Source organism: Argopecten irradians, chromosome 11 (assembly GCF_041381155.1).
Source record: "Argopecten irradians isolate NY chromosome 11, Ai_NY, whole genome shotgun sequence".
Taxonomy (NCBI): Eukaryota; Metazoa; Mollusca; class Bivalvia; order Pectinida; family Pectinidae; genus Argopecten; species Argopecten irradians.
Window position 1 is genome coordinate 29,672,531 of NC_091144.1, and position 144,179 is coordinate 29,816,709.

A 144,179-nucleotide genomic window follows, 5' to 3' on the forward strand; every position below is an offset into this window, starting at 1 on the left:
AGATGGTAACATATCTGCAGAAATCACTTTATAATTACAAATGATACAATAAAAATGAAAAAAATGGTGTTGTTGACCGAGTTATCAATCATTAATTATTCATTCATTTGAATTAATTCATTTGATAATTCATTCATTAATTTATTCATTCATTTGATAATTCATTCATTCATTATTCATTCATTCATTCATTCATTATTTCATTTATTTATTTATTTATTCATTTATTTATTCATTCATTCAATCGACTGATCAATCGTGCATTTTGTATTTCCATTTACTTTTACTATGTGCTAATTAAAACTTATCATAAAGAATTACATATTATTGTAACATTTTACTATTTGGGACTTTAACAATGAGTATTATTCTGGATGATATTCTTTGGCTGTATATATGAATGTTTATTTCCTTACCAGCTTGTCACTTTACTGTAATATAGTAAGTAGTGATAAAGCGTGTGGGAAATAGTTCATCTCACCTGTTGACAGGTGAAAAGGTCATGTTGTCTATAGGCCGTGTAGTAATTGATTTAACAAGTACGTGCATTGTTTCCCTGACAGGACTTTAAGAAGACGGATTCGTACAGCAGGTAACCTAGGGCGTAATAGTAGAATATAAAGTCTAGTAACACATTTACGTTCAGCAGGAGCACATGTCAAGCATGTAAAATGATATCTGTATCAGTTATCCATATTTGAAGTTATGGCGTATCTGACAAATTATATTGTGCACATTTAGTAGTTTCCTGGTACCACATGAGTTAGTACTGTGGACTATATAACTACGAGGAGCATTATTATCATAAAGTATATGGAGGAAATCTAAATTTCTACAGGTATGTGATAATTAACATTATCTGTACTTTATTTTAGGTATTAAAATTTTATTAATATTTGCAATTCTTTTTCCGCATTAGGATATTTGAAGTGAAAGTAAGAGTTATTTTCAAAATAATTTCATGAGATTATAGCTAGAAAATGGATTTTGCCTTGACGTTTTTCGAGTCGATCAATATTTCTTGTTTATTTATTTGTCTTTTACTTGGAATTTCGTAAAGACGTTCATTGTTGGCACAAATTCAGAATACAAAACATTTTTTTCTATTGAAAATGTACTGCTTGGAAGTTATTTGTAATAATATTTGACTTTTGTTTAGAAATATTTTTATTGTACCGTTTCGTCAATTTTTACACGTAACCTTAAAGCTGAAAAAATGAATAAACATAGTGTCATCGAGCGATTATTTTCTCTGATTGCAGCGTGTGTACCACTGACATGGACACGGATATAGAATGACATCGCTTTTTAATTACTTAATCTGCTTTTTGCTAGACCGTAAAAATAGCTGATAGTCATAACTTATTGCTTGAAAAACAATAACAACAATACATTTTCCCGTCAAAACCCACTTGATATGTATTATTAAAATGTAAATGTAAGGATCTTTGTATCATGTCATACTGACTTGACAAAATTAAATTAATCCTTTCAAAAGTATTCTATTTTTCTACTTGTATATTCATCTAAACACAGGGTTTTCAGAAATCAAGTGATTCCGCTAATCATCCTTTAAGCAACTGGACGCGGGTTTCAAGCCTCATATTATCAGTTTAGATATACAGTGTAATTAGCTTTTCATAATGATCGGAAAACATAAGATAAGAATATGGTTCAATGATATATGGCGGAACAGCTATATGTGACTAAGAGCTTCTTAAAAAAGCTGATTGGCACTTCCGAGTTTCTTCTAAGGAACTATTGTCATGGCAATAAATTCGTCTTATACTGACGGAAAGGTCGCTATATATGTATTTGAGTCATCCGGTTTCCCGGTTTCCTGTAATTCCCATCACTATAGGAAATAGAAGTGACACGAAGTATCATAGAAACAAACAACCACCGGTCATATTTAATGAGCAAAAATATATTTTTTTATTCTCTTTTCAGATCTAAATCTGCATCATACAAAATGACCCATTGTTTGTTGATTATTTCCTCAATCCTGTTAGCGGTCGACATTAATGCTCACACATTGTTCATGCTGAACAGTGACCCGGGACAAATACGTCAGCAGGTCAAGACTATCTACCACACACACAAACAGGAAATGTCAAGGCCACCAGTACAAACTAAAGGTATGTCTGGGGAGGTTCCGAACGTCACGTTTATAAATTTGTTGGTAATGACGCCACCTTTGACTTGCATGTCATTTCGACATCAATAAAAAAATGACATTAACAGTTTTCAAAAGTACACATACAAAATGCTTATAAACATATAGATGCTTCAAATGTCGATATATGAAAATTTACGCCAGGAATATGAAAATATAATTTCTGTGAATGTTGTTGTAATTATTTCATTTCAGAAATATTTTATTAACAATACAAACACACATAAATACAGAGTGTATGTGTACAATATATTGTCAAAACAGGCATATTGCCTATATTAGTCTTCTTCTGTCACTTCCTGTCAGGCCTGAAAGAAATACGGTATGTTTCACTTTATTACAAAAGTATAGCATTACGTGTTTGCTATCGAATTAAGGAATAAGGGATTTATGTTAATCGTATAGTTTAATGGACTATACATTATAATTAAAAGGATAATTTCTGCTTGAAATAATCTTAGCAAGCAAACGAAGTTGATAATTAATAAAGTGAATGCAAAAAACGTTTCCAACAAGCCTTAAATGAAAAAATATACATTTCAATATTTTTATAGAACTACTCACTCACGCTCATTCATCCCTGCATTTATACTAGAATGTTATATAAATGTATTATACTATAATAATGACTTGATTGCTATAATATCATAAAAATACCTAAGTGTATGTTACTGAATTGCTACTACTTAGTATTGCATATAATTCAAATTAGTTTTACATGAGGAATTAATATATAAGTTTACATGGTAAAGAATAATTGTATTTAATTGATCAGGTACATAACGGATACCACACAGTAGGCATTATATATTTACATAACCTAATGAATTGTAGATGGATAAAACGTGGTGCCTTGAAGTACTATACAACGTACACTGAAAGAAAAAAAAATGAACTAAATCTTCACTGGGAGCACCACATACACAGAATGAGTTATCAGTCAGTTGATCGGAATGTTTGTCAAAATTAAGGTCACTTTAAAAATTTCTAAGTTGGCAAAGGATTATGTTAAGTTGTCTTGGAGAGGAATCCATGATGACTTCTGAAACTTTTACATCGTGAGTAATTTTCAATTTACATTTAAAAGAAGAAATTAAAATAGAGTCTCGGATGGAAATGTCAAGTGAGTTCCACATATCCATGGTTGACGGATAAAAACTTTTCTAATAGCTATTAGTTCTTGACTGTGGAATAGTAAATACTCTGTTATTTCTGAAATTGTATACATTGTTTAGAGTTAAATATGGTTGTATAATATCATGGAGTATAATTATTAATAACTTTGAACATTAGTATAAGTTTGTAATTTTGTCTTCTTTTACTTAATGGTTCTAGTTGTGTTTCGTTAGATAAAATATAGCGAGATGTACCTCATCTAAGTCTTGTTATTAATCTCATAGCTTCCAGTTGAATGGATTCAAGAAGATCAGCTTCAGCTTGTGTGCAATTGTCCAAGACTACATCAGCATATTCTAATATTGGTCTAATGTAGGAAGTATATGAAGTTTTCAAAGTTTTCCTATCAACTAAAGTAAACTTAATCTAGCATTATCTTTTTGATATATGTTAGAAATATGGTCTGATCATGTTCCTTTAATATTGTAGAAAAAAACCTTAGGTGGTTATGAAATTCATTTTGTGCTATTATATCATCATTAAGTAAAAGATGAGGATAATCAATACTTGTCTTCGACTGAGGTTCATAGTTATTGTTTTATTAGGGTTGAAAAGAATTTGCCACTTAAGTACCCATTCCGAGATAGAGGCTTAGTCACTATTAAGCAGTGAAGAGGGTGTATCTAAATCATTATTATTTTGTATTATTACAAAAAGAGAAGTGTCATCTGCAAATAGTTTTATATTGCTGTTAGTAATTAGTAATATCGTTAATGAAAAGTAAAAACAAAAATGGACCAAGGACAGATCATTGAGGGGCTCCTGTCGAAATAGGTTTAGATGCCCTTCAAATATTACACTTTGTTTTCTGTCAGATAAGTAAGCATTGAATCAATTATATCATTTATCTTTAATACCATAAATTTTAATTTATGTAAAAGACCTTAATGCCATACGCGATCAAAAGCTTTACTTAAATCACAGAAAACAAAGCGCAAATCTTTACCTTGATCTAACGTACTACTTATAGTATTATATATATATCAGTTAACTGAATGTGACCGCTATGAGTCGATAATTATTAGGGTCACTGATTTTGCCTTTTCCTTTATAAAGTGCAGTAACATTAGCAACTTCTAAAATATCTGGAATTTCTCAAATAGTTAATGTTTTATTAAACAATAATTTAATAATTTAATTTTTATTTAGAATGTGAAGTTGGTCAATAATATCTTGATAATTTATTTTTATTTCTGATAGTTCAACATGAGGCAGGGGAGGTAATTCAGGTAGATCAGAGTCTCTTATGTCAGAAGCAATACTAGTAAAGCGATTATTCAATGCTTCAGCTGTATCAAGTGGATGAATAAGAATTTCATTACGAAAGTTCCTAAATTTTGCCCTGTGCTGAACCCTGTTTTTTGTTTAGCCAGACGATGTAATCTGGATTTTTTTATCTCAATTTATGTCTAATTTCACCAGTCATCCATGGCTTGTCATCAGGTTATACAATTATAACTGTTTTGTGTGGTAAATGTTTGTTAGTAGCAGTGCTTATTTTCTAATTATAGTTATAGTTGTAATTATAGTATTATAAAACCGATAAAGATGTACGACCACGACAAATTTGCTTGAATTAGCTATCTTAGAAAAGAATATAGAAGGAAAAAATCTCTTTACCGAAACTCCAGTCAAATTATAAAAAAATCAGAGTAATAAATGGAATTTTAAATATTCACTTGAAATTCATTCATACAAACAACTACACAAAATTGTTTCTCTTAGATTTTCTTTTATTCTGATTTATCATATATCGTTCTTGATAGAAATTCGACCGTCCCACATTCGTCCAAACTTTCACGAGCAGTTTGTGTTACCGAGTCGAGAGAGGATGATCAGAAAGCAAGCTCGTCTGGCCGACCTGTCACTTGGAACCATCAAACAGATTTGTACCAGGTAGAATATAGAAAAAGAATATACCGTTCTGAAATGACGACAAAACTTTTCAGTTGACTGAATGTAATAATACATTAAAAGTGTTTTACTCTCAAAAGTAATTTAATTAACAAGTTATCCATTCCGTTGTAGCTTCAAATATAAGCATACGTATTGTTTAAATCGTATTTTAGTATTTATGTGAATCATGAAGCATTATATAACGTGCTATTTTGTAGCAAAAAATTGCCATATGTATTGGATGTGATAGTAATGTGCATGAATACAGCCAGGATACTGTAAAACAACATTGTTTTCGCGGGAAAATATTCAACTACAAGTAAAACAGAGCATTTTACCCGTAGATCGCGAACTGTGTTGTTTGTTTACATCAATTGCAGCATGTCACACTTGCTCTACATGCGAGCTGGAAATATATTAGTCTTTTTATTCCAGTACTGGCAGTACAGTCTACGAGTTACTAGATAAGCCTAGTTGGCAGGAAGCAATAAGAAAGGAGTTCGGCCATGACTGTCATGACCTCTCCGCTAACCTCACATGTGATCCCCTGAGTCGGTTCAGGACAATAGACGGATCCTGCAACAACCCTTTTAACCCTACATGGGGGATGGCGGGGACCCAGCAAAAACGCTACCTCCGTCCAGTCTACAACGATGGTAGGTAGGACGAGTATATGATGGAAAGCAACGACAAACGTATTGGAAACTTCATTGCTTACCATTCAATATGGTTTTATTAGAGATTTATTTAAATTTTTGTTTTAATGCAAACTACATTGTATTTATTTAAGCCTTCTTTTGTAATATTTTGTGCTTTCAAAATCATTTTTGGATGCATCCTTAATAATTCGTTTAAAGTGTTAGCAACAATGACAATTCTAACATAATTCATAAGGTTAATTATATTCCAAACATGCTGCAACACCACCACAAAGAAAAGAAAAAGAGCAAAAAATTATACAAAACAAATGATCATGTTATGCAATAGTCACTAAATCTAGAACATAGCAATGACATCTGAATAAGAAAATGTTGTGAAATCCCAGGAAATATCTTTAGATTTATATCCGGCTTATCCTGTCTTCATAAAGCACATTAATATTAGTTTTGATAATTGGAGAGATCAAACGATGCTTTTGAACTACAATGTTTTTATATAAAATCTGTATGGTTCCAGTTACAGTAAGCCATACCAAATGAAATACAGTTTTAGCTAATTTTAGCCTTGACTATTCCTACATGAATGACTTTGTTTATACAGGTATCAACTCACCCCGCCTAGTGGGTAGAGATGGGCTGCCCCTTCCCAGTCCCAGGCATATCAGTAACGTAGTACACAGATCTGGAAGGTTCGTTCGTCAGGACTGTCATCTGTCCGCCATGGTGATGCAGTGGGGACAATTTCTGGATCACGATTTAGTTGGTACACCTGTCCTCAAAAGTAAGTGTGACAATACAGTTGACAAGTGATAATCCGGACGTCAGTAGTCCGGAAAACTCACAATCCGGACAGAAATGTCGCGAAATGTGTTTAACCATTGACTTTGTAAACTGCATCTGGTAGTCCTGAAAATAAACAATCTGGATGACCTGGATAAGGAACACAAGTGTTAGGATCATCGAGGTTCACTGTATCTGAATTGAAAAAGAAAATAAAAATTCAGTATCTATCTTTAATCAATATAATATGTTAAGTTCACTACTTCACAAACCTTCAAAATAGAGGTGTCTTGTTGTTAAAATGTTTCCAATTATTACATCAGTCTCTCAAATCCTATTATGTCTCTCACATGGACACTAAACTTACAACAGGGCAGCAATCTTTATGAATGATTTATTATTAATACGATTATTATTACAGAAGACAACGGGTCGTCATACCAGTGTTGTGGCGCGGATAGTGAATTGTAAGTATGGTATTTTGATATTGAAATTCATTGTAGCATCAAACATCTAAAAACATATACGTTGTTTCTATGTGTTGAGTGTTTATTGATAATTATTTCATACAAAGGTTTCTTTGAGCTTACAATTGAAGCTAAAAAGGTTTCGTTCAACTGGTTTGGATATGATATATCTTGCAGTAATCGTTTCAAAGGAAAGGGCATCTGTTTACACAAAATGTTTTACTTTTTCAGTGATGGCTGCTTCCCAATAGAAATACCCCAAAATGATGATCATTTTGACGGGCCGTGTATGAATCTGGTAAGGTCCGCCCCAGCTGTCGGACCAGATTGTGCTATAGGTAATACCTTAAACATGTTGCTGTAGACCTGTGGAATGTAATCGTTAAACGATTATATTCCACGTTAATCGCAAAAACAGTGAAATCGTAAATAAAAAAAATATTTTAAAAAAATCGACAGGAAAATGAGTCAAGAAACGGGTACAGTAAAACAATAATATACATGGCAAAAATATGAATCATCATGAATACATATATAAAGCAAATCATGAAAACGCGAAAGTAGATCATCGCAGAAATACGTTGGTTAAAATTGTAAATTAGTCTACTCTTATAATGGTGAACAGTATATTAATAATTTAGTGATAATGTATGTTTTATGCAAATAAGCCTGTCCATACAACGCCAAACATTGATAAAAACAAAAACAAGAACGTCATTACTGATCCCATTATTATCCATACAAGTAACATACGAAAACTTCCGCACGTTTTGTCACGATGTAAAGATGACGAAAGAAAATGTTGAAGTTGAACTTTGGAATTTAATGATGATACGTTTGACTTGACGGAGGGCTATTCTGGAATGTCCAGAATGTACCCGATGTGTTCCGTACAAAGTCGGAGACCTAACTGACTTACAAATAAAATATTTCATGCTTATATAATGTACATACAATAAAATTACAGAATTATGATTGACAGATACGCTCACTGGCAGATTAATCAGTCGTGGTCAGTGTCCTTTAGGCAATTAGGATGGCCGTGACATTAATCCGGTTACGTAATAGAATGGAACTTAAAATCTTTCAGAAAAGGTATCAAAGTAAATTGCCAGAGGATATACACAGTTATCACACATTGGGGTTTTATCTCAAATGTCACAAACGTAAATATGATCAAGAATATAACCTTAGGAATGTCAAATTACACACAATAGTATTAACAGATAATTGATGTTAAAATTTAGCAACTATTTAACGCAAGTTCAGAGCACTTTAAAATTTATCACAAAATTCTTTGTGATAACTTCCTTCCGCTCCGGGAAAGACGCGTCCCGCGTCTTAATTAAACTGTCCTCTGTTTTGATGGAGTCTATTCGCTCGGTTTTCATAGGAAATGTGTGGTCGCTGGCGTCGTGAATTATTTTGTGGTTGGTTTCGTGGTCCGGGAAAAGTATTCGGTCTGGTAGTATTTGGAGCGCTGTAGTAACTAAGTTGTTTTTGGAGGCTTGTGATTATGTTTTGTTTCTGTTTTAATTCCTCGTCCTTCTCCGAAATTTCGAACTTTAAATTCGCAATCTGTCGTTGTGTCTATTCTTTTTGTTTTGGCGGTTGTTTGTAATGTACTGATTGTTTCGTCTTTGCTTTTCATAATTTTCTTTCTGTTGTCCAATGCTTTTTCTAGTTTCTTATTTGAGACACATAATTGGTTATATTCACATTTTTGGCGCGTGCACATTCCTCTTCTAGAATTTCGTTTGATCTTTGTAATTTTGCACACTTTTCTGATATTTTGGAGATGGTAATTTTGGTACGAACAAGTTTTGACTGTAATGAAATTATCTGGTTGTTGTAGTTAGAGTCTTTCTGGAAATCGTTTTGAAGTTCACTATTTTCAATGTCACTGAGGAAAAATACACAATACCTTTTTGGTTTCTCGGAATTTCCTGAGACGTTCATAATCTCGCCGCCGTTTAGATGTTGACTTGGCCTTTTTCTTTGGTGCAGTGCGAATAACGGACTTACTGTCCGAAGAGTTTTTCGGGACAGGAACAGGATGGATAGGCAGTTGTCGCTGACTGGTCCAGGGATAATATCCTGTTGTACCAACATTTGTAGTACAATGTCCGGTTCGATTAAAACACATTCTCGAAAAGTGGCCAATGTTTCCACATCGGAAACAAGTAACATCCGTTTGCTGGACAACACATCGGATGGTTTGGGGCGAAGTGGCATCCACATCTATAGCATAATGCCATCCTGAATGGTTACAGTCAAAACGTTACCCTGGTTAACTCCAAAGTATGGCGAACACAGTCTTGGTTAAAATCCAGTCCGTGTGATTCCGAATAGAGTTGGTCCTTCTTTGAGTCACTCGCAGGAAATACTTGCTTGGCAGTTGAGGTTTCGGGAAAGCGTACCCAGCGTAGAAGTGGGTACTACCAGGATTATCTCCACCAATTAACATACGGAAACTTCCGCACGTTTTGTTACGATGTAAAGATGACGAAAGAAAATGTTGAAGTTGAACTTTGGAATTTAATGATGATACGTTTGACTTGACGGAGGGCTATTCTGGAATGTCCAGAATGTACCCGATATGTTCCGTACAAAGTCGGAGACCTAACTGACGTACAAATAAAATATTTCATGCTTAAATAATGTACATACAATAAAATTACAGAATTATGATTGACAGATACGCTCACTGGCAGATTAATCAGTCGTGGTCAGTGTCCTTTAGGCAATTAGGATGGCCGTGACATTAATCCGGTTACGTAATAGAATGGAACTTAAAATCTTTCAGAAAAGGTATCAAAGTAAATTGCCAGAGGATATACACAGTTATCACACATTGGGGTTTTATCTCAAATGTCACAAACGTAAATATGATCAAGAATATAACCTTAGGAATGTCAAATTACACACAATAGTATTAACTGATAATTGATGTTAAAATTTAGCAACTATTAACGCAAGTTCAGAGCACTTTAAAATTTATCACAAAATTCTTTGTGATACAGGTGTGCGAGAACAAATGAACAAAGTGACGTCATACATTGATGCGTCGGCAGTTTACGGGTCTTCCCGGGAGGAAGAGGATTTCTTGAGGATAAAGACAAGAGGTATTAATTGAATATATTTTACCTGTTCAAAATTATCTGATTACCATATATTAAGCTTTAAATGACAGCTTGATTGTTCTATTGATATGATGTTTCTGTGAAGCGTTAGTATAACTTTTGTTTATAGCTTAACACCGATTGTTTGACATTCTTTCAAATGATCACTTAGGTATTTCTTTTGTTTTTCATTCTTGTTTTACTCTTTTGCTACTATAATTAATGTTTCACGTTTGAAATAGTGTATTGTTTGTGTTTTAATTTCAAGACTAACATATTAGACTTGTACATTTTACGATGTCCTACTTACACGCGCACTGTACTGTATTTTATTTTATCAACAAGGACTCTTGAAAGAGGGAGAGAATAGAATGCTGCCACCTAGTGGAAAAGACAACTGTATAAAGAAGACGTCAGCTGACGTGTGTATGACGGCAGGTAAGGGAGAGATTCGATGCAAAACAAATAAAATGAAATAATAATAATTAATCAACGCTTTGTTTCAACTTCATATGTGCTTATTATCGTATCGCCTGGAAACCACAGGAAAAAAATGTTGTTTTTGTTATTCAAGAAATTTCGGCAAACACTCCAAATTGTCAATTTGTTTTTCAACGAAATCTTAAATTATATCCATTTAGTTCTCTTTCACGAGTAGAGTTTCCCTAGTCACATTTGCACAATAACATTACAATACTTCCTTCTTCACATTGATTGATGATATTTCAACTCCATATATTTCGCTTTTTGTCATCTATTATTTCGATTCAACATTGAGTAATAGTGTGTTTGCAATCATTATACGGCAGACTGAAGTGACGTGATATTTTTAATAGGCGATGACCGCCCTAATGTGGTGCCTTCCTTGGGATCTATCCATATTTTATTCATGAGGGAACACAATCGGATTGCCGCCATGCTAGGGACCCTCAATCGTTTCTGGGACGACGAAAGAATTTTTCAAGAAACTCGACGAATAATGTCTGCTTTGTTACAACATATCACCTACTTCGAATATTTACCCCTAATCCTCGGGAAGCATATCATGGATTATTATGATATTCTACCGAAATCTGAACACTTCGAAGCAAATATATACAACGCATCAACCAATGCCGGAATAGCGAATATTTTTGGTGTGGCGGCGTTTAGGTTCGGTCATTCCACGATTCCTTCCATTCAAACGTTTGTTGGACCAAAGGAATCCTATCGGCGTGATTTTCAAATAGAGAATACTTTCCATAGACCTTACTTCCCGCAGTTCAATAACGGACAGGGCACAGAAGATGTGCTGAGATGGCTTATCCAAGACTCACAGCCAGTAACAAACCGGTACAATATACCTATCTTCTGAGAATGTGCACTCAATTCAATGTCACCAAGAACAGCCTGATATTTATTTTTGTTGTTTTATTCAAAGAAATGATTTTCGATATATACATTGAATTTTAGAAATGTTTGTAATGAGTACTACTGAGAGGAGAAGTTTTGTTGTTGATATCATAATCTCATTAGTAAACAAGCTGGTTCCCTAAGCGATATGAGAACTCATGGAACTATTCTCATTTTCGACTGAAATTGTGGGACTTTGTTCTGATATCATTTCTTAATTTTAATCATAGATTTAAACTAGATTGTATATCAAACACATTTTTTGCAACGATTATTTCCGGATAAAACTATATTTTTATTATATTACTTTTTATAACACAGAGTATTTGTCCGCGGAGTACGTGACCACCTCTTCCTACAAAACAACGTCAGCCTCGATCTCGCAGCTGTAAATATTCAGAGAGGACGTGACCATGGCGTGGCACCATACAATGCCTGGAGGATGTGGTGTGGTTTCGATAAAGTTCGACATTTCGGTGTAGGACCTGATGGACTGGTACACCATGACGTGAAAACGGCTAGATTACTTCAACGGGCTTACCGGTACACACTAAATGCCTATCCATATCTGTATTTTGCAGAGTTATATGCTCCTGAGGTACATATATCGATTGTAACGTCATTATTGTATAAGAGACGTTTTCACACACAGTAAAATCATCGTCATCTTCAGTAAAGAAATTATTACGTCACAATCGATACCTACCTGCAAGAGCAGATAATTATGTAATATACAAATTATTTTTTGAGTTCTCATATGGTTGTTTATTTACATTCACATGTCGCTTCTACTATAAAACTAACCAATGCAACGTTTATTAGGGTATAACTGACACCCAGAATGTGACCATTATGACGTCACTAATGATTATGAAGATTATCTGCAAAGCTCTGGCATCTATTTTATACCATATATCCCATAGGAAGACAATTTGGTGCTTGAATGGGTAAACATACTACGTTATTATTCGATTTTACCCTCTTCTGAAATCATTTTGATAGAATATTGATCGATATATTTGATACGATCAAACAATGGTATACAGTCAGACCTGCCATTGCGACCACATTTGTATAAATACCACCTGCTCAATAAGACCACTTTCTCATTTCCCAAATGATCACTTTTAAAACAGATTCTCTGGGCTATAAAAGGTCTTGGCCCTGTAGTTGCTCATTATAAACAGGTGTGACTGTATTCAATTATTCAAAAAGTCGCATTTTACTTCAAAGTAATGTCATTAGATCTGTAAAAACCTGCATAAGAAACCAGAATGTGTCTTGTTTTCGATAATATCAATTTATACTATCTATTTTCCAGTGACCCTGATGATATCGATGTGCTTACTGGGGCTATATCAGAAAGGCGTCTCAAAGGAGCAAGCGTCGGTCCAACCTTCGCCTGTATTATAGGACACCAATTTAAGGAGTTAAAGGTTGGAGACCGGTTCTGGTACGAAAGGTCACATCCCATCACCGGCTTTACAGCAAGTGAGTCATGTAATTTCCTCTTCAAAAAATACAGTTGCATGAACATAAAGCCAGCCACCTTTTTGTGCTCCTCATTTTCTGTATATGTAGACCATAAAGCAAACAAACAATAAACAAGAAATGAACAAAATAGTGATTAATCCTGGGCCCAATTTCACAAATAAGCCCGACTTAAAATCTTCCATAAGAAAGCATTACCAATATGAAATACAGATCCTTTTTATCACTACGTTGATAATAGGATCTGACAACATCCCATTAGGAGTCACATTCTGGTGACCTTTAGGAATGGCTGCTGCTAGAATCTTGACTGAGGTCGAAATGGTTTTAATAAGCTGCCAGAATTATTTTCCTTTATATAGTCATCTCGCCCATAGAGCACAACAAAGCTAAATGTATATGTAAACTGGGACGAAACGTTATCTATTGTCATAACAATGTGTAGAAAATGAATTTGATCTGTGACACTTGGTAAAAAGGTCATCTGAACATGACCCTTGATTGGATGTAGGCAGATCCTCTATTAAACGTAGTGGTTATAAGGATCTGTCTTTTAATCAGATTGAAGCATTACATAAGTTACCGGAACATCTTAAAGTTAAGAAACATTCATGAGACATAGTCGATGAACATATCATGAATGACAGTACATATATACTTACTTGTCCAGCTTTTATAATGTTCAACTTTTGACTCTATTCGCCTCCCATTATCTTTGCATTAGATTTGGGATAGCTGTAGTGATAGGGGTACCTTAATATCATACATCCTCGATTCTCCAGGGGTTCCGATCACATACGATCTCCCCTGGACTATCTCCTGGTAAAAATGGAGGCAACAAAACAGAACATGTAATTTAGTCCTTTCATGTACAATATAACGTTACATTGTGATTGGCTTTCAGTTTTCATATGAGATAGTTCATGAGTGTAGAGAGCGTAAGTGATCGGAACCCCTGGAGTATCGAGGATGAATATCATAGTACGTTGCATATATGCAACTAGAGTTTTCATCGATCATTTGTTTTCATTTACAGGACAGCTAAGATCAATTAAAAGAATGAGATTATCGAAAATTCTCTGTGAGAATTTCAATATAACGCCTTTACAGAAAAATGTGTTTCTTCTGCCAAATAGCAGGTAAGAATTTATGTATTGTTCGCATTTGTCTGATATTGTCTGCTTCTGTTTAATATGATTTACACCTCTAATCACTGGTAATGTTAATGTTTTGTTATTAATTTCAGGAATACTATTTAAATTGACTGGTAGTGATTTCAATAATAATTTTAGAATTAAACACAGAAATTTTATATTGACAACAAAGTATTGCTATTGATTTCAATATTGTAATAAACAATGATATTAAAACACAAAAAGGATATTGACAACTTATCATATTGTTGTTAATTTCAGAGATAATCCTAAATCCACACGTCCGGTGCCTTGTCACTCACTTCCTGATCTAGACATCCGCGCATGGCAGGACTACAGATACGGGGATTACTCATCGTAAAAGTTTGATTATTACCATGGTTATAAAAAGAAGATGGAATTTATTTATTTTTTCAACAATTATATTATCAACTTTTATCTACTTATTGCTGAGTGCGACGAATACCTATATGTGCGGGTAGAAGATGGATCTATATCTATAAATACCAAATGAGTGGAATACATTCCTCGCCATCCATCACTTGGGGTTTGATTCCTATCATCGTGAAATGATTATCAGTGAGGTTTATGAATTTACATCTGCGATGCTGCCCAAGATCCTTTAGGAGACAAGAATGTGGATTTATATCTGCAAGCGGACCATAATTTTAAAGGAGTGTTTATAGATATACTTGTGGGATTGTATAACTCCTGTGGACAAAAACATACGGACTGATATTTACTGGTTTTTACCAAGACTTATTACAGAGATCAATGCAAATCCATTACAAGACAGAACCAAGAAGACAAAAACACATTTAAGACGATGGTTTCTGTGTTACTGGTTACTTTATAAAACCGTCAAAGTGTTCCTTGAAATCACATATGAAAGCGATATCATACAGCTACTCAAATTAAAATGAAATGGACCCGGATCGTATTTACACAGGTGACGTTTCGTCGTTTTATAATTTTGCTAGTTAAAATGTTTGGAAGGATATTTTTTTTTCTTATGTCTGTAGTGGAATTATATGTTTGTTAATATTTTGGTGCTTTTAATGGTAATATTTTTTTTCCATAAGAAAGCCCAATGGCAATGACAAGATGGTGGTGAAATAGTAAGACTTTGATGAAAGGGATAATGTAATGATACTGGACTGTAGCCATGTAGTCTACGGGGATTTACTTTTCAATTCTAATCTAGTGGTTTCATTTGTCTCTCAATAAAAGGTTTAAAGGTATCAAGAATTTATCTACTGTAAATTATTATCATCATTACCACCATTACCATCATCATTATTATAATCAATCATAATCATTATCGATATCATCATCATCATCATCGTCATCATTATCATCATCACCGCCATTATCATACTCATCAACGTCGTCATCATTATTATCTGTCATCATCATCATCATCATAATTATCATTATCGTCATCAGTTTAGCATCATCATCATAGCCATTATCATCATCATCATTATCAGTCATCATTATTATCATCATCAATCTCTTCATAACTTTGTCATCGTCCTGGCTATTTACATATTATTTTCCATCACATCCCCTCATCACCACAACCACCAGAAACATAATAATAATTAGTATTTATATTCTATAATCATCAACATGTTTAGTTCCTCCTATATCATCTTCATTTTCTTTAGGGGCGTTCACCAATATCAGTTAATACTAGTAACTTTATAGCGAAAACTATAATATATCAACAGACTTGAATTACCGTAGACGTCTGTGAAGGATTTTGAATAGGACGTAAGAGAAAAATATATATTTACAGAGTTGTGACCTAGGCAAGGCTTTATCTGACTTTTGTCGTCTTGTAGTTACACGTGTTTGACTCTTGTCGTCTTGTAGATACAAGTGTATGACTGTTGTCGTCTTGTAGAAACACGTGTATGACTTTTAAATTGTCGTCTTGTAGATACACGTGTATGACTTTTGTCGTCTTGTAGATACACGTGTATGACTTTTGTCGTCTTGTAGATACACCTGTTAAAATGTTGTCGTCTTGTAGATACATGATTCTATACAAATCTTATGGAGGTCCTTACTGCTTGTTTATGGTATATTTATCTGTATACTTAAAACAACACATCAAACACTTTATAAAACATTTCTTTATGACTTGTTCCTTTGTCTCAATTTTTCCATCTCCTATTGACCACGCTATAGCAACAGACTTGCGACACTGCAAGCACGGTGTCGTAGCAAACATTCTTGCACGTCCCATTAAACAGATCAAATTTTATGTAAATTTAATGTAATTTATATGAATATTAATTAAATATGTCAAAAGCAAATGACATCTCACCTGTGAAGATACTTGTAATATATTTACAATTTTTGCATGCAGAACATAAAAAAGAACATTTATATAAACTATATAAAAGCAAAAATTTGTAAAAAAAAAAAAAAAAAAAAAAAAAAAAACAATATCAACATGTTTTTGCAGGCTTTCAATCAGTTTATCTTTTTTATGTCTTTTCTCATTTGTCAACGAGAAAAAAAAAGTAATTGCTAAAAATATTTATAAATATGTGAAGCGTTTACTTTTTGATGTATCACTTAGCATATGGTCGTTTTTAAAATTTCCATAATATTACAGAGCGTTTTATGCTGTAAGAATTTACTGTGGAATTATGTCACCCAATAATCACAAAGCAAACTACTTTTAAGTGTTATCATACTTTTCTTATGACCACCAGTGTTAGGTAAACAAACAAGTCGAATCCCATGATTTAAAAATGTTACCTCGATTAGAGCATGTCATATCGGCCAATCAAAACTCAGAACATATAATTATGTATATGTAGGAAGAACCGAAGTTGCGCTTCTAGTTATAATAGCAACAAAAACATTAATTAACATTTATCTATTTTCATATTTGATAATATTGTGCTTTTAATTCAATGTTTTAATATCAAATCTGAATTATGTCATAATTTACGTTTTGTAAAAAATACTAATTTAAAAGGTTTTAAATGACATTCTAGCCTCTGACATTTTACAACCATCGATTGATATAAAGGGTTTAGGAGAATTCTCAAATGTAACTGGAAGTGCGGGAAACACTGAGAAAATTATCGAGAAACCAACCAAAATGTTCCATGAATACAAAATCATTTCGTGATTTGAGAATAATACCATTTTTTTCACTATACTCCTCTAATTTATGGTAATTAATGAACGTGTTTCAATGTAAAGATTTTTTTCAGAAAATTTTATACATTCAGGGTGCATTCAGGGTGCAAACAGTTTGAGAAAATAATTTTTGTTCGTGCACGGATATATTCGCAAACTTTGTGGGCGATTAACATTAAAAAATCAATGAAGTCACTATGGAATTATGTTGATTAACAGTAATAGAATTTATCTCGTAATCACTTATCACTAGTAACTTTGCGATAGTTTTTCTATTCGTAGCTAGAAGTCCCCCTCTCAAACTTTGTACTTGATTCGATATGGCATCGATAAAGTTCACTAGGTGAATTCTTCCAAGACATTAACAAATGTTCTCTATACAGATAAATGGAATGTTCATTTTGTCTTTAGTCTCGACATTTAAGTCTCATTGTTGACATCTTTGGTATCACTCACAAATACAAATATTCTCTTTCTAAAGCTCAAAATAGTTCTTTTCTTTAATCCAGAATTGGTCATCCGACAACCTTGTTCACACTTGTGAATTTTAACGTGATGTCCTCCTTAAAAGAGAACCAAACAAAACATTGACGAATAGGACACATGTAAGTCCACAAGAGGCAGGCAGTTAGCTCATACAGTATAGTACCTCAGACGTTTGATTTCATCGCCGAACCCGCCCAAAGGACCATGTCCTTGTCTAGGCATATGGCTTGCGCATTCCGCTCGTCTGTAATGACGGTCTTCACGAATGCTTCGTCAGGATTGAGGAGAACTATGCTGTGGTTGCTACAGTCGGCAATAAGAAGATTTCCAACCGTATCAAAGGTCACATCCAAGGGATTAAATGTGGTTGCTGCTTCTCTGCTATTTCACTCAGTTCGGTCAACTCATGTCCTCTGTGGACAGTACAAATACATCTCCTACACGCTAGTTCATCGCAGTTTTCACAAATGAACCCCAAATCCTTATCAGGATGGTGGAAACAGTTCGTTTGTCCATTTGTGTGAACACCCTTTTTTAACCGGAGTTGACATAATGAATGGTTTAAAACAACAATTTGTTCGAGGCCGTTATTCTGGTGATGGCTTTATGAATTTGGTAAGAATCTGAAAGTAGAAAGCATTCTTATGCAATATTTATTTTAATATATGAGAGAAAGTAGAACAAAGGCAGTCTCATTCGCGAAATTGAAACCGTCTGAAAAAAAGTGGTTATGCTTGGAAACGCGAATATAAATCGGCGGGGATATGAGTTGGTTTATAGCAAAATAAACATAAAAAGTAGTTCAATTTTGATCAATATATTCCATCGTTGTATATTACAGAGTTACCTCCCTTGTGGGTAGGTATTGATTGTGACGTCATTATTTTTTAAGCGAAATTCACGTAGTTTTCTCTGAAATGTATGACGTTTCGCTCGCAAAAAGATGACTCCACAATTAATACCTACCCGGAACTTTGTAATGTGCAAATATATGATAACTAAGATAAAATCTTCAATGTATACGACACTAATTATGTTAATACAGTGTGGATTAAAAATTTTACCTGTTGTGTGTGACTGAGGTATATATATATAAATCCAGCGTCCGGTTATCGTGTTAAAACACGAAATCATTTTACAGATGACATACTGACTGAATTTATTTGTGTTAGTTCTTAAAAAAACGAAGACTTTTATCTCTAGTATAGTCCAAGGGTGGGTGATGTGCAGATACTTGTTTCTTGATAACAATAATCCATTGACAATAAAAAAAAAAGTTTATATGATATTATCATATTATTATCGTCTGTACTATTATGGAGAGGGATGAGCAAGATGGCTTAGTAGTTAAAGTGTTTTGACATTTCTATTGAGCTATACCACCAGTCATCCACATCTGGGTCTCGAGTTCGAAACCTAAACGGGCAGTTTTTATGTACATTGTATTAGACATAAATAAATGTTTTTTTCTCCGGAACCTCACGGTTTCCAGCACCTCTTAGCATTTTATGTCCTTAAATTAGTCTGGCTGTTCATACAATGTAAAGAGAAGAAACAAGCAAACAAGTGAAAGGGGATCATGGCTCAGGACGGACGCTGCACCACAGCATAAAATATCTCCCCTCGGACAAAATAACATAAACTATTGTCAACGAAAACATATTTAATGCGCACATATTGTGCGACATTGTCCAAAATATATACATAGCGGTAGCTTAACAATATAATGTAAACTATTAATTGAAATATATTTTCATTTCATTCCTATTTTAAAGCAAAATGATAAATATCCATTTTCGTAGTATATATACTTGCGTACTGGTAGATTTAATCTCACAAAAAATACAAAGTCATCATATTGCATTTGATATCTTTTTTAGACATATATAACTGTAGGTGATAATTACATATATTAGATATGCTCTGATTTTCCACTATTTTCATTGGCTAGTACATGGCCACGTGACGTTCAATATATGTATAGCATATTGACTCGGTGTTTCCATTTTTAGAAACATCGAGTCATTATTTCCTTGCGAAATTCATTGCCAAAACGCTGCATTCTTCAGAGTGGCGTATTTTGGCCAATGATTTTCTTGTACTTAATATACACATTAGAGATTGTTTTTGACATTTGTTAAAGAAACGACATATCTCATATAAGGACCTTTGTTTCGGTTCATATGTAGTATGTCGTCTTCGATCATTATTTATTCTACGCGGGCGATATAACACCATTTGAACTCAACAAAGGTTCATAAATGATATATGGTCTAACTCATATTACATGTGTTCATTACATATTGTTATAAGCGGGATATTCACTAAACACAGGTATTTAAACACATCTTTTGCTCTCTCTCTATCTAAGCCTTGCAGGTAAAGGGTATTTGAATTATACTTACTGTCCATATCTCATGATTGTAAAAGGGGACTAAATTAAAGTTTCATCTTTTCTCTATTGCTTCTTTGTTTCTATTCCTAACATCTCCATTGACACTGCCTCATTTTTGATGACGAGCGTTCGCCATTGTGAGAAAGGCTGTGTTCTGTCCCCTGGTAGAGAATACTATAGTCTATTAAAGTTATAGTTCCTGCTCCTTTTTAGCGTTCACCATAATTGGGGTGGTACGACTAGTTTGTCAGTATAATGTGACCGGATGGGGTGTACTTATTCTCTGTCTCTGGCGATATGCTTCAGTGAGATAGCACTATGAAAAGAGCAAAGTTTCACAATAAAACAAAGACTCAAAACACGGACATACTCCTAAATCATGCACGCACTTCACACACACATTACATCGCAGACACTGGAGAGCGTCACCAAATGTCCATAGCTGTTAAAAGGATATTAATATAACCAACCAGCCATCAAATCAAATTTCAATACCTGGTATACTTGCAGTATATTTTATATGAGTAAAACACACGATAGGAACATGAGTGAGATCGAAATCATACCCAACCGTGCAGACTTCAACTGTAACACAGTAATACATTTGGTAACACGGACTTTAATAAGAAAGGCAATACACTAAAAATCATGAATTTTGTTTAACACAAGACTCTCTGATATGTCTCTATCCAGAAGGTCGCCACAAGGTTACACAAAATTTATAGAGTCAACATAAGTATAAAAAGAAGAAGTTTCAATTATCTTCCAATATAGCTTTAAAATATTCCCAATTTCAATGTTAATGACATAGGTAGTGCGTGCTGAAGTCGTTGTAGTCTTGAAACATAATGTGACCAAGCAAAAGTGTTTATAACGTTGGAAATACTGCTTATTCGTGTTTCGTGCTGTAGTATTGAAGACGTTTCACCACGTCGCCGAAAACCGCCCAAAGAACCAGATTTTTGTCTAGGCAGATCGCTTGAGTGCTTCGCTCATCTGTAAATACGGTCTTCAGGAATGTTCCATCAGAGCTGACGAGAAGTACACTGTGGTTGTTTGAGTCGGCAATGAGAATATTTCCAACGGTGTCAAAGGTCACATCCCATGGGTCAAACGCTCCGTCTGATCCGAGGGTATTTCCTACGTATCGGAACTTCACACCAAACCCTTTATCCATAACGATTACTTGCTTTTTACTTATCTCGTTCTCACTTTGCCTTTCAACAACAGCCACATCCTGCGTCAGTCGACATTCAGTAATCTTCTGCGGCAGATGGACCGGAACTTGCTGAGACGTCGGTAATTTCGTGCTGAGAAGTGGCTTCCCGTCCTGGGAAAATTTGGTTACGCTTTGTGACATTCCAACAAGGATGTCATTCGTTGCCGTAAGATATAGACAAATAGGCTTATTTTTGCAGTGGAATCGCAAAATCATGATCCCCTTTGTACATTCCGTGATACTGGAATCAGAATCGGAACAAACCCAAATGTTCTTTGTTCTTGGGGATATGCTGAAGTCTGTGATCCTCTTTTTAAATTGGATCTTCCGTTGCACCTTACCTTTCTTGTCCACAAGTTGCAGGATGTCCGAATATGAAATCCAAACTTTCTCATTATCAGTTGGATTTATTCTATTGCATATTCGTTCAGTATAGAATCTTCCCATGATGCTAGTTTGGGGCAGGAAGGAGTATTCCGAGTATTCCACAGGTTTGGCAGTTGGTAATACAGTTGAAGCCGATTCTGTCATTGGCGATGGAGGTTGCTTTGAAGATCCTGGTTGGCCTGCTGATAGATCATCAACAACTAACGTCCCCAATGCTTGTTCTAGATAACATCGAAACTGTGATGGTTCTTCAAAGACTGCAGTATGCAGTCCAGGAGCCTCGGGTATGTTCAAAGCGAGGCTACGGAATGTACGTCCAACATCACACAACTCAATGACAGATGAATCCTGAAGATGCGTCTTACATTCGTGAAGCTGTTTAGCTAGACCTTCCTGACCATCTTCAAGACATTTCTTGTATTCGGTAAGGCGCTGGACGTTTTCTGCTTTCATTTTCCTACAGAGGGACGTCGACCCATTTATAAGCCCATCAATTTCGTTCTTTAATTTGACTCCACGTTCCTGAATCGTTGTCTCCATTTTGTCGAAGTAGTCCACTGTTTCCGACATTTCTTTGTCAATAGACTCCTTGTTTTCTTTAATGTGTGGAAGCTTGATATTTTCAAGTTCTTTGATGAAATTTATCATTTCCAATTTTTGCTTCTCAGCGATTTCACTCAGTTCGGTCAACTCATGTCCTCTGTGTCGAGAACCGACACATTTCGTACACGCGAGTTCGTTGCATTGTTCACAAATGAATTCTACAGATTTTCCAGTATGATGAATACAAGTAGTCTGTCCTTTCCTCCGAACAGCTGTTTGTGCTGGGACTGCCATAGCTATCAGTCAAATTTTCCAGTGTTATTTCAATTGTTTTCAAATCAACAATGGAAGACTCTTGTTTTAAGTTCTGGAAAAGAACAAGCAAGGAATTTTGGTTATTAAACATCCAAACGAAATAACCAATATTTGTTATATTAACGTAATTTCCAACATTCATGCTACCTACCAAATGTCAGATCTTTAATACTATTGAGTTTAAACATTTTAACCAACATATATTTAAATAAATGCCACGGGTATTCATAATATCAGTAGTGAAGCTGTTTAGCTAGACCTTCCTGACCATCTTCAAGACATTTCTTGTATTCGGTAAGGCGCTGGACGTTTTCTGCTTTCATTTTCCTACAGAGGGACGTCGACCCATTTATAAGCCCATCAATTTCGTTCTTTAATTTGACTCCACGTTCCTGAATCGTTGTCTCCATTTTGTCAAAATAGTCCACATTTTCCGACATTTATTTGTCAATAGACTCCCTGTTTTCTTCAATGTGTGGAAGCTTGATATTTTCAAGTTCTTTGATGAAATTTATCATTTCCAATTTTTGCTTCTCAGCGATTTCACTCAGTTCGGTCAACTCATGTCCTCTGTGTCGAGAACCGACACATTTCGTACACGCGAGTTCGTTGCATTGTTCACAAATGAATTCTACAGATTTTCCAGTATGATGAATACAAGTAGTCTGTCCTTTCCTCCGAACAGCTGTTTGTGCTGGGACTGCCATAGTTATCAGTCAAATTTTTCCAGTGTTATTTCAATTGTTTTCAAATCAACAATGGAAGACTCTTGTTTTAAGTTCTGGAAAAGAACAAGCAAGGAATTTTGGTTATTAAACACCCAAACGAAATAACCAATATTTGTTATATTAACGTAATTTCCAACATTCATGCTACCCTAACCAAATGTCAGATCTTTAATACATATTGTGTTTAAACATTTTAAACCAACATATATTTAAATAAATGACGGGTATTCATAATATCAGTACATCAATACCCATTTGTCTTACATAGTTTAGTTTTTTGACAATAATTTCTCAATGCCTCTTTAACTGACATTGCTAAGATGTTACATTAGCCTATTCCATACTGTTTGATCAGTGTGGAGTCTGGTCAATAGTGTTAATGTTAAAGAAAATATTAAAACTTTGAAGGAAGGTAGATTTGTAATTCTACTTTCGTTTTAGATTGGCCTTCAATGACAAATAAGTGTTCATTATACAGAACAATACCAAAGACTTCTAACAAATCAATCCACAGGTTTTAACCGTAATTTCGCAAGGATTTCATAAAAAATATTTTAGAAATAAATATATAGTTACCACTAACAGAAATAAAGTTAAAAACATGGATAAAACTCATGAAGAAAACAAATAGTCACAGGAAAGAATTCATTAATAGATAGAATAATAATCCAATTCAGTGTAAGTTCGGCATATATTATACTGTAAATGACGTATACTCACTGATATGTTTTAAATGTGATTAAATCAATGCTATCAGCCTGTTGTTTGTGTCGTTAATGGTCACTACTGGTTTGATCACTGTTTATATAGCAACGAGGCTAACACAGACAATAGGGCTATATATAAATTCTACGGATGCGAAGTAGTTCCATACACACTTAGACTCACGGAAGCCTAAAGTATCTCTATTGTCTGCATTATATGACACTTCGTTTTATTTGAAATATCAGCTAATTGATCTAACGTGAAGTTACTCAGATTTGAGCGGTACCCAGAATGGAACAGGTTTAAAATATGTGATACGGAATTTTAAGTTTACAATCTAGCCTAACAATAACTGTAAAAGTAGCTATGACAATTTCTATAAGTCATTTTCTTTTCTGTTGTTTAATGAAATTGTGAAAAAATCCGAGAAATGAAGTCGTGATACAACCCTAAAACCCCATATATTAAAAAACAACAACACTTGTTTGGACATTTAGTAATCAAACCATATTTAGGAGGTGTTCCATTTTGGATTATCAAACCTGCTGAAACGTAGGGCTGGACCTGGCTTGATTCAAAGTTTTCTATTTATAAATAGATGCACTGATGACAGGTAAACAAATCATGAAATTGAAACTTAAAGCATCTATCTGTGGATTGTTGAGAGAAAAATCTGGATCCAAGCACAACTATCTTCAAAACGTGTTCCAATTTGGGTAACGTAGCGTTATATAGAGAGTATCATGTCAGTAATTGTAGTTTTACCTCATAGTACAACTTCGTTAGCCAATTATATGTTCAGTACAATATTCTCCGTGAAAAGTACTGAATAACATTGCTACAAATGTAAATAAAAACTAGGGTCCCATGGTTCCGAAGTGCTGTTTTAGAATATCTTAAGCATGTTATATCCCATATACAGTATGTATCTCAATTTTATACCTGTCCACTTACATTATATGACGGACGTCGGCCACTGGTATCCAAGTGCTATCTGATGGAGATTCACAGCCAGAGTCTAATACCAAGGTGTACTACAATGCCCTGTAGATAACACGAAATATTGATTGTTGCGATAGATAATATTCATAACTAACTGAATGACGATATATTAGTTGCTATTCTAAAATATTCTAAATTAATATTTAATGTAAAGTCGGGATACTTATCTTGGTATCAAACTAATAGAGCTATCAAACCTATTCTTTATATATGTACAAATGTATTCTAAGGTTTTAGACCATGTTTAAACTAGCCATGTTTTGCATGCCATAATCTACAACCGTCCCTTGTATATCCTATAGACACTAGTAAACAGAATGGATGTTTTTGGAGATAGAAATATGTACCGGACCCTATGGACTTACTAAATTGAAATGTACAATAAGTGGCATATTTCGCCAAACTTTACAAGCAGCAAAACATTCTTCGAGTCAACAGTAATACCTAAGGTTTTGACGGATCCATACACCCTATGTATCATTTTAGTTATGTTCAAGTATACCTAAGAAGTGATATATAGGCATACACAATATCACTAGTTTAAACAGGGTCGTAAACCTTAAGATACGACTTAATGTACGATACTATTAGATATGGGTCCCCATGTAATAGCGTTTATTTGTCGTTACGAGGCGGTCTATCCAAGGTTGAGCCTATTAAGTTTTGAATGGGTAACGAAGTTTAAAATGAGAAAATGAGATGGACGGAGGACGGTCTCTGGACCAAAACATGAAATGGATCCTATTTCTAGAAAACGACCTTACCGTAAATAGGATTATTTTGGCCTCGAGTTGTTTTGATAGAATAGTATCTAAATTGGATAGTTTTTATTTTGGTGTTTAAACTCGATTTTCTTTAGTGTTTTGTACAAAATTTGGTTCAACCTACATATAGCTTCCTATAACGGAATTCATTTAATTGTCTGTATGTCTGTAATCCCTTGGTAGACGTCATATTTTCAGTATATATTAACCTTTTCCCTACCCCCCTCCCACCGCAACCAAAAAATAAACAAGTAAACGAGAATATGGTTAATGTATATATTAATATTGCCCAACACATATACATGTTACATCCAGAGTTGAAGCTGTAGCATGGAAATCGGATTTAAATAGACACTTCCAGAGGCGTCGTCAAGAATAAATGTCACTAATTATCCCAATCTTTTTAAACAACAGTTTTCCTAGAAATGTTCATAGTAAGACTATCCAGTTGTCACAACGGTATCGAATTAAAAGTAAAGGTCGGTGCACTTTATGATTTTTGTGATATAAAGGAAACGTGATCCACATAGATAGAGAAAACTCTTGATAAACACTTGCAGCGTGCAGACCGTCAAACAATACCTTGGCAACATGGACAAGGACATACACAGAAAATCAAGGTATATTATACAATTATCGACCTATTTTCAGGTGGATACGGTGAGTTTCAACCCGAGTAGGTTGATATATCCCGAGTGATTCTCTATTCATACTTTGTGCTGTAGTATTGAAGACGTTTCACCACGTCGCCGAAAACCGCCCAAAGAACCAGATTTTTGTCTAGGCAGATCGCTTGAGTGCTTCGCTCATCTGTAAATACGGTCTTCAGGAATGTTCCATCAGAGCTGACGAGAAGTACACTGTGGTTGTTTGAGTCGGCAATGAGAATATTTCCAACGGTGTCAAAGGTCACATCCCATGGGTCAAACGCTCCATCTGATCCGAGGGTATTTCCTACGTATCGGAACTTCACACCAAACCCTTTATCCATAACGATTACTTGCTTTTTACTTATCTCGTCCTCACTTTGCCTCTCAACAACAGCCACATCCTGCGTCAGTCGACACTCGGCTATCTTCTGTGGCAGATGTATCAAGACATGTTCTGTCGTCGGTGATTTCGTGCTGTTGAGGGGTTTTCCGTGCTGGGAAAATCTGGTCACTCTTTGTGACATTCCAATCAAGATTTCATTCGTTGCAGTAACACACAGACATATGGGCTTGCTCTTGCAGTGGAACCGGAGAATTGGGTTTCCCTTTACACATTCTGTGATACTGGAATCAGACTCGGAACAAACCCAAATGTTCTTTGTTCTGGGTGATATACTGATGTCTGTGATCCTAACGTTGAACTGAATCTTCTTTTGCTCAATGCCTTTCTTGTCTACAAGCTGCAGGATGTCCGAGTATGAAATCCAAACTTTCTCGCTGCCAGTTGGACTTATCCTATTGCCTATTCTTTCAGTATGGAATCTTCCCATGATGCTAGTTTGGGGCAGTAGTGAGTATTCCACAATTTTGGCAGATGGTAAGACCGTTGAAGTCGATTCCATCATTTGAGATGGGAGTTCCGTTGAAGCTCCTGATTGTTCTGTCGATAAGTCATTGGCGGTTAACGTCCCTAATGCTAGCTCGAGATAACACCGAAATTGTGGTGGTTCTTCAAAGACTGCAGTATGCAGTCTTGGAATCTCAGGTATGTTCAAAGCGAGACTACGGAATGTACGTCCAACATCACACAACTCGATAACAGATGAATCCTGAAGATGCGTTTTACATTCGTGTAGCTGTTTAGCTAGACCTTCCTGGCCATCTTCAAGACATTTCTTGTATTCGGTAAGGCGCTGAACGTTCTCTGCTTTCATTTTTCTACAGAGCGCCGTCGACCCATTTATAAGCCCATCAATTTCCTTCTTTAATTTGACTCCACGTTCCTGAATCGTTGTCTCCATTTTGTCAAAATAGTCCACAGTTTCCGACATTTCTTTGTCAATAGACTCCTTGTTTTCTTTAATGTGTGGAAGCTTGATATTTTCAACTTCTTTGATAAACTTTATCATTTCCAATTTTTGCTTCTCAGCGATTTCATTCAGCTCGGTTAACTCGTGTCCCCTGTGATGATCGCGAGAACCTACACATGTCGTACACGCTAGTTCGTTGCATCCTTCACAGAGGAATTCGACAGATTTCCGAGTATGATGAATGCATGTGGCCTGTCCTTTCTTCCGAACAGCTGTTTGTACCACGGCTGCCATGGTTACAAGTGTCAATTTCCGGGTTTCTTTTCTTTGTTTTCTAACAATGGCAGTGTCTCGTTTTCAATTCTGGAAAAGAATAAGCCAGAAATATTTTGTTAATAGATATCCAAATTGAACAAAAATCCAATGCATCCTACAATAGTTATTGTCAATAATTTAATTTGAACAAAATGGTTAGAATAGTATTCTAGCGTGTTGAGTGTCTTAAAAATCGTGTCACTGTTTTTGGTTATTGAGAATACTCGTTGTTCAGCAACTTTGACTCCTATATAATCTTAAATGAATGGCAATTTCATCTAATTGGTGGTCCTTCATTCCAACACCTTTCCTTTAGAACTATTGACAGATTTCTGAAGACATTGAGAGGATGACAAGTTGTTTATGTTAATGATTACAGCTAGTTTATACTGTAATCTTGAATGAGCTTAGGTTGTCATCTATCTCCACCTTCTTCGGGCCTTAGAGATCTTTGCGCCTCTTTGTTAGTGAAAAAATACCACTCGTCGGCGATGAAACATTTTTAAGCTTTACATATTAAATGAATATATGATGAGTTCGATATACTGTATACGAAGAACATATATATAACCGAAAGATCGCCATTAGTGAATTATACATAACTCATAATCATTCAGAAAAAGAAATTAATAGTCCTTGTTTATTGGACCGTCTAGCTTTAATTTACGTTAGCCCATTATGTAACTATTTAAAGCCTTATCCGTTACACTAGGTCTGTAAATGACAAACCGAAAGTAAATGTAGGAATTACGATTTCCTTTGTCCAAATATTTGTTTCCTTTTTTTGTATACTCCCACTTACTTTCGTTTCGGCGTAGACTTTGAACCGTTTTGATCATAAGAGTATCATAAACCATACAAATACTTCATAATGAAGAGGACACAGTTAATACTATAAGACTCTTTCATATGTGGATATGAAGGATAGGGATATTCTTCCCGAGGGTCACAAAATGTAGTAAAACCCGAGGGCTTGCCGAGGGTTTTGCAACATTTTGTGATCCCGAGGGTAGAATATCACTTTTCTTCATATCCACTTTTGAAAGAGTATTTTTCTTTCATACCTCGACGTTTTATTGCAATTTTACAACTATAATATCTCGCCATTTTGAAATAAATTTGAAGAAATCCCGACCACGGCTGAAAATCAATTTTCATACATGAAAAATTACGTGATATGTTCATCTTTTATAGTAAAACCCGTCAAGTTTGTGAATAAAATGTTAAAATTTTACCGAGGAAAAAGAAATTTTGTTGATGCCTTGACGTCACGAGGCTTTATTGCATGGATAGCCATGGAATACAGCCTCAGACGGCATGAGTGTATTGCCCTAGACCAGCCAGTATTACACCCGTAGGTATGAAAGAATATATATTCTTGTTCATGAAACATGGGTCTATATAACATAGTTCTCTAGCAACTCAGACGCACATTAAACACACATAGGGACTGTGGATTGTGAGAGGACAGTAACAGGTGTCATTGCATTCTCAATACTCCAGGATTTAATATCAATCTCATAGTAAAACTTGAGTCAATTCAGGAGAAACAAAAGACTGACCAATCACAGGCAGAGACTAGAGAGAGCCACGCCTAACTTCAAAGCCACACAGTCCACCACAGTGTACCGTTATACGGCTCTTTAATGTACATCAAAGAATCAAATTATCTGTGTCGTCTGTTGCCTCCAGTTTTACTATGAATTAGTCCAGAGGTGGGTATATAACGTCAGTGATAGTAACCCATGGTGTATCAAGGGTGGTGTTATTGTAACGACCATCCTTCGGTACACTCTCTAAGACTTCGTTAAATGATCATTTTAAGCCAAGTCCACCTTAACTCAGAATATCATGACTGAAGTAATATTGCACCACACAATGCATCAAAGTCCTTTACCAATAGAAAACATACCCGGCACATCTTTGTGGACGTGGCGATCGATACATACAAAAACAATAACTAGGATGAAATTTTCCACAGCTCATAGTCCAAAACCCCATTCCCTTAATAATGTGATCCTGTCACAATAATGTTTGGTGAATCTGTGTAAAATGATATATCAATTTGCTCTTTCATTTTTTGATTGTCATCATGGAAGCGCCAATGTTCTTGACCTTACCTGTTCCTCTAAGTTAAATTCTCCAACAGTCCAACACAAAACACCGAAAAGTATTTCTCAGCTGCTTATATAAATATACTCATGAAATGACGACTCTCGTTCCCTAAATTCCGTCCATAATCTCAGGACTATCGGCGAACCTACTGCTGAACGATTGTCTTTCACTTTCGTTAGGGTATGGATTGGGATTTTCCGTGGTTATATTTGGGTATGACATCGCGTGGAATTCCCAGCCGAAAATCAATAATACAGTCTGCTAAGGTAGCTTCCACCTGTGTCATACTTGTGTGCTGATTGGCCACTGTGGTAATTAGCGTGTTAAATCGATATACAGTCTGCCGCAGTGAATCACAGCCAACTAACTTAAAATAGGATTCAAAACATAAGACTTCTCGTATATTCTCTTTATGAATATACCATAAATGTATAATTCATCGTGATTATTTAATTATGAAATTACAAACATGAAATAGAAGGTAAATGTCCTACATTAGTACGTAATGTATATATATACATGAAATGTCAATTGAATATACATGCATCATACTTTATGCTCAATCTAGACTTGGCTTTAACTTTTATTAGGGTATTCAATATATCTTCTTTCTCTCACAGGGGGCCAACTCAATGAAAATGGATATTGTCTTACATTTTTTTTGTATTTGGTGGATGGGCTGATGAGAATATATGACAGTCATGTGATTTTTTTCCCCAAAATACCAGATTTGAATAATTGTTAAAAAATCGGGATTTTTACTAGTAAATATCCCGATTTTTTTAATAATTTTTCAAATCTGGTATTTTTGGAAAAAAAAATCACATGACTGTCATATATACTCATCAGTCCATCCACCAAATACAAAAATGAATGACAACATCCATTTTCATTGAGTTGGCCCCCTGTGCTTTCTCTCATACCTACACGTGTAATACTGGCTGGTCTAGGACAATACACCCGTGTCGCCTGCAATAAAGCCTCGTGACGTCACAGCGCCAACAAAGGTACTATTTTCTCGGTACAATTTTTTTTTCATAAACTAGCTAGATTTACATTAAAAGATACAAACAATGGGATTTGCGTTAAAAATTATCCCGCATATTTTCATGAGTGGAAAATTGACTTGGAGTCGCGTTTTTTTTCCAAATTTATTAAAAATGGTGGAAAATTACTGTAGTCAAATTACAGTAACACGTCGATGTACGAGAGAAAAATTATCTCGGGATCACAAAATGTTGTAAAACCCTTCGCAAGCCTCGGGTTGTACAACATTTTGTGACCCTCGGGTAGAATATCCCTATCCTTCATATCCACATACGAAAGAGTCTGTATAATATAGCGCTCAATACAATTTCTGCTCCCGCGACTTTTTTCATCTCAAGCGTTCGAATAAATATAGGATCTTACATGAGTGTTCATTTCATATAATTGTTAATTATGAAACGAGTCTAAGAATGTTTTATTTTTGCGAGCCTTGGCGAGCAAAAATTAAAACTTCGAGACGAGTTTCATAAAGTCTGATATGAAATGAACACAAATTTAAGATACTTTTTATCACATAACTTCAAATACCTACATAACAAAGAATTTCTCGTCAAAATGTATTCCGAAAATCCAGCAAAGGCCGCCATTTTGTCCCGCCGTCCTCGTATCCCTGATGTGACGTCATTTTTCCGGACGTCATTTTATTGTTTCTGTCTGACGTCACAATGAATTTCCAGCCAATGAAAATCGCTTCAGGTAATATTACACTAGTGACATATGCAAAAATATTACACGGGCGAAATCACTGGATATCAGGCGGATTATACGATAAGATATCTATTGTACCTAATTATCAATCCTCGGTGCTCCAAGGGTTTCTATCACTGTCGTTATATAGAACGTTCGACATAATCAAGCGCAAGCACGTGTTGAAAATGCTCTATGTCTAGCGCTAGTCTGAGATAGTAATAAAGAAAATTATCTGTTTTTAGCAAATCCAACATATACCATTTTATATTTTGTTCTTTTTGTGTTTCAATATACATTTGTAAATGTGAAAATAAATATAAAATCGAAGTAATTCAAATTAGTATCTATTGCAAAATTAGGCATATTAAAATAAGTAAATTATAGAGATTTGTTGTTTAAAGTTGATTTTAATTTTGAAGATTTTTATGTCGTCTATTTTTTATAGTAAAATGTGTACTGTATAAAATACTTAAAATGGTAAGTAATGATGCCATGAAGCCTTAGTTAATGACTCTAAATTATCATGAATTTAACGTCGAGTTTCACTTTAATTCGTAGTCTTATAATGAGACTATGATTTAAAGTGAAACTCGACGTCAAATTCATGATAATTTAAAGATAATACCCAGTAGTTTTGGTGCAAATAATTCTGGGTAAAGTAATGCGATAACATTAACTCAAATGAATTTTTAATAGATTTTTTTCCCGAAAATATCCGGATTCCGGCAAAATTGCAGGTGCGACTCGGTTCGGCTATTAGTATCGCCTACGCGGCTGTAGCAACGCAAAATGGCGGTCGCAGTTGATCTGTCGAGGAACACGGATAGTGTAGAATTTTCTGGTTCTTCTGAAGAGGATATCAACTATGCAAAGACCTTTTGGCAATCTGTACAGTTAGAACCACCAGCAGAATCTCGTCTAGTATCCAGTGACATTAAGCAACGACTCAAAGTCGCCCCACCCGGAACTCATGGTAAGTGGTCAAAACTATGAATAGCTGTCATGAAGTTAACTTGTTAATTGCTTTACTAAGTCTGTGTCTATATTACAAATACTACTCTAATTATGGATATTATATACTAAAATGATAAACATTAAATCAGTTATGTTTTACAAGGATGATATCGTTTTGACTAAAATTATACATGGCCCGTATCATTTCAAGATAAATCGTGGTGAAGTATAAGCCAAAGGAAATTCATGTTTCTAGTGGTTATTTTTAATGATTTTAAGTGATCCCTCTATCAAAACAACAGACTTGTTTATGTGTACACTACCGAAGTGTTTGTCCCTATAATATCTAGACACACTTGCATGATTTAGCAGATCATCTAAAATTCCATCCCTACTGTATAGTACTAAACACTTAATTTCTTATAAGATCTTATAACTAATATGTTATTACTGTTTGTATGTATCTTTATATTTCTTTTATTTTTCCATTTTATCATACATGTATAATACACAACATTATATCAATCATACTTCCACAAACAAACAGAAAAAAAAAACCACACACGCAAAGACACACATACTCCTCACACATATAGTCATATAAACAAAACACTGCACAAAAGACAACACTAAAACTACATTTTACAAAACATAACAATATACATTAGAAAAGCATTTAGATTAAATTATATAGCTTTTAAAAAAAAAGACTATGGTGGTCAACTACTTGGAAAAATATACCTGGTAAAGCATTAAGAAAGAAAGGTATGGTGACATTTTTTTTTTTTTTTTTTAAATAATCATGATAATTCTAGTAAACTTTGCCATTTTACCCATTTCCTGTCAAATTTAACTTTCAGTATATTATCACTAATTTGTATATTAAATTTCTGAATATTGTACTGATCTTTAATATGATTTATGAAAGCTGTGATGGATAATGGTGTTTTTAGACATCTGGACTTATATATATACCATTTAATCATAAGAACTATTTCATTATCAATTTCGCTATTTGTTACTCTATTATGAAATCCGAAAAGCAATGTTTCTTTATTAAATCTAAAGGGAATTAGCAGAGCATCAATAAAATATTCCAAAGTGTTGTAAAACTCTTGAATTTTGTAACAGTTCCAAAATGCGTGCTCAATAGTTTCTATTTCATCATTACATAGCGAACAAAAAGGGCTTTCTGTAATACCTAATCTAAAAAGATGAACATTTGTTGTAAGTATATGATGGTTTATTCTATACTGTAGCCACTGCAATTTTGTATTTTGAGACACAAGAAAAGGGGTTCTATAAATCATTTTCCATTTATCATTGTCAAAGTTAAAAAAGTCTTCCCATTTTTTCCGTCCTGTTGCAATAGTATCATTTGAACTGAGTATATTGTAGAAATCTTTTGCACCTTTTTTACTCTTAAAAAATAATCTAAGATATATTGGCATATAAGGGAAATTTAGAGTTACATTTGTCAGATCATGATTGGCAATATATCTTCTAACACTAGTAGCAATGCCTTCAAACTGGAGAAAGTTGATGTTTAAATCATACCGTTGACAAAATTCGTTGAAAGTATATAAAATATTATCTTTTTTTATAAAATCATTAACTACAGAAATCCCTTTTCTGTACCAATCGTGATAAAAAATACTTTTGTTTTCAATTTTGAATAAATTGTTATGCCAAATGGGTGTTTTCAATAGTGATTCAACACCTTTTTCCAGTGACGTATTTTTTTGTTCTAACATATACCAAGCTTTTAAAACATCTTTCCAAAAAAGATTTTTACATTTTTTTTCACAATAAAAAATATATTCATTTCCACAATATGTTTATTTTTTCCCCCCCCCCCCCCCCCCCCCCCCCCCCCCCCCCCCCCCCCCCCCCCCCCCCCCCCCCCCCCCCCCCCCCCCCCCCCCCCCCCCTAGTTTATTCAAATCAATAAATGTGTTAACAATGGTCTTATATTTACTATCTCCAGTGAGAAGTCTCCTTATCCATGTTAGTTTTAGAGAAGCAATGAAAGAATTAACATGCACCATATTAAGACCCCCTTCATAATATTTCTTAATTACCACATCTCTTTTGATTTTGTCAGTTTTACCATTCCAAAGGAAGTTGAAAAGTTCTGAATTTAGTTTTTTAATAAAATCATCACTAGGATTAGGTAAAGAGATGAACAGGTGATTGAATTGAGATATTAGTAGAGATTTTATAACATGTATTTTACCTATGGGTGTAAGGATTCTTCTTTTCCAAGACTGAATAAGAGATTTTAATTTAACAAGTTTTTTATCAAAATTTAGCTTTGGTATACGATGAAGGTCAACATGGAATTCTATGCCAAGGAGAGTAAACTTAGTATTTCCCCATTTTAAATTCCACTCAGGATAGAAAATTTCATCACTATATTTTTTATTGCCAATCCAAATTATTTGAGTTTTGCTAGAATTTATTTTCAAGCCAGATAATTTAGCATATTCTTTTAATTCTTTCATTGCTTCTTTAAGAGACAATTTTGATCCATCTAAAATAAGAGAGGTGTCATCTGCATATTGCGATATTAAAATTGGCTGATTTTCTACACTGATGCCTTTTATGTTATTATTATTTCGAATTCTGATGGCTAAGATTTCTACACAGAGAATAAATATATATGGAGAAATAGGATCTCCCTGACGGCAACCACGTTTGATTTCAAAAAAAGGTGAGAGATAGCCCCCTTGATTGACTGCTGAAATTGCACTATTATTTAAAATATTTACCCATTTTCTCAGACTATCTCCAAATTTAAAAAATTTCAATACATTGTCCATAAATTTCCAATCAACTGAATCAAATGCTTTTTCAAAGTCAATGATAAGTAACATACCCGATAAATCATTTTCGTCTGCAAATTGCATCAAATCATAAATTAATCTAGAATTTTCACCGATATATCGACCCGATATAAAACCCGTTTGATCTTTATTAATCAACTTATCTAAAACAAGTTTTACTCTATTTGCTATTGAACCAGACCCAATTTTGTATATAACATTTAGAAGAGAGATAGGTCTCCAGTTTCTGAGAAATTGCTTGGGCTTATCTCCCTTAGGTATGCAAGTTATTATCCCTTGTCTCTGAGTTACCGATAATTTTCCATTACTATATCCAAAATTTAGTGATCTAACAATAAAATGACCTAAGAATTTCCAAAAACATTTAAAAAATTCAACAGTGAAGCCATCCGAACCAGGACTTTTCTTATTTTTCATGTTTTTTAAAGTTTTTGCTGCTTCACTGTATGTAAAAGGACCTTCTAATTTATTAAATTCAGAGTTATCTAACCTGGGTACTTCACACTGAAATAAGAAATCATCTATGCTTTTTTCTTCAATATCTGCATTATTACCAAGTGAATAAATTTCTTCAAAAAAAGATCTAACTTCATTAAGTATTTCATCCTGTTTTGTAACTATTGTCCCATTATCTTTCTCTATTTTTGGAATGATTTTAGATGTAAAATTTCTATTTTCCAAATTCAAAAAGTAACTTGTTGGTTTTTCCCCCTCATCTAGCCATTTTGCTTTTGATCTTATAATACTCCCCTTGATTTTCTTTTCTCTTATTTTTTTCATTTCTTCTTTCTTTTCATCCAATCGCATAAAATCTATATTATCTTGGTCTTCCAAAAGCTTAATTTCATCATATAATAGTTTTTCTTTTTTATCCTGTTGTTTTTTCTTAAATGACGAATAAGAAATAGTTTTGCCTCTTATTTCAAGTAATAGAGTTTCTAAAAATAGTTGATCATTAATTTGAAATTGTATATGGTCATCAGGAATTTGGTCAAGTTTATCTAAATTATATATTGGGACAGCATATTGTTTTTTTATGTCTAAAATGAGTTTCTCTATTGTTTTAAGATATTCTAAGTCATGAAGAAGTAGATTGTTAAATTTCCATAATCCCTTTCCTTTTGTAAAATCATTAAACTTGAATGATATAACTGGACTAGAATGATCTGATCTGTACCCAGGCTCGATATCTGAGTGATTAATACTAGGTAATAAACTTTCAGAGACCAGGAAGAAATCCAAACGTGCCTGCTTTCTAGGGTTCCTTTTTTCTCCATGTATATCTACGAGTATGTGGATGACTGTCTCTATAAATATCTACTAAGTTAAGCTCCTCCATCAATTCTTTAACCCTCTCCCTAGCCCTTGGATTATTTACCTGTTTGTAGCTATCATCATAGTCTAGGTCCGAATCAAGTATTAAATTAAAGTCCCCACAAATTATATAATTACCATGGAATTCATTCAAAGTGTCTGATATATTGCTATAAAAACCTGGTGAATCTGTGTTTGGACCATAAAGTGTCAGCAAAGTTATTTTTGTGCCCTCTATTTCTAGCTCTAAATAAAGAAAATTACCAGTCATGTCTTTTTTCTCTCTCAAAATTTTAAAATCAAAATTATTATTGAACAGAATAACCACCCCTCTAGAATTTGACTTATAAGAGCTAAAACAACATTCAAAACCCCATTCTGATCTGATAATATTTTCAATGTCTGTAGTAAAATGCGTGTCTTGGAGACAGCATATATTGTACTGTTTACTTTTTAAAAATGTAAAAACATCTTTTCTTTTATTTTTATCCCCTAACCCTTGACAGTTTGCAGAGATTATTTTGATACCTTCCATAGTACGGTTATATAGCATTTAGTAATAGCTGACCACATTGAATATATTGAAGAAAGAACTGCAAGAACATGAATATGAGACACAAACAAACACAAAAAAACACAGAGATTTAAAACAATACTTTTTGGCATAGAAATAGCCTGTATGAACATTCCATTACAAGTCTGGCCATCTCCTTAAACAAATATATTGAAGAAATATATGTTTTTTGTAATTCATAAATTTACCTCATGCACACGAACAACGTTTACTTAATTTACAGCAATTTGATTTTTTCTCACATCATAAACTTATACGTAAACATGCTAACTTTGTACACATGTAAAGTAAGTTTTCTGAATGTGTAGCAGAAGATAATACAACTGAAGAAGAATAGCACACCAGTTATCTCCCTTTTGCAGTACCAGTATTTTGGCTATACATGTACAAATAAGAGTCAAATTTTATTACACTGTGTGGTTATCTTTTAAATATGAAAATTATCATTTTTGTAAAATGGATTACTAGCTATATATATAGATACTGGAAATTAATGACACCAATTTCTCCAAGATTAAGTCTGATGTCTGTGACATTATATAGCATAAACTTCCTTATTATATTGAAATTACCAGAAATGAAAATAATTTAAACACTGAAATCAGAGCTATTAGATTTCATTAAAAATGATATAATGGATGCAATCTATAACAAGTATATGTATATAAATCAATATTGTTTTATCAGTATCTATTTACAAAGAAGTATTGTACATTTACATTTTAACTACACATAACATAATTCATGCATATTATAACATATTAAAAAATATATACCTAGGTGAAGTAATTAATATAGTGTATGGTAAAATACACACTCTGCCTGAGTATACATACATTAAGGAAAAGAAAAAAAAATCATTCTTAACATATATACAAGTGAGAGAAAACTTAGCTATAAAAAACACCATTAAATTATTACTCTGTCTGTTCTAAGATCACCAATATTTGTGTAGGTAGTAGTGGTCTCCCCTTATTCAAATGATGTACATAATAGACTTTCACCATTACATTATTCTCTTGTTTGAATATAACATTTAAAATTGACAAGTAATGATTTATATCCTTTAAGTATACATAATCAGTACGTACAGAGATGGTAGGAATCTGTAAAATAATTTAATAAAGAAAATTCTGAACATTAAGAAAATCTCTTATTTCTTGTATATATATTTATTCTGATTTCAACAACTTTATATTTTAATGTATTATTGTTTAGAATACCAGAAGAAAAATATCTTATATAGAAATTGGATATACACTATACACAAAAAAGCACAAAAAGAAGATCACTTAAGTTTCAATAGAAATTCATATACATATATATATGTATTCTGTGATAAATTTGATTGTGTAAAATCACAAAAATGTCAAAGATAACCTCAAAATATATACCTCAAATACCTCTTCCATATAATATACAGAAGCAAGATACTTGACAATGAAAATATTTATTTTTCTTCAACTTTTAAATGATTTCAGTTCTCATGGGATTGTCTCCCCTTATTCAAAGGATGGACTTCAGACACTTGTGATAATTATGATCATTACAACATTGATTAACTTTACTATGGAAATAATAAATAACTATAATCTGTACCCCATGAGCATACTAAAAAGCACTATTAACCAAATACCAGGTGGTGGGTGTTGTCATAATATCAATAGAGACTAAAATCATTTTAATGAGTATATAAATGAGTATATATCATCTCTAGTAATTAAGCACTCTCAGAAAGACCCTGATTAAAAGACTTTGTTGAAGAAGATATATATATATATGTTATTACTGTTTGTATGTATCTTTTAGGTCATTGATTGTAAGTTGGTACCACAATGTATGTATATATATAGGTTTCTGTTAGTTCAATTTCAATCTATTCATTCCTTTTTTATTATAGGTTTGTCGTATGCCCACAATATCCCAGAAGAAAAACCAGGTATGTAACAAATAGTAACAGAGCGAGAGTAGTGTGCCGCCAGCCGGACTTAAACCTGCCACTCCAGACTTACTGGTCCGCTGCTCTATACCGACTGAGCTAAAGAGAAATTCCCTTTACTGCAAAGCTACAAGGTGACCATATCACCATGTACAATCACAACCTGCTACGCTTCTCTCCCCTTTCAAATGTGTTCACATGCCAATGACAAGGCCCAACATATCTTTACTTCTGTAATTTCAATATTCACTTAATGTGATTTCAATAATTAATAAATAGATAACTAATCAAATTTTACATTCAGTCTATGGACCAAAGTACATGCATAAATTTCAAATATAACCCTGTTTACAAATACTATAGAAATTTTATAGATACCAATATATCTACCTTTATTTTCTTTCAGAACTACATGATTTCTTTGTGAGAGTGAGGACCCTTGAACAGTTGGAACATTTTTCCCGGGTCCAGAAATTTGCTGAAGCAAGAGAGGAAGATCGAAATATGATAGAGAGACGCAGAGCAGAAAGAATAAAAGTAATATTCTAATTAATTACTTAATTAATTTCATTTGTCATAAAAATTATCTTTTTAAACGTTTTATGTATTTGTGTATTTATCTAGCCTAAGTTATGAGAAACTTTTCAGCACGCAGAAATCAAGATATTTGTATCTATTATCAAGAATATATTATATTTAGGCCTATAGCATTTATTTCCAAGTTAGAAAGATTTAGAATTATCATGAGCACTGTACTCAATCACTTTCCTGTGTGCTATCATTAGAAAATAACACACTTGAAACTTTTATTCCGTTTAAAATATTTCCAATTCTAATTTACTTGGTTGAACTTTTATGAGATTTTTAACAAGAAGTATAAAGTGCTTAAATTATCTCAATCTTTCAATAATCCTATACCCCTTTGACAGAGAGAAAGCATTTCAAGAGATTTCATTGGCCGTAAGCGAAGAGTACAGGAAGAGTTCGCTGGTAAGCCTGAGGAGGCCGACAGTGGAATTATTGATGAAGATCCTTCGGATGTTTTACAACAATTGGACACTTTTGAAAAGTCTAAGTTTGGAGAACAAGATTCTGACTCAGACTAATTTGTGTTTCTACTTTTGAACAAAACTACTGTTAAAGTTTCAGATAATATTCATCATTTAGTAAGAATGTCATTTGTGAGTGTGAGAAAAAGAAGCGAGACTGAGGATAATAAAATGTGATGAACGAATAATCCAGTCTTATGGTTTGTGTTCATGAAATAAACGTCTTTCTCAAAAGTGTGTTACCAACACTACACAGATATATTTCATCATGGAGCTGACCAATATAAGGTCCTATAATCAAATTTCCTGTTTCCATACTACATCCAGCTTTCTGATTTGCCGAGTTTTTCTTTATCTTTATACCTCAAGGGCCTTAACAGTCATCTGACTACGTTGGCAACAGTTGTATAGGAAATTAATTAGATATGGTGTCACAGTAGCCATCTTTGATTTGGGATCAACCAGAGATGTAACATCACTTTGTCAAGATCATGTCAGAATTATTTCAGACAAGTTTTCAGCCCAATCGCAGTGGTAAAACTTAAGAAGTTCAAAATACATTTTCAAAATGGGGCATGTGGTGGCCATCTTGGATATCAGATCAATCAGACAAATAGCCACACTTTGTCAGGACCATGGCGGGATTATTGCAGGCAAGTTTCAACCAAATCACACCAATAGAACTTGAGATTCAAGATGGCGGTCATCTTGGATTTCGGATTGACCTATAAAATAACAACACTTTGACAAGACCATGACAGGATCATTTTAGGCGACTTATAGCCAAATCGCGCTGGCAGAACTCGAGAAGTTTAAAATGTGAAAAACTTACTAGTAAACATCAAGACCTATACCTATTCAGTATTACAAAGAGTTCAGATCATTGATACATCAGGATTAAACAACAAAACACAGATAAACAATCTTATTTTTTTTTATTAAGTAACAATTTCTTGCAATGATCCTTACGGAAAAATGCATGAATACATATAACAAGACAATATCAGTTTCAAAGACAGTATTAAGAGATTACCTTCTGCATCAGGCTGGAGTGATGAAGAATTGATTGGACATACATTATATTCCACATTCAAGGAAATCTTGATTTCAGTAAACATCTACAGTAGTAAAATGTAGTGAAAATTGTATAAACATTTCATATCAAAGAAACATTAAAGCTTTAAATTTAGAAAATGCAAACGTCAACTGGATATATTTCTTTATACCTCATCACAAAATTTTGAGATAAAAATTCAACAGTGATTTTAAAAGTTCAACATAATATCTCTAGTATTTCACTTTAGAGTTTGCAAGCTACATCCTAGATCCTGGAGTGGGGAAAACAACCAATAACTTTTTCCTGTTTTTCATATGTTGTTTGCACGAAACTTTTAAGCTCCAAATCTTTATCAATATATATATATACACACATGTATAAAGGTTATCATGCATGAAGATTTAAAAATTCTGTATTCATTCTTCATGATAGTGATGAAACTTGACATGATATTGAAGACATGAATAATGATATAAGCGAATCAAAATACAATTTTATGAAAATGAGAGATATTAAAAGTTGAAAGATCAATGTCACTGATAAAGTTCTACAAATTATTTGCTCAATAAAACGTAGCTGATCAGCCATTCCTTTACACCACACATCCACGGCTGATATATACTACACTAACACAGTCATACACAATGGATGAAAGAAAATGTTTAAAATGATTAATTTACCAAAGAAAGTATTCTCTTCTCAATAATTTGGAGAACATGGTCTTGATTTCATATTACATAGAAATTTTAAGATCAATTTATACCATTTATTTATTTTTTGTTTCTTTTGAACAAAACACTATAATAAATTTTTGATTTGTTGGAAACACAACTAGCATTGATACCTTTATATATTAGATGGGGATTTCCAAATCCTTCGGAAAACACTATAAATGCCAGATATACCCAATGATTTTAATTAAACGGTAGGTAGGCAGTTTTCAATGTAATATGTGGTTAGAGACAACTTGTGCCCATTCTTGCATTATCTTTTACACATCACACAACATTTATACACCACACCAAGCATACTTTTAAGTCCTGTCAATTATATTGATTTTAATAATTTCCAGAAAGGCATTTTTGTAGCTTGTAAATATTTAGCTATAAACCTAGTAACCAAAAGGAATGTCCTAGAAAGATCATACTCGCTTAACTCATGAACTCCTCTTATTAGCGTATGTAATGGAGGTAAATCATTTTCAATATAATTTTTCAAATGCTTAAGCTTGCTTTCCTATGCATATATGGTACATATGCATGTTTATCATTTACTGAAACTTGTCCTTAGTATATGCATTTTAAAACAAGCATTGGTATATATTGTTTACTTGTTTATGACATACCATTAAAAGTTGAATGGTCTTTTAATCAAATACCGTATTCGAACATCTTAATCCCTAAATAGCTTTACAACCCGGAGATGGAGGTCGAGTGGTAAAATATTAAATCTCTTGTCCACCGTAGATTATCAGCTAATATGTCAATGATTCTTAATAATTAAGATGAAGTTCTAAAAAAGCAGCATTAGACTTTAAGGAACATCCTAAAACACTTGTAAGCTATATCAATACAAATTGATTTCTAAGGAGTCAAACTCACACCTTTATCTTCATAAAAATCTTAATGATTTACAACACAACTTCATCATTTGAATCCATTTAGAAGTCATTCTCGCACAACGCAATTCTCCGTCATTTCATAGCCTTAGTGGTTATCTAAATGACATTGATGAAATAATTCCTCGTACCTACAAGCACTTAAGACAAATTGTGATACTCTTCACGATTTGCAGACTTGATTTATACCCTACTAGGAGTTAGTCACTAGCAGTATATGCCCTGTGGTGGCAACCATTCCATTCAGAATTCACCTGTAAAACTGTAGGTGGTGATAAAAGAGGCGACAATCATTCCATGTAGTAGACAGTTGTTTACAACAACATGCAATTCAGTCGTTTTCATTCTGTACTACACCATTCTGGAATCTGTCTGTCAGACTAAACAGATATGACTTTCCTGCACAGCGCACCAAGAATCTGTTGACCAGTGCGAGAAACAGCTGCATGCTTATCAGAGGAATGCAGCTTCTCAACTTGTCATCCCTCAGTTTGAACCTTACTTGATTCTGTTGCCATGGATTTTCAGGATTAACGGCAAATTATGGCTTTTATTCATTTGGTGTAAAAAGAGTCTTGTTTAAAAACACAACACATTCATCCCGAGAGATCATTAGCATTAAACATGTCCGGATCATATTTTTCTGCCGTCACTATTCGTCCACCAAAAAATCTCCCATTTAATGCCTGACATGCCTTTTCCACCTCTGAAATTTGAAGAAAAGATTGATATTATAAATGTAGCTAAATTGAACTAAAATTTGTTATCACATGTTGTAGATTAAACATAGCTGACTAATAACTACAAGTTAATCATCCATATATTAAAATGGTTTCATTACATATCTTCATTAGGTTTTGTTCGTTTACAACATGTACCAAAATTAATGGAAACAGAAAAATAATAAATATGCCCGTGCAATGACCCAAATTAAAACAATAGCCTTTAGCACTTCAATTTCCTTTCTCAAATGATTTCTCTTATTGATAAATTAACAAATATTTGAATTCCAGTACTCACCACTTTGATTTGAAAATTCCACAAATATTTTAACAATGATTTCAGCATCCTCTGCTTCACTCTGCTTTTCCTGATAAATAATGACACGATTCACAACACCATATTTTCCACATTCATCTGTAACTTCATTTTCTAGTTCATCATCTAAGTCTTCTGGTCCAACCATGTTTCGCAATGCCATAACTCGGTACTGAAAAACAAAATCACAAGGGCTTGTAAGTGTGGGACATAATTTTTCAGAGACTAGGGACAAAGAGGTAATTTTGTCGAAAGACATTCAGATGGGTGGGCGCGGGGAAGTACTAAATCCTACACACACAATACCAAGGAGTTTCCTACAAGTGCTACACTTTCTACAAGGCCAGTTATCAGTATTAAAAGTATCAATGAAGTATGGTTGGTTTAATAGTTAGTTGATAAGCCTTCATGTCCTATTAACAGCGAATGTCATTTAAAGCGAATAGTCGGACAAACAAAGGCTAAAGTCGGTAAAAATGGTGTTAATATATCCAGTATAATTTCTTATGAAATAGAAAAATAAAATCTCCCATCAAAATCGCTCTGTATGCGAAGAACTTAATATATATTATGGGAATCCTAATACGTCTTCCCGGCCGGCTATCAGTGCCGTTCACTTTTAACGACATTTCCACGCAGCCTCGTTTTCAAAGAGTTAGGCAAATTTATATTTAGAACTGTGCTAAATTAACACGGGGCTTCCCCATAACTTTAATGGTCAAAACTGGACACCGTAAGCAGAATTTTACTATCATGATGGTATGCAATGACTTTTGGGAGGCCAAAGACCACATTTAGACTGGTTTTCTTTGCCCGACTATTCACTTTAAGGACGGCCTTCCATGCATGCAATCAATGTGTGTGTGAATGTTATGGAAGCAATACAAGATTAGAGGGTGCTAGTATTCAGCTTTGATATTTTTACTATTTAAAGACTTGGTATAACTAGAATCTATACTTTATAATAGTACCTTCCTTTCCTAAATATGAGTTTATTTTGATATATTGCTTTTACTGTTAACAAACTCATTTTAGCAGGAGTTTTATTTTGGTGATCTTTTGTGCTGTCTTTAAAGCGCTTATTTCTGCACAGCATAGAATTCTGTAAAAGGATATATAGGTGTTGAACCCTCGAATTGCACAAATTCAGATACAGACTTTTCCTATTTGTACTAAATTTGACAGTGCTAAAATAAATGTTTACAGTATTTTGTCCTAACCCTTATACATACAAATCTAAATACTCACATCGGATTTCCGCATCAGTTTCTGCATGACCATATGCCTTGCATTGCTGCCACTGATTTTCATGTTTTCCTGTTGGTCTAGAGTCTGGGCCACATCCTCCTCAGAAGGCTTCTTCTTCTTCTCCTCCTCCTTTGCTGCCTGGGCAGGAAATTGACTGAGAGCCCCAGGTGGCAGTGGGATCTGTAAAGGTGGACCCGACATCTGTGGTATTTGGATATTACCACCCGCTGAAAAATAAAGGTCCCGTTTTAAGTATTAAGTTCAATTTTCCCAGAAGTTGGACTATTAACCTAAACTTGTAAATTTAATATGTTCATTTGTCTGTGACTTTGACCATGTAAAATACGAAAGAACCACAGGTTAATCTCAAGAGTTAAGTGACTGAATTCTACCTACTCCTAACACAGTCCCCTTACTGATCTCAGTGGACGCTAAGGATGACGACAACTAAATGGCTCACGAAAGCTACCAAATAAGTAGTAGATATTTAAAAATAAAAGTAAATATGATACATACTAGGTACAGGGTTAACAATACCAGGAGGTGGTATTGAAGCAGGTGGAGCTACTCCCATTGGTATACCACCCCCACTGTGGAGACTGGCTGGTTCAACAACACCCGGTTCTTGTGCCACCCGCTCTGGTGTCTTGGTACCAAGGCCGGTTGGAGTGGCAACTCCAGGAGGAGCCTGCAAATATGGAAGAATGTAGAATATATTATTCATATGACTCAACAAATATAGAAGAAAGTAGAATATTACAATGTTATTCAAAATGACTCAACATGTGTACTCTGATGGTCAATCCTTTTGCTGAATTTAACATCAATAAATTGTTGATGCAATTATATTTCAAATACAGGAATGCGTAAACAAGGATCTAATTAAGTTAGATTGAATAGTTGCATTTTAAGATTCTCTTCATGACATGTATGTTAGGAAAATAGAAAATTTTTAGGACAAGGTTTTTTAAAGCACTTTTCCTGTAGAACAAAGACCCATTACATTTCATTGTGATGTTAGAACAGTATTCTGTAATATTTCATCTAGTCATGGCAAATAGGAAGAGGCACAATACATCTATTTATACATTTCAGACCAATCTCCTGAAAGTACTTACAAGAACTTGGCTAATTTGTTGTTGAGCGTCCATGGCTGTAATTTTGGCTGTCACTGCAGCAGCAGCTACGGCAGCGGCTGTAGGAAGACTTCCTGGTCCGGAAGCTGGCTGGAGGGCGTCTGGAGGGGTGATAGCCTGCAAATCAAATTAATGTCTCCTTATACTCCATTCTGATTGGACAAAATTTCAGCCATTTGAACTGTATTATTTACAGTGATTTTCAAATCATAATTTCAGGGGTCGGTACCAATTTGAATTAGGAAAATACATTTTTATGTTTATTTTAGGTTTTTTTCACTTTCATTTGGGCAAATATTTACATATTGGGAAAATACAACAAAATTTCTCATGTTAAAAAGGCCTTTATTCAGCCAGAATTCATCCAAAATCTCACTCACTTATTACTTATTTTTTCAAACTACTTTTGAACTTTTAAATGAAATATAAAATTTCTTTACAACTAAAAATTGTTTCAACAAATTAAATGACATGATGGAATCTCACCTTTCCAACTCGGAGATATTGACCTCCAAGGTCAAACAGGTTCATAGACGTCACTCCATCCAGGGCTGCCTGAGAAGTTTCATATTCTATAAATCCATAGCCCCTGAAACAGTCACATATTCAGACGGTAAATAAAACGTACAGGGAATGACTATGACACAAAATTCTGTATAACTAGCGTCAGTCAGAAGTCAAATCTATTTTAGATAATTGAAATTAAATTATCAGCACTGCAAGCTCATTTTAGATGTGTCATTACTCTTATCAAACCTGATATAGTGGTTCTCAATTTTAACACAACCTTCCAACAAAAGCCTTGCAGGCAAACTTATATATGTGTAGTCAACATGTCAACTATATCAAAATTCTTAATATGAAATTTGCTTCCCAAACAGCTTTCATAGAAGTTCTAGTTCTCAGGAATCGTGTTTTGTGATGAACCAACACATGGATGGCGGGCTGAAATGAGATATGCCATAAAAAGGCAGAAAGGAAAAATTATATAGCACATATATAGCAGGGTTCAACACTTTCAGAATCATTTTTGTTGGCATTCAATGTCATGTTGTTCGAAATAGTTAACCTACTTAACTGTCAATGTTCTTGGAATTTATGATGTGAAATATCCATCATTTCAAAACATTAATAGATCTATAATGTGAAATTAAAACCCAGATACAACACTTAATATACAGTGATGTTATGATAATGAACAAAAGCAGGGATTTTTTTTTTTGCACTCTGACCATCCCTTTTTCAAATAGTAAATATCTGTAATAATGGATATATGACATCGGAAATGGCTAACCAGTTAACAAACTAAAAGGAAACCTAATTATTTGCAGAGGGGCACCTGTTTGAGTGAAACCATTCCCATGTGTAAGCATGTATAAAGCACATGCTCCATTCTTAATATTAATTCAAAGTATGAATTGAATTAAAGAGATTTATGGTGCTGATAATAGAACTATCCATTAAAAATACCCTCACATGTCCAGGCTCCATACTTGGCAAGTTAATAATTGGTCAGTGTAACGGCAATCTGAAAGTATTTCCTGGGAAATATCTCATATGTTCAAGATCCATAACATCAACACAAATACAAGTGTTTAGATTTGATAAATTATGCTCAATTGTTAATGTTAATCATCATTTGTGAATCTCTTTGTTGAAATTATGTAACCTATTAAACCATACCTATGAATTTTGGAAGCCCTGTTTAACTAACCCCTTCTATATATATATCGAGTACATATACCTATAGTATCTATACAAAAATATCTGGGATTTAAATCTATATAAAATTCATTATTAATGTTAAGTTGACTCCATAGCTAAGATTTAGACAACAGAATCTGTTTAGAGCGGTTTCAAATTTTGTTCTGCAATTTTTGATATGGCTGACTGAAGTGTACATACAATAAATATCTGTTTTAGTGTAATCTGGAATAAAGAAGTTGAAGTCTGCTGTTTCTCTGAAAGCCCTATTGCCATAAAGCTGACAACAAGCATTCCAAAGAATTCTAAATCAAAAGCATAAGTATTTCCTACAACGAAAAAAAGGAGAAAGGTTAAACAGCATAACATCAAAATCATGTACATGTGGTAAATCAATTGTATACACATTTTCTACCCCACCTGGAGGTAGCAATTCTCACATAAACCCTCACAATCATATACTACAAATGTCTTAATACAATAACCAAAGTCTCTTCTGTCCACTGAAACTTACTTGTGTTTTCCTCCTTTGGGGTTGTCCGAGATAATTTTACACGTTACAATTTTTCCAAAAGCTTCAAACACACTGAAATGTAATTGGAAAACACAAAATTAAACATCACTTTTGATAAGAAATCAAAGTTGGAATAAAGGTCTCACCATGTTCCTATACAATGAACAAGACTGGTATTTTTAAATAATAATATCAGTAACAAAATCATAGAGATTAATCTTGATTTTTTAGGGATAAGCATTTATGACTAGCATTATAATACCCGATAGTTTGTAGTTTATGTCCCTTGTTTTAAGCAAACTTTACAAAGATGGTACAATTCATACATCTTTTACCAGATAGCCTTCGGTGCCGCCCTTTGAATCTAGTTTGATACTATTGATATACAAATTCACAGATTATATAAAGAAGTTTGTGCTTTTGATGTTCTCCGAGCTCATCATACAGATCTGTACCATAAACTATACACACCTTTTGATATCAGTCTCTGTGAGGTCGGTATGGATGGATGCAATGTAAATACGGTTATAGTTTTTGGCCTCCTCAGCTAACTGTTCAATAATGGGCTGAGCCTGTGGCATATTACTAGGACGTCCAACCTGAAAAAGAGGGTTCATGTCTGAAACTTTTGTTTGTAAGATCACTTACAGAAGAAACAGGTCATGGGTATTTTCATTCTAAGGCCTTTCACAGTTAAAAATATCTTCCACTTTTTTAATTACCAGGTATAGAGAAATAATTTCTATTCAAAATGGGAGTCAACAGAAAATCACTTTAGTGCAGTGTTGTAAAACAAAAACTTTAATAGTAATGCTTCTTCATTTTAAGTTTATGGGATGTTTCCATGGTTTGTTTGTTGAAAACATTTTTCTCAGATATTTAATTTGCTGACTCGGCTAATAACAATGACACTTTTGTAGGTGTTTTTTCATCCAATTAAAATGAATCCTATAATTGCCAACACTGAATGCACTTCAATGTTTGTGTTCAACAACTTTGGTTTGATCTGATTAGTTTAACTTCCTATTACCAGTCAGGGTCAATAACTAAATAAGGATGTGTCAGGTTCAGATGGTGGAGGAATGCTAAAGTACCCAGAGAAAATCCACCAACCAGCAGTCAGTATCTGGCCACTGTTCTATATAACACGCAAATCTGGGAAGAGAAGCTTGTGGTAATATTTAACCACTCTGCTTATACGACATACAAGGGTGGTGTGTAAATTTCACCCTGCAATCTGATATAATCACTTCTGTTGGAGGTACTATTTTGAAAAAGTAGTTTAGACAGTGGATGACAGTTTAACTGAAAAAGCCCAAAGAACCTTAATTTCACTATTCTTTTAAACATAAGTATTTCTATTATCATGATAAGTAACACTACCATAAAATACAATTCATTTCAAAATAAAAGAAAAATTTAGATTTTCAAAGAAGGAAAGTCAGATACTTACTATCAAATAGAATTTTTGAAAATGACCTTGAATTGAACTTCAAATGAAGTACATTGATGTCAATTAACATTTTATTGAATGTAAATTTCATTATCACTTAAAATAATGTTCAGCATAACGTTAATATCTGTATAATAGAACAAAGATTTTGTCTATTACAAGAACCCTTCATAAACACATATTTATCACGTAACAAATATAAAACTATTTTCCCTACAATCAAATGATAATATCCTACAAATAAACCCCTATGACCTGTTTCTTCTTTACATCAATAATATCAGATGCAACTTGTTTTCAACCTGGTTTTTAAAACACAACATCCATTTCTTCTGTGGCTAGTTTCCATAACGATCCCTTCCCACAGCATGCGATACCTGTGGTACTCAGCTCATCGCTATATCGCTGCACCTGCTAATTATAGTATAAAAGAGAAAGTCAATGCCACCACCATCCTATAGAGTGGTGGCCAAACATTTCCAATACAGCAGAAGGAGAACTGTAGAATCGAAGGTCAATTCAACAACTTTGTGTTTCTGAGTCAATATTCTGTCTTTGCATATTACAAAGTTGCCTCCCTTGCGGGTAGGTATCCATTATTTTGTCATTATTTTGTGAGCGAAATCATGTCGTTTTTTGTAAAAAATATGATGCTACGCCTGCAAACACATGACATCACAATCAATACTTACCTGCAAGGGCAGATACCTCTGTAAAATGCAAATACAGAATAAACACAGTTCAGTCGAAAATGTGGAAATTTAGCTGATTACTTACCTCATTTATCCTGGTTTTGGGGAGTGTACACATGTAACAAGTTTAAATGTGTACAACTAAGTACCTATGTGTATTAAGGTGGGGGAAACGAGTGAAAAAAATTCTTACTGGAATAAGAATAGAATTAAGAATGAACTTACTACCTTGATATTCCTCCCTCCTATCATGACCCCATTCATCTGTTCCAGTGCCAGCTGCGCTGCCTCTGGAATCTCATACTCAATGAAGGCGAAGCCCTTGTGTTTGTTGGTTACCGGATCCCAGGAGAGGTTGACGCTCTTGATGGGGCCAAATGGGAGGAATGCCTGCTTAATGGTGTCCTCTTTGATCTCAAAGTTAATACTGCCAACATAGATTCTATCAAAAATGGAAGAATTAGAAAGATGGTTTAAATACACAGAATCGATACGAATATATATTAGGTAATGTGTTAGTAGCAAATTATATGGAATAAATCTGAAAAGGAATTAAAATAGGTCTAAACCAGAGATTTCTGAAAGCAGAGAGTCTGGGCTGGGTCCTGTTCCAGTTGGTAATCCGTATTATGAAGAATTTTGTTTTCAAACCGCACATCTGGTATCTAAACAAAAATCTCTCTCTTAAAACTTGGCAACATAATACTTGATAATCAAACATTATGTACATACATGCTTAAATTTGTAACTTCGTAAATATAACAATTTGTATTTAATACATAGCTTGGTAAATGAACAATCATCCATGAAAGATTTTGTTCATCTCAAAACAAACATGCTTACAGAATAACTTTTTTCACAAATATATTAGAATTTGATGATTAAACATTGAAAGTTTAACATTCTTTATTCATAAAATTGAATGAAATTTATATTGTCAAGAAGTATTTATCAAAGTTGTTTTTATAAAGATAAATTATTGAAAAATATTTCCTGGTCAGTATCTTACCTGCACATCAACGCCAAGGCCTGCTGCCTCTGGACCGTGTTCTGGAAATTCTGCATTTGCTATTAAAAAGAAAAAGAATCAATAAATCAGATGTATTTTCAGTACAAGGGAACTTATTAATTCTTTTAACCATATTAAAATTAAATATATCATTTAATATCATTTTGTAGAATTTCACATGTAGTTGATACACATCATATCAGAGCATGAAAATCACTGGATACACAAGTAAAGAAGATCTCGGAATCAATGCCTTTGAATAAGACTGAATCCTTGTCATTCTATATACTGCTGTGAAGAGTTACCTGCTGCTGGTGGGCTATGGTCTGTTTCACAAGGACGCTTTTTATACTCTGTTCCATCGCATACTTCTTGGCTCGTTGTATCAGCTCATTCTGAGAGGAGGAGAGCTTGGGTAATGTGAATGGTTTCTGATCTCTCTTAGCACCAGGTCCTTCCACGATGGGTCCAATCTGGTCCGCCTGGGGCAACAATTCCCCACTGGGCTCTGAAAGTGTCAATTTCATAAGTAAGTATACGTCTATAACAGAAGTTATCGGTAAGAATTATCAGGAAAGTTTATCAACGCTAAGAAATCATGATGATTGATATCTATAGTAACAATGAACACAAAATGTGTTTACTCGATTAGTGGTGTTTTGCTAATTGAAACATGATGCTTTGAAACAGATTTCTTGGGACTACCTATTCATATAATCTAAACCAGGTTGTAATTTTCGAAACTTTGGAGATATCTGAATTTTGTTCACTTTATTTATCTAGAACATTTTGTACATTTTGCAACTCACTCATGCCAAGTTTCAAGGAATTTCAAAACAATAGAAAAGTTGCACTGTAATCAGGAGTCCAATTGTGGAGTTAAGGGATTTTAATACAATCATATACTTCTTATAATTACACTGTACTTAAAATTGTTTTTGCTAGCATTAATGGTACTTTTAAAATCTTTCATTTAGTTAAACCGATATACACACCATTATAAATCATGAATGAATAAAATAATCAGAGTAAGTAGGTGTACTACCCTACAACCCTATAACCATTGTCTTAAAATCCCTTATGACATCATAGTCTACCAAGATATATCAAAATGGATTGCCACAGTATCAAAACCAAATTATCCATAAACACAGTTTGGTGACAGCAAGAGGTATATCAACACAGATGTCATCTATGAGAAACAGTTTTGTAACGATGTTTACCGCTAGCATTCCCATGTTTGATTGAGAGCAGGAGCTCATGGCCACAAGCCCTCGACTTATATCAGACATTCGGTCGGCGCATGTACATAAGCTAGGGTACCACAATTTTTGGCTTGATACTTTTTACATGAAAAACACAGAAGAAACAGAAAGAAAACCATGGATGAGTAACAAAGCTGTAACATCATGAAACAGTTGTAATTAATGTGTTAATTGTTGTTGTCTTCATCTACTCTCGGCTCGGCCAGTATCTATAAACTTACTATACAATGCATAATTTTGATCTTGTACTTGGTTTTCTCATGTCAAATTTTTGAAAATCAATGATAAAACATTACAGTTTATACAAATTGATTTCTTAATTATTTAAATCTGCAATAATAGCATATTTTGCCCTATTTAAATGCTTATGGGATAATTAAAAGATGTGCCGAATTTAGAAAAATACTGTCTTTTTCTGTCTAAAAGATATAAACATTGAGAAAACAAGACCAAAGCATTATTAGTAAGTTTACAGTGAAAAGGTTACTGAAATGTAATTGTATTAATTACATGTAATTGTATTAATTACAGAACTCCTTATCTCATCTTTTCTCATTTGTGCCTTAACTGGTAAGGTCTCCTTTGGAATATTCAAAATCCCTTGCAAACTTTCTGCAGAGTTTGTAATATCAATAATAAATCAATAAATGAAGAAATATTCCACAATCTCAAAGTATTTCATACTAGACATTGATAACAAAAATACCATATAATGTGTTGGTTTCTTCATTCACTGATTGAAGGAAATTAATGCATATCAAAAGATGATGATTCCACTAGATTCCAAGAAATGGAATGTAATACTAGACTCAACTGTAGACATAGGACTATATATGAACTGGCATAAAAATGTGTCCCAGACTACTCAGTATACTGTAGTGCTTACAAACACACAAAACTGCATCATTGTGACAAAGTCAGCTTAACAACTAATCTCTATACATTAATCCAGATTCCAGATCTAATCACATTATCACAACCAGTATAAGCCTTCTCCCTGTGCGAAAGATGCAATGATCCATCATGATACATAAAAATCACATTCAATTTCCTAATTGATACAATATTTTATACACCAATATGATGTTTTGGTACGATACAATACACTACTGTATTTTGTCAGTTGCTTGAATTATATGGTAAATGTCACAAAATCTGATCTCAAATTTGGCTGTTGCATTTTAAAAGTTCACAAACCAAAAGAATTTACTAATCCATTAATTACAACATTATCCACTCAAATAAGAATCCAAATATATCAAAACATAATTGGATCAGAAAAATATTCTAAATAGTATGTATTGTATCGAAGTAAACATATCATTGCATCCCTAGCCAACTAAAGTACACATTAATTTCTTAAACAATGGTTGCAAAGTTATGAAGTACCAGTGATTTTCTTACTCGATAACTTCAGAGGCCTGTACTGTTGAATTGGGAAAACACTACATTTCACTTTTCTTGAAACATGTTTGTTTAGAGTTTTTCTTTATTTGGGAAAATATTTACAGAAAATTGGGAAATTACAGCAAAGTTTCTTTAGGAAAAGGGACCTTTATTCGTCCCCAAATGTACCTAAAAAATCACTGTACAGTACCATTACTGTAAAACCAAGCGAGAAGACAATATGTTTTGTATTCATAAATTAAACACCACATCAGCTACAACATGCATAAGAAATTCCCCTCTCACACTTAACACATTCAAAAATTTCAACAATGTGATCATAGTAAAAGTGAGCATGCATCTTGGTGTAAAATTTAAGTTGGTTTGGTCATTTGATCAGTCACATGGGATTTGATCTTCCATACTTCGGTTGGCCAGTTCTGTCTGTAATGGAAATCAGACCATTGTTTGTAAAACCAAAATTGTGGTAGAAGTACAAAGGAAGCCAGGACAATCACTTTAAGTTATTTAAACAACTTTTTTTTTTAAACGACATTTTTAAAATAAGCTACTTATTTCTAGTATGAAACTGGATTTTCCAGCAAACTTTTAGCAAGGGTTGATTTTTAATAATAACAAAAAAGGCATGCACGGATAATGAATTAAAAATAATACATTCAGAATAGTAAGTATCAAAATATTTTTTCTTTTCTTTTTTTCTTTGGAAACTTTGAATTGATGAATATTAGTCAAATATGAAATTCACAATTTTGAAATGTCCAAATCATTTTGAAGAAGGGAAACACAAATAATATGATGATGAATTTTGATTTAGAAGATTCAGTCTCGGAGCATGATAATTGTGGAGATGACTCTGCACCAGCTCTGTATAATGGGCCTTTAGCAGTCAGTTGCTCACTTTGTGGTTTGTTGGTGACTGAAAATACATAGAGGAAAAACACCTTCTGTCATTTCTTGGTCCTTGTACATTGCACATAACACCACAATTTTACAATAATTTTGCTGTCTGGACTTTCATAACAAAATTTATAATTATGGTTTTAGTTGTCTCCATATATACCTTCAGAGAAACCCTTTACATCTTCAAGAATTTACTTTACAGAAGATAACTTTTTTCATTGCCAATTTATTAAAAAAAGAAAGAAAAAAATTGTACCAAAATTAATTTCTTTACAGTAGTGAAAAGTGACAATATACCCATATATCCCCATCACATTAAACAAACATAGTTCTATTTCAAAACGCAAGTATATAATTTATGATCCAATTTTAAAATCCATCTAAAAAAACTTTTTTTCTGGTAAACTTCCATGCAACATCAACAGGAGCTGCTGAGTTGAAACCCCTGGCAAATGGGGTGTAGTCCCGCGTACTGATCATAAACTAATGAACAACACTGCTGAAAAGATACAAAACAAGCAGAGAATATCATCAGTAAGTGTAACATCAGATTTTATTTCCAAATTACAAAATGTACAAAAAAGTTAATAGTACACACAAAATGATATCAATTTACAGTGATACAGAAAAAAACAACATAGGTGTCTATACAAGTCCAGTGTGTATATCTCATTTTTAAAATCCACACTCAGGGTGTCTTTCTTTCTTGTCAGTGTCAGTAAAGAAGAAATATTAGATAATTCTTGCCCACCCCTTTTTAATCAATATATAAAAAAAAAACCTATATCTTGGACTTCCTACTGTTGTACACGTGATCCATGTCCAAGAGAAGATAATACCTCACCATTGTTCAGAATAAATATCTCCCAAAGAAAATTCCCAATATGAGGAAATGTTCAGCTTTTCCAGCATCAATAAAATGCAGCAACATGCCATATATTTTGTGAGAAATTCACAATGAATATAAAGAATGATCCAACCAACACACATCACAATCTTTCAACTGATATCTAGAGGCACATGTAGACCTGTGACAGATGAAGTAATGAAAAGATACAATCAAGATTACCTATTAGTTCATACAACGATGTCTTAGTACAGTAGCTGTGTAAACAATTTCATACATAAAACATTTCAAATTCAGAATTCAACAACTCAGCTGATGGTTTCTATTTTACTCCCAATTTCCCAAAACCTATAAAGTACCATGACAAAAATTTACACATTCCAAAATTGAGAGAAACAAATTGTTAAAATTTGAACAAGTGATGTGTACAACTCAGGTCAAGCCTATCAGTCCTTTAATTGGCAATTTATGTCATTTTACAACAGCATTATGCAAGTCTTATGGAAATGTTATTTACAAAATAATATCAAAACAATACCATGGTTCTGACCACCAGAGTTTACATGCAAAGCCTGCATGAACATAAACTAGAAAATTGTCAAGAAACACATTTTCTTTTTTATGTTGCAGGGAAAGCCAAATAGTGACACTTACCTGAACCATCTTCCATCTTCATTTTCTTTACAGCAAAATGATCTGTCTAAAAAGCAAAAAGAATCAAATTACACAATGCAGACACAGTCACATTGCAATGTCAAAGGTGAATTTGTTTTATGAATAAAATAATAATAATAATAATAAAAAAAATCAGTGAGTCTGTTAAATTATTGTCTCATATTAAAATAAATTATTCCGGATGTTTTATAATAATTACCTCTTTTACCCCATTTTCTGTAGGCCAAGCAGGTGCATCAGGCTATAGAAAAACAAAATAAATAAACAATTATGCAGAAAAAACCCACATTTTTAACATAATATTGTTTAACATTTTTTTACTACAATGGTTTAGAAACAAGCATCAAAATAATCGCTTTTGACATTTCAATAAACACACTGTCATCATCAAAATTCATCACAAATAAATGGAACACTTGTACCGACATTGGCTTATTGCTGTATAATTATCCAACATCTGGTTTCTACTAAATCTAATCAGAATAAATCTACTTTACAGGGTTTGTGCTGTGTGTTCCATAAATGGGATCATTCTGAGATTTCATTTATACACATAACTCATTAAATGATTTTATTTTCTGAAAAAAAAATCTTTTTTTTTTACTGTTAAGCTTACTCACACCTATAGATACTATTTGAAATTCAATATATCAGTTCACAAATTTTTGGTTCGGACTTTACCTTTTTGGAAGAAATGCCAAATGGGACGAAATGTCTTGTTTAGAAATTGTACGAAATGTCTTTAAATTTATTAAACTTATCAATAACCAAATACTTTCACGACTTGTGAGTACTTCATGAAAACACTTTGTGTGTTGGACTGGTAATAGGTGACAAGGTCCAATATAGTAAATAGACAATAATACGTCTCATCGTCAACGTCCTTGCGACGTTTCTATTCACAGACAATGTTCAGTCCGAGTCGTCCCAGACAGATAACATCAACTTACGGCAACCTATTTATTGCACACGTATACAGTTGAACATGGAATAGTTATTAAATTGTCAAACTCCTTGCTCGTTTGCGTGATAACGTGTTCACGTCCGAGTGAGATTCAGAGATTGATTTCAAAATCGATCGTTTCAAACCCTGTTTGCAGACCACGCCGGTCGAACAAGTTACACAATGAAAATGGTCCTTATCAGAGATGTACAAATCTAGAAGCATTTTCAGTGAATATTTTAAGTGTTTAGCTAAACAAAAATGCCAATCACAGCTCTAAATGCTAAATTTATGATGCTTACCGATGAATAATTTGAGTTTTGGTTTGCCATGGCGCCCACGTCCATCGACGCCATTTTTCTTTCTTGTCACGTGCTCACAAATTATAACCTGAAGCTGTCAGTCGTAATCAGAAAGGTCCATGTTTAGCAACTTGTTCAAAGTGCGTGAATTGTATCAGTCTAAAAAAAGTGTGGCCGACAAGCACATGTTCGAGAAAAATAATGGGGAAAGACAAGAAAAGAAAGTCTGAAGGAGGAGAAGATGAGGGTGGCGACAGCAAAGAGGCATGGAATGCTAAAATTGAACATTTAAACGCTATTTCGAAACCTCTAGCTCCACGCAAATTAAGCAAACGACTATATAAAGCAATCAAGAAAGGTACATTGTAGATTTACACACGTGTGCACATTTAAATAACAATAATATTGTATTTATCATCACTTATCGTGGCTTCTAAAATTCCTTTTTGAACGTCATTTAAAATTAGTGTCAAGTGCTTAGAATACCTCAAATAGCATAATGCTTTAAAGGTTCACTTTCATCAGAAACATAAATATATGTATATATCAGGTTGGGCAACCCTGCTTTGCATATGGGTAACAATAACCCATTTGAGTAAATAGTAATCAATAAGTTACTCAATTGAGGAATTATGTAAAAAGAAAACAGATAATGTTGTTTTAAAAATTATTATCACAAAAGGGCGTCATAATATTTAGAATGCCTTACAACTGATCCAAGACTATGTTTCTGTGGGTGAAATATTAGATTCTGTTTTCTAACTTTGTTGTAAGATGACAACTACAGTGCATATATATAGCCATCAGTGGAATTCAGTGCAAATGTCATGGTTGAATGAGTTTTACCTGTACGTGTTCTATTTTGAGTTCCATAGTAAGCAATGGAGGTGATTTAGTTTGTGACTTTTACCAAAATTGAGACAATGAATGTTGTCCCATTTTTATTAATAATGTACTAAGTTATGTTAGTAATGGTGCCATGTCAAAATGATTACGCCTTTTTTTGATAAAAATGTGTAAAACAACTTAATGCATTTTTCTTACACAGAATTCCTCATTTGGGTAACTTATTGATTACTCAAACAGGTAACTGTTACTCAAGTGTTACCCATATGCAGGGTTGTGCCCAACCTGTATATTGTTTCTGCTTTCATATAGCCTAGATCCTACTCCCATAACATGAGGGTCGACTGGTCCGCAGTTTTTTATCGGATGTTACTTTGCTTACTGTCAACACGACGTAATGTTCCAAAAGTGTCTCGTCGTACTATACCTGTAACATTGTTGGAGAAGGATGATTAAAAGATGGTGTTTATTTAAGGGAATGACCTTTACCTTCATCAGAAGTTGAGCCATTCAGTCAGTCCACTATGAAATTTTTTTCAGTGGAATGACATGACCTCTGCTTGATAAGTTCAAATATACATTCTGTCAATATATTGTTTCTGGAATACAACGTTCAGTCAGTTTAGTCATGTGACTTTCATCACCACGTTACTTCCTGCTATTAGTATCCAAGTAGCTGTTTTCATGATTACCTTCTGCAGTTTACGTTTTTGCCAGGTTCGGCACCTGCATAATATACTTCAGAGATGCTATTTCTATAGACTTCAGTACTCAATAATTGCCGGACGTCTGTCAAAACCTGATTTTAAAATAGGCGGTCCGAGTCAAATTTTGCCGGACATGTCCGTCAGACAGGCAAATTTTGCGATATTCGTTATTTAGGGCACATTTGAAACAAAATGGCGGCATATACAATGATTGTTCATAAGTGGAAAATAACATATTATGACAGAACACTTAACATTAATTATCAAAACATATTGTATTAAATATAATCTAAATATGCATGAATAATGAATTTAGACACTTCACAAGGAAATGACATAAGTTAGGGCATCAAACGGAGCTGTCACCTTACAGTAAGATATCAATGGAATCTGACATCTCGCTCATAAATATTTCAATTTACCTTCATACTTTTTTCCGAAAATCAATAACAAGTGGGAAAGAAAAAGCATAACAGTTTTCCATAGTTCAAAGGTATTAGGCAAGTATTTACTAACAATAACAATGACCTTTATGCGGACATTGATATTTTCTGCTTCTAAGCATCACCACCATGACGGGAAAATGTGCCTTAAGTTTTTCGCTGTCACATGACCAAATCAACATTTTCTATCTCCTTCCCAGAAGAGTTCCTCATAACCCGGAATCGGCGTATAGATTTTGAATGAATTAACTTCATTTTTTACAACTCATTCATAACATCATATTTTTTCAGCTGCAAGACAAAAACAGTTGAGAAAAGGTGTTAGAGAGGTACAAAAGTTTGTGAGGAAAGGAGAGAAAGGGTATGTAGTCCAAAGTCCTCAGAGAGTTTAATTATATTGAAACTCTAATGTCTGCTTTGAAATCTCAACTGAAATTTAATATTATTTTGTACAATGCTTAAATTTTCAATATCAAGATAATGATCCCATCAACTCTGATCACTGGAATGTTAGAATTTTCTATAACATTTTTTCTAAGATAGGAAAGTATTATATAAATACTCTGGTTATTCGAATAATATCTTCTGGAAAAGTGGAATCTACTGTATAAATTCTTCAGTTCAGGACAACCCTGACTAATTTATAGAAGTATTTTCACTTGTCTAAGATAATACCTGATAATTTTGTGTAATGATATTGTTACACAAACACAATCATTTTATTTGTGATATTTCAATGACTAGTACCGGTACAATTCATCAGACAAATGGCCAGGCAGATACAATAAAGGTAAAATAAAGTATCTCGACTTCAAAATGCTTGATGCCGATCTTGACACTACTGACTCATCACTGAGTATACAACACTATGATTGATGTAATAAGACCAAAATGACTCGGTCTCTCTACTCTTTACCTCATACATATTATTTACGTACCCATTATATATGTACTAGTTATCGAAACATGAAATTTTCAGTATTTGTGTACCGTTACTGTTAAACAATATCATTACCTAAACCATAATTTATAACTTCAAGAAAATGTTTAGAAATATTGGTAATCAGATTAAAGTAGGTGATAATAATTCAGCATGATCCTGTAGTTTAGTATTAAACAATGCTGAGCTGCAACAACAAACTCAAACTAGGGGGAGATAATTTGGTGTTGATCAATCAAACTAAGGGGAGACAATTTAGTGTTGATCAATCAAACTAAGGGGAGACAATTTAGTGTTAAGCTATGTTGTGATAGAATATAGTCTTACATGTTTAGCTATGATTAGAAAAGGACCAATACCAATCAAGTATTACAGATCAAGATCTTTAATATGTGAATTTTAGCTGATGAGCTGGTAATTCTGTTGTTGTTGTTGTAGCGTGATTGTGTTGGCTGGTGATGTCAGTCCTGTTGATGTTATCTGTCATATGCCTCTTAAAATATAACTTGTTAAACAATATTAGGGCAGTTGTAACGTAAGTCTGAAAGGAACGCACATTTTTGCAAGAGTCACGCGGACATTCACCAATGAATCAAAACGAAGAAACAGCATCATAAGCAATGTCATTTTAATCTAGAAGTTTTAATAATCGTATTGTTATTTTAAAATATTCAAATTAGGTTATTGTTTACGATCACAACTACATCTCCGTCTTAGTAAACACGTGAATCAATCGCCGTGAATCGGAAGGACGATCGCCGTTCAGACTCAGGCCTATTTAAAATTCACTGCAAAAGTTTACATATCAAATTTGTTTATAGACAGAAGAATTTACGTACATTTGTCTCAGTCAAATGAGCAAACGATCGTGATTTAACTTCAACGTGCCGACATGCACTGATGCAGTTGTTTGTAACATCGTACACACATGTGTAGGAAAATGGCGCCGGGTTGAAGCCATACTTTTCACATTTTCACAACCAGGGCCGTTTCGTTTATTCGGAACAACCGTGTTCGACCGTTGGTTAAAGTAATTATTTCAAGTATAAAACCTGACGGACCCTGCAGTTTTTGATACAGGCCCGTGATGGCTTTGTCAAGGCTCGTCCTGAAAATAATATAAAATTCCCAGGTCCGTCTTTAATTAATAAACGAACAACTAGGTCCAAACCAGTCAAACCGTATAACCGAAAACGGCCCGGGTCGTGTTTGGGAATTTGATCGGTATTGCTATTGATACGACGATAGTTTTTTTGATAATATTTCAGATATTTAATCCAAGTATTAAACTGCAATTAAAACATCGTAACAAGTATTTTTTTGTATCCAGAGTAAAATACGAAACTTGCGGCTAATCATATTATACTGACTGCGTAAACAAAACATGGCGGCCCGAAAAGTAAAGCATGGTTTCTCCAACTGATCGTGAACTACAGGTACGTTACGTTCACAAATAAACATATTTGAAACTGTAAATGCCTTAAGTAGATGTTTTAGGTAATGATTGTATTAAGTTAGAATCCACGAGTGCAGAAACGATCTGCATCAATGACGAAATATCTTTTGCCGATGCATGTAAAAAAATGACAAGCCGTACGAACACTAAAACGTGTTGAAGTGTTCATGGAAACAAATATCGGCGTATTTTGTTGAAAATCAGCCTCCGATTAAATATAAGCACTGTTCACATTTCGTAGTTATTGATAATTAAATCACCCGTGAATTAACTTGAATTAAATGACAAAAATAACAAGCACACACAAACAGTTCTTTACTACGTGATTTTTCTATGCCGATAAAATAAACAAAAAAAAAGTTCCGATACAAAGTCATTTTGGTGATATTTTTTAATTACTCCATTGCTCAAATCATCATCCAGTAAACTGAAAAAATTGGTGGGGGGTCTTATTTGCAGACATCCCCCCTAAGTCTGAAAATGTGTCAAAATAGGTGGGGGGTCTTATTTGCGGGAGGGGTCTTATTTGCGGTGAAATACGGTAGTTTGATACATTGTATAAATTCAAATCAAATAGAATTCGATTCGTGAATTATTATTCAAAGAAATTAATCAAATATAGGGTATATAATTTTAACATTCTGATAGCATAAAATAGATAATTATTTTATTTTCAGTATAGTGCTTTTTGTTTTAAATTTCAAATATAGAGACATCTAATTTGCCTACATTACTTATAGCTACTCAAGAGACCTTAAATTTAGACAGACCAATGAACTGTACGTCTGAAAGCTGTAGTAGGCCCAGGTACGTTGTCGTGTGTTTGTTTTATCGTTTTCCAAAGGTTGTTTTGTAATAAGCTAGCTAGGATAGAAACTGTGTGGCCTAATCAGGTAAAAATGTTATAAGCCCATTCCAAAAGGCAGGATTAGTTAGATTCAGGCTTGGAATTATACCGACATGATATTGAGATTACTCATAACGAGATTACCGAGTTGGCAGTTCTATGCCCTTGGACGCTAATGGTTCTGACCAGAGTTACTTCCCTTCGTCAGTTATAACTATGTTGAAAAAGAAACTGATATACATTATATGTGTTTCTCGGGTATAAACTAAGTATACAAAATATAGTTTGGAATGAAAAAAAAACTTTTTAATTTAAAAGAAAAATGACTTTAACCATTTGTAGTTTAATCGTTATCTTAAAACTCACAATATCATTAATTCTTCAGTTGAATTGAAAATGAAATATTGCGGATATATTAGTTTTAAATCGCCACTATATTTGTTCAGTATATCCTTCTCGTTAACAGGTAGTTTCGATACACATGCAAGTATTGTCATGGAAATCAAAACGTATCCCCTGTGCAAAGCATAAAAATAACTTACCGAGTCTATTATATCCTGTCTTCTGTCAACCCTTTCCCACCGACTACAAGTTTGGACGTATGGATTTGACCCTCTTTTTTTGCTTACCTGTACAACACGGACACAAATGGGCGGTCTCTGGTTGGGGAATCAGTGTACGGCCCACGCCCCTCCACGCGCACCCCCTTCACCGCGGACTTGATTATCTCAGAGCGCTCCGTGGGGGATAATTAGTTTGTTATTACAAAACACCTCTGATGTTTCACCGTTTAAGTAGTTGAGTAAGATGGGCGGGGTTACTAAACAAGACGTTGTCAACGACGACTATCGTCGGCTTGGATAGGGGATCAAAGGTCACGTGGTAGGTTAATCTCAAAAGACTTATATTACATTGGATACTTAATTTTTTTATTGTCATATTTATAACTAAAATATAGCATAACATTTAAATCTGCTTCCTTGGTTCTTGACAATTTTAGTTAATGCATCTATCAGACTCGAGGGGTGTGAGCTAATGGGAAATAAATCAACAATTAACAGTCTTGGTACAAAACGGAATGTTTTTTGCCAAATTCGCAAATTAAAATCTATCCAGCATATACATGCATGCTACACTGTTATATTATATTTCAGTAACAACAGTTATAAAGAATTTGCTGCTGACGGACCTATTAACAATTGACAAACATTTATGTTCGACTATTAGTCACATTCTCTTCAATTATTTTTCTTCTGTTTTCTATTAATTATATTTTATCATTAGTTCAGATATAGGACACGAATGTGTAACTATGAAAAAATTATGAGAAAAACACTTGAAATGGAATGACATGAGGTCGAAACAGGTGGTGCTCAAGGGAGATTAACTCGCCACGTATCTGTGTTATACGATTTGCCGCCTACTCCCTGTACGCCACAGGCTGCGGCTAGACCTCTAGGGGGGGGCAGTTTGAGCTATCATTCAGGTTACCAGACATACAATACATAATTAATGGACCCACCAGAGTCGCCCTAAGGACATTTTCTTAGACGGTTTTAGAGGTATCTAGATAAAAAAAACCGATAAAAACTCGCTCTATACATATACTATGTCACTAATTCTTCCAGGGGGGAAAAGAGCATGTTGTGACAGACATGATTTGGACACGAGAATATTATGCGACTTGTGTGACCTGCTTATTACATATTATCGAGACCATCCTCTAAATACTTATTATTCTAATTCTTGATATGACTCCTTAACGCTACCTATTATCACATCGCATGTGTCAATCGGTTCGGTCTCTCGTTTTTTTGACTAAAAGCTATTAAAAAACATTTGTCTTTCTCAAACATTTTGGTGAAACAAACAAGATTAAGTATACATCTGTAAAAAGATTTAACTTTCTTTTCGGTTATGTGTTTTTGAGAGAGACAGATAAATGTTTAAGCATTTATCATCCACGATCCGCAATTGGCTGACTCTGAAAAACATCTAATTGAAGCAGAACATATATGTTTCTAAATGAAATTTGGATGAAAAGTGATCTAAAGAAAAGTTTTGGACCAAAAGAAGAGCCCTGCATCATGCCAGTGATACTAAGATCTGGTTTTATTTTTATATCAAATATAGATTAAACGTAAAGCAATACATTTTCTATTGGAATTACAATGCTTAAGGAAATCTCAGTCTTGCAAGTTTCCAAAAGGTTGTGTACATGATAACTCCTAAAAAATTAGTCTTATTCAATTCCGAATAAATCATTTTATAGACAACAAATTCCTTAAAATAAAGATATAAGTTGCACTTCCGGATATTAAGGAACTGTATAGTCAAACCTGTCATAGAGACCATCTCTGCAGAAAGACCATCTACTTAATATGTCCACCTTATGTGAAGAAATATACCCTTGCTCATAAAAAAAAGTTTGTCTTTGGTTTGACTGTGATATTATTTTGAATAATCAGATTATTTTAGTTAACCAAATGATTTCTATAAACCACTTTTATGTAATCTAGCGTGGGAACGCTAAATGTGTATGTACAATTTTGACGTTAATCCTTCAAGTAAATCCCGAAATGGGCGCAAGAGCGGATATTGTACTATATATATATATATATATTTGTTGTTCAGCAGGGTGCCGGATATTAGGGGGGTCAAGGCGAGAGAAACACCTTTCAGGGCCCATTAGGGCTGAGTACTCGCGACAATATTGTCATTTACACTCGGATATAGGCAGGTATACCTCTCCTTCCCTCACTCTAAATATTGACTCTAATTAACACTAATTTTCTCCTGTACTAATTGTGGTGTGGTTCTTTTGTCACACATGTTTAGATCCATTTTCTCCCTCCTTATGGTTGATGTGAATGATAATAAAAATATCATTGTGGATCCAGAGCGTTTGTGGGTTTCAGAAGACAACCGTCATTACAATATTCTATTTTTCATCATTTTTACTTAATTTTCGTACTTATGGAAACATTCCTAGGAAATTTGGTTTGTGCCCTGTGACACTTCTCAACATGTAACATGTCGACACAAATACAAATGATCTAAATTGATTATTGATCAATAATCGATAATTTCTGTCGAGTGCCTCTTTAATCAATTACGGCAACTTAGCCATAGATTGCTTTCGCGACCTTTAAAATGATTGAAAAACCCACCACATTTTTAATAATATCATTAACAAATAAAGCGTTGTAAAAGTAATACAAATTATGTGAAATAAAATGACTTTATTTGTAAAATGAATATAGCGAAATGTAATTTTCTTAGATTAGAGGAAATTTTAGTATCACTTCAAAAGAAAGATTAAAGTCAATTAACTGAATTACATTAATGATAATGAGTTACTCATAACGAGATTACGGAGAGTACCTTGACGTCATAATCTCCTACAGAGTTGTCGTTCTTGCTATATATAGTAATTACTCATAACATATAGAATCCTGAGTAATGTGTGCAAGTAGGCCTACATATTAATTTGAACACATTTTTTCATCGGATGTTTAGATACATCTATTTATAATCTATTAAATAATATTATGAGGAAGGATGAAGATGAACTTTACATCTTTAATTGGGTAGAGTAACAGCGTTTGCAGGTTTCAATGTATAGAAAAGAGCCGTCTACATAAATGTCTAAATCTCTTATCCTGTTAAGGAAATACATATAAATATAAAACTTCACTCACCTCTTCTTTAAACTTTAATCCTTGCTGTCTCAACACATCGACTTCAACTGACCAGTAGCATGCGCACGTGTGAGACTACCCACAAGAGTCACGTGATATTTTGATGTTTTAAGAGGTATTTTCTAATAAACAACCTGTCGAAATTTTGACGAATTTGTCCAAACCCTCCCGTTTGTCGGTTAATACTACAAAGGAGTAACTAACCAGGTAGATACAACACGGCTACAGGTGTACACAGGTGGGCGGTTATGAAGCCCGTAGGAGGCCCCGCCCCCTCCACGCGCTCCCCTCCGTCGAGGATGATCTGTGAGCGCGTGGGGGATAATTAGAGTGTTATTATTAAAGCACCATAGGTAGATACACATAGTCGGGGCAGGGTTTGAAAGACAGGGCGGGGCTAAAAATGATTGTTCATCGGTGTCCTCGTCAGCATATGGTACGTTAGCTTGGACTCGAATCGTTAAAAAATGTCATCGGAAAATAAACATTAAAATTGCAGTTGAATAAATAATATGTATGAAAAATGTGTAGGTTAATTTATTAGCAAGTTCACCAAGTGTCGGGGGTCTGGCAGACATCAGCGTGCCCGCGTGGTCCTGTTTATTCTCTTTTTCTTGACAGTGACATTTGTAAAACATGTATTAAATTATCAAAACTGAAGTTACGTACATTACGTAAATTGTATTTATACAATTACTCTTCTTTTCCAATGGGATTGAATTTTCTGCCATTTTTACAAGACAAATTCATGACGACAATGCGACAGAGTAACTAGTCCTTTTGACATCCTTACATGAGTACCCAGTGTACATTGTAAACAAGACGCGCTAAGTGCGTGTTTAATTAAACTTCAATTCATGGAATTATATGCATAGTATTCAAAATATCCAACTTACATTCATTGACTCCAAAAATGGTGAAGAAAAGTCTACATAATCGATTAAAAAAGAAGATGCATTCAAATAATCTTTTTGGTGGTACTGTAAAAGAACTACAGAGTAGAGTAGAGTAAATTGGTTCAGCCTTTAAAATTGAGGTATTCTGTGATTCTTACTTTTAGAAATGGTATTGCGCACTCCACGCCGTAATAAGATATATTTAATCATTATGGAGTGATCTTATGTTTATTTATGCTGATTTTGAATACAAAAGTTTTCCAATTTAATTAGTGTATACCTAAAACCCTTCTTTGATTAGCTTGGCCTTCATACAATTAAAGATATATAAAGAAATCAACCTGTGTTTTTATATCAACCGTGTCAGGGGAAACTTCGTGAAGTCTGAATTCACTGTAGCAACTATTTCCCAATGCACACGCATATTCTATAATGCGTGCTGTTGAATTTGCACGTGAAACATGAAAATGGTGTGCTTCTTACTTCTTATTTTGACAACCATTTCTGGAAAGAACTAGTACATGCTTATTGACAGTAAATATTTTGAAATTACCTTTTTAGAGTAAGTAACATTGGTTTGTCAAACTGATCGGTGTGTTTTAATCGAAAACAGACATAAATTTATATCCATTTCCTTCAACATCAGATTATGTAACGCCATTTTCTATAATACAAGTTGGCACTAGGGCGCGTTAATCTGTACCACGATGTTTACTTAATTGTTGTTCTTCCTCTCGTATCCAATACATTGTGTTGACCATCCCAGAGGAAACCTTCACTTAGCAGAACCACAACCACATCCTTCAAACATTTCAACATCACTACATTTGTTTAAAAAAATAAGCCCCCACCTTTGGATAGAGGTTAATTTTTAACAGGAACGAAATTTAATGAAATAAATGCATGCGTGCATGTATAACGATACGAATTCATGTTTTTAAATTGAAACTGACTATTTTGTTGAATGTGTTTTGCTAAAATATGTTGAATATAACTTGACAATAGATTAAGTATAATATTGGTTGTCCATTTTACATTTAAAATCGTATTTTTCACACCATGAATAGCTCACTTTACTTTGACGTTATGGAATCTGAAAAATTCACGTATATTTGACAGCGTTTTTAATTATGTCAGTTTTATAATTGATTACCAAAATTCTGAAAAGAGGTAAATCTGCCTATATTGTCAATATGTAAAATCTAAAAACAATATTTATTGGACCTAAGTAAAGCGCGGCTATTCGGGCAAATCAAATTGCGTTTTGTCGCCTTCCAAAAGGTGGTGTGATAGGCAAATCCTACTTGCATTATCAAGTTTTTTAAAATATTTTCTCAATTAATTTTCTATTTAATTAATGCAAACCTAAACAAATAATTCTCGTAACAGTGGCTTTAAAATGTATTTAATATGGACAATAGTATCTTGGAAACCTGGCTGTGGGAATCTAAAATGTTCTCAAAGCAGATGTTTTTACTATGGATTTTCTAGAATAGTGTCGATGATGTGTTAGGGCGGATATTGTTAGTACATTTTGTATATATATCTACCTATGTTAGGGTTCAGAAGGGTGTCGGATATCAGGTGCCAGTGAGAGAAACACCTTTCAGGGCCCATTAGGGGTTGAGTACTCATGGCAATATTGTCATTTACACCCATAAATATACAGCTATACTTCTCTTAATTAGACCACTATTAATTTATACTGACGCTTGTAATTCACTGGCATATCTAGCTATGAAAGGTATTTCTCCCGTGGATATAATGCAGTTATTTCGAGGTTATTTTTAGTAAATTAGCGACTGGAAAATAACGTCTTTTGTTCATATTCAATGCTTAATTAAGTCAAACTCGGAGCAAAACGTCGAACTAATTTTAAGAAGAGAAAATAAGAGTCCAGTTTTTTATTTGAGTTTTTATAAATAAATGTAGACAAGATTTTAATATTTAAAGATAAGGAAACAATCGTTAATTGTGACCAGTCCGAACTTTTTTAAACAACTGAGACCTGGTAATCAATTTAAATGTCAGATAAGTAAAACAATGCATCAAATTGATTTATTTACAACATCTTTATAAGTGAACGGGATGATTGACATGTATGGTTTTACATATTATGTAAATGGATCACAATTACACGATCGACAATTCAATTTAAATAGGTCATTGCGACCTTTAATCCGAAGGTCAGAGGTTATGCATTTTTTACATTGTATTTCAAATATTCAATGAAAGTGGGCCAAGGTGAGGCTGTCTATTCCCACTAATTTTATGGTGAGGTGTAGAGACAATAAACCCTTTTGTTCATTAAATTATTTCTTATAAAAGACCATTTTTAAGGTATCTTGTTTCAGGTCCGTAGCGTTAAAAGACAGGATGGAAAAACTAACACTCAAGTCGTTTCTATTCAATCAATGCCCTTGACTTTTTTCATGGAGGTCATTTTCTGTATCTTTACGATACATGTGTTCGTATAGTTTATAGAGATGCACATCAATCCCAAAATAAATATGCAGCAATTTGAAATTGAAAAAATAGTACGGGATGTCCATCACATAGAAAAAGCAATATTTGGCAAATTGGGGGGGTTGTTTCTGATAAGTATAAATATTCGCAAATTTGATAAAACCTATGTTTTCTTGAAGAAAAAATATATTTAATCACTCTCCAGGCCTCGATTTCTTAGCTCGGTGCGCAAAAGTAATGACTTAAAAGTTATTTCTATTATGTAATCTATGTTGATAATTTTAGACTTCAGTTGTTTTTTTACTCAATTTCTTTCGAGAAATCGGGGCCAGAATATTTACCAAGATTTCAAATTTACGTACATTATCTCTCTAAAAATTAGCACTATGCCATGTATTTATGTCAATTGTTATGAATATATGAAAACAGGCCAAAAAGGGTATACTATTTAATGAAAAAAAGTGGATGTTTGAAGAATGGTAAATCGCATAATTTGTTTAGAACTGTTTAATAAATAAACCTTCCTTAGTTTATCGAATTACTTTTTTAGAGTGTGGCTATCATCATAGGATAAGATTATTTCAAAACAACAAATTTCTGATAATATTTATCTTTAACTATATAAATCCCCATTAAAACTGATACTGTAGATTATGTCCCCAATATCAAATAAATAAACAACCCATAGCCTTTAGTGTATAATCGGCATGATAGTGAGTTACTCACTGTCATGTATGTTTTGTGTCTTCTTTCAAGGGAATACTCTCTTTCTTTTATCATTTATCACAGAGTTCCCCATGCTTGTAGAGCACATAAACATCACAAATTTTATGGCTCTGTACGGTCAAAATTAATCACTTCAGTGAGCCATTATTTATCTAACGATTTATCTAGGGAAAACTCGTGTGAAATAACTACGCCTACAAAGTTAACGAAAGTAATTTTAAAAAGGAAAGCAGGATTTTATGAAAAAGCACCATGACAATGGTCAAAAGTAAAAAATAATGTACGCATTCTGATATTTTTACTCCAAAAGTCAAAAATAATTTACTAAACCCTCCCTGTGCATTACTACCAAAAGGTATTTGTTCTGTGATTTTATTGGATATGCATATAAACATTCTGTCAAAATTTTGACGAATTTGTCCAAACCCTCCCGTTTGTCGGTTAATACTACAAAGGGAACTACAACCAGGTAGATACAACACGGCTACAGGTGTACACAGGTGGGGCTGTTTTATTGAAGCCAGTAGGAGGCCCCGCCTACTCCACGCGCTCGCCCCTCCGTCGGGATGATCTGTGAGCGCGTGGGGGATAATTAGAGTGTTATTACAAACACCCCGTGTAGATACACACCATCGGGGCAGGTGAGAGAAGGGGCGGGGCATGGGCGATATGACGGTGGTACAAAATCAGCTTGGATTATTAATTATTGCATATAAATAAAAAAAGTGTCAGCGACACTGGAATTCATTAAAATGCGATTTTTTAAAAAAATGTACAAATTTATGCTTTAATTGTTCAGAAATTATTAAATAGTATTAATTGATTTATCTTAAATATATATTGTTCTTAATGTATTTGAATATATAAACACATATTAATTATTGCATATACATGTATATTAAAATGTTACAACAGGTGAAATATCGACATTGAATTTTGTTTGTAAAAAGTGCTTGAATCTTTATACATCTAATTTTGCCTGTATGCTATAACATGACTATAAATTGAATTATATGTTGACCTCTTGTTATACACAAAGTGTATCTGGGTGTAATATGTTACAATTAACGAATAACAGAAAGGAAGAAACCCAGCAGCTAAATTCAAAAAACAATTTAATTATATATACATTATTATACAGAGATGGTTTACAATATCTAAAGTAATTGGTGGTGGTACAAGAGTAATACGATGATTTAAAGTGTTACTTATCTGTATGCGAATGTCCTGGTATAATCCTTGATCCTTCCAGGTTTCAAATTAACAATAATCACAAATCCACAAGGAAATTGAATGTCCACAGATGATTTGTAAAGTTCCAGGCAATTGAATAAATCCACACACAGTGTTGTAATAATCCACAGATAATGGTCACAATAGCTCTCCCAATAGAATCTAATATGGCACTGTACAATTCTTGATATGTCTCTTTTACAGGTCTCATTACAGTTCTGATTTGCCTTGGGCAGCTGGAGTATATATAGCTTAACCCTAATTCAAGAATATTGGAGAACCTTCTACTTCTAGAAATATCTAACTAAAAGCAGTAAACAAGTATAAACACACATAACTTTCTGGAAATAGATTCATTCTAGATCTCTACTTTAAAATCAACATGTTTACAAACATATTTGTTTATTACATGATTATATTCTAGAAAGTTCTATTAACCTAAATCAATGATATGACCTTCATAGGATGTATTGATAAAAAAAAGCTATAGGAGTTATCTCCCTTATCTCATAACTACATGTATTTAGTGTCATACATAACACACCCCTCCTTAAAGAAAAGAAAGTTTTCTTGAAAAGGAAACTTTCTTGACAAATATTAAGTAATATTTAAATCCTTGATAAAGCATCAGCTAGAATATTGTCTTTCCCTTTGATATGTTTGATGTCAAGATTGTATTCTTGCAAAAGTCAAACTCCACCTGAGAATTCTTTGGTTTTTGTTTTTCATTTTCCCAATGAATGTCAAAGGGTTGTGGTCGGTGAAGACCAACACAGGCACAACTGTAGTGCAGAGATTACACATCAAATTGGTTCAAGGCCAAAATCAACGCTAAACATTCTTTCTCAATGGTGGAATAATTTCTCTGGTGTTTGTCAAACTTTTTCGAGAAATAACAAATTGGATGGTCAATTTTTTCAGTACCTTCTTGCATCAAAACAGCACCAACACCTACATCGCTGGCGTCAACAAACAGTTTAAACTGTTTATTAAAATCTGGAGCAGTCAGAACTGGTGAGTTTGATAGTATGGCTTTCAATTTCTCAAAAGCAGACTTACATTCGTCTGACCAGACAAATTTGACATTTTTCTTTAACAAAGCAGTAAGTGGAGCTGCTATAACAGAGAAATTTTGACAAAATTTTCTGTAGTATCCAGCCATACCAAGAAATCTCATCAGCTCTCTCTTGCCTCCAGGAGTTGGAAAATCTATAATTGATTTCTACTTTGGCCTGAACAGGTTTAACCTGCCCCTGTCCTACAACATGGCCTAAAAAATTCAACAGTTGCATGACAAAATTCACATTTCAATAAGTTTACAGTCAATTTCATGGTAGTGAGTCTCTCGAAGAATTCACGAATCCCGCGTAGATGGTCTTCCCACGTGTTCGTGGTAGTTGATGACGTCATCAATGTATCCATCACAGCCTTCCAGGTCTGATATCACGCTGTTAAGAAGACGTTGAAATGTTGCCGGGGCATTCTTCATACCAAACGGCATAACTTTGTACTGGTACAAACCTTGCGAGGTTACAAATGCCGACACTTCTTTAGCTCTTTCTGTTAATGGCACCTGCCAATATCTCTTTCAACAGGTCAAACTTGCTTACGTACTTGGCTTTGCCAACTTTGTCAATACACGAGTCAATCCTTGGAATTGGATAAGAGTCTGTTTTACTGACAGAGTTTACTTTTCTGAAGTCAGTACAGAACCGGTATGTCTTGTCTGGCTTTGGCACCAGAAACACATGGAGAGCTCCATTCACTTTTGCTTGGTTCAATAATATCATTGTCCAACATGTATTGAATTTCTTTCTTTAAGTGTTCTTCTTTCAAAGGATTGACACGGTAAGGATGTTGCTTGACAGGTGGCGCATCGCCTACATCCACGTCATGATAGATAGCATCTGTTTTGCCTGGTGTATCCGGAAACAAATGTTTAAACTCAAGTATCAAATCTTTCAGTCCATTTGCGTTCCATTTTCCGATAGATGACACAGTTTCTTGTCCAAGTTCGCGAGCACATCTGAGTCTTCCGTAACTTAACACCACAGTCTAAACCTACATCTTGTACACCACCATCTAAGTCTAATTTACAAAATATCAGCTGTACTTTCACTTTGTGATGGTACAGAGGCCAAAGTAGCAATAGGTTGAGAGGTCTTGCTCTCTTCTCTATCTACATATTTCTTAAGCATATTAACATGACATAATTGAGTTTTCTTGCGCCTCCCTGAGTTTGTACAATGTAGTTAACATCATCGACCTTTTTCTCAACAAACATAAGGTCCAAAATATCTAGCTTGCAAAGGCTGACCCGGTATTGGTAATAGAGCCAAAATTTTGTCACCTGGATTCAAAACTTCTTGCACGGGCATCTTTATCATACCATGTTTTCATTTTGGTTTGAGTAACGGCCAAATTTTCTTTTGCCATTCACATGCCCTTGTCAACCTTTGCTTAAAGTTAGACACATACTCTAAGAGATTCACTTTAGAATCTTCGTCCAAAATTTTTGTCTTTCAAAAATTTTCAAAGGACCACGTACAGTATGTCTGTCCAAACACAAGTTCAAAGGGACTGAAGCCAAGAGATTCTTGTACAGATTCTCTAACGCCAAACAACAACATGTGTATACCTTCGTCCCAATCTCTTTTGTTTTCAAAACAATAAGATCTCATCATATTCTTCAATGTCTGATGAAAACGTTCTAAAGCACCCTGAGACTCTGGATGATAAGCACTAGACTTATACTGCTTGATCTGGAGCTGGTACATGACTTGTTGAAAAATACCAGACATGAAATTCGATTACCTTGGTCGATTGGACAGCTTTTGGAAGACCAACCAATGTAAAGAATTTAACCAAAGCCTTGACTATGTTAGGGGCCTTAATATTTCTGAGTGGAATGGCTTCAGGAAAGCGTGTGGAAGCACACATAATAGTTAAAAGATACTCATTCCCAGACTTAGTTTTGGGTAGAGGACTACTACACAGTCTATAATGACTCTACTAAATGGTTCCTCAAATGCTGGAATGGGGTGTGCAAAGGTGCAACAGGGATTTTCTGATTAGGTTTCCCTACCACCTGACAGTATGACAAGACCTACAAAAAATCAGCCACATCCGTTTCAACTTGGGCCAAAAGAAGTGATCTAAGATCCTGTTATAAGTCTTGGTCACACCTAGATGCCCTGCCATAGGTACGTCATGAGACAAACTTAGAATATCTTGCCATATACCTCGGTGGGACAACTATTTGATTGACAACCTTCCAGTCTTCCTCGGGAGACACATCAGGGGGGCGCCACTTGCGCATCAACACACCTGACTGACGGAAGTAACAAACCGGGACTTTCTCAGCCTCTTCCTCACTCAAAGCCCGATTACACAATAAGGAGATTTCAGGATCTTTTTCCTGTTTCTACTATAAGCTCCCTCTCTAGACAAAGATGATTTACTCATCATGTCAGACAAAGAAGTACCCTTGTTAGGAACAACTCTATCACTATCAAAGTCTACAGGATTGCTCAAAAGATCACACTTGCTCCCGACATCCTCTATATCATGAGCCAAGAAAGTGTCACCTAACCCTGGACTATAATGATCCTCAACTACTGCAACATCAGAAACCTTCTTACTCATTGAACGAGTTACAGCACAAGAAGGGAAAAATACCAGGAAATTCCTGTTGAATAGTCTCAGCATCATCTGTTTTATCTGGAATACTGGACACTAAGGGATCTACCCTAACTTTCTCTCCAGCCAAGTCATTGCCTAAAATGAGCGACACACCCTCTATGGGAAGTTCGGTCTAACACCAATGGTGACAGGCCCAGTAACCAAGTCTGACTTTAAATAAACACAATGGAGAGGCACATTAACAAAACCTAACTCTACAACCTTCAGAAGCAAAACACTACTACCATATAAGGGTTCTCCTCAGACAAAGGTCACACTACGCCATCTTATATTCAAAGAGATGAGAAGGCCCCAAGTATCTCGCAAAAAACTTCACAGGTTTCAAGTTGGTAATATCACTTGTAAAGTGAAACAAAACCTTCACGGAAATGAAGTGAGTGTACTTCTCCTAGTCACTATTCAAGACTACTGAGCTCTGTAATTCTCAACAGACACTTTCGGAATTCTTCCCACAATAGATCCTCTAAGTTCTGACATAGGCTTTGACATAAGCTAACACAGAAGGGAAACTGACTGTTTACGCCTATGCATCCTTACGCTGGAGAAGATTAAACATTTCTAGAAATATCATGCCTACTTTCTTGCTGTAATTTACAAACAGGACCAGAAGGAGACCCCAAACCTACCCTATCTGAATATGTTTTTTAGAAGCAGACTTAGTTTTATCACCTAATTTAGGTTTGTCGTTGGAAGGGCCACTAAAGGTTGGGTTCCTAGGCTGACCAAATTTACTAGTACCTGTGGTACTGTTTTTGTCTTGAGAACTGTTTTTAACAAAATGAGCCTTTGTGGGTGAGAGCGTAATCATCAGCCATTGTAGCTGCCTTCACTAAGTGTTTCAAACTTTTCTCTTCATCTAAATGAGTTTTTATGTTTATGTGGACACAACGTTTTTAAACTCCTCTGTCAACAATAATTGCCTCAATTTACCGAAAAATCCTCATCAATTTCTTTAGAATCACACCACCTTATTAAAATAATTGTTCTTTTTCTCTGGCAAATTCTACATGAGTTTGTTCATCTCTCTTTCTCGTAGTTCGAAATTTCTGGCGGTAAGACCTCAGGAACTAACTCATATAAGCTTTCAAAAATAGCTTTCTTGACTACTTGGTAATTTGAAATCTCATCTACAGATAAAGAAGAATAAATGTCTCTAGCTTTACCAATCAAGGACACTCTGAAGAAGCATTGTAAGCTTATCTTCAGGCCATTTTCATACTGTCAGCTATTTTCTCAAAATGCAGGAAAATACTTGTCAACTTCTTTCTCTTGAAAAGGAGGAACTAAACTAATGTTTCTACTGACATCAAAACCTCTGTTTCCTTGTAAACCCCTAAAAGTTGGATTACTTGAACTGTCTTGAGAAGCTAGTTCTAATTCTTTAATTCTAAGTTCTGTTTCAGCTTGAATTTTTTGCTTCTCTAGGCTCTAACATCTGATCTCTCTCTTTTTCTTTTAATTCTTTCTCAATTTCTTTTTCTAACTCTCTTTCTTTGTCTATTTCTTTTTCTCTTAACTCTCTTTCTTTGTCTATTTCTTTTTCTCTTAACTCCTTTTTCTATTTCTCTTTCTCTCATTTCTTTCTCTATTTGTTTCAATTTCATTTCATGTTCAAGTTCCATTTTGTCTAATTTGGATTTCTGAAGTGACTGTTTCTCTATACTATCTAATGCCACTAGAGTCAAATTTGCCATTGTCAACAAAATATCTTACAATTACATTCCTAATTTCAGCTTTCCTCATAATTAGTTTTGATAGCTAGGCCTAAATGTTTACTTAATAACAATAAATCCTTCTTAGTAACTTGCAAAAGAACATCCAGGGATGGCGCTTTAACAAACTGTTCTACCTGCATAGTAGTCATGTTTATCTAGCTGTTGGTTTCAAATATAAACTCAAAGTTTATACACAAATTTTGACAATTTCTTAATTTAATTTTCAAAGTTAGATTTCACAAATAAATATCGATCCCGGACCTCGAGCCCCCAATTCTGTTACATTAAACGAATAAACAGAAAGGAAAAAGAAACCAGCAGCTAAATTCACAAACACAATTTAATTATATATACAATATTATACAGAGATGGTTTACAATAATCTAAAGTAATGGTGGTTGGTACAAGACTAATACGATGATTTAAACGTTAGTTTACTTATCTGTATTGCTGAATGTTTCCTGGTCAGTAATCCTTGATCCTTTCCAGGTTTCAAATTAACAATAATCCAAATCCACAAGCGAAATTGAATGTCCCCACGAGTGATTTGTATAAGTTCCAGGCAATATGAATAAAATCCACACAAAGTGTTGTAATAATCCACAGATTAAAGTCACAATAGCTCATCCCAATAGAATTCTATATAGGCGCTGTTACAATTCTTGATATGTCTATATTACTGGTCCTCAATACAGTTCTGATTTACGTGCTGGAGTATATAATAAGCTTAAATCCTAATTCAAGAATATTGGAGAACCTTCTACTTCTGAAATATCTAAACGTAAACAAATAAACACATCAATTATCTTTCTGGAAATGAATCTCTACTCAAAATGTTTACTAATACATATTTGTTTATTACATGATTATATTCTAGTAAAAGTTCTATCCTAGATTAATGATATGACCTTTATAGGATGTATGATTCATGTATTTAGTGTCATACATAACATAATGTACGTTCATGCGTGAAACTAAATGGTAATCTATCCGCCATGTTCGATTTGCATGTCGGTTTATTACAAGGGGAATCTTTGTCTCCCATGCTATATTCTTTATTTGTAAATGATATGGAAAGTGAATTTATAAACTCGGATTGTCAAAGTTACCCCTTACAGTTACTTAACCTTTTTATGCTAATGTATGCAGATGATACAGTCTTATTTTCCGAAGACGCTACTGACCTCCAGCATATGCTCAACTGTCTACAGACTTATACGGTTAAATGGAATTTAAAAGTAAACACAGATAAAACAAAAATTGTTATATTTAGGAAAAGGAGAAGAATATTACCTGGTGAAAACTGGACTTTCAATGATAAATCTATAGAAATTGTTGATAAGTTTTGTTATCTGGGTTTGGTTTTTAATTTTAATGGAAGATTTGCTGTAGCACAAGATACATTAGCGTCTCAAGGCAGGAAAGCATACTTTCAATTAAAAAGAAAAATGAAAAACTTTAGCCTTAACACAGAAACAAAATTATCCTTATTTGATACATATGTTACATGCATATTAAATTATGGTTGTGAAGTGTGGGGGCAAGATGTTTCGCCCCAAGTTGAAAAAATTCACCTCATTTTCCTTAAAGACATACTTAATGTTAGAAAAACAGTCAATACATCTATGGTGTTTTTCGAAACGGGTAGATATTCATTGTATGTTCAACGTAAGACAGCTGTTATGAAATATTGGTTAAAACTATTGAAAACAAACAATTGCATTATGAAATCTTGTTATGAAGCACTAGTCGAATTGAATAGCAGAAAACCTAATTGTAAAACGAATTGGGTCTATCATATTAAGCACGAACTTTGTAGTTTGGGATTTGGATATGTTTGGAAAAATCAATGTGTTTTAAATGAAAATCATTTTTTGCAAATATACCACCAACGTATTAATGATGTTTTTGTTCAAGAATCTATATAGTGCGTTTGATGTATCTCCTAAATGTTATTTGTATAAACATATTGTTGATAATTTTTGTACACAGTTTTCTATTTTAATAAAGCCGTGTAAATCATAAATTCAAGAAGTTTTAAGGCCAATTCCGTATGCAATGTCATAGTCTTAATATCGAATCCCGGACGTTATAATAATCAAATTCCTAGAAATCAAAGGACTTGTTCATTATGTGATAAAAAAAATGACGGTCGAAAGATGAAGTACATTTTGTTCTTCTCTGTCCGGCATATTTCTGAATTAGAGAAAAAAACATTAACAGATATTTTTTATCATAGACCAAGCGTGCATAAGTTTTATAGTAAATGTTTCTCTAGGTAAAAGGATGGATAAAAATTTTGAATATGATAGGGTCAAATATTTTGTTATCGTTACAACAGAGAAAAGAAAAACTACACTCTGCTACCATTAATTATATTGATAAAATTGCCTTCTGATATTTTGCCGTCAGACATCAAACGTAGGTACTGGTTGGTTATCACGTCTTTTAACATATGTAGCGTTATTAGTATATTGAAATAACTGAAATTATTGTCCTCCCTTCGCCAAACTTTATACTTGTAAAGCATTGTATGTCAATATTATAATTAAATAATAGTTTTGTAATAAACTGTTCGCTCCGTTTTCCCTATAATGCTGTGTATTATCTCAATCTTGATGAAAAAAAAAACTGTGAAACACTTGAATACCATCTAAACACAATAACGAACAGCCAACTCTAGATCACTGCTTATTGATTTGATGTGTCATGAGAATTCAATGTAAATCAACAAACTCCTTCACTAGCTTGGCTGCACACTGCTCACAGATACGAAGAATGTATATATAATCGGGTGGTTGATTCTATCCTTAATCTTTTGAAAAATATTTTCTTTCTCTTGAAAACCCCCAAGGCTCCCTACCAACTAGCTACCAGGTGGCTCCGAAACCGCTGTAAATGGAAAATGGTGTATGAGCAAGTGACGCAGAAACATTATATAACCAAAGTGGGTTTAGAATATGAATAACATTATTTACATTAAACATAACTTTTAAACCACCTCAGTGGTCTGAGTAAAAGTGGTCTTAATTTAGCAATTGTGTCCTTAATTCTGAGGTGACCCAGGTTTTTCTTCTTATTCTATGACATGACGAACAAGAAAAACAGAAACTCTGTATCCTAGCTGACCGGTACATAATATATGTACTGTATTTTTGTTTCAAAATTGAAATTTTATGAAAAATGCAATATACATGTATATATAAATGTATATTATATATATATATATTTTTTATTTTTTTGTTCAATTTTTTGCATTTAACACATTTACAAATACATGGGACATCAACATAAACTTGACATGACATATACATTACATTTATATAAAAAAAACCATAAGAAACATAACATAGCATGCTGAGTATGTACATGTACGTGTGGGGAAAAAACAGTTTGATATATTTTGGTTAAGATAAATTTGCAAATTACTATATTTGATCAATTAGTTTTGTCGGCCATTAGAATCTTAATCATATCATATTTTAATGCATGCGTATCTAATCAAAACCAATAATTTACAAATATTTTTTTAAAGTTTGATAAATTATGGACATATAATGACTATACCATTTATTTCTAGAGCATAGACATATTTTTTTCATTAAATAAAGTTAATGGTGTGTGCTTATTTAAATCTTAAACTGAATTTCACTGAAGTAATTGTTGACAATCTAAATGAAAATACTTTTTCTAGACATTACTTTCTATTATGTTTTAATTATAATTCAAATACATATCGTTAGTTTAATCAGAGATTTAGATAGTAATTAAATTATCTATGTCTCTGGTTTAATTATCACAGAGTATCACCTGAGGTAAATGAGAATCTATGTGTTTTAAAATTGGTATTGATCTGTGTAAATTATTATTAATATTTACGTAAATCGATTTTAATTATCCCGCCATGTGCAATGATTGGTCAAATAATAACTTACGATCACAATCGGTAAAGTGTTTGAAAGACTACTGTGCAATAGTCAAGCGTACTTTTAACTAATGCAAAACACCGATTGTTTACCGCAACAAAATAGATGACACATCTATTGAAATAAGATGATTGACGTACGGTACTTCATAAATATCTGAAATAAGATCAATATATCTCATACATTAAAGAATTTTAATTCCATTGGCGTTACACGTATGAGAAAGAACTGCCTAAATCGTTCGATCTCGCCACCAGGGCTATCGAAAGAACGTTGCATTACTTGTGGTTTCGATCACGTCAACTGCCAGTCACAAGTATGCAAATGATGGCGATTAACACTCTCCTAGTACAGGTAGATAATCTGATAATTAGGTCGACGGAAACAAAAGACTGACTGATGTACCTGCGGGTAGTTGGTCACGGGTTGCTGCGTGCGGGAAGGTGAGGCACAGCGAGGTGTGAAGTCACATGTGCCTGTGGTCATAATCAAAGGGTCAATTAGTGTTAATTGGTCGTAAAACGGAATAGCGGTGTGATTGTATTTCTGAAGAAAAAAAAAATCGGAACTGAAAATAAGTGGCCGTAATAGTGGGATGTTCGTAATTTAGTGTATATGCTATACAGTACATGTCTATGTTTGGAATAAACTTTTGGAAAATAAAAATAAAATAAAACAAAAATAAATATAAAGACAAAATAAAAGAATATTTTCAAGCATGGTGAATTAACAACAAATAAAAATATGAAATAAAAAAAAATAAAAATAAGCTGCCGACGATAAGGGTTGAACCCCGGCCGTCAGCATAGAAAGCTCAGGACTTACCACGACACCACTTGTATATGTTGATTGCTATGTGAATATTATTAACTTGATAATGAAATGCAGTTCACTAAATTTTCTTATTTTCTTCGCAATCCACTTAAATTGATATTGATGCTGCTGAATAAGTTTACAGAATGATTCTAAACTAGTTTATATTGTATCTGGGTGCAAATTACAACTACATATACCACAAATGTGTGGTTATTCAGTTTATTCTTCACGACACCAGCCGGGGGGGTAAAAAGCTAGTTCCGGAATTGCGATCCCAATACTGGTAAAACCAAGTTTTACCGTAAAAAAACATCCAAATAAGATTGAATACCCTTCACTGATTACTAGATCACAAAAACTAAAACTTCATTTTTAATTTTCTCATTTTCAGAAAATCATGAACATTTTGAACTTCATAAATAAATAACAGTATTTCTAGTCAAAGTTTCCTCTTTCTGTGACATAAGAAATAGATGTAAGGAAAGAAGCCATAAATGCATTGTATCACAGTGAATGTTTTTCACAAGAAACCTTCGGAAAGAATACCATAAAACACTTCCGTTTCCTGCAATCATCACGCTGACACTTCGGCGGCCTGAGAACTGGGTAGGGATTCTGTGTTGAGATTGATGAGTCTATTACTGGAGTCAGCCAGTTCTACAATAGATATACGGCCATGTTGTTTGATATGTTTTGCTATTGACTGTAATTCGTCCATTGTGATGTATATAAACTTTCCTCGGTCATCAATCACACCGGTCAGTCTTCCTTCTGCCACTAATTCCTGGATTCGGTCAATTGCATCCTAAATGAAAATTGCATAATTGAACTGTCATAATCTCATGTCATAAATATGCATAGTAACTGAAATCTAATCAAGTTTGTTTTAGTAGTACAAGTAGTTTAGTGGTACAAGTAGTTTCTGTTGGTGACTTGACAAAAGATAATCATAAAATAAGGTCAAGGTCATTTATAAACAAACTTAAATAGTAGCTCTTTATTCTAGAATCTACAAACTCAATATCCGAACTCTGGGATTAAAAGAATTTGGCATATCATTTGACTCCTGTGACCTTGAATGAAGATAAAGGTCATTCAAGTGAACAAAATTTATAGCCCTCCATCCCAGCATGCTACAGACACAATAGGAAGTCCCTATAGGTCTCATAATTTGTTGAATGTCTATTATGTAAGATACTTACTTGTGTTCTGATTTTAAAGTGAGAAGCCAAATCCTCCAGCATTACAACTTTTGAAGTCTGGAAAGAAAGAGAAAAAGTGAACATTTAATATTTTAAGGATTGGAGGGTGAACCTGGATGTTAATGTAAAACAATATTTCTAGAGAATAACAAAAGAAAAGTATAATCTATTAAAACATATACATTTGTAATACATACATGCTATTTCTTTTTCAAAACGTATCCAATGACCTATTGAAATAAGACCTTCCAATAACTTACCTTGATGTGATCTATGAACTCCTGAAGAAGTGACTGAGACTGAAGAGGAGAAAGAGAGTACATGTATATAAATCTTATAAACAAATAGTATTTTGGCCATGTATAATATACATATCATATTCATATACTAATGGTCAAATATTAATGGGATTATTCACGCACCATGTGATACCTGATATATGTAACGTTGGTGCGGAACTATTGTTTCTGTTGGTGATGGAATAACGTTAAAACATGATATCCCATGCTGACATCATCATCGCAGGAATTGTTCGATCATCATCGGAGACCCACTGGTGACCGCACTACACTACGCTACACTTTTCACCCGTGGGCAAACTCCTTGTAAAATATGCTAATTCACATACTAGAATTGACCAATAAGAATACTCGATAAATAGTTTAGAACTCTTCAGAATGAAGGCTGGTTTATTAGCTAAAAGATAAACCAAAATTGGCTGCGCCCTTAAAATACCTTATATCTAATAACATTAAGATTATTAGTATAAAACACTCATATGACAATACCTATTTTTGCCCAAATAAAGCATAAAATAATTACAGAAATACCTAATAAATTCCTATACTGCTAACAACGCTTTTGTTCATAGTTCACCTGGCCCATACACACACATGAATAAACCGCTCATGCACTCACAGTATCGTGTACCCAAACATTCACCAGGTGCAAGTGTTGGCCATCTTTGTGATGCCGTATACTGTACATAACTTTTACTTTGATGGGATGAAATCCCATCAGCAAAAATGTACTGGAACCCATCAAATTCTTCATGCATATAAATTACCTACGAGGATTTTACGAGGAGTTTGCCCACGGGTGTAGTGCGATCACCCCTGGGTCTCCGACGATGGTGTTCCATCACCGCGGGAGATACCAGTCCAGCACAAACGTTATCAGGTACATGAATTAGTACCATTGATTTAAAATCCTATGACCAGCCAGGTTAAGTATCATCTTTAATTCTTAGTCTTTCAATTTTAATTTTTGGTTCTGAATGGCAGAGTGCCTTTATATAAGAGAAGATAATCTTACATCAACCGTTTTTATAAACTGATGATCTCCCTTTATTATCTTAATCTTTAAAATATATTGCATGGAAACATATTTCTCTGACCCTATAATGAAAATAACACAGTACTGTATTGTTTCCAGATAAAAATATCTTGTTTTAGAGATACACCAAATATTACTGTACATACATTAAGGTCAGCTTCAAGGTCAGCTTCTCCTTCATCCTCCACAATAAAACTCTCCTTAATTTTCAGATATTCCTCATGTTCTCGCTTTTCTTGTTCTTCCTTACGTATCCTCTCCTCTTCCTCCTTTTAACAGAATATCAATGTAAAATAATGGTTGAGCTTACACAGAATAATTTACATTTTGTATGTAGACTAAAATTTGAAGACCAATATTTGAAATGAATGATAAAAAAAGGGATGAAACACAAAACCAAATTATTATTTTAATATTAAAGCATATTAAATTATGCTATAAATCATAATACTAAAATAAAACGGTTCATTAAGAAGTTAAAGAGTGAGTAAATGAGTTATTCTAAATACCAATAACTATTTACATCATAATTATAATTCTTATTAAATACCTATAATGCTTTAGTTATTTCTTATTATTTCTTACTAATAAAATTTTGGAATACATTATTGATTATTGAAATACTGAAATATCAAATATAAATATATTACCCTTATTTTTTGTTCTTCCTTTTCTCTTTCCTCTTCCTCCTTCCTCTGTTTTTCACGGAGCTGTTCTCTTTTCTTTTTTTCTTCTCTCTCTTCTTCCATTGCCTTTAAACACAAATAAAGATCATTTACTAACAAGAGATCCCAGAGGGATCTTGGCGCCCACCAAAGAATGATCTATGTCTGACAATAGAAAGACGGATCTTTTCTCTGCTTTTCAACTTTTTACTACATATTACTACATATGAAATTTGAGAAAGATCCTTTCAGTACTTTCTGAGATATATAACACTGACAAACTTCAATAATCAAAATCAAAGATGTTGTTGACCGATCAGTCCCAATATGCAATATGCAGGTCCTAGGAGTACCTACATATAAAATTTGAGACAGATCACTTCAGTACTTTCTGAGCAATAGCTGTAACAAACTTCAATTATCAAAATTCAAAATGGTGGCCTGTCGGCCATCTTGTTGACCGTTCGGACCCAAAATGTAATTAGGGACCTAAGGGAACCTGCACATGAAATTTGAGACATATCCCTTCAGTACTTTCTGAGAAATAGCGGTAACAAACTTCAACTATCAAAATCCAAGATGGCGGCCTGGCGGCCATCTTGTTGACCGATCGGTCCCAAAATGAAATATGCACAACAAGGGCCCTAGGGGAACCTACATGTGAAATTTGGGAGAGATCCCTTCAGTACTTTCTGAGAAATAGCTGTAACAATCTTTAACTATCAAAATCCAAGATGGCAGCTTAAAGGCCATCTTGTCAACCGATCAGTTCAAAAATGAAATATGCACAACTAGGGCCCTAGGGGAACCTACATGTGAAATTTGAGAGAGATCCCTTCAGTACTCTCTGAGAAATAGCGGTAACAAACTTTAACAATCAAAATCCAAGATGGCGGCCTGACGGCCATTTTGTTAACCGATCGGTCCTAAAATGCAATATGCACAACTAGGGCCCTAGGGGAACCTACATGTGAAATTTGAGAGAGATCCCTTCAGTACTTTCTGAGAAATAGCGGTAACAAACTTTAACTATCAAAATCCAAGATGGCGGCCTGGCGTCCATCTTGTTAACCGATCGGTCCTAAAATGCAATATGCACAACTAGGGCCCTAGGGGAACCTACATGTGAAATTTGAGAGAGATCCCTTCAGTACTTTCTGAGAAATAGCGGTAACAAACTTTAACTATCAAAATCCAAGATGGCGGCCTGGCGTCCATCTTGTTAACCGATCGGTCCTAAAATGCAATATGCACAATTAGGGCCCTAGGGGAACCTACATATGAAATTTGAGAAAGATCCCTTCAGCCCTTTCCGAGAAATAGCGGTAACAAGAAATGTTAACGGACGGAAGGACGGACGGAAGGACGGACGGAGGGACGGACGGAAGGACGGAAGGACGGACGGACGGACGGACGACGGACCACGGACAAAAAGCGATTTGAATAGCCCACCATCTGATGATGGTGGGCTAAAAATAAGTTTCATGGAAAAAAGATTAAAAATAAAAAATATTATATTCTGTACTCTCTGCATGTTATATACAGTTACCAAAACCTTTGAACTCAACAGCGGTAACTGCTGAGCATTATTTGTATATTACAGAGTTATCTGCCCTAAAAGGCCCACTACCTTTCCGAAACGGCTTTTAATTTTTAAAATGGGAATGTAAAACAAGATCGATAATTTTGTAGAGTCTTTAAAATTATTAACTTACCGTTAATACTACATTTATCATCACCTTCTGAAAGATTTGATTAAAATAAATAAAATGTTTATTTTCATAACGCGGGTCTTATTATGTTTCCCGCCGTCATCCTATATACCGCGTGGTAGTTGATTATCACTGCGTCAGACGGCAAAACAGTGAATTGACTCTCCACTGTTTTCATATATTACAGGAAATCTTGCATATGTTTGGTGTCATAACCTTATTTTAGGTCATCAGTATGCATTTTCTTATGTTCTTTAAGGTTTTTTAAGAAACCTTTATATTTTGCTCCGGAAAGGTAATGGGCCTTTAAGGGTAGGTATTTATTTTTGGGTCGTGTATTTGCAAGCGTAACATCACAATTTTCAGAGAAAACAATGTAAATTTCGCTCACATAAATCATGATGCCACAACTGATTTCTATCCGCAAGAGAGGTAACTCTGTAATTTGCAAAGACTGAATAAAACATTTAAGAGACTCACCAGTCTCTGTTCTTTCCTCTCTGCCTTTGCCATCTGCTTTGCTTCCCACTTTTTACCCTTCCCTGCTGGTCGTGCATCCTCAAATTTAAATGTTCCGTCTTCTCCGTCGACATCTATATCAGACTCATCACTCTCCGCATCTGAAACAGTTCAATGTTGGTAATACTAGTTATTCATGTTATCTTGGGATGTATAATATAAGTGTAACACACCATATATGGTTTGTGTCATTCACAAAATCAAAGGAAAAATGTAGTTTTCCCTTCAGATCCTGTGGGCTTCATCCAGAATTTTATTGCTTATTGTTTTATTTATTAATAGCTTTAAAGTATTGAACCTGTTGTTTTCCTTTATATTTTGTTTCTAGATATTTTTTGTAATTATCAGCTTACACTTTAAAACAGAAATATATTCTTCTCTAAATGATGTAAAAAAAAACAGCAATGAGTGAACTACCTGAGTCAGTGCTTCGTTGCTGCATCCTCCCGCGCCTTGGAGCTCGACGTCGCACACCACGCCCCCCAGGTGGGACATTTTCACCTCCACGTCGACCAGCAACTGGCCTATCTTGCTGCTCATCCTTTTTGTCTGTTACAAAATCAATAATTAAAATAAGGGTTATTTTTATGTAGAGGAACAGGAAAATACACATGATTTCAGTTGAGTGTCCCAACCAGGAATCAAAACCAGGTATCCGGCATGAAAATCTAAAGCTCAGACAAAAGATTCTTGCTCGGTTACTAAGTTTCAGAGACTCTTTTTAACACTATGCAAAAGCCATAACGACCCACTTTTTCTACAATATTGCAAGGATGTAGATGAGGAGGATAAGTCATTCAGAGTTTTGGATGAATATTCGCGAGAGCTTTTGTGTTTGTGCACTGACTGTAACGTTGGGCGCAAACTGATTATCCTTTGATATCCGTCGGCTTACTGTCTTACTCTCTGAAGCAGGCCGACATTTCATAAGATGGATTTTTCTTAATGAATATTTATGACATTTCTTCTGAATCCTCCGTCTTAAAGCAAGGATTACATTGCGTGAAATTTATTACGCTTTACATTAAATGGTGTTTCATTCGGCTTGATTAGACAAGTATTTGTTGAGAAAAAGGGTTTAAATTTCCGGTTCATAGGCGTCTCACGTGGTGTTTAGTAAAGAGACAATGACAAATCATTCCAACTTATAAATCCTTGCATATTGGACATGGTAGTGCATACTTCAGTATAAAATTTAGAGTTGACAACTTCGCATAATGAACACAGATTGTGCACGACCAAATTAAACCTCATTGAGCTAGTCCTTCCCCTGTGGTTTTAACACCAATCTAAGCCATTTTGATATCGTATTGTTAACAGTTTGAGTTATGACTTTTTGATCACTCACTAAGCTTACATACTTTCAGTTTCATTGACGTGTCGGTGAAGACTGTTTGGACATGGTTTTCCAACAGCAATAGACAAGCTTACCTTTCTTTTTTGTCTTTAGAAACACGGAGATGATGACAAGTGCTGCAACTATTACACCAACTACACAAATATAAGCTGTAAATGGATCAACTGGGGCCATAATTATGCTTGTTGTCGTAATTTAGTTATTGCAACATATGGCCGATTTTTTCCGGAAATTACATTTGACATGGTAAGTTTAGGAACGGTGGACGGAACCCGGATATAAATAGACACGCAGTTGCCTCCCTTCGTCCATGTGTAAGTGGGTCTTATTGAGATAGATTCTACAGTAGTTTCCGAACATGCTATCATAACTATGTATCTTAAAAAATCATAAGAGTTTCCATCAGCCGTACAATCTATTTTAAATTTAATTCGCGGTATTCTTATCCTGATGAAATTCCCTCAATAGCAATAACATACGATTTAATTTCATTTGTACAGTCAGGGATCTATCTTCGTTCTTCAGTGGTACAGTAAGTTCAAGATTGTCCTTCCGTTTTGATTATGTCTTTGACTTCATAATCCCAAAAATATTGAGAATACTTCTTAAATGTTCCAATAATACCCAGAAAATTTTACTTGGTAATTGAGCAAAGCAGAAAAAAAAATCAGTATTCGGTTCTCGTGACAGAAAATTTTCGAGAGTTTTGCAAAATAAATCTTGATTTGTTATGAATGGTAGTTATGTTTATCAGAACCTATCGCTAGTTACAAATGAAATATTTATTGCTAAATGTGAAATCTCCATCACTAAATATCACGATGCTTTTTGCTAAATATAATGTTTATTATCAGTAAATGTGAAATGTTTATGACTGAATATGAAATGCCAAGGATTTATAAGTGAGAAGGATTTGTTACTTCTCTTTACATTACTAAACACCACCCGAGACGCCTATGAACCGGGAATGAAAACCATTTTACTCAACAAATACTTGTCTTATCGAGTCAAACGAAACACCAATGTTTTCACGCAAAAACTGTGCCGTGTTTTATGGTGGCATATTTCTGCCATCGTGTTATTTTAGGTCGAGTTAACGTAACGCGACTTGTCGACATAAATTATGTCGACAAGTCGAGTTATAACACGACTTGTCGACATAATTATCTCGTCGTGTCGTGTTAGCTTATCACGACCAGCTAATCAAAATATCATGGATCTCGACCTGAATTCCCCTTTTTGCCCAAGTCTGCCACCCAGTTACTTTGGTCGAGTTGTGTTATAAATAGACACGGGCTTTTCGGAACTTCTCATGTCTTAGGCCTGTGCAATGCGCAACCTACATAATATACTGGCGGCGGGCGGCGACGCAGGTCAAACAAACACGTAAGTACAAACCGCATATAGTCTATGATTTAAATTTTAGTTTAAGTAGCACCACGAAGCTTTCCCCTATGTATTGGGACGACTTATTGTGTAAACAATCAAAGAAGCAAAGAGTTTTCTTTGAAAGCTTTTATTTATCTCAAGACTCAGAATCCACAGCCTTGCACACATCCTCGATACTCCAGGGCTTCCGATCACTTACGATCTCTACACCCCTGGACTATCTCATAGTGAAATTGAAGGCAGCTCAGCGGAAAACATTTGACCAATCACAGGCTAGCAAAGATTTCCTTTGAAGACTACAGAGAGAGCGACGCCTAACATTAAAGCCACAGAGTCAACCACAGTGTACCGTTATACGGCTCTTTTGATGTACATCAAATGACTAAATTACCTGTTCTATTCTGTTGCCTCCAGTTTTACTATGAGATAGTCCAGGGGTGTAGAGATCGAAAGTGATCGGAACCCCTGGAGTATCGAGGATGCCTTGCACAGGGATCCGAGAATTGTTGAAATCTCGTTCCTATAGGCCTATAAGATATCTTATATAGCAACATGATCTCAATTATATAAGATATCTTATATATTATATAAGATATCTTATATAGATAACTTAAATGAAATATCTTATATACGATATAAGATACCTTATATAGGATTAATTAAAAAAATATATATAAGATATCTCATATATCGTATAAGAAATCTCATATATTATATGAGATATCTTATATATTATATGAGATATCTCATAGATATCTTATATATCGCAATCCAGATATCTTATATATATGCATTGAAATTAAGGATCAACATTGCTCTTTGAATAAATGTCATGTTGGCTTCCCATAAGTATCAACTGTAACCGATTCTCAAAGTCCTGCATCAGAATCAAGGAATTCCTGACAGAAACATATTTACAGTTGAGTATATAAGCTATTTAACCTTTACACTAGTCTACATATAGTTTAGCCTCATCTAGATTATATTTGACCTTGCAAAAAGATACCACATACTAGAGTGTTGAGAATTACTCTTAAGAAGCTACCTACTTTTTGATACTGCAGATTCTAAAATCAATGAAATGAATACTGTAATTATCTAAAGAAAGTGAATGATTATTTTATAAGTATAAAATTATATATGTCCTTGAGAAAGTTAGCAAAAATAAATTTAATCAATAATTAAATAAATAAGCCATATTTTCAAACTTTTCTCTTTGTTCATAAAGTTTTATTATCAGGCTGATTTAATTAATTTAACTTTAATTAATGATTAAGGATGTATTCTTCTGTGGTTTCAGTCCCGTTGAAGTTTCGTTTCCACATAGATCAAAAACGTTATGAGATTTTCAAATACGATTTATCAATATCTGTAGCATTTGGTCTGTAGCAAATTTTGTGAAAAAATTACATTTCCATTTTTAGTAGATTTTTTTACACAGCGATTTTAAGAAATGGCCCATTTGGCGGCCATTTTGAAATTGTGTCTTTTTTGGCTTTGAGTAGAGCCACCGTTTTCCGATTTTTTGCTTAAATTGTTTTTACTTAAATCATCACCGCGTCAACATTTTCAGCTGTATCGAGTTAATTTTTGCTGTAAATCTTCACTGGGTTCATTTTAATTAAAATATTGAACATTAATGTGTGAAATGATACACTTTTGTCACTTTATTTCTACATTTAATGGTAATTTGAGCACTTTTATTTTTTAGTCAAAAATATTGAAAAATAACAAATATTTAAATGGGGCAAAAAAGTAAGCACACGGACCCCCCATTTTTCTGCCTGATTTAGAAAGAACAACCCTTTCCCTATTGATATGCAAACTATTGAGAAAAGTTTAATACCATAACTTTTTCCATAAAGGGTTAAATTTGACAAAAATGGCTGAAAATGGTGCATTTTGGAGCTCAAAATTAAGGGGTAGGGGTAGCAAATGTTGTTATTTTGAGAAAAAATATGACTCTTATTAATCATAACTGGTATATTTTCATTGAAGACTACTTGAAAATAAATTCTACAAACATCCATACATATCAAACACCTCATTAGGGAATTATGGCTTTAAATTCTAGTGTATGTAGTCAAAACGGCTAAATTCCTATAAAATCCACTATTTTGTCATTTTGGTATCTTTGAGTGACAATAGCTCAAAAACGAGCACACGGACATATGTTTTTTCTTTCATTTTCTTTCATGGTATGAACTCCTATTTCCAAAAATCTATATGAGAAAAAAGTTTAATACAAGAAAATTTTGACTTCTCAAAGGAGTACATCCTTAATATATACATACTTAAGACACCTCATGAAAAGACGGCCTGCATCGGAAAGCAAGATGGTTACTCTCGCACCTGTAAGCTACCACAGGGATCTGAGAATTAATTACAGATTATATTGTCATGGACCCACCAGAGTGCCGTAAGACCATTTTTAGACGTTTAAGAGGTCTAACGTGATGCTATTCAAATTAGAAGACTTTTTGAAGATCATTGTAAAAATTTTCTTACTTGTGCTTGAATCATGATTTTTTTTTCTTAATATTCCACAAATAGATGCCTTTATTTTAAATTTCATGATTTGTTTACTTGTCAGCAGTGCATATATTTATAAATACAGAGCTTGAAAGCATGCCCAGTCCAGCCCTGTGTTTCAGCAGGTTTGAGTACCCAAAATGAAACACCTCCTAAATAAAGGTATGATAAAAAATGTTTGAATTCATTTAAAGAAAGTTCAAACATTTTTATTCAAGTCAAATGTCTTTCAAAAATATTCCATTCAGCATTGTTTTTCTTATTTTAAAATATATGGTGTTTTTAGGGTTGTCGCACGACATCGTTTCCCGGAGTTTTTCAAAATTTCATTATTTTCATTTTTAAATACAGATAATAGGCAACTGGAAAGAAAATGACATATTAAAATTGTCACAGTTATTAGTCAGCACCTTAATTTTTGTTCAGGACATTTATTGATAGTTTAGATTGTAAACTGAAAATCCTGTATCACATTATTCAAAAGAGTTCCATTTTGGGTAGCATCACGTTAGATCAAAAAACGATAAAAATCATATTCTACATTGTACTATAGTATATATTTGTAATATAATCTGTAACTAATTCTCAGATCCATGTGTAAGCTACATCAAAGGCTAATACAGTAGTAATCGGTTTGACTTGTTGGACCTAGTTATTCGTTTATATATTGTTTTCAAACAAGCCTTGACATAGCCCTCACAGGCCTGTATCAGAAACATCAGGTCCGTCAGGATTTATATTTAAAATCATCACTTTAGCAGTGGTAGAACCGGTTGTTCCGAATAAACGAAAACGACACAGTTTTTTTTAACGCTAACACATGTTGTAATTTTATAGATGCATATTAGGCTCGCATAGGAAAATATTTTTCGGGATAGGATAGCCTAATATTCTTCAGTATATTTTTTTAATCATTTGTTACTAACAAACTAAAGGCGCTTACCATCCATCAAGGACATGATAATTAAAAATTACTATATCTTTTATTGTTAACATGAAGTTTAGCATTCTATAAATGACTGATTATTCGTTTATTCGTACACACAGTGTAGCTCTGTCCTTGATTTGACAAACTCCTTTGAATAGAAATATAATTTCCACGACATTCTGTTCTGGCAAAAATGACAAAGAAAAGAATTTATGAAATAAAACAATAATTTATTACGAAATAACAATTCAAAAGTTCGGATCGACAGATTAGGCAGAAATAGTTCGGAAGTAAGATACGTTATAAATAAATAAACTGACTCACTGTCACAATCACTCATGCATTTTCTTTCTACTATATACTCACTTAAATTAAGTTGTTTTCAAAATCTATTTTACGCTAACAGTGATATCATACTTTTCTTCTCTTTTCTTTCATTCATTCCGTTAATTTAAAATATTCTTTCTCTTTCTTTCAATCAGCTAATTTTTCACCTTTCTTGCTTTTCTTCTTGTTTGAATCACTTTTTCACACTACAGCTCTTTCTCACCATCATCAGACATTTTCATAACATTTCTCAAATAGGATCTAGTACAGTGTTCATGCAGTTATTATAATAAATAAACATATGGTATATACATAATGTATTTACATACATTAATACACATGGCTAATATATCATTAATATCTACACCATTCATCAAGACAAATATCTCCTAAAATATTGGCATGATGATGTTGGAGGGTTATAAAAGAGAGCAAATTGAATTGTTATTTATCAAAATTAGACAAACCCGTTTGAACAATAGTATTCAAATACTTCTTTCCCATCGGAACATGAAACATTATGGCACTGAACTAATCAATGCTTTTAGATTTTCATTTGTTAGATGATTGATTTGAAAAATAAAACGCAAAAGATTGAAAATTTTGTTGATTTTTTATATCAAAAAGCGAGAAACATAAAATTATATAAGATTTATATAATTTGTATTTCAATAATGTTCATTAAGCTTGAGTCTTGTCCAATTCATAATTTAACAGTTATAAAAGAATTCAAATGAAATTTTAACCGTAAAAGGTGTTGCTTGGATGGTCCATTCATGCACATGTAAAAACAACTTCATAATCTCAAATATAACAATAATAAATAAAATCACACTGGTATTTACACGACACACAGACATGTATAGCACTTTGAAAGTTTCAATGGAAATATCACGATCCATATCAGAGTTCTGCTCCATCACTGGCTTATGACATTTAAAACTGTCCAATAAGAAAGTTTTTTTCAAATCATAATTAAAAACACCAAAGAAAGGGTCTTGATTGAGCAAGAGTCATTCACGTTAGGTTCAGCTCATAAAGTCACCATCTAAAACATCAGACGGCCAGACCTCTTCTTCTGGCCTGCGCACCACGACTTGGACTTGGAGCGGAAGTGACGTAGGTCATCTGCGTGGTTTCTGTCCAACATGGGTTTGTAGGTCATTGGTTCACAGAGTTCCTGCAAATCAAGAGAAAATATTGATTAAAGATTGTAAAGAAATCCACCAATTAAAGGAAAATTCCGATAGGATAATGTTATCTGTTACATTTCTTTTTTGATGCACTTCCGGTTATCGCCCAACCCATATGTGACTCTGTGTTGCACAGCACACAGCATGTTTCGTATTTCACTTTTTCTTTCTTTAAGTGGCATATGAAAAGTTATCTTATTAAATCTAAATTTCGTTTGGTGAATACTTGTTTGTAGGTATAAAAGCTAAAGGAAACACTCTGATAAAATCCATAATATGCATGGTCTTTTGATTTAGTTAAAGGGACTCTTTGAATTTTTTCATTGTTAGAACACACATTTATTTTCCGTAGTTTGTAGTTTGGATTTCTTTATTTACCTGCTTAGTTTCGTAGAAAGCTTTGTACCCATCATGCAACAGGTAGACTTCCGGGTAGTTGAGCAGTGGGTAGTTGTCGGTGTTCATCTCTCTGTCCTTGTTCCTCAAGAATCGACACCTATAAAAAGACGACAATGTTAGAGTCCTGCGATTTTCTGAACTCAAATGAGGAACTTAACTGAATGGAATTTTCACAAATGTACCGTGCATGATAATGTTTCAAAACTTGAATTCACCTCAAAAAAACGTTTATACAACTCTTTTATCTTAAAACATAATTTATGGTTAACAAACCAAATAATTTACTGTATTTGACGTTAAAAATAAATCTTTTGTTTCTTAAAATAAAAATAAAAAAATCTTTAAAATATTTTTATGTATTATTACTTACATTTTAGGACCTCTCTCGGACGAGAACTCGCAGTGGAAGATAAGGATGTCGTGGCGGTCACCTCGAGCTGGCTCTCTTCCTTTCAGGATCTCAATCACCTGGTCCCTGGTGTATCTGTTCTCGGCGTTCTAAAACAACCAAAGAGTAATCATATGATAATAGCGTCATTATGATGCCATACAGTTATTGACTGTAAGCATGAGCAATACTAGGAATTATTAACCTGAGAAAGGCAATACATACAAAAACACTGTTATCAAATAGTTGTATGTCATCTCCAGTCCAAAATTAGTAATCTTTTTATTATCTATTCTCAAATAAGTCTTTTCTCGTTTGTTTAGCAAATCCGCTTTCTATTTTTTATCAGAATAAAATAAAAATCTAATGAATATTCATCGATCCTCTTACCTTGATGTGTCCGCCTTCATACTCGTAAGGGTAGCGACAGTCAATCACACGAAAACTGCTAATGGAGTCGTCATACTTTCCCGCCAAAACATCGGCCATCTGAAAATATATGAACAACATGATCTTATTTAATTGCATACTTTATCTTACTGAATTTCAAGAAATTAAAATCGTCATAAGTTAAGTTGAATAATAATCTTAAAGAACACATTTTTTTCAAATGGTTTATGGACGGGACAATGTTTTGGTAGACATCTCATTGGTTTAAATAATTTTCAAGATATTGGAACTCTTCATTTAGATAGGAAGTAGTTTTCATCAGTGTGGTGCTAGCTTACCGTTTCCGGGGTGATGCTCTTGAGGTCGGAGTGCTTGCCGGGAATTGTGGGTAGGCAGTAGGTCTGGGTTCCGTTTCCGATCAAGTCGTCCTCCTCTACCAATCGTTCTACAGCGGATATGACATCACATGATGCTAAAGGTTGATCCTGTAAAAAGAAACATTAGGAATTACAGTGACGCTACATTTCTGAGACGCTAGGGCATTATTGCTAATTCTGAAATGGCTTCTAATTGGAGCATGACAACAAAACCATGAACAACAATGGCCTATATAATAAATATATCTCACAATGCTTTTGATCTTTATAGTTTATATCTTGTTGAACAACATGAAACCAATTTCGAAAATAGCTTAAAGTAGATTAACAAAGAACTGTACGTATCCGGAAGTTCTTTAGGCATAACTCAATATATCAAAAATAAGACTAGATGTTTCGAAAAATTTCCACTAACGTAATGGTTATTTAATTTTAATTTACATACCCCAAAAGACAACGATTTCATCAGAGGCTTCTTTGGATTCTGGTCACGTGGTTCGTCTAGCCTCGGTCGCTTGGAGATGGATCCGTCGTCAAGGAGACATCTGGACTTCTGGAACAGGGTTCGGCGGATACAGAAGGACTGGGACGCCTGATGGAGAAAAATCATATACATACAGATTAAATTGTTATTGGATATTGTCAACAGTGGGATTTTTATTTCTTGTCGCATTTTATCATTTGTTTGGTATCGCCATTAATCAAGTCGTTCCCTTTGGAGTGATAGATGAAACATGTTAAAGAAAATGAATGGAGAAAATAAATTTGACTATGGAGAATAAACATTTTCGTAGATTTACGTCAAAATCAACGCTGAATCCTATTCCATATGAATTCAATTCAAATAGTGTATACTTACATCTCTGGTTTTCGGTGTGTGGACGATGTCTTCAGCAGGTTTGCTCTCGCTGTCAATAATGGCATCCTGTAAAAAATAACCACAATTATATATCACATATATTATTATTGTCATACGAAAATCGAAATACTTTAAATCGCTTATTAATTGAGAATTATTAATAAAAACCGTTGCTAGTGTTTCTTCTAGTTCCATTTGAAGATATTGATATAATTTCCATACAAGCTGATCATATCATTAAAGTCAAACAGTCAAATATTGATGAGCATATTGATGAAATGGTGGGTTTTAAAACATGTCATTAGTGAAGTTTGGATCTAAAATCGGACAATTTCAATTTGTATTGTTATAACTTACAAACTCCATGCCAAGTCCGGAGTCCTCATCCTGAACGGGAGGAGGGTTGGCGACCTTTCCGGGGGGTGTCATGACGTCATAAACCTCCATAGGCTCCTCATCCTCAAACTTCAACAGGCCCATGGGGCTGAACTGTGGACAAAAAATATTAGAAATATATTAAGATGAAAAGAAAGTGTAATGAATATGTCAATGTCTGTTATAAATGACAATTATGTTATAATATTGCAATCTTTTTATTTTTATATATGTAACTTATTTACTCATATAATTATTCTCTTCATATGAAAAAAATAGATTTTAATATCATTGCATTATTGCATTGCTTGGTTTCTGAGTAAAATATTTTTTCAGAAGAAATGAAACATGTATCAAATATCGAACACCGAAGGAATGCAATTGCCAGCGCTGTATGATATGGGGGAATTCCGTAACACAACCAACTTACCTCAAAACTGGTCTCTCCGTAATCCATCTTGCTCAATGCTGAGAAGTTCATCTTTCTGTGAACAAAAAGAAAAAATACAGTTTATATTGCATTCAATGGAGAAGGGATAAAACACATATAATCCATGATTTATATTGTAGAATTCTATATTTCCCGTAACACGCACCTGTTACAAGGTGTGGTCCGATGGATGGGTATGTCTGAACTGAATGCACCCTGTGGTCACTCCAAGTCCTTTATACCCGACTCTACCCAATATTGTGCCCTTTAGTGACCACATGGTCCACAATACTGACCACAACCTGTTTTCAGTGACATGCTGATATGTGTAATAGGGTGGACAATGACTTGACCCCAGAGGGTCAACGTGTCCGGAGATGTCCAAGTAGTTGTAGGTACCTGTGTTACATTGGTCAGCGGCGCTACTAAAGAGCCAAGATTTATGGATGACAAGACAGGAACATGACAGGTCAAGGACCAAGTTAGGTCAACTAGATATATTTATGGACTAATAGAAGAAATCGTTTTACAATACATTAACAAAGACGTCTATCTGGTCGGAAATAAACTGGGAACCAGATATACATACACATGGCATAAATGTAAATTATGCAAAATAATTAAAAGTAATGAGTAATAAATATTCAATAATGCAATGACTGAAATATGAATAAAGCAGGAAATTCTCGCCAAAGCTAAAACACTAGGTGTTGGTACCTCCAAAATCAAATTATCATTTAAGATAAAAAGGAGAAATGAAAATAATTGTTATGCATTATATCTAAACCTGTATTTTACAAATCCCATTTTCAGCAGATATATGCTAAAATTATCTCTATAAAAATTAGTCAAAATTCCAACAAAGGTATTTGAACGTCGAAAAAAATGCTTTCAACTTTTATAATTACGATTTGAATTACGGGAAAGACGAAAAATACTGATAGTTCAAAAAAGGTGTCTTTCATATGAAAAAAAAACTCACCATAGTTCAAGAAAGAATTTCGGTCAATATCAATATTATTTGATTAATAGATCTTATAAAAAGCAGACTGTCTAAAAAAAACCTATATAGTTTAGAAATATAAACATTTGAAGCGAAAACAGAAAACTGACAAATTTTATCGAAGTGAAACATTGTGTTATTTGTTACTTATAACGAGCAAAATAGTACTTACAACATTGAGGTCACTCTTATTCAATAAAATTTTGTTTCTTGTTTGCTTCAATGTTCTGTAGATTCTATATGTTGTCTCTGAGATAGCTGATTGTACAATGATACTGGTCTAGCATCCCAATCCCCTTATATATACTGTATAAGACAGCCTCAAGAGTATCTCTCCTTAATTTCAATTAATTCGTTAAAATCACATTTAATTATTAATTTGACATATCGAGGGTCTACTCCTCTAAGCAAACAGTCTACCTGTGTAATTCTCACCTGGGCGGGGTATGTATCGCCCTACTCATTGTTTCTAGGGAACGATACAAGTATAGATAGCGGAAAGGCTATTGTTTTAGGCGCTAATTTCACAACTCCTTGATGATCAGACTCGCGTAATGTGAGAATTGTCTCGTGTCCAAGCAGAGGGGGCCCCCACGGGGTATTTACACTCACACTCTACCAGCCATCACGAATTCACCCCCTGAGCACCTCAGTGCTATATAATTAATTTTATTAATTGGAATTTATCATTGATTATGGTTAAGAAATAATTGATCGCCTCTTCGTGTCTGCCAACACCACTATTGTATGTATATGTTACACCTACACGCACAGTAAGTTTGAATTATATCACGTTAATGTTTGTTATAAGTGTAAAAATCACATCATCAATATATAAGTTGACACTAATGGTCGCTGGAGTAACAGCTATACTTTAACACAAAATGGGTAAGTGGTCAAATTAACCTGGGAACTAGTCTTACAGGTACACAAATCAATATTATTGTCTTAAACGCCAGGCTGATTAATTCAAATTTAACTAATTCAGTAATTAGAGACACTATGGTTTAGTAGAATGAATATACTGCAGTGGTACTTGTCATTCCATCAAGAGGTGAGTTTATTTTTGATTTAGGGGAAAAACATAAATGTTCTCCAATTATTTATCATCATCACTATGCATTTTTCTCCACAAAATGTTGAGATTACAGAGAATTGAAAAGGGATAAAAAGTAAATATATTGAAATGGACTTATTGATTGATTTAACCATATTTTATGACCATAACCAATAGCAATAGGATCGGGAACAAGTTGTTACAACATTATCCCAACACAAGTACAATATACAATATATGGCAAAGACAAGTAAAAGGTCACAATTATCATAACTGATGCAGCATTGTTCTCCGAGTCAAACTATTAATATTTACAATTCTTAATTTCCGTACGGATATTAAAATACATTGCTGGTCTTAATGAAATAATGCACATTTCTGAAAATTACAAAATTTAAATTTATAGGCAGATTTTCATCTCCAAAAAGAAGTAAATTATTTAATATCAGTGTTTAAATCTAAATCACCGAGAATGTCAAAAGTGAACGTCTCTCAAGATCAAAACGAGGGCAGTCAAACAAAAAGTGGAATGCAATTTCACAAGGGTTGTCACATAAACGTTAATGGGCTTCTACCAAATTAACCCGAAGTTCATATTTCAAAGAATTATTTTGGTGGCGCAGCTTTGTATGTATAATATTAATTTTTCTGTCACCAAATCCAAAATTCTTCGGAGGTTACATTGAGATGTCGTTTGAATTAATCATACTTATCACTTATTTTATCAGTCTTGTCTTAATGTATCAGCACCACAACAGATAACGGTACCATCTTTTGTTCAATAAAATCATTTTAAAACGACCACCCAATTAACAAAGAAAAATGGTCTCAACAGAAAGTGTAATTTTATAATGATAGGCCAGTTTTGGAAGATGACCGAAGTACAGGAGTACTCCGAAAAAACACATCAGCCTATATGGTCAACTATTGAAATTGTCATGTGCTTTACTAATGCGAAATACATTAAAAATCAAGAGATGCATTAATTTTTCCTTTGATATGTCGTAATTTCTTATGAATGGTTGTTTTTACTTGTTTGCAATCAAAAGTAAAAACTCAGTTATTATCCTCGTGGCGTTTTACTATCCTTTCACCCATCTTTTTTTCTTCTTAATAAATCGCCCCTCCCTGTTATGCGTACATATCTTTCGTTAAATATGAATCTAGTTACTTATCTCCTGTACGTGTTGTGAACATACGTTTGTGATCTAAACGACAGAATGATTTGTGGGAGTAAATGTCATTGATGTTAGTGACAAAACGGTTTTCTCTCTCTCTCCCTCTCTCTCTCTCTCTTTTCTCTTTTTTTTTCTACAATCATTCGGTTAAATGTAGGATGCAGGTAACATTTATAAAATCTATAATAACGTCCGGATGTCCTATGTAAAACATTAAAATTTTATTCAATTGAAAAAAATAATGGTAAAAAGACGAATTTTATATTCTGACATGATTTCAATATGTGACACAACTTATCGGGAAGTATTCAGTAAGTCTGTCACAAATTGAAACTCTAGCATGCAACAATGCAATTGTTCCGCAATTTACGTTATATGAATCATAATGAATGATTTACAATAAATCAAGCGCTCATAAATTACATTCCATCCCGGCTGCAGAAAATATGTAAGGATTATTTTTATTTTCGTTTAAAGTGATGATGTTTCAATTTCTATATTAATACATTTTCGTCAAATTTTTTTGTAAAACAAAAGACAACTAAAAATTCAGACAGCTAGCTTTTGTTTTGAATTTTCGGCACCGTATGTTTCTTCAGGCAACACTTTCCAAGCACACTGGCACCCCTCAATCTGATGTCAAAATCAGAAATCGAGAAAAGACTACACATAGGCACTGCTAACGATTCATTGTCTAGTTTCTGTCTGATATCTTTTCTAAAAACGACATGACCGAATAAAGTCTACATGCCAAACTGGTCGAGTGGTCCAACTGGTTAGGACGTGAGTTCGGAGCCTGAAGATACTTGTAGATGTTCCTGATAATGTATGTACGATTGAAATGTAATGTTCCTACAGTATCCCTATAGGGTAGAGACGCCCGGTTGAGTGAATATATAATGTTCTTTACAGGCCCCATAGGGTAGAAACACCCGTTCGAGTCAGTTGCAATGTTCTGTGCGGCCCTATGGGGACATAGGTGTCTCGTTTTGCAAGTTTTTAGTGTTACCCCCGGGGAACATGTGCAGTACACTGATACAGGTATATCTGATTCAGATGCCGTTTGACTGCATACCCGGGGTCATTCGTCGATATGTTATCTTTTTTTGTTTGTAAAAATATTTATGTCAGCTCTATAGAAACATGGACGATAGAAAAACAACAGCACGAGCACACAAAGCGTCGGTGCCTTTGACAAAGAAAAATAATTATGTATAAAAATATGCTAAGTAAATAACTATTGTCAAATGTAGTATGGGGATTATTTTGTTCCTGACTTTGCAGTGCATGTCAAAATTTAATTAAGATTTATCAAGGATGTCCCTGATTTAATCGACAATTGAATAATATGCAATGTGATTGCTGTATCTACACGTACAAATGTATATACATTGTATGCCTAACTGTCCATTTCGGCCATCTTACGTTAATGGCAGAACTATAGACAGAAAAAATAAATTTCAGATTATCGATTATCGATTTCTATGTATATAACCACTAAATATATTTTTACAATTAAGATAAGGAGTGATCGTTCTTTATCATAATAGTTTCTTTGTTTGTTAGATCTATATACTTTAGGGTATGAATTAAAAAAATCACAGAGATCTGAGAATTAGTTACAATTCAATATATATCAATATGGACCCACCGTAGACCATTTTAAGACGTTTTAGGGGTCTAGATAAAAAAATGGTAAAACTCGTTTATTTGATCGAGACCCCTAAAATGTCTAAAAATGGTCCATGGAAACTGGGGTGGGTCCAGATATTGTTATACAGTGTCAATTGTATTAACTAATTCTCAGATCCCTGTGGTGGGAACATATTGATACATTGTCTTGTTTGACGACGTTTAACTTTGTCAAATGTTTAAAATCAAGTCGCAATAGCAATCTTTTTATCAGATTTGGTATTGTCACGAAATTTAGGCCTACCAAATTATATTTATTTTGACCTATATCAACGAATCCACCTTCAGAGGTGGAAATGGGACAAAAGTATAATGGGAGTTATTTCCCCTTGTTACTATTTCGTAAAATATCTTAGGACAAACGTATATGTTTATTGAAAGCGATACTGTTAGTATAGGATAATTTAGGTAATGTTTGCATATTTTTATCACAGGATATCTTTGATATTTCAAAGGTTGAAAGTACAATAGACTTTTTTTTAAAATGTTATTTAGGCCTACTACCAAATTCTTGAACCATTATTGACCAATAGACATTTTCGTAGTTTAAAAACCGATTATACCCAAACGTGTACCTATATTCTCTCTTAATAACACATGTATGTCCGCCATATACATCTTCAAGGGCATGGTATCCCGTAAGTCGATTAATACACATTTGTTTACCGTGCATCATAAGTGTGACGTCACTTCTCCAATCACGTGATACACCGTTCCCATCTTAGTAGGATTAAGGGCACGCATCTTTATCCAAAGTGTTAAAATTCTGAACACGAATTTATTGCAGGAAAGTTGATTCTATATCTCTCTATAATGCTTATTTGTAAAATAGCATTACATAATGGAGCGGAAATTGATAAATATAGCGTAAACAAATACAAATAGGCAAATTATTGGCTCAAAACTTCTTAATTGTTAATTTTTGCAAATATTAATTAATAATCTAGGTACACTTTTTTTTTTCTTGGACAGTGAACAGAATATGTATAATATCAAGACGACATTGGAATACCAAGACTGAGCGAGAAGTTCTGGATAGGATTTTCACTGTTCGAGATGGAATTATCTATATTCATATTGAAATGATAAAAACGCATCATAGCTTATATAGACCAAATCACATGTCTCATTAACTGATCTACTCTTTGTTGATATGCTCTTACATGAATACATCAATGAGTAAGAACTTAGAAGTAGTATTGTGTCAATAATGTTGATATATGTATGTTTGTAACAGTCAATGGAGTATGGAATCTTAGTTACGGAGTTAAAATATGATACTAATGCAAGTTTGTATTTAAAACATGTTGATTTAACAAACAAACAAACAAACAACACAACACAACAAAAAAAAAACACAAAAAAATCAAAAAACACACAAAATTCACACACACAAATCTGAGTGCTAAAAAATTCATACTATTGAGTGTATACTATTGGAAAATCATCTGATTACATTTTAAGTAGTTTATCGATGTCGCAATGCAATGGCATCCTTGCTAGCATTAAATTACATTTTTCGCAGTCGTGACTCCGTCTTTCGGCTCCTAATATTGCAAACGAAACAGGTAAACATAGAAATGTTGAAAGAAATCTTTGAAAAAGAAGATGAATATAAGTTTGCATTTATTTGTCCAAAATTTTCTGATATTCGGAGAAAAAAAAATAAAAACTAATTTTGGGTAAAGCCGTCTATTCAAAAAAGTTAATGAATCGCTGAATACATAAACCTAAAAGATTTATTAGGTAAGTACATAATTGAGGCAAATAGCAGTCGATTCACTTAATCAAATACATAATTATGTATATTACAATTGTAACTTGTCTTTGATAATGTAGTGGTTTTTTCCATGTTGATTGTATTTATATATTTAATGTTTTGCTAATTTTATCATTCAAGAAAGTTGTAAACTTACGGTAATAAAGCACTGAATAGTGATCGTAAATCTAAGCCATATGTAACACGTATATTAGAACATTCCTGGACCCCATGTACAATTAAACTGGTGATAACAATTCTTAAAGCCAACAACATCATCACATGCACAGAGAGTCTGTGTAGCTTGTGTTCAATCCTGTGTATATAATATTTATTATGTATATTGATAAGTAAAATATTTTATAATTAAGGAGTGAAGCGAGGGGGAAGGGAAGTAACTCCCACTGCAAAACACTTTTCAGTACTAATCGCGACATCTCCGAGTAATTTTCGTCAATCTTCGGATATATTTTCGAAGATGACCGTAATTTTCTCCTAGGGAATCCCATTGTTTGTAAACGCAGAACCAGAAGAACTTTTTTTTCAGTTTTGATGAATAATATCAGTTTGGTTCAAAAAGATATTATATGAGGACGTGGTGTACCTCAGGGTTCAATTTTAAGATTACAATTATTATTTCTCATTCATCTTTAAAACGTAGCCTCGTAAAAATGGTGTAAAAGGTTTATTTTACTTGTGTTGTGATCACAATTTTGGCTTACAAGACTATTTAAGAAAACCAATCTTGAAAGATTTTCTCAAAGAAATTTCCAAAATAAGAATCTCTGCACAATCTTAATGTAGAAAAGGGTCGCTACCAAAATATACAACAACATTTAAAAATATGTACTTTGTATAATTCAAATGATGTTGAAGATGAATTTCATTTTGTTTTAAAATGCCCATATTACTCTGATATCCGTCAAAAAATTCATGAAAAACTATTATTAAAAAACAACAAGAATGTATAAAACTACTACAACTTTTTAATATAACAGATGTGGAAAAATTACAGAACTTAGCAAAACACCTTAAAGCTGCGAACTCAAAACGATCTTCATTAATCAATTACTTATACCCTTCCGAATGTAGTACTGTCTACCTGTATCTTTGTACAATATGTATTATATGATCCATTTGAATGCCATGTATTAATGTATGTATATATATACAACTGATGGGTCAGCAGACTCAAAGTAATAAAAACTTTAACTTATATACTTCCTGGGATATGGAGGATACAAATATTTAAATCATATAAATATATCTGAATACCTGCATATTGGCTAACTAGATAAAAGAATGGATCTTTACTGTTCCAGTAAACTTTTTAAAATCCCTCCCATATTTACTAAATCATCACTCCCTTGACTTTTTAACACAGAAATGTTTCGATGAATTGATTTTCGTTTAAAATGTTAGTTAACTATGTTATTATTTGTTAAGAATGACACATTTTTATTACCTTTTTAAATAGTCTTGCCGTGTAAACAAAATAAAATGAAGGGAAGTAACGCTGTAAGATGTCGACATGCTGATCTATCAGAGTTACTTCCCTTCGTTTAACTATGAAATGAGGGAAGTAACTCTTATGCCGAACCATTGACGGAGTGAAACGTAACGACAAATGATGAACATCAAAAACATCAACAAACAAAAAACAAAGAGAAAAAAAAAAAGACCAATGATTTATATACGTCCTTTTAAAGACATTTTGAAAGTTTCGAAAGAAATTTTATATTTTAAATCTTCGAAGTTAGTGATTAAAATTCTCTGTGTTTTTCTCCTTAGCAATTGTGCGATAAATGTATTTGATATTGTCCACACAGTGGCATCAATATGACAAATAAAATTTTCAATGCGAAGATACTCTCTCTCTTACTTTGTTTAAAAACACCTAGAAACAGTTATCGCCTACTTAACTCCGCCTATTATTACTGAAGTCCAAAATTTAAAGGTTTCTTAAAAACATGAATAACATAAGCAAATGCACATCGATGGAAGAAGATGATGTAACAACGCCAAAAATATGCTAGATTTCCTGCGTAATATATGAAAACAGTGGAGAGTCATTTCGCTGTTTTGCACGGAATTGAGGACGTTGGTGGGAAACATAAGACGACCCGCGTTATGAAAATTAAACATTTTATTTATTTTTATATCGATTGTTCAAAAGATGATGATTAATATAGTAAGTTAAAAACCTTTTGCGACTCTACATAATTATCGATCTCGTTTTACATTCCCATTATTAAAAATTAAAAGCCGTTTCGGAACGGTAGAGGGCCTTTAACCTTCCTGTTGCTATGGCACATTTGTTATCAGTACAACGAAAAAGGTTTAAAAGGAATATTTGATTTGGTTGTATTTAATTTTACTTTACGCTGTAGCAATCAACAGTTTTAATTATAATTTTTAGTAATTAGTTATCTTTGGTTTAAAACTGTTTTTCTAAAACGATTTTTTTACTTGAATAATAACTTCAGTGACATCATTTTAATCTAAAATAATTTACTGAATCTTATTTCAACATTTTGATCATGATTCGGCCCCTCCAGACCCTTGCTGTGAGGACTGTCTTGCTTCTCCTAAAATCAGGATTTTTCAATAATGAAAAATCGATTGTTTCTAGTTATACCGTAATACAGAAGGATATACAATTTCATAACCCAGAAAAGGTAATAAATTGAAATTAAAAAGAATCACGAATGTTCACTTACCCGATATAAGCTCTGTCCGTTCTTTTCTAGATCCTAACTACCAAATGTTCTAAATGTCGGCCAAAGGCCCTAGCTTGAAACCTACATAAAGGGCTTTGGGTACTCTATCGTATATACATCTTTTGTTGGTGAATATACAACCTGTCGCAAATGTGACGAAGTTTATCAAAACCTCCTCGTCCCTCCCGTTTGTCGGTCAAAACTACAAAGAGGGACTGGGCAGGAAAACACAACAAAACACCGTGTATATACAGGTGGACAGTCATTGAAGCCAGTAGGTGTTCCCGCCCCCTCCACGCGCTCCCCTCCGTCGGGGATTATCTGTGAGCGCGTGGGGGATAATTAGAGTGTTATTACAAACACCCCGCGTAGATACACACCGTCGGGGCAGGTGAGGGAAGGCGGCGGTACTATCATGGGTAGATATTAGCTTGGAAAGAACTCGACGACCTAGGAAGTACTACTTTTAAGTGTAATGCGATTATATCATAAGGGTATAATCATTACGTTTTCTTAATGCAAAAATGACTCATGTTATATATACAAGTGTCGCGACTGTCAGACTGTTCCTTTATTCTTTTATTTCCTTGAACCTTACTGTTCATCAGAAAAGATACATGAATATATACAGTGCAACAAAACTTAATATGCAATGATTCAATTTTACTTGTTTCGAGAATTTTCAATGGCTTAAAAATTTACATTATCAGCCCATAAAGGAAAAATGTAACGCTGCTTCTGAATGGCTGAGATGACGGCGTTGTGATTTCAAAGACAAGTGTCCCAAAATAAATTTTGAAAATTGAAGAGATCATCTAACAGTAAATTGAATTATAAGGATTTATTTGAATAGATTTTTTTTATGTTATGGAGATATAACACAAAAATCTGAGTGTACTCTTAATAAACCGCGAAGCTTCAGAATATATCGAAATTTTCATCGATCTTGATTAATATTTTGCTATATATCCATGTGTTCCTATTATAATCTTATTTTAACGATTAAAATGATTAAGTTAATTTGGCACATCAACAAATTGATTTTTATCTTTTGTTGACACTGTACAACATCCAAGTATATGGGAGGACACAGTTGATTACACACATTTATGGTAATGTTGCAGCAAGAAAAGTCTCGTGTTATATGAAAAGAAAAGTCTATTTCAGCATTTGTTACATGTTTTCTTCTTTATTGAAAACCCTTTATTTGCAAAGTAAAGCTTTCTAAACTGATATATACAGTACGCGTTCCCTTCCCATTCTGATCGTATAAGCATTTATTTAGCAGTTTCACACTTTATGTTTTATTACATGGATCTCATTCTGGTGTATGTTTGTCGTGATATTCTCTATAACGCATATTAAAGCACTGAGAAATGACGGAGATATTTGATGTGTGTTTGTCTTACATACCTAACACAGGGGTTGTTTTTTTTTCTCTCCACAACACGTATCAGAGTGAATTGTTACTCCGTCTTAACTATAACGCATAGCAGAAACATAGAGATTGGCAACTTCGCCATTTTTACGATAGGCAGATGTACCACTGTATGTCCCTAGGGGCGATTTTGGAAAGAAAAAATAATATTTTAACTTACATATTAATAAAACAAAATGCACTTCCGGTTTTGAATGCCTGATTTTCGAAAAACCAGGTAAAATTGCTCATTTTCATACTTTCAAAAATCATATTAAATAACATCAATTGGGAAAACTGATCACATCAAACCATGATATAATGTTTAAACTTTGTGTTGATGCAAAAATATCATGTTTAAAAGAATACACTTAAAAGTAGTTAGCCAAGGGAAAATGCATATAAACTGGAGGTCCCTCTGCCTGTCAACGTAGACAAAGAAGGAGTTTCCAATCTCTATATAAATATGTTTCTACGCATAGCAAACACAAGGAATGCATGTAATGGCAATATCAATCTGGTTTCCATATGGTCACTCTGATGCAATTAAATTACCAGTTTTGTGAAAATCTAGAAAAAAATCGCTTATATTGTTTTCTAAAGCGTTCGATTTAATACCGATAAAAAACTGATTTAAATAATTCAAATCAAGTTTTAGGTTAGTGATTCTCTTCATCACTAATTACAGCACTAGTGTTGAAAAGCATTCAGATGTATCAGAAATACTTCACTTCAGTACTGACGGAGTCAAACGAAGGGAAGCAACTCTGATGATGTATCAGAGTTACTTCCCTTCAGTACGGACGGAGTAAAACGAAGGGAAGCAACTCTGATAAATCAGAACAGGATAAATGCATTCTAATCATTTGCTACTATTTCCGGAGATTACCGGAAATTTTCTCCAAGGGTACCCATTTTGGCAATTTGTGTCAGATTTCCTTCACTTCGGTACTGACGGAGTTAAACGAAGGGAAGCAACTCTAATAAATCAGAACATTATGATGTAGTCTCGCATTCCCCAGATTCTCGCCGCTGAACGAGACTAGCGATGCGAGACTAATTATGAGGTATCAGAGTTACTTCCCTTCACTACTGAAGGAGTGAAACGAAGGGAAGCAACTTTGTTAAATCAGAAGAGGATAGATGTATTCTGATGTATCAGAGTTACTTCGCTTCAGTACTGATACCTCAAAATATTTTTATTTTTATAATTGAGTTGTTTTTCCCATGTCTGCCGGATGATGGTTATATCAGCTCATTTTCCTTAATTTTTCAACATGCAAACAGTCTAGAAAAATCACAAAAAATAATAATCGTACATTACCAATATGCGTTTAGTAAAAGATTGATTTAACATGACAAATGTGATTCTGTGTTACAGATTTGGGGCCATTTTGTTCAAACTCGATAGTTACACTCAATTTCTTAACGATATCATTTGGGGTTGTTGTTGTGTCAAGTTAAGTAGTTGTGTCGTAACCATACTTATTAGAACTTTAGTAAAATTCAGAGTAAGATAAAACAGTACAGATACATTGCATTTTCCCTATAAGACAAATACTGTGAAACGGTCGATAATAGCTCAATGTAGTCTAGTAAAACATTTTAAAATTCCCATTCCTCAGCGTGAGAATGTCTTAAATTCTCAGAGTAGAAATTCTGCTGTAATTCATAGAATAAATGATGTGTGTAAGGTATTTATAAGGATATTATACATATCTATTTAACTTCATTAGGGTTCAGGGTGTCGGATATCAGGGGTCAGGTGAGAGACACACCTTTCAAGGCCCATTAGGGGCTGAGTACTTATGAAAATATTGTTAGATCGACTCACAAAACAGACAGGCACACCTCTAAATAAAGTCACAAATTAATGCTGATTTACGCCTTTAATTATATTATGTACATGATAGAGATTTCTCATGGATGAAATAGATTTTTTTTCTAGTCCGTGTGAATTTTTTTCAGGTATCGCCCATCTATTCCTCTATATCATAATTATGTAATATACTGTGCACGACAGTGAAAATTACTCCAAAATAGGGCGCATGTATTAATTTTTGTTACGCATTTTTTGCTGATACCGATAACAGAAACAGATAAAAGTAGACATCATAAGTTTTTGATGACATTTTGGGACTTTTTTTCACGTCTTCTTCTAATTATTTTCTACTTCTATACGACTATGTATGCACGCAATCCTTAATTACTGTTCACACTAAATAGGTTCACGAAATAAAAACTCTTAACATAGCTATCCAATGTGATAAAAACGCAAGAAAATCAGCGAAAAACTACATATTATAGTATCATTTAGCTTCAATTAAGTCTTTCCCTTTTCCAATATTTTTGTACAGATTCTTCGTACTTTTTTTTAAATATTCACAAAGTTTTGCGGTCATTATTAGGTATTATGTATTATACGTTATTAGGAACTAGAGTTGCCTACATAAGTACGAGAAAACCAAATACAAAGAAAGACGGATTATACGATGATTGTCCACTTGTCTTACCAGAGATAAAAATGTTACACTAAAACATTATTGACTTAAAATATAACTCACCACTTGGTATCACCGTGTATAGCTTCTCTCTATCGAAATGAAATTCTCTCTATCGAAATGAAATCCCCTACTGTCGGCTATAGTAACCAACGTAACTAACTACCCAAGTCATGTGATAATGTGTTTATAGCCATATACTTCATAAATATACAACCTGTCGATATTTGGGTGAATTTGTCCAAACCCTCCCGTTTGTCGGTTAATACTACAAAGGGGAACTTACCAGGTAGTTACAACACGGGTACAGGTGTACACAGGTGGGCTGTTATTGAAGCCAGTAGGAGGCCCCGCCCCCTCCATGCGCTCCCCTCCGTCGGGGATGATCGCTGAGCGCGTGGAGGATAATTAGAGTGTTATTACAAACACCCCGCGTAGATACACACCGTCGGGGCAGGTGAGAGATTAGGGGAAGCTCACAGGTTTACCTCCGGTTTGCAACTTTCCAAGACAATTATTAGACGAAGATAAAAATAATAGAAATTGTTATGAACAGGGATTTAGATATAATATCTAACTTTCTTTAATGAAAAGAAAAAACATGAAAAAAATTTGTGTTGTTTTGAATGAATGAAAAGTCCAATTCGGTTTGAATTTATATTATATCACTTTAGGATATTGGTCTATAGATTTTTGGCGTATGCATAATCTATCATATTTATGAGTTTGTTCAGCTTTGTTAAGCAAGATGTAAAGTTTACTTTATGCTTTATTATTTGCCTCATAAAGGTATGATTCAATATCACCAATTATTAATTAGAAAAGCGAATGCCATAGAATTGAACCCTGTAGTGTCCCACTGTTGGTAAAAAATACAAATTCATAAATGTTGTGATGAGGATTTACAGATCTGTTGAAAATATGTTCTAATGCATTGAAAATCTTTTTCATTGCCATTATCTTACTTTTGCTTGAAACGAGAAAAAATATCACCCCTTTAGGAAACTAGCGTGGGAAGCTCTCGTTTTCTCAGAGCATATATTTTGGTCATAGCATCCAAAATGACAACAAACACAGATTTAGAAAGGAAAGTCGTAACCCATAGAGCTCAATAGAGTGTCGGATATCAGGGGTCGGGTGAGAGAAACACCTTTCAGGGCCCATTAGGGACTGAGTACAATATTCTCATTTACACTCGGATATAGGCAGGTATATCTCTCATTACTTAGTAATCCTGACCTATGTCTGTAATTAATATAGATAATATATATACGATATATAAAGAAAACATTGTTATAAATGATGATTATCTGTCGCTTCTACTTTTTACATTGACTTTTGTAGAATAAGTTTTGAATTTTCAGTGCTTTTGTTTTCATCTGAGCTGATGAGCTTAGTTGATACATTGTATAAATTCAAAATCAAATAGAATTCGAGTGACATCTATATTCAAAGGAAATTAATCAAAATATAGGGCTATATAATTCTTCACATTCTGATAGAATAAAATAGATTTTATTTATTTTCAGTATAGTGCTTTTTTTTTAAATTTCAAATATAAGACATAATTTGCTACATTATTATAGCTCTAAAGACTTAAATTCTAGACAGACAATGACGTCGTCTGAAAGTGTAGTAGGCCAGGTACGTATATGTTTTCGTTCAAAGGTGTAATAAGTAGCTAGGATAGAAAAAGGCCTAATCAGGTAAAAATGTATAATCCATTCCAAAAGAGGATTATGTAAATCAGTTGAATTATACTAATGATAATGAATTACTCATATCGAGATTACCGAGTAGTCAGTTATGCCCCTTGACGTATGGTTCTGACCAGAGTTACTTCCCTTCGTCAGTATAACTATGTTGAAAAAGATACTGATATACATTATATGTGTTTCTGGTATAAACTAAGTATTAAAATATAGTTTGGAATGAAAAAAAAACCTTTTTAATTTAAAAGAAAATGACTTAAATATTTGTAGTTTAAGTTATCTTAAAACTTCAATATCTTAATTCTTCAAATTGAAAATGAAAATTGCGAATATATTAGCTAAATCGCCTATATTAGTTTATATCCTTCTCTTAACAGGTAGTTTCAATCCATATACAAGTATTGTCATGAAATCAAACGTATCCCAGTGCAAAAATATGAACAATTATTTAAGATACAATGTCTAGGGGTGTAAAAATTTTACATAGTATATGTAAAATCAGGCGAATAAATAAATACATTTTATTTTAGAACATTGTATTTAGATTTTTTACAATCTATTTTGATTTGGTATTATGGTATAAATTTATTTCCAGGTAAATGGGTTAGAATAATCTATCAAGTTATGACAATTTAGTTTTGGCTAAATGTTACACTGCATACGTATATTTGACCCAGAAACATCAATACAAGTAATTATTTATAGTGATTTCAATAATTGTTTGTGGCAAGATGATTGACAATTTCAAAATGACATAGATATTTTATATTCTTGACAATTCAATTTAAACATGTTACAGTATTTTGTGGTACAGATTTCTGCATAAGAGAATTGTTTGTTGTTTACGTAATTGAAATATGATCGATACAAAAAGTGATTTTTCATTGGAATCAATTGACAATGTTATTAAAAAATCAGACTTTGGTGGTGTTTTAGAATTCCTAGAATTTCCTTACAACTAAATTTATTGAAAGGGGAATCATGTTATTAGTTCAAAACTTTTATTAAATGGAACTGGCATTATTGTGAATTTTTAGATTACAAAGTCTGATAGTAATACATTTTATTCATGTCCTAAGTTTAAATGTTACTTTTCTGTCAGATTTATCAGTATAAATGTAATGAATTTATAATATTAGCACTTACATTTTGACATAGTTTAATTCATGTTATTAGCTTCTGATCCCTTTATTTTGCAATTGGATTTCTAGTTGGATTTTAAATAAATTGTAACTAATATAAATTTTAAATTCAGTTGTACGTTACATAAATTTCCACTTACTCCTACTTAATTTATACTTTAACTTCACATTTGTTTATTTTATTCATACAAAAATATCTTTTCTGAGATATGATTATGATTCCATGTACCAATTTCATGTTAAGTATTATGTGTGATCTGATCACTCATTGTAGAAAAATGGTAGAGAAGAAACAATGGGGTACGATTTTGAAAATTGGTATTTAATAAATAACGTTTATGTCAATCTGATCATCATATTGTACAGTGGTAACTGAAATAAAATTTCTATTTAATCATAGGCTATTTTCCTGACGTACAATTTTGAGTTTTATAACGGGTTGTTGATTTATTACGATCCCTGTATTAATCCAGACTTTGGCCAATACTTTTATTACATATAAAACTGGATTTAATTAACAGACATTGAAAGATTCTTTCTATTTATTGCAAAAGTTCTTTTCCCTATTTTGTCATTAGCGGTTTTTTATGTGATTTTAGTTGATCTGGGACCGAGGATTGTTTATGCTACATTTCTTATTGTATTAATCTTATGATGGGAATTTATTAATGTGGGTTATGAGTCATTTTTGATCACTTTCAGCACCAGAGTGGAATGAAAAGTTATAACAATTGTACTGTATTTAGCCAATAGGATTTATTTAACTGTACAGATAATATGGGTTCAAAATCCGGACAAAAAACATGAAATTGACTCACAGATTAACTGTACCTTAGCTTTTAACAAAAATCATATATGACTAGCGGGGATTATCTGAATTATATGGACCATTTTGATAAGATCTGGCAATTACACCGATTTAATGCAGACTTAACTGTCTTAATTTATTCATTGAGAATAGCAGTAGATATCTTGATTATGTATAACATGTGGTTGATATGATCAGACATTGTTAAAAGCAAATAAAGGATGGGTTTATGTGAGGTTTCATATTAGACGCTCTTCCTAAGTCGATATAGTTACTTGAGTACATGGGAATTCATTGCTCAGGAAGTCCCTGGTACCACATCATTGTCGATGGTTAAATTATTGTCAGAAACATTATTTCTGCATTCTTCATATTTTCACTTATTTATGTCACCGATTTTTATTCACCCTGTGAGATAACTTACAGAATTTCGGGTTGTTATCTTTTTGGCAGTGACTTGTTTTTCAACAATTTTTTTTACAATAGCATTGATTTCTAAGGGGTTTATGAAAAAATATTTATATATCCTTAATATTATAATGTACTTTCAAAATTTGAATGGCAACATGTTGTATGGTGACTTGTTCGTTATGTTTTATTTTTGTTTTAATATGTATGTTTATATTGATAATTGTATTTTAATCATGCTTACTATCAAACAATGTATATGAAATAACAATTGTGAGTGAATTCATTCAGGTATGTATCACAATACATTTGGGTAAAGAAATTTGGTATATGGGTTCAGATTAAAGTCTTTAGATTGTTTTGACCGAATTTGCATTAATTACTGAGAATTTCAATACTGTATGGGGAACATTGATTGCAGGGAGGTCCTCTTCATTGATAATGCAGAAAAGTTTAATGATATATGATTTTACGAGTAATTTTGTATAGTTTCCATGGTTTCACCACCCCGAACAATTATGCTTCTAGAATTTTAATTTTCTTTGGTCATAGATAACTAGCAATTACCAATTTTATGATTTTTGTCATTTAAACTTTGGTTTGAATTAATAATTGAGAATTGATTGTTTAAAAACCATTTGGTTACCTGAATAACTGTCATTACTGTCCTCTATCGTTTCTAAAATCAAATTTGAAAATTGATATACACTATGTTGTTTAAGATTTTTAATCAGATACCTGTTGGGTAAAATTGAAACATTAAACAATTTATAATGTCTGCAATCTGAAGTGTTATCTATAAATGCCATAGAATGGCATTTTGCTGTAAAGTTAAATCTTTAACTCATTATATACTATTGAATTTTTTTTGGTTGAAACAGTTTCATGAATTATTGTAGAAATTGAATTATGACATTTAATGACAAAATGGGAATTTATATACAATTACCTATTTTGCATAATTTTAAGCCTTTGGGTGCTAATTGTTTTTAATTTTAGAGAACTTTTAGATAAAGGCCATTTCATGAAGACTGGTGAAATATATGATTTTCATTCAATGGAAGCAACTACAAGGGGTAGGTGTTATGTCATTCAGTTGCTAATTAATGTAATTATGATCCATTATATGTCTGGGAATAGTATTGCTTGACTGTATAATTGACACATTATGCGTGTATGTAATTAGTACTGAGATTTTTAATAAAGAAAGTGACATATTTTGAACCTATATAGAAGTGTAGCGTCTGTAAAAATAAAATTAGAAAGGGGGTCATGTTTTTTAACATCAAATTTTCATTTTGGGGAAAACTTATTTTGTTGTTTTTAAGTGCACAAATGAAAATGACAATACCATTGTCAAATGTAACTGAAATTTTTTAGCCATACCAATGTAATATGCTCAAAATACTGCTATTGATTAATTTTCAGTTTTATATAATGTAACGGTTTACATATTTAAAAAGCTTGATGTACATAATTTATTAGTTATATGACTTTTTTCTGCTTTTATATCCCGAATCATACTGTAATTTTATATTTCATATAAAGATCATAATTTTAAAGGGAACTGTTATAAAATATTTTGCTAAATACATCATTTGTTTCCTAGTAAATTACAATCATAAATTTTAAAATACATAACTCGTTATTGAAATTTGAGCAATGACAAAATTCCTCCAAAAAATTATTGCCATTCAGTCTAATTTAGCTACTTTGTTGTATTTGATTATTCATTAATAAGATTTTGTTAAAATTAATTTTTAACTTAGATGTAAGCTAAAATAATTAATTTTGCATTTTGCATTAACATATTGGTTTGCAAAATAAATGATCTGTTAAAAATTTTCATTTGCTAATTACTTCCATCAAGAAAAGATAATTTTGGGATATTTTTTCAAAATGATCATAGAGTAACAATTTAATATAATATTTATAAATATTTAAATGGTACTTTGATTTCATCTTAAATTGGTTTGCATTATTTCATTACCTTAATCAGAGATTAAACATTGGGATCAGTGTACTACATCGATTTGTTAAAATACTGGCTCAATATGAACTATGTAATGATAACAGAAATTGCATAAAAAAAATTAAAAAATGTATATGTCCTAAAATTGGTGAATTCAATCTAGAGAATTATATGCAGGCTTCACATTTGCATAAAGAAATTCCCCAAAATGGGTTCGAGATTAATGGTTTAGAGGGTATCCGAATGTGCGTCTAAGATGGAAAAACTCGATACTGTAGCAGCAGAAATTGATAGCTGGGGTACGAGGTAAGAGATTGTCTCAAAAGTTTAATGATATACCTATGTCGAAATAGGCTCAGTTCCGCTATCACGGCAGTGATGCTTGGTTTTAAACTGTGTTCAAGAAAAAAATTCTCCTAGAGGGGGTGTAATTTTGGGTTGAAAATCCCAATTTTTTGCATTTTTTCAAAAAAACAAATTTGGTTACCATGGTTTTTACAGGCTCACAAAACCACAAAAAGCAGACCTGTCCAAAATTGAACTCTGCATAACTATTGCAAATGTTGTGTAGATTAAAAATATATATACTTTTATATAGATGTTATTTAAGGTTAAAAAGCTGTGTGTACATAATTAAAGCCTGCACTTCATTTTGCTGAATTTTTCAAATCTACTGTACACTGCCACCTTATAAGTGACTGAAATTCTCATTTTTTGGAAAATGACCTTGATTATAATTGATTTTGCTAAATTTTCATTCATTTATCCTAGAAATCACAATCAAACAGTTTGAAACTGTGTAAATACATATAATTTTCATTTGGTACAACTAAAGGGAGGTAACTGGCTCATTTTGCCATTCTGTAATTTGCTACCTAGGTATGGTATGATATGCTTGACTGTTAATTGATTAATCATTTTACACTTGAACAGCAAGCTGAAAACAGCTAACCGCGTGTCTCTCAGTCCATTTAATATGAATTCTAATTAATTTTGCTCTGCTAATTACCCGGTATCCATGGAAATTTACAGCAAAAGTGCTAATTTTGGGATTTTTTTCATTGATTTCTCAGTTTTCATATAATTAAGGCTATAATATGTATTTTTTGTACTAGAATGAGTGTTCGGCTAAGCCGGTATTGTCAATTATTGCCATTATCTTAAGATAAGAGGGAAAAGGGGCTTTTTTTCAATAAAATGGGAATAACGTACAGTTTTATATGATTACATGTAATATTCTGTATTTCAAGGGTGGGATCACAATATTTTGATGTAATATGCAGAAAAATTATGACATTTTGAATGTCATGTTAAGATTTATCTATCAGAATAAGTGTATTTAGTGCTAAGGTGAATTAGAATAGGATTTGTATTGTCAGAAATAATAACACTAAGTTTTTATGACGTCATTTGCACATATAATGATGACGTCACCATTATTATGACGTCATGGTAACTATGACGTCACAGAACAGGGTCAGATTTCATAGCAACCCAGTATTTTTCACTTTTCTGCATAGAGAGAAACTCCAAATACCATATCAAATTTTCAGAATAATTTTATTTCAGAAAACAGCATAGTTATTAAACTTTCATTTTTTCAAATTACCTCCCCTTGTTACTTGTATTGGAGGAATATTGGTGAAAATATACCTTATGGGGAAATTGGCATTACTCGGTGACTATTAGAGATACACAGTATCCGGATAGGTCATTTTGTTCGTCACAACCTTATTTAGACATAATTTGGGTTTTCGGAAAACTTGAAAATACAAAACATGCTGTATAAGGTAGCAGTGTACAGTAAGACCGAATGGCCATGGGTGAGATTTTTATTAAGCAGAAAGCCCCTGTTTTATTATATGCATAAAAAATTAAAAAAAATGTATATGTCCTAAAATTGGTGAATTCAATCTAGAGAATTATATGCAGGCTTCACATTTGCATAAAGAAATTCCCCAAAATGGGTTCGAGATTAATGGTTTAGAGGGTATCCGAATGTGCGTCTAAGATGGAAAAACTCGATACTGTAGCAGCAGAAATTGATAGCTGGGGTACGAGGTAAGATTGCTCAAAAGTTTAATGATATACCTATGTCGAAATAGGCTCAGTTCCGCTATCACGGCAGTGATGCTTGGTTTTAAACTGTGTTCAAGAAAAAAAATTCTCCTAGAGGGGGTGTAATTTTGGGTTGAAAATCCCAATTTTTTGCATTTTTTCAAAAAAACAAATTTGGTTACCATGGTTTTTACAGGCTCACAAAACCACAAAAAGCAGACCTGTCCAAAATTGAACTCTGCATAACTATTGCAAATGTTGTGTAGATTAAAAATATATATACTTTTATATAGATGTTATTTAAGGTTAAAAAGCTGTGTGTACATAATTAAAGCCTGCACTTCATTTTGCTGAATTTTTCAAATCTACTGTACACTGCCACCTTATAAGTGACTGAAATTCTCATTTTTTTGGAAAATGACCTTGATTATAATTGATTTTGCTAAATTTTCATTCATTTATCCTAGAAATCACAATCAAACAGTTTGAAACTGTGTAAATACATATAATTTTCATTTGGTACAACTAAAGGGAGGTAACTGGCTCATTTTGCCATTCTGTAATTTGCTACCTAGGTATGGTATGATATGCTTGACTGTTAATTGATTAATCATTTTACACTTGAACAGCAAGCTGAAAACAGCTAACCGCGTGTCTCTCAGTCCATTTAATATGAATTCTAATTAATTTTGCTCTGCTAATTACCCGGTATCCATGGAAATTTACAGCAAAAGTGCTAATTTTGGGATTTTTTTCATTGATTTCTCAGTTTTCATATAATTAAGGCTATAATATGTATTTTTTGTACTAGAATGAGTGTTCGGCTAAGCCGGTATTGTCAATTATTGCCATTATCTTAAGATAAGAGGGAATTGGGGCTTTTTTTCAATAAAATGGGAATAACGTACAGTTTTATATGATTACATGTAATATTCTGTATTTCAAGGGTGGGATCACAATATTTTGATGTAATATGCAGGAAATTATGACATTTTGAATGTCATGTTAAGATTTATCTATCAGAATAAGTGTATTTAGTGCTAAGGTGAATTAGAATAGGATTTGTATTGTCAGAAATAATAACACTAAGTTTTTATGACGTCATTTGCACATATAATGATGACGTCACCATTATTATGACGTCATGGTAACTATGACGTCACAGAACAGGGTCAGATTTCATAGCAACCCAGTATTTTTCACTTTTCTGCATAGAGAGAAACTCCAAATACCATATCAAATTTTCAGAATAATTTTATTTCAGAAAACAGCATAGTTATTAAACTTTCATTTTTTCAAATTACCTCCCCTTGTTACTTGTATTGGAGGAATATTGGTGAAAATATACCTTATGGGGAAATTGGCATTACTCGGTGACTATTAGAGATACACAGTATCCGGATAGGTCATTTTGTTCGTCACAACCTTATTTAGACATAATTTGGGTTTTCGGAAAACTTGAAAATACAAAACATGCTGTATAAGGTAGCAGTGTACAGTAAGACCGAATGGCCATGGGTGAGATTTTTATTAAGCAGAAAGCCCCTGTTTTATTATATGCATAAAAAATTAAAAAATGTATATGTCCTAAAATTGGTGAATTCAATCTAGAGAATTATATGCAGGCTTCACATTTGCATAAAGAAATTCCCCAAAATGGGTTCGAGATTAATGGTTTAGAGGGTATCCGAATGTGCGTCTAAGATGGAAAAACTCAATACTGTAGCAGCAGAAATTGATAGCTGGGGTACGAGGTAAGATTGCTCAAAAGTTTAATGATATACCTATGTCGAAATAGGCTCAGTTCCGCTATCACGGCAGTGATGCTTGGTTTTAAACTGTGTTCAAGAAAAAAAATTCTCCTAGAGGGGGTGTAATTTTGGGTTGAAAATCCCAAATTTTTTGCATTTTTTCAAAAAAACAAATTTGGTTACCATGGTTTTTACAGGCTCACAAAACCACAAAAAGCAGACCTGTCCAAAATTGAACTCTGCATAACTATTGCAAATGTTGTGTAGATTAAAAATATATATACTTTTATATAGATGTTATTTAAGGTTAAAAAGCTGTGTGTACATAATTAAAGCCTGCACTTCATTTTGCTGAATTTTTCAAATCTACTGTACACTGCCACCTTATAAGTGACTGAAATTCTCATTTTTTGGAAAATGACCTTGATTATAATTGATTTTGCTAAATTTTCATTCATTTATCCTAGAAATCACAATCAAACAGTTTGAAACTGTGTAAATACATATAATTTTCATTTGGTACAACTAAAGGGAGGTAACTGGCTCATTTTTGCCATTCTGTAATTTGCTACCTAGGTATGGTATGATATGCTTGACTGTTAATTGAATAATCATTTTTCACTTGAACAGCAAGCTGAAAACAGCTAACCGGGTGTCTCTCAGTCCATTTGATATGAATTCTAATTAATTTTGCTCTGCTAATTACCCGGTATCCATGGAAATTTACAGCAAAAGTGCTAATTTGGGGATTTTTTTCATTGATTTCTCAGTTTTCATATAATTAAGGCTATAATATGTATTTTTTGTACTAGAATGAGTGTTCGGCTAAGCCGGTATTGTCAATTATTGCCATTATCTTAAGATAAGAGGGAAAAGGGGCTTTTTTTCAATAAAATGGGAATAACGTACAGTTTTATATGATTACATGTAATATTCTGTATTTCAAGGGTCGGATCACAATATTTTGATGTAATATGCAGGAAATTATGACATTTTGAATGTCATGTTAAGATTTATCTATCAGAATAAGTGCATTTAGTGCTAAGGTAAATTAGAATAGGATTTGTATTGTCAGAAATAATAACACTAAGTATTTATGACGTCATTTGCACATATAATGATGACGTCACCATTATTATGACGTCATGGTAACTATGACGTCACAGAACAGGGTCAGATTTCATAGCAACCCAGTATTTTTCACTTTTCTGCATAGAGAGAAACTCCAAATACCATATCAAATTTTCAGAATAATTTTATTTCAGAAAACAGCATAGTTATTAAACTTTCATTTTTTCAAATTACCTCCCCTTGTTACTTGTATTGGAGGAATATTGGTGAAAATATACCTTATGGGGAAATTGGCATTACTCGGTGACTATTAGAGATACACAGTATCCGGATAGGTCATTTTGTTCGTCACAACCTTATTTAGACATAATTTGGGTTTTCGGAAAACTTGAAAATACAAAACATGCTGTATAAGGTAGCAGTGTACAGTAAGACCGAATGGCCATGGGTGAGATTTTTATTAAGCAGAAAGCCCCTGTTTTATTATATGCATAAAAAATTAAAAAATGTATATGTCCTAAAATTGGTGAATTCAATCTAGAGAATTATATGCAGGCTTCACATTTGCATAAAGAAATTCCCCAAAATGGGTTCGAGATTAATGGTTTAGAGGGTATCCGAATGTGCGTCTAAGATGGAAAAACTCAATACTGTAGCAGCAGAAATTGATAGCTGGGGTACGAGGTAAGATTGCTCAAAAGTTTAATGATATACCTATGTCGAAATAGGCTCAGTTCCGCTATCACGGCAGTGATGCTTGGTTTTAAACTGTGTTCAAGAAAAAAAATTCTCCTAGAGGGGGTGTAATTTTGGGTTGAAAATCCCAATTTTTTGCATTTTTTCAAAAAAACAAATTTGGTTACCATGGTTTTTACAGGCTCACAAAACCACAAAAAGCAGACCTGTCCAAAATTGAACTCTGCATAACTATTGCAAATGTTGTGTAGATTAAAAATATATATACTTTTATATAGATGTTATTTAAGGTTAAAAAGCTGTGTGTACATAATTAAAGCCTGCACTTCATTTTGCTGAATTTTTCAAATCTACTGTACACTGCCACCTTATAAGTGACTGAAATTCTCATTTTTTGGAAAATGACCTTGATTATAATTGATTTTGCTAAATTTTCATTCATTTATCCTAGAAATCACAATCAAACAGTTTGAAACTGTGTAAATACATATAATTTTCATTTGGTACAACTAAAGGGAGGTAACTGGCTCATTTTGCCATTCTGTAATTTGCTACCTAGGTATGGTATGATATGCTTGACTGTTAATTGATTAATCATTTTACACTTGAACAGCAAGCTGAAAACAGCTAACCGCGTGTCTCTCAGTCCATTTAATATGAATTCTAATTAATTTTGCTCTGCTAATTACCCGGTATCCATGGAAATTTACAGCAAAAGTGCTAATTTTGGGATTTTTTTCATTGATTTCTCAGTTTTTCATATAATTAAGGCTATAATATGTATTTTTTGTACTAGAATGAGTGTTCGGCTAAGCCGGTATTGTCAATTATTGCCATTATCTTAAGATAAGAGGGAAAAGGGGCTTTTTTTCAATAAAATGGGAATAACGTACAGTTTTATATGATTACATGTAATATTCTGTATTTCAAGGGTGGGATCACAATATTTTGATGTAATATGCAGGAAATTATGACATTTTGAATGTCATGTTAAGATTTATCTATCAGAATAAGTGTATTTAGTGCTAAGGTGAATTAGAATAGGATTTGTATTGTCAGAAATGATAACACTAAGTTTTTATGACGTCATTTGCACATATAATGATGACGTCACCATTATTATGACGTCATGGTAACTATGACGTCACAGAACAGGGTCAGATTTCATAGCAACCCAGTATTTTTCACTTTTCTGCATAGAGAGAAACTCCAAATACCATATCAAATTTTCAGAATAATTTTATTTCAGAAAACAGCATAGTTATTAAACTTTCATTTTTTCAAATTACCTCCCCTTGTTACTTGTATTGGAGGAATATTGGTGAAAATATACCTTATGGGGAAATTGGCATTACTCGGTGACTATTAGAGATACACAGTATCCGGATAGGTCATTTTGTTCGTCACAACCTTATTTAGACATAATTTGGGTTTTCGGAAAACTTGAAAATACAAAACATGCTGTATAAGGTAGCAGTGTACAGTAAGACCGAATGGCCATGGGTGAGATTTTTATTAAGCAGAAAGCCCCTGTTTTATTATATGCATAATTAAAAATTAAAAAATGTATATGTCCTAAAATTGGTGAATTCAATCTAGAGAATTATATGCAGGCTTCACATTTGCATAAAGAAATTCCCCAAAATGGGTTCGAGATTAATGGTTTAGAGGGTATCCGAATGTGCGTCTAAGATGGAAAAACTCGATACTGTAGCAGCAGAAATTGATAGCTGGGGTACGAGGTAAGATTGCTCAAAAGTTTAATGATATACCTATGTCGAAATAGGCTCAGTTCCGCTATCACGGCAGTGATGCTTGGTTTTAAACTGTGTTCAAGAAAAAAAATTCTCCTAGAGGGGGTGTAATTTTGGGTTGAAAATCCCAATTTTTTGCATTTTTTCAAAAAAACAAATTTGGTTACCATGGTTTTTACAGGCTCACAAAACCACAAAAAGCAGACCTGTCCAAAATTGAACTCTGCATAACTATTGCAAATGTTGTGTAGATTAAAAAATATATATACTTTTATATAGATGTTATTTAAGGTTAAAAAGCTGTGTGTACATAATTAAAGCCTGCACTTCATTTTGCTGAATTTTTCAAATCTACTGTACACTGCCACCTTATAAGTGACTGAAATTCTCATTTTTTGGAAAATGACCTTGATTATAATTGATTTTGCTAAATTTTCATTCATTTATCCTAGAAATCACAATCAAACAGTTTGAAACTGTGTAAATACATATATTTTTCATTTGTTACAACTAAAGGGAGGTAATTGGCTCATTTTGCCATTCTGTAATTTGCTACCTAGGTATGGTATGATATGCTTGACTGTTAATTGATTAATCATTTTACACTTGAACAGCAAGCTGAAAACAGCTAACCGGGTGTCTCTCAGTCCATTTAATATGAATTCTAATTAATTTTGCTCTGCTAATTACCCGGTATCCATGGAAATTTACAGCAAAAGTGCTAATTTTGGGATTTTTTTCATTGATTTCTCAGTTTTCATATAATTAAGGCTATAATATGTATTTTTTGTACTAGAATGAGTGTTCGGCTAAGCCGGTATTGTCAATTATTGCCATTATCTTAAGATAAGAGGGAAAAGGGGCTTTTTTTCAATAAAATGGGAATAACGTACAGTTTTATATGATTACATGTAATATTCTGTATTTCAAGGGTGGGATCACAATATTTTGATGTAATATGCAGGAAATTATGACATTTTGAATGTCATGTTAAGATTTATCTATCAGAATAAGTGTATTTAGTGCTAAGGTGAATTAGAATAGGATTTGTATTGTCAGAAATAATAACACTAAGTTTTTATGACGTCATTTGCACATATAATGATGACGTCACCATTATTATGACGTCATGGTAACTATGACGTCACAGAACAGGGTCAGATTTCATAGCAACCCAGTATTTTTCACTTTTCTGCATAGAGAGAAACTCCAAATACCATATCAAATTTTCAGAATAATTTTATTTCAGAAAACAGCATAGTTATTAAACTTTCATTTTTTCAAATTACCTCCCCTTGTTACTTGTATTGGAGGAATATTGGTGAAAATATACCTTATGGGGAAATTGGCATTACTCGGTGACTATTAGAGATACACAGTATCCGGATAGGTCATTTTGTTCGTCACAACCTTATTTAGACATAATTTGGGTTTTCGGAAAACTTGAAAATACAAAACATGCTGTATAAGGTAGCAGTGTACAGTAAGACCGAATGGCCATGGGTGAGATTTTTATTAAGCAGAAAGCCCCTGTTTTATTATATGCATAAAAAATTAAAAAATGTATATGTCCTAAAATTGGTGAATTCAATCTAGAGAATTATATGCAGGCTTCACATTTGCATAAAGAAATTCCCCAAAATGGGTTCGAGATTAATGGTTTAGAGGGTATCCGAATGTGCGTCTAAGATGGAAAAACTCAATACTGTAGCAGCAGAAATTGATAGCTGGGGTACGAGGTAAGATTGCTCAAAAGTTTAATGATATACCTATGTCGAAATAGGCTCAGTTCCGCTATCACGGCAGTGATGCTTGGTTTTAAACTGTGTTCAAGAAAAAAAATTCTCCTAGAGGGGGTGTAATTTTGGGTTGAAAATCCCAATTTTTTGCATTTTTTCAAAAAAAACAAATTTGGTTACCATGGTTTTTACAGGCTCACAAAACCACAAAAAGCAGACCTGTCCAAAAATGAACTCTGCATAACAATTGCAAATGTTGTGTAGATTAAAAATATATATACTTTTATATAGATGTTATTTAAGGTTAAAAAGCTGTGTGTACATAATTAAAGCCTGCACTTTATTTTGCTGAATTTTTCAAATCTACTGTACACTGCCACCTTATAAGTGACTGAAATTCTCATTTTTTGGAAAATGACCTTGATTATAATTGATTTTGCTAAATTTTCATTCATTTATCCTAGAAATCACAATCAAACAGTTTGAAACTGTGTAAATACATATAATTTTCATTTGGTACAACTAAAGGGAGGTAACTGGCTCATTTTGCCATTCTGTAATTTGCTACCTAGGTATGGTATGATATGCTTGACTGTTAATTGATTAATCATTTTACACTTGAACAGCAAGCTGAAAACAGCTAACCGGGTGTCTCTCAGTCCATTTAATATGAATTCTAATTAATTTTGCTCTGCTAATTACCCGGTATCCATGGAGATTTACAGCAAAAGTGCTAATTTTGGGATTTTTTTTTCATTGATTTCTCAGTTTTCATATAATTAAGGCTATAATATGTATTTTTTTGTACTAGAATGAGTGTTCGGCTAAGCCGGTATTGTCAATTATTGCCATTATCTTAAGATAAGAGGGAAAAGGGGCTTTTTTTCAATAAAATGGGAATAACGTACAGTTTTATATGATTACATGTAATATTCTGTATTTCAAGGGTGGGATCACAATATTTTGATGTAATATGCAGGAAATTATGACATTTTGAATGTCATGTTAAGATTTATCTATCAGAATAAGTGTATTTAGTGCTAAGGTGAATTAGAATAGGATTTGTATTGTCAGAAATAATAACACTAAGTTTTTATGACGTCATTTGCACATATAATGATGACGTCACCATTATTATGACGTCATGGTAACTATGACGTCACAGAACAGGGTCAGATTTCATAGCAACCCAGTATTTTTCACTTTTCTGCATAGAGAGAAACTCCAAATACCATATCAAATTTTCAGAATAATTTTATTTCAGAAAACAGCATAGTTATTAAACTTTCATTTTTTCAAATTACCTCCCCTTGTTACTTGTATTGGAGGAATATTGGTGAAAATATACCTTATGGGGAAATTGGCATTACTCGGTGACTATTAGAGATACACAGTATCCGGATAGGTCATTTTGTTCGTCACAACCTTATTTAGACATAATTTGGGTTTTCGGAAAACTTGAAAATACAAAACATGCTGTATAAGGTAGCAGTGTACAGTAAGACCGAATGGCCATGGGTGAGATTTTTATTAAGCAGAAAGCCCCTGTTTTATTATATGCATTAAAAATTTTTTTAAAAATGTATATGTCCTAAAATTGGTGAATTCAATCTAGAGAATTATATGCAGGCTTCACATTTGCATAAAGAAATTCCCCAAAATGGGTTCGAGATTAATGGTTTAGAGGGTATCCGAATGTGCGTCTAAGATGGAAAAACTCAATACTGTAGCAGCAGAAATTGATAGCTGGGGTACGAGGTAAGATTGCTCAAAAGTTTAATGATATACCTATGTCGAAATAGGCTCAGTTCCGCTATCACGGCAGTGATGCTTGGTTTTAAACTGTGTTCAAGAAAAAAAATTCTCCTAGAGGGGGTGTAATTTTGGGTTGAAAATCCCAATTTTTTGCATTTTTTCAAAAAAAACAAATTTGGTTACCATGGTTTTTACAGGCTCACAAAACCACAAAAAGCAGACCTGTCCAAAATTGAACTCTGCATAACTATTGCAAATGTTGTGTAGATTAAAAATATATATACTTTTATATAGATGTTATTTAAGGTTAAAAAGCTGTGTGTACATAATTAAAGCCTGCACTTCATTTTGCTGAATTTTTCAAATCTACTGTACACTGCCACCTTATAAGTGACTGAAATTCTCATTTTTTGGAAAATGACCTTGATTATAATTGATTTTGCTAAATTTTCATTCATTTATCCTAGAAATCACAATCAAACAGTTTGAAACTGTGTAAATACTATTAATTTTCATTTGGTACAACTAAAGGGAGGTAACTGGCTCATTTTGCCATTCTGTAATTTGCTACCTAGGTATGGTATGATATGCTTGACTGTTAATTGATTAATCATTTTACACTTGAACAGCAAGCTGAAAACAGCTAACCGCGTGTCTCTCAGTCCATTTAATATGAATTCTAATTAATTTTGCTCTGCTAATTACCCGGTATCCATGGAAATTTACAGCAAAAGTGCTAATTTTGGGATTTTTTTCATTGATTTCTCAGTTTTCATATAATTAAGGCTATAATATGTATTTTTTGTACTAGAATGAGTGTTCGGCTAAGCCGGTATTGTCAATTATTGCCATTATCTTAAGATAAGAGGGAAAAGGGGCTTTTTTCAATAAAATGGGAATAACGTACAGTTTTATATGATTACATGTAATATTCTGTATTTCAAGGGTGGGATCACAATATTTTGATGTAATATGCAGGAAATTATGACATTTTGAATGTCATGTTAAGATTTATCTATCAGAATAAGTGTATTTAGTGCTAAGGTGAATTAGAATAGGATTTGTATTGTCAGAAATAATAACACTAAGTTTTTATGACGTCATTTGCACATATAATGATGACGTCACCATTATTATGACGTCATGGTAACTATGACGTCACAGAACAGGGTCAGATTTCATAGCAACCCAGTATTTTTCACTTTTCTGCATAGAGAGAAACTCCAAATACCATATCAAATTTTCAGAATAATTTTATTTCAGAAAACAGCATAGTTATTAAACTTTCATTTTTTCAAATTACCTCCCCTTGTTACTTGTATTGGAGGAATATTGGTGAAAATATACCTTATGGGGAAATTGGCATTACTCGGTGACTATTAGGATACACAGTATCCGGATAGGTCATTTTGTTCGTCACAACCTTATTTAGACATAATTTGGGTTTTCGGAAAACTTGAAAATACAAAACATGCTGTATAAGGTAGCAGTGTACAGTAAGACCGAATGGCCATGGGTGAGATTTTTATTAAGCAGAAAGCCCCGTTTTATTATATGCATAAAAAATTAAAAAAATGTATATGTCCTAAAATTGGTGAATTCAATCTAGAGAATTATATGCAGGCTTCACATTTGCATAAAGAAATTCCCCAAAATGGGTTCGAGATTAATGGTTTAGAGGGTATCCGAATGTGCGTCTAAGATGGAAAAACTCGATACTGTAGCAGCAGAAATTGATAGCTGGGGTACGAGGTAAGATTGCTCAAAAGTTTAATGATATACCTATGTCGAAATAGGCTCAGTTCCGCTATCACGGCAGTGATGCTTGGTTTTAAACTGTGTTCAAGAAAAAAAATTCTCCTAGAGGGGGTGTAATTTTGGGTTGAAAATCCCAATTTTTTGCATTTTTTCAAAAAAACAAATTTGGTTACCATGGTTTTTACAGGCTCACAAAACCACAAAAAGCAGACCTGTCCAAAATTGAACTCTGCATAACTATTGCAAATGTTGTGTAGATTAAAAAATATATATACTTTTATATAGATGTTATTTAAGGTTAAAAAGCTGTGTGTACATAATTAAAGCCTGCACTTCATTTTGCTGAATTTTTCAAATCTACTGTACACTGCCACCTTATAAGTGACTGAAATTCTCATTTTTTGGAAAATGACCTTGATTATAATTGATTTTGCTAAATTTTCATTCATTTATCCTAGAAATCACAATCAAACAGTTTGAAACTGTGTAAATACATATAATTTTCATTTGGTACAACTAAAGGGAGGTAACTGGCTCATTTTGCCATTCTGTAATTTGCTACCTAGGTATGGTATGATATGCTTGACTGTTAATTGATTAATCATTTTACACTTGAACAGCAAGCTGAAAACAGCTAACCGCGTGTCTCTCAGTCCATTTAATATGAATTCTAATTAATTTTGCTCTGCTAATTACCCGGTATCCATGGAAATTTACAGCAAAAGTGCTAATTTTGGGATTTTTTTCATTGATTTCTCAGTTTTCATATAATTAAGGCTATAATATGTATTTTTTGTACTAGAATGAGTGTTCGGCTAAGCCGGTATTGTCAATTATTGCCATTATCTTAAGATAAGAGGGAAAAGGGGCTTTTTTTCAATAAAATGGGAATAACGTACAGTTTTATATGATTACATGTAATATTCTGTATTTCAAGGGTGGGATCACAATATTTTGATGTAATATGCAGAAAAATTATGACATTTTGAATGTCATGTTAAGATTTATCTATCAGAATAAGTGTATTTAGTGCTAAGGTGAATTAGAATAGGATTTGTATTGTCAGAAATAATAACACTAAGTTTTTATGACGTCATTTGCACATATAATGATGACGTCACCATTATTATGACGTCATGGTAACTATGACGTCACAGAACAGGGTCAGATTTCATAGCAACCCAGTATTTTTCACTTTTCTGCATAGAGAGAAACTCCAAATACCATATCAAATTTTCAGAATAATTTTATTTCAGAAAACAGCATAGTTATTAAACTTTCATTTTTTCAAATTACCTCCCCTTGTTACTTGTATTGGAGGAATATTGGTGAAAATATACCTTATGGGGAAATTGGCATTACTCGGTGACTATTAGAGATACACAGTATCCGGATAGGTCATTTTGTTCGTCACAACCTTATTTAGACATAATTTGGGTTTTCGGAAAACTTGAAAATACAAAACATGCTGTATAAGGTAGCAGTGTACAGTAAGACCGAATGGCCATGGGTGAGATTTTTATTAAGCAGAAAGCCCCTGTTTTATTATATGCATAATTAAAATTTAAAAAATGTATATGTCCTAAAATTGGTGAATTCAATCTAGAGAATTATATGCAGGCTTCACATTTGCATAAAGAAATTCCCCAAAATGGGTTCGAGATTAATGGTTTAGAGGGTATCCGAATGTGCGTCTAAGATGGAAAAACTCGATACTGTAGCAGCAGAAATTGATAGCTGGGGTACGAGGTAAGATTGCTCAAAAGTTTAATGATATACCTATGTCGAAATAGGCTCAGTTCCGCTATCACGGCAGTGATGCTTGGTTTTAAACTGTGTTCAAGAAAAAAATTCTCCTAGAGGGGGTGTAATTTTGGGTTGAAAATCCCAATTTTTTGCATTTTTTCAAAAAAACAAATTTGGTTACCATGGTTTTTACAGGCTCACAAAACCACAAAAAGCAGACCTGTCCAAAATTGAACTCTGCATAACTATTGCAAATGTTGTGTAGATTAAAAATATATATACTTTTATATAGATGTTATTTAAGGTTAAAAAGCTGTGTGTGTACATAATTAAAGCCTGCACATTATTTTGCTGAATTTTTCAAATCTACTGTACACTGCCACCTTATAAGTGACTGAAATTCTCATTTTTTGGAAAATGACCTTGATTATAATTGATTTTGCTAAATTTTCATTCATTTATCCTAGAAATCACAATCAAACAGTTTGAAACTGTGTAAATACATATAATTTTCATTTGGTACAACTAAAGGGAGGTAACTGGCTCATTTTGCCATTCTGTAATTTGCTACCTAGGTATGGTATGATATGCTTGACTGTTAATTGATTAATCATTTTACACTTGAACAGCAAGCTGAAAACAGCTAACCGCGTGTCTCTCAGTCCATTTAATATGAATTCTAATTAATTTTGCTCTGCTAATTACCCGGTATCCATGGAAATTTACAGCAAAAGTGCTAATTTTGGGATTTTTTTCATTGATTTCTCAGTTTTCATATAATTAAGGCTATAATATGTATTTTTTGTACTAGAATGAGTGTTCGGCTAAGCCGGTATTGTCAATTATTGCCATTATCTTAAGATAAGAGGGAAAAGGGGCTTTTTTTCAATAAAATGGGAATAACGTACAGTTTTATATGATTACATGTAATATTCTGTATTTCAAGGGTGGGATCACAATATTTTGATGTAATATGCAGGAAATTATGACATTTTGAATGTCATGTTAAGATTTATCTATCAGAATAAGTGTATTTAGTGCTAAGGTGAATTAGAATAGGATTTGTATTGTCAGAAATAATAACACTAAGTTTTTATGACGTCATTTGCACATATAATGATGACGTCACCATTATTATGACGTCATGGTAACTATGACGTCACAGAACAGGGTCAGATTTCATAGCAACCCAGTATTTTTCACTTTTCTGCATAGAGAGAAACTCCAAATACCATATCAAATTTTCAGAATAATTTTATTTCAGAAAACAGCATAGTTATTTAACTTTCATTTTTTCAAATTACCTCCCCTTGTTACTTGTATTGGAGGAATATTGGTGAAAATATACCTTATGGGGAAATTGGCATTACTCGGTGACTATTAGAGATACACAGTATCCGGATAGGTCATTTTGTTCGTCACAACCTTATTTAGACATAATTTGGGTTTTCGGAAAACTTGAAAATACAAAACATGCTGTATAAGGTAGCAGTGTACAGTAAGACCGAATGGCCATGGGTGAGATTTTTATTAAGCAGAAAGCCCCTGTTTTATTATATGCATAAAAAATTAAAAAATGTATATGTCCTAAAATTGGTGAATTCAATCTAGAGAATTATATGCAGGCTTCACATTTGCATAAAGAAATTCCCCAAAATGGGTTCGAGATTAATGGTTTAGAGGGTATCCGAATGTGCGTCTAAGATGGAAAAACTCGATACTGTAGCAGCAGAAATTGATAGCTGGGGTACGAGGTAAGATTGCTCAAAAGTTTAATGATATACCTATGTCGAAATAGGCTCAGTTCCGCTATCACGGCAGTGATGCTTGGTTTTAAACTGTGTTCAAGAAAAAAATTCTCCTAGAGGGGGTGTAATTTTGGGTTGAAAATCCCAATTTTTTGCATTTTTTCAAAAAAACAAATTTGGTTACCATTGTTTTTACAGGCTCACAAAACCACAAAAAGCAGACCTGTCCAAAATTGAACTCTGCATAACTATTGCAAATGTTGTGTAGATTAAAAATATATATACTTTTATATAGATGTTATTTAAGGTTAAAAAGCTGTGTGTACATAATTAAAGCCTGCACTTCATTTTGCTGAATTTTTCAAATCTACTGTACACTGCCACCTTATAAGTGACTGAAATTCTCATTTTTTGGAAAATGACCTTGATTATAATTGATTTTGCTAAATTTTCATTCATTTATCCTAGAAATCACAATCAAACAGTTTGAAACTGTGTAAATACATATAATTTTCATTTGGTACAACTAAAGGGAGGTAACTGGCTCATTTTGCCATTCTGTAATTTGCTACCTAGGTATGGTATGATATGCTTGACTGTTAATTGATTAATCATTTTACACTTGAACAGCAAGCTGAAAACAGCTAACCGCGTGTCTCTCAGTCCATTTAATATGAATTCTAATTAATTTTGCTCTGCTAATTACCCGGTATCCATGGAAATTTACAGCAAAAGTGCTAATTTTGGGATTTTTTTTCATTGATTTCTCAGTTTTCATATAATTAAGGCTATAATATGTATTTTTTGTACTAGAATGAGTGTTCGGCTAAGCCGGTATTGTCAATTATTGCCATTATCTTAAGATAAGAGGGAAAAGGGGCTTTTTTTCAATAAAATGGGAATAACGTACAGTTTTTATATGATTACATGTAATATTCTGTATTTCAAGGGTGGGATCACAATATTTTGATGTAATATGCAGGAAATTATGACATTTTGAATGTCATGTTAAGATTTATCTATCAGAATAAGTGTATTTAGTGCTAAGGTGAATTAGAATAGGATTTGTATTGTCAGAAAATAATAACACTAAGTTTTTATGACGTCATTTGCACATATAATGATGACGTCACCATTATTATGACGTCATGGTATAACTATGACGTCACAGAACAGGGTCAGATTTCATAGCAACCCAGTATTTTTCACTTTTCTGCATAGAGAGAAACTCCAAATACCATATCAAATTTTCAGAATAATTTTATTTCAGAAAACAGCATAGTTATTAAACTTTCATTTTTTCAAATTACCTCCCCTTGTTACTTGTATTGGAGGAATATTGGTGAAAATATACCTTATGGGGAAATTGGCATTACTCGGTGACTATTAGAGATACACAGTATCCGGATAGGTCATTTTGTTCGTCACAACCTTATTTAGACATAATTTGGGTTTTCGGAAAACTTGAAAATACAAAACATGCTGTATAAGGTAGCAGTGTACAGTAAGACCGAATGGCCATGGGTGAGATTTTTATTAAGCAGAAAGCCCCTGTTTTATTATATGCATAAAAAATTAAAAAATGTATATGTCCTAAAATTGGTGAATTCAATCTAGAGAATTATATGCAGGCTTCACATTTGCATAAAGAAATTCCCCAAAATGGGTTCGAGATTAATGGTTTAGAGGGTATCCGAATGTGCGTCTAAGATGGAAAAACTCAATACTGTAGCAGCAGAAATTGATAGCTGGGGTACGAGGTAAGATTGCTCAAAAGTTTAATGATATACCTATGTCGAAATAGGCTCGGTTCCGCTATCACGGCAGTGATGCTTGGTTTTAAACTGTGTTCAAGAAAAAAAATTCTCCTAGAGGGGGTGTAATTTTGGGTTGAAAATCCCAATTTTTTGCATTTTTTCAAAAAAAACAAATTTGGTTACCATGGTTTTTACAGGCTCACAAAACCACAAAAAGCAGACCTGTCCAAAATTGAACTCTGCATAACTATTGCAAATGTTGTGTAGATTAAAAATATATATACTTTTATATAGATGTTATTTAAGGTTAAAAAGCTGTGTGTACATAATTAAAGCCTGCACTTCATTTTGCTGAATTTTTCAAATCTACTGTACACTGCCACCTTATAAGTGACTGAAATTCTCATTTTTTGGAAAATGACCTTGATTATAATTGATTTTGCTAAATTTTCATTCATTTATCCTAGAAATCACAATCAAACAGTTTGAAACTGTGTAAATACATATAATTTTCATTTGGTACAACTAAAGGGAGGTAACTGGCTCATTTTGCCATTCTGTAATTTGCTACCTAGGTATGGTATGATATGCTTGACTGTTAATTGATTAATCATTTTACACTTGAACAGCAAGCTGAAAACAGCTAACCGCGTGTCTCTCAGTCCATTTAATATGAATTCTAATTAATTTTGCTCTGCTAATTACCCGGTATCCATGGAAATTTACAGCAAAAGTGCTAATTTTGGGATTTTTTTTCATTGATTTCTCAGTTTTCATATAATTAAGGCTATAATATGTATTTTTTGTACTAGAATGAGTGTTCGGCTAAGCCGGTATTGTCAATTATTGCCATTATCTTAAGATAAGAGGGAAAAGGGGCTTTTTTCAATAAAATGGGAATAACGTACAGTTTTATATGATTACATGTAATATTCTGTATTTCAAGGGTGGGATCACAATATTTTGATGTAATATGCAGGAAATTATGACATTTTGAATGTCATGTTAAGATTTATCTATCAGAATAAGTGTATTTAGTGCTAAGGTGAATTAGAATAGGATTTGTATTGTCAGAAATAATAACACTAAGTTTTTATGACGTCATTTGCACATATAATGATGACGTCACCATTATTATGACGTCATGGTAACTATGACGTCACAGAACAGGGTCAGATTTCATAGCAACCCAGTATTTTTCACTTTTCTGCATAGAGAGAAACTCCAAATACCATATCAAATTTTCAGAATAATTTTATTTCAGAAAACAGCATAGTTATTTAACTTTTATTTTTTCAAATTACCTCCCCTTGTTACTTGTATTGGAGGAATATTGGTGAAAATATACCTTATGGGGAAATTGGCATTACTCGGTGACTATTAGAGATACACAGTATCCGGATAGGTAATTTTGTTCGTCACAACCTTATTTAGACATAATTTGGGTTTTCGGAAAACTTGAAAATACAAAACATGCTGTATAAGGTAGCAGTGTACAGTAAGACCGAATGGCCATGGGTGAGATTTTTATTAAGCAGAAAGCCCCTGTTTTATTATATGCATAAAAAATTAAAAAATGTATATGTCCTAAAATTGGTGAATTCAATCTAGAGAATTATATGCAGGCTTCACATTTGCATAAAGAAATTCCCCAAAATGGGTTCGAGATTAATGGTTTAGAGGGTATCCGAATGTGCGTCTAAGATGGAAAAACTCGATACTGTAGCAGCAGAAATTGATAGCTGGGGTACGAGGTAAGATTGCTCAAAAGTTTAATGATATACCTATGTCGAAATAGGCTCAGTTCCGCTATCACGGCAGTGATGCTTGGTTTTAAACTGTGTTCAAGAAAAAAAATTCTCCTAGAGGGGGTGTAATTTTGGGTTGAAAATCCCAATTTTTTGCATTTTTTCAAAAAAACAAATTTGGTTACCATGGTTTTTACAGGCTCACAAAACCACAAAAAGCAGACCTGTCCAAAATTGAACTCTGCATAACTATTGCAAATGTTGTGTAGATTAAAAATATATATACTTTTATATAGATGTTATTTAAGGTTAAAAAGCTGTGTGTACATAATTAAAGCCTGCACTTCATTTTGCTGAATTTTTCAAATCTACTGTACACTGCCACCTTATAAGTGACTGAAATTCTCATTTTTTGGAAAATGACCTTGATTATAATTGATTTTGCTAAATTTTCATTCATTTATCCTAGAAATCACAATCAAACAGTTTGAAACTGTGTAAATACATATAATTTTTCATTTGTTACAACTAAAGGGAGGTAATTGGCTCATTTTGCCATTCTGTAATTTGCTACCTAGGTATGGTATGATATGCTTGACTGTTAATTGATTAATCATTTTACACTTGAACAGCAAGCTGAAAACAGCTAACCGCGTGTCTCTCTCAGTCCATTTAATATGAATTCTAATTAATTTTGCTCTGCTAATTACCCGGTATCCATGGAAATTTACAGCAAAAGTGCTAATTTTGGGATTTTTTTCATTGATTTCTCAGTTTTCATATAATTAAGGCTATAATATGTATTTTTTGTACTAGAATGAGTGTTCGGCTAAGCCGGTATTGTCAATTATTGCCATTATCTTAAGATAAGAGGGAAAAGGGGCTTTTTTTCAATAAAATGGGAATAACGTACAGTTTTATATGATTACATGTAATATTCTGTATTTCAAGGGTGGGATCACAATATTTTGATGTAATATGCAGGAAATTATGACATTTTGAATGTCATGTTAAGATTTATCTATCAGAATAAGTGTATTTAGTGCTAAGGTGAATTAGAATAGGATTTGTATTGTCAGAAATAATAACACTAAGTTTTTATGACGTCATTTGCACATATAATGATGACGTCACCATTATTATGACGTCATGGTAACTATGACGTCACAGAACAGGGTCAGATTTCATATAGCAACCCAGTATTTTTCACTTTTCTGCATAGAGAGAAACTCCAAATACCATATCAAATTTTCAGAATAATTTTATTTCAGAAAACAGCATAGTTATTAAACTTTCATTTTTTCAAATTACCTCCCCTTGTTACTTGTATTGGAGGAATATTGGTGAAAATATACCTTATGGGGAAATTGGCATTACTCGGTGACTATTAGAGATACACAGTATCCGGATAGGTCATTTTGTTCGTCACAACCTTATTTAGACATAATTTGGGTTTTCGGAAAACTTGAAAATACAAAACATGCTGTATAAAGGTAGCAGTGTACAGTAAGACCGAATGGCCATGGGTGAGATTTTTATTAAGCAGAAAGCCCCTGTTTTATTATATGCATAAAAAATTAAAAAATGTATATGTCCTAAAATTGGTGAATTCAATCTAGAGAATTATATGCAGGCTTCACATTTGCATAAAGAAATTCCCCAAAATGGGTTCGAGATTAATGGTTTAGAGGGTATCCGAATGTGCGTCTAAGATGGAAAAACTCGATACTGTAGCAGCAGAAATTGATAGCTGGGGTACGAGGTAAGATTGCTCAAAAGTTTAATGATATACCTATGTCGAAATAGGCTCAGTTCCGCTATCACGGCAGTGATGCTTGGTTTTAAACTGTGTTCAAGAAAAAAAATTCTCCTAGAGGGGGTGTAATTTTGGGTTGAAAATCCCAATTTTTTGCATTTTTTCAAAAAAACAAATTTGGTTACCATGGTTTTTACAGGCTCACAAAACCACAAAAAGCAGACCTGTCCAAAATTGAACTCTGCATAACTATTGCAAATGTTGTGTAGATTAAAAATATATATACTTTTATATAGATGTTATTTAAGGTTAAAAAGCTGTGTGTACATAATTAAAGCCTGCACTTCATTTTGCTGAATTTTTCAAATCTACTGTACACTGCCACCTTATAAGTGACTGAAATTCTCATTTTTTGGAAAATGACCTTGATTATAATTGATTTTGCTAAATTTTCATTCATTTATCCTAGAAATCACAATCAAACAGTTTGAAACTGTGTAAATACATATATTTTTCATTTGGTACAACTAAAGGGAGGTAATTGGCTCATTTTGCCATTCTGTAATTTGCTACCTAGGTATGGTATGATATGCTTGACTGTTAATTGATTAATCATTTTACACTTGAACAGCAAGCTGAAAACAGCTAACCGGGTGTCTCTCAGTCCATTTAATATGAATTCCAATTAATTTTGCTCTGCTAATTACCCGGTATCCATGGAGATTTACAGCAAAAGTGCTAATTTTGGATTTTTTTTCATTGATTTCTCAGTTTTCATATAATTAAGGCTATAATATGTATTTTTTGTACTAGAATGAGTGTTCGGCTAAGCCGGTATTGTCAATTATTGCCATTATCTTAAGATAAGAGGGAAAAGGGGCTTTTTTTCAATAAAATGGGAATAACGTACAGTTTTATATGATTACATGTAATATTCTGTATTTCAAGGGTGGGATCACAATATTTTGATGTAATATGCAGAAAAATTATGACATTTTGAATGTCATGTTAAGATTTATCTATCAGAATAAGTGTATTTAGTGCTAAGGTGAATTAGAATAGGATTTGTATTGTCAGAAATGATAACACTAAGTTTTTATGACGTCATTTGCACATATAATGATGACGTCACCATTATTATGACGTCATGGTAACTATGACGTCACAGAACAGGGTCAGATTTCATAGCAACCCAGTATTTTTCACTTTTCTGCATAGAGAGAAACTCCAAATACCATATCAAATTTTCAGAATAATTTTATTTCAGAAAACAGCATAGTTATTAAACTTTCATTTTTAGCTCACCTGGCCCGAAGGGCCGGTGAGCTTATGTCATGGCGCGCGCGTCGTCCGTCGTCCGTCGTCCGTCCGTCCGTCGTCCGTCGTCCGTCCGTCAACATTTCCTTTAAATTGCTACTAGTCATAGAGTTCTGCATGGATTGTAACCAAATTAGGCCACAAACATCCTTGGGGGGAGGGGAACAGAGTATGTATAAATCTTGGCTCTGACCCCCCTGGGGCAGGAGGGGCGGGGCCCAATAGGGGAAATAGAGGTAAATCCTATAAATCGCTACTTGTCATAGAGTTCTGCATGGATTGTAACCAAATTTGACCACAAACATCCTTTGGGGGAGGGGAACAGTGTTTGTATAAATCTTGGCTCTGACCCCTCTGGGGCAGGAGGGGCGGGGCCCAATAGGGGAAATAGAGGTAAATCCTATAAATTGCTACTAGTCATAGAGTTCTGCATGGATTGTAACCACATTTGGCCACAAACATCCTTGGGGAGAGGGGAATAGAGTTTGTATAAATCTTGGCTCTGACCCCCCTGGGGGAGGAGGGGCGGGGCCCAATAGGGTAAATAGAGTTAAATCCTATAAATCACTACTTGTCATAGAGTTCTGCATTTAATGTAACCTAATTTGGCCTGAAGCATCATTTGCGAAAGGGGAACAGAGTTTGTATAAATCTTGGCTCTGACCCCCCTGGGGCAGGAGGGGCGGGGTTCAATAGGGGAAATAGAGGTAAATCATATAAATTGTTACTTAATGTCATAGAGTTCCTCATGGATTGTAACCAAATTTGGCCACAAACATCGTTGGGGAGAGGGGAATAGAGTTTGTATAAATCTTAACTCTGACCCCCCTGGGGGAGGAGGGGCGGGGTCCAATAGGCTAAATAGAGGTAAATCCTATAAATCGCTATACTTGTCATAGAGTCCTGCATTTGATGTAACCTAATTTGGCCTGAAGCATCATTTGGGAAAGGGGAACAGAGTTTGTATAAATCTTGGCTCTGACCACCCTGGGGCAGGAGGGGTGGGGTTCAATAGGGGAAATAGAGGTAAATCATATAAATTGTTACTTGTCATAGAGTTCCACATGGATTGTAACTAAATTTGGCCAGTAGCTGCGCTCTTCTGAGGCATTGCCTTAAATTCATATTATATATACTTTGTACAGATGGTTTTTACAGTTTAATGACTAAGCTATATTTAGATTGTGCCTTTCTTTCATAAATTGTCCAAAATCTACTGTGTTCTGCCATCAGTGTGCTACCTAGCATCTTGGTCTTTACCGTGTTTGAAACGGAAGTTCTATCTTAAGCTTTTAAGCGACCCAGATGTGCCTATTATACAACATTTGCAAGGTGAGGAAAATGGACGCCATTTTGGTCTTCTGTTGAAATATCTATCGTAAATGATACTTCTAAACCTTTTTAAGTGTTTATTGATGTGATATTTTATAGAATTGGGTATGAGCTTGATGTTTATGTAATGATAAAGCATTTTGCAGTCCACAGTCATTTTACAATCGATGTGTAAAATGCAGTACAGCAGTTGCTTGCAACACTACAGAACAGTCAGTAGACCCAGCAGTGTCCGGTACTGTACAGACAATATGGAAGGAAAATATTTGCCAATGACTGTTGTAAAAAATGTCTAAAATGCTAGACATGTCAATTGACCAATTGATTTGTTGTTGTTTTTTTATATTGAACTTAAAATAGCAGTAAAATAAGACTCCTTTGACTGACACTCGCAGGGATTATACATAGATTTATAATGTAAGCATACAGGATATATACCCTAAACTCTTCATTTCTTTAGTGTAAGAATACTGTTGTGGCTGCAGGTTTTTCATAGTCCATATATAAGGCCTATAATTTAAATTGCATTGTTTATGGCATTAAACATCTACAAGAATTTTGTCACTTAATAACCTCAAATAATCTTAAAAAATTTCAAAATTTTGCTTCTTTTGCTGACTGCATATAGGTCTAATACATACATACATCCAGACTTCATCAGAATAAAAAAGGGGGTTCTCTTTCAAGAGAGGCGGTATGATTAGAATTTCAAGGTCTACTTTAATTTTCTATACTATCTGTATGCTATTGAATGTCATTTAGCCCAAATCAGGCGGTACCACAGCCAGGTTTAACTGGCAAAAAGTAATGGGTACCGCCTGATATTGAAACCCCTGTTAACAGTGAGTATTCAATACCACATAAAAATGGGTACTGTCTGGAATTCCAGGATACGTACGTCCTGTGGAATGGTCGTGATACTCTTGCGGTTTTACACACTCACTCTCCCTTTAGCATGCTTTCAGTTTCACGCTGACCCTACTTAACATATACAATAATTAATTTGTAAACAACACCAAATGTAGATATGCACGATACAGACTACATGTACATATGACACCATGTCATTAAAATTAGACAAGGTGTTTTCCACATTATAAGACTACATTGACAAGTTCATGTAATGTATATTAATTCAATTTACAACCAACATTTAATGATAATTGCACCTGTGACATGTTCATATCATACTCATGAATCCCATTGTTCATCCATATACACATTAAAGATTCAATGTTAATGAAAACATGTTGCTGTCACTATATATATATATATATATATATATATATAGCTAGCTTGAATTAGCTAATAATGCTGATGTAAACAACATAAACATAAAAAGTTACAGGAATTTCTTCTTTTTAATTGAGGCCGCGGTGGCACCCAGAGCCGCC

The 144,179-nt window shown here is 33.5% G+C and overlaps 7 protein-coding genes across 11 annotated transcripts; 3 read left to right on the forward strand and 4 right to left on the reverse strand.

Moving 5' to 3' along the window:
• Nucleotides 1-508: 508 nt before the first annotated feature.
• Nucleotides 509-19,495, forward strand: LOC138335254 (peroxidasin-like). 2 transcript variants are annotated; one of them, XR_011210254.1, is made up of 15 exons: nucleotides 509-838; nucleotides 1,951-2,138; nucleotides 5,119-5,248; nucleotides 5,684-5,904; nucleotides 6,509-6,688; nucleotides 7,109-7,154; nucleotides 7,386-7,492; nucleotides 10,178-10,279; nucleotides 10,622-10,714; nucleotides 11,113-11,608; nucleotides 11,990-12,211; nucleotides 12,990-13,159; nucleotides 14,196-14,298; nucleotides 14,575-15,262; nucleotides 17,988-19,495. XR_011210254.1 is itself a non-coding variant. In XM_069284252.1 (14 exons), exons 2-14 carry the CDS (start codon nucleotides 1,973-1,975, stop codon nucleotides 14,672-14,674), a joined length of 2,136 nt encoding a protein of 711 aa, XP_069140353.1. In that variant the 5' UTR covers nucleotides 509-838; nucleotides 1,951-1,972; the 3' UTR covers nucleotides 14,675-15,561. The 2 variants fall into 2 exon arrangements, 1 of the variants encoding a protein (XP_069140353.1); XM_069284252.1 differs by lacking the exon at nucleotides 17,988-19,495 and having other exon boundaries at nucleotides 14,575-15,561.
• Nucleotides 19,496-19,815: 320 nt separating this feature from the next.
• Nucleotides 19,816-30,616, reverse strand: LOC138334540 (uncharacterized). Its single transcript, XM_069283194.1, has 3 exons — nucleotides 30,418-30,616; nucleotides 26,729-28,345; nucleotides 19,816-22,811 (listed from the first exon to the last, which is right to left on the reverse strand). Exons 2-3 carry the CDS (start codon nucleotides 28,274-28,276, stop codon nucleotides 21,249-21,251), a joined length of 3,111 nt encoding a protein of 1,036 aa, XP_069139295.1. The 5' UTR covers nucleotides 28,277-28,345; nucleotides 30,418-30,616; the 3' UTR covers nucleotides 19,816-21,248.
• Nucleotides 30,617-32,904: 2,288 nt separating this feature from the next.
• On the forward strand, nucleotides 32,905-41,013 carry LOC138335256 (cilia- and flagella-associated protein HOATZ-like). Its single transcript, XM_069284258.1, has 4 exons — nucleotides 32,905-33,122; nucleotides 39,738-39,776; nucleotides 40,183-40,313; nucleotides 40,706-41,013. The coding sequence occupies exons 1-4, from the start codon at nucleotides 32,939-32,941 to the stop codon at nucleotides 40,880-40,882; spliced, it is 531 nt and encodes a 176-aa protein (XP_069140359.1). The 5' UTR covers nucleotides 32,905-32,938; the 3' UTR covers nucleotides 40,883-41,013.
• Nucleotides 41,014-42,647: 1,634 nt separating this feature from the next.
• Nucleotides 42,648-58,748, reverse strand: LOC138335255 (poly(U)-binding-splicing factor PUF60-like). 4 transcript variants are annotated; one of them, XM_069284257.1, is made up of 15 exons: nucleotides 58,634-58,678; nucleotides 57,588-57,629; nucleotides 57,368-57,413; nucleotides 53,518-53,636; nucleotides 52,600-52,802; nucleotides 52,295-52,353; nucleotides 51,511-51,727; nucleotides 49,612-49,739; nucleotides 49,141-49,212; nucleotides 47,409-47,511; nucleotides 46,905-47,039; nucleotides 46,303-46,474; nucleotides 45,787-46,013; nucleotides 44,521-44,710; nucleotides 42,648-44,206 (listed from the first exon to the last, which is right to left on the reverse strand). In XM_069284257.1, exons 5-15 carry the CDS (start codon nucleotides 52,654-52,656, stop codon nucleotides 44,097-44,099), a joined length of 1,470 nt encoding a protein of 489 aa, XP_069140358.1. In that variant the 5' UTR covers nucleotides 52,657-52,802; nucleotides 53,518-53,636; nucleotides 57,368-57,413; nucleotides 57,588-57,629; nucleotides 58,634-58,678; the 3' UTR covers nucleotides 42,648-44,096. The 4 variants fall into 4 exon arrangements, with proteins under 4 accessions (XP_069140358.1, XP_069140356.1, XP_069140355.1 ...); XM_069284255.1 differs by lacking the exon at nucleotides 53,518-53,636 and having other exon boundaries at nucleotides 51,514-51,727; nucleotides 58,634-58,748; XM_069284254.1 differs by lacking the exon at nucleotides 53,518-53,636 and having other exon boundaries at nucleotides 58,634-58,747.
• A 21-nt stretch (nucleotides 58,749-58,769) lies between these two features.
• LOC138334541 (H/ACA ribonucleoprotein complex subunit 2-like protein) lies at nucleotides 58,770-62,074 on the forward strand. Its single transcript, XM_069283195.1, has 3 exons — nucleotides 58,770-58,991; nucleotides 60,921-60,990; nucleotides 62,008-62,074. Exons 1-3 carry the CDS (start codon nucleotides 58,835-58,837, stop codon nucleotides 62,072-62,074), a joined length of 294 nt encoding a protein of 97 aa, XP_069139296.1. The 5' UTR covers nucleotides 58,770-58,834.
• Nucleotides 62,075-83,383: 21,309 nt separating this feature from the next.
• Nucleotides 83,384-90,089, reverse strand: LOC138335257 (DDRGK domain-containing protein 1-like). The gene is made up of 8 exons (XM_069284259.1): nucleotides 89,918-90,089; nucleotides 88,904-89,035; nucleotides 88,448-88,587; nucleotides 86,241-86,342; nucleotides 85,737-85,859; nucleotides 84,516-84,554; nucleotides 84,256-84,312; nucleotides 83,384-83,858 (listed from the first exon to the last, which is right to left on the reverse strand). The coding sequence occupies exons 1-8, from the start codon at nucleotides 90,015-90,017 to the stop codon at nucleotides 83,628-83,630; spliced, it is 924 nt and encodes a 307-aa protein (XP_069140360.1). The 5' UTR covers nucleotides 90,018-90,089; the 3' UTR covers nucleotides 83,384-83,627.
• A 4,865-nt stretch (nucleotides 90,090-94,954) lies between these two features.
• LOC138335258 (M-phase inducer phosphatase-like) lies at nucleotides 94,955-99,487 on the reverse strand. Its single transcript, XM_069284260.1, has 9 exons — nucleotides 99,431-99,487; nucleotides 98,983-99,114; nucleotides 98,626-98,691; nucleotides 98,212-98,358; nucleotides 97,728-97,874; nucleotides 97,390-97,488; nucleotides 96,982-97,109; nucleotides 96,591-96,708; nucleotides 94,955-96,199 (listed from the first exon to the last, which is right to left on the reverse strand). Exons 1-9 carry the CDS (start codon nucleotides 99,479-99,481, stop codon nucleotides 96,068-96,070), a joined length of 1,020 nt encoding a protein of 339 aa, XP_069140361.1. The 5' UTR covers nucleotides 99,482-99,487; the 3' UTR covers nucleotides 94,955-96,067.
• Between the last annotated feature and the right edge of the window lie 44,692 nt (nucleotides 99,488-144,179).

Coding starts and splice junctions, on each gene's coding strand:
- LOC138335257 (XM_069284259.1), bottom strand. CDS start 90,017: ATGGCCCCAGTTGATCCATTTACAGCTTATATTTGTGTAGTTGGTGTA. Junction 89,036..89,917: donor TCTAAAGACAAAAAAGAAAG/GTAAGCTTGTCT, acceptor ATTTTGTAACAG/ACAAAAAGGATGAGCAGCAA. Junction 88,588..88,903: donor GCAACGAAGCACTGACTCAG/GTAGTTCACTCA, acceptor GAACTGTTTCAG/ATGCGGAGAGTGATGAGTCT.
- LOC138335258 (XM_069284260.1), bottom strand. CDS start 99,481: ATGAACTTCTCAGCATTGAGCAAGATGGATTACGGAGAGACCAGTTTT. Junction 97,875..98,211: donor TGAAATCGTTGTCTTTTGGG/GTATGTAAATTA, acceptor TTCTTTTTACAG/GATCAACCTTTAGCATCATG. Junction 97,110..97,389: donor ATGAAGGCGGACACATCAAG/GTAAGAGGATCG, acceptor TGGTTGTTTTAG/AACGCCGAGAACAGATACAC.
- LOC138335254 (XM_069284252.1), top strand. CDS start 1,973: ATGACCCATTGTTTGTTGATTATTTCCTCAATCCTGTTAGCGGTCGAC. Junction 7,155..7,385: donor TGTGGCGCGGATAGTGAATT/GTAAGTATGGTA, acceptor TTACTTTTTCAG/TGATGGCTGCTTCCCAATAG. Junction 13,160..14,195: donor CATCACCGGCTTTACAGCAA/GTGAGTCATGTA, acceptor TTTCATTTACAG/GACAGCTAAGATCAATTAAA.
- LOC138334541 (XM_069283195.1), top strand. CDS start 58,835: ATGGGGAAAGACAAGAAAAGAAAGTCTGAAGGAGGAGAAGATGAGGGT. Junction 58,992..60,920: donor ATATAAAGCAATCAAGAAAG/GTACATTGTAGA, acceptor ATATTTTTTCAG/CTGCAAGACAAAAACAGTTG. Junction 60,991..62,007: donor GTGAGGAAAGGAGAGAAAGG/GTATGTAGTCCA, acceptor TTGTTGTTGTAG/CGTGATTGTGTTGGCTGGTG.
- LOC138334540 (XM_069283194.1), bottom strand. CDS start 28,276: ATGGCAGCCGTGGTACAAACAGCTGTTCGGAAGAAAGGACAGGCCACA. Junction 22,812..26,728: donor ACTACAGCACAAAGTATGAA/TAGAGAATCACT, acceptor TGGAAAATTTGA/CTGATAGCTATGGCAGTCCC.
- LOC138335256 (XM_069284258.1), top strand. CDS start 32,939: ATGGCGGTCGCAGTTGATCTGTCGAGGAACACGGATAGTGTAGAATTT. Junction 33,123..39,737: donor CGCCCCACCCGGAACTCATG/GTAAGTGGTCAA, acceptor TTTTTATTATAG/GTTTGTCGTATGCCCACAAT. Junction 40,314..40,705: donor GCAGAGCAGAAAGAATAAAA/GTAATATTCTAA, acceptor CCCCTTTGACAG/AGAGAAAGCATTTCAAGAGA.
- LOC138335255 (XM_069284254.1), bottom strand. CDS start 58,687: ATGGCGTCGATGGACGTGGGCGCCATGGCAAACCAAAACTCAAATTAT. Junction 57,414..57,587: donor CAGAAAATGGGGTAAAAGAG/GTAATTATTATA, acceptor TTTGCTTTTTAG/ACAGATCATTTTGCTGTAAA. Junction 51,728..52,294: donor GCCTTGGCGTTGATGTGCAG/GTAAGATACTGA, acceptor CATTTTTGATAG/AATCTATGTTGGCAGTATTA.